Source organism: Kogia breviceps, chromosome 20 (assembly GCF_026419965.1).
Source record: "Kogia breviceps isolate mKogBre1 chromosome 20, mKogBre1 haplotype 1, whole genome shotgun sequence".
Classification (NCBI taxonomy): Eukaryota; Metazoa; Chordata; class Mammalia; order Artiodactyla; family Physeteridae; genus Kogia; species Kogia breviceps.
Genome location: NC_081329.1, coordinates 37,221,197 through 37,365,375, shown reverse-complemented (window position 1 = coordinate 37,365,375; position 144,179 = coordinate 37,221,197).

Sequence of the window (144,179 nt, the reverse complement as noted above, 5' to 3'; positions counted from 1 at the left end):
TATATGCTGAAAAGAACTCCAATCACAGCCCCTGAACGAAGTCTTGAAAAATTTATCTGTCACTCACTGCCTTTATTTTGCAGTTTATTTTTCTCACCGGGTGTAGCCGATTTTCCGTGCTGTGTTGCTTGCTGCTGTGCATCCACTAGATTCTCTTCCAGAGAGACATAGATAAATTGTTTTTCAAATTCTGACCAGTTGTCAATAATCTTTTCTGGTGTGTAAAGTGGGCTGAGTTTAGTCCTTTGAGGTTTAGAGTAAGTTGTCTTGATTCCCTCCTTGGTCTATATGGAATGGTATCTGTGCTCATTGAAAACACCTGGTTTTTCCTCACCTCATGTGACCTTTGCGCTCCTACAGGAATAAGTGTGTTTGCTAAATGTGTAACTCTCTCTGTCATCTGCCATTTCGTTCAATAGATGCAATTTTATATTCCACCTGTACCTCATATCTTTGATAAACCACTTTTTTCTATGTGACTAAATTCACTGAGAATGATTGTAACTAAGAACACTCTGGTGGCGCCAAGTGACGTTATTTCATTGATTTCCTGGCTCTGTAATATATCATTGTAGATAAGAATCACATATTCTCCATCCATGTATTCCATCCAAGGAAATTTAGATTGTATCCTAGTCGAGGGTTTTGTAAAGAGAGCAGCAGTAAACGTTGGGTTGCCTGTGACCTGAGGTTCTTTGGTTTTCCTGAAAATATACGTCCTTGAATGGAAGTGTCCTATGTGCTGTAGCATTGTTTCTTACTTTATCTTCGAATACACCATAGAATTCGCCAGGGTGCCGATTGCAATTGGTCATCCCACAATCCACAAAATGTGGGTACGATTTACCTCCACATTACCCTGCATTTCTGGTCTTTACACTTTTCGTACATGACCCTTTGTTTTGATGGGAAGTGATAGCATTATGTAGTGTTGATTTGCACAGAGCCCCTGCCTGGTTGCCCCAAAACGGTGTATGCCTTTATCCTAAAGATATTCAGGATAAAGGCATACACCCTTTTTCGACAAAGGCATGTTTGAAGAAGTACTGCCACATCCTAGGTTCTTACCAGGCGAGACGCGTCTCCCTCTTGAAATCCCATTTTTGCAATTCTGCCTTGCTCTCAAGTTCTTTTCTCTGGCTCAACCCAAGTCATTTGTCCACATTAGGTGTCTTTTACCATCCTGCAGGGCCATGAATTATAGGCTCCCTGAGATCCCCGGCTCAACTTCCCACTTTCGGAACTGGTCCCAAAGCAGCAGGAAATTTTCAAGCCCAATTCTCCTTCCGAGAGCAAGCTTAGACTTGGGTCAATTCTTGTTCAGCATTGGAAATTAGAGCTCCATGTGCCTGTCCAAATATATAGCCATCGTCTCTTATTCTTCCCCATTGTAGTTCATCCATGGAACCAATTCCAAGTTATAAGTAAGAGTGTTTTGAAAGTGCTGACTTCCCCAATTGGGTATATTTTCAGAAAAGTGGCTGAAAGCTTGAACCCGAGCACCAGGATATGAGAAGATGAGGTGGCTTTTCATGTTTTTTTGCCGTTCCAATGGGGTAGCATCCTGTGGCTGTCCCATGCATGTGTTCGCTGTAGGAAGGGTCGTCTGCATTTGGAAATTTCGGGTCCATGGAATCAGGAAAAGGCAGTGTTATTCTACAAGGGCTGCATTTGCTGACTCATGCTCACGAAGACACTCAGACCCACGAGTGTCCTTCCTTAGGTCCGATCATTCTGTGTGTTAATATATGCTCAAAACAACTTCAATGACAGCCCCTGAACGAAGTCTCGAAGAATTTATCTCTCACTCACTGCCTTTATTTTGCAGTTTATTTTTCTCACGGGGTGTAGCCGATTTTCAGTGCTGTGTTGCTTGCGGCTGTGCATCCACTTGATTCTCTTCCAGAGAGACATCGATAAATTGTTTTTCAAATTCTAACCAGTTGTAAATAATCTTTTCTGGTGTGTAAAGTGGGCTGAGTTCAGTCCTTTGAGGTTTAGAGTAAGTTGTCTTGATGCCCTCTTTGGTCTATATGGAATGGTATCTGTGCTCATTGAAAACACCTGGTTTTTCCTCACCTCAAGTGACCTTCGCGCTCCTACAGGCATAAGTGTGTTTGCTAAATGTGTGATGCTTTCTCTCGTCTGCCATTTCATTCATGGGATGCAATTTTGTATTCCACCTGTACCTCATATCTTTGATAAACCACTTTTTTCTATGTGACTAAATTTACTGAGAATGATTGTAACTAGGAACACTCCTTTGCCGGCAAGTGACGTTACTTCATTGATTTCCTGGCTCAGTAATATATCATTGAAGATAAGAATCACATATTCTCCATCCATGTTTTCCGTCCAAGGAAATTTAGATTGTATCCTAGTCGAGGCTTTTGTAAAGAGAGAAGCAGTAAACGTTGGGTTGCCTGTGACCTGAGGTTCTTTGGTTTTCCTGAAAATATACGTCCTTGAATGGAAGTGTCCTATGTGCTATAGCTTTGTTTCTTACTCTACCTTCGAATACACCATAGACTTCGCCAGGGTTGCCGATTGCCATTGGTATCCCACGGTCCACAAAATGTGGGTACGATTTACCTCCACTTTACCCTGCATTTCTTGTCTTTACACTTTTCCTACATGACACTTTATTTTGATGGGAAGTGACAGCATTATGTAGTGTTGATTTGCACCGAGCCCCTGCCTGGTTGCCCAAAAACGGTGTATGCCTTTATCCGGAATATATTCACTATAAAGGCATACACCCCTTCTTGACAAAGGCATGGTTGAAGAAGTACTGCCACATACTAGGTTCTTACCAGGAGAGACCCTTCTCCATCTTGAAATCCTATTTTTGCAATTCTGCCTTGCTCTCAAATTTTTTATCTGGCTCAACTCAAGTCATTTGTCCACATTAGGTGTCTTTGACCATCCTGCAGGCCCATGAATTATAGGCTCGCTGAGATCCCCTGCTCGACTTCCCAATTTTGGAACTGGTCACAAAGCAGCGGGAAATTTTCAAGCCCTATTCTCCTTCTGAGAGCAAGCTTAGACTTGGGTCAATTCTTGTTCAGCAGTTGATATTAGAGCACCATGTCCCTGTCCAAATATATAGGCATCGTGTCTTACTCTTCCCCGTTGTAGTTCATCCATGGAACCAATTCCAAGCTATAAGAAAGGGTGTTTTGAAAGTGCTGACTTCCCCAAGTGGGGATATTTTGAGAAGAGCGGCTGAAAGCTTGAAACCGAGCACCAGGATATGAGAATATGAGGTGGCTTTTCATGTTTTTTTCCCGTTCCAATGGGGTAGCATCCTGTGGCTGTCCCATGCATGTGTTCGGTGTAGGAAGGGTGGTCTGCATTTGGAGATTTCGGGTCAATGGAATCAGGGAAAGGCAGTGTTATTCTACAAGGGCTGCATTTGCTGACTCATGCTCACGAAGACACTTAGACCCACGAGTGTCCTCCCTTAGGTCCCATCTTTCTGTGTGTTAATATATGCTCAAAACAACTTCAAACACAGCCCCTGAATGAAGTCTCGAAGAATTTATCTCTCCCTCACTGCCTTTATTTTGCAGTTTATTTTTCTCACGGGGTGTAGCCGATTTTCAGTGCTGTGTTGCTTGCTGCTGTGCATCCACTTCATTCTCTTCCAGAGAGACATCGATAAATTGTTTTTCAAATTCTGACCAGATGTCAATAAACTTTTTTGGTGTGTAAAGTGGGCTGAGTTCAATCCTTCGATGTTTAGAGTAAGTTGTCTTGATTCCCACTTTGGTCTACATGGAATGATATCTGGGCTCATTGAAAACACCTGGTTTTTCCTCACCTCAAGTGACCTTTGCGCTCCTACAGGCATAAGTGGGTTTGCTAAATGTGTAATTATTTCTGTCGTCTGCCATTTCGTTCAAGGGATGCAATTTTATATTCCACCTGTACCTCATATCTTTGATAAACCACTTTTTTCTATGGGACTAAATTCACTGAGAATGATTGTAACTAAGAACACTCCGATGGCGCAAGTGACGTTATTTCATTGATTTCCTGGCTCAGTAATATATCATTGTAGATAAGAATCACATATTCTCCATCCATGTTTTCCGTCCAAGGAAATTTAGATTGTATCCTAGTCTAGGCTTTTGGAAAGAGAGCAGCAGTAAACGTTGGGTTGCCTGTGACCTGAGATTCTTTGTTTTTCTTGAAAGTATACGTCCTTGAGTGGAAGTGTCCTATGTGCTGTAGCTTTGTTTCTTACATTATTTTTGAATACACCATAGACTTCGCCATGGTGCCGATTCCAATTGTTCATCCCGGGATCCACAAAATGTGGGTACGATTTACCTCCATGCTACCCTGAATTTCTAGTGTTTACACTTTTCGTAGATGACCCTTTGTTTAGATGGGAAGTGATAGCACTATGTAGTGTTGTTTTGCACCGAGCCCCTGCCTGGTGGACCAAAAATGGTGTATGCCTTTATCCTAAACATATTCAGGATTAAGGCATACACCCTTTTTCGACAAAGGCATGTTTGAAGAAGTACTGCCACATTCTAGGTTCTTACCAGGCGAGACGCTTCTCCCTATTGAAATCCCATTTTTGCAATTCTGCCTTGCTCTCAAGTTCTTTTCTCTGGCTCAACCCAAGTCATTTGTCCACATTAGGTGTCTTTGACCATCCTGCAGGGCCATGAATTATAGGCTCGCTGAGATCCCCTGCTCAACTTCCCACTTTTGGAACTGGTCACAAATCAGCGGGAAATTTTCAAGCCCTATTCTCCTTCTGAGAGCAAGCTTAGACTTGGGTCAATTCTTGTTCAGCAGTTGAAATTAGAGCACCATATGTCTGTCCAAATATATAGGCATCGTGTCTTATTCTTCCCCATTGTAGTTCATCCATGGAACCAATTCCAAGCTATAAGAAAGAAGGTTTTGAAAGTGCTGACTTCCCCAAGTGGGGATATTTTCAGGAAAGTGGCTGGAAGCTTGAACCCGAGCACCAGGATATGAGAAGATGAGGTGCCTTTTCATGTTTTTTCCCGTTCCAATGGGGTAGCATCCTGTGGCTGACCCATGCATGTGTTCGCTGTAGAAGGGTCGTCTACATTTGGAGATTTCGGGTCAATGGAATCAGGGCAAGGCAGTGTTATTCTACAAGGGCTGCATTTGCTGACTCATGCTCACGAAGACACTCAGACCCACGATTGTCCTCCCTTAGGTCCCATCTTTCTGTGTGTGAATATATGCTGAAAACAACGCCAATCACAGCCCCTGAACGAAGTTTCGAAGAATATATCTGTCACTCACTGCCTTTATTTTGCAGTTTATTTTTCTCACCGGGTGTAGCCGATTTTCCGTGCTGTGTTGCTTGCTGCTGTGCATCCACTAGATTCTCCTCCAGAGAGACATAGATAAATACTTTTTCAAATTCTGACCAGTTGTCAATAATCTTTTCTGGTGTGTAAAGTGGGCTGAGTTCAGTCCTTTGAGGTTTAGAGTAAGTTGTCTTGATTCCCTCCTTGGTCTGTATGGAATGGTATCTGTGCTCATTGAAAACACCTGGTTTTTCCTCACCTCATGTGACCTTTGCGCTCCTACAGGCATAAGTGTGTTTGCTAAATGTGTAATTCTCTCTGTCGTCTGCCATTTCGTTCAAGGGACGCAATTTTATATTCCACCTGTACCTCATATCTTTGATAAACCACTTTTTTCTATGTGACTAAATTCACTGAGAATGATTGTAACTAAGAACACTCCGGTGGCGGCAAGTGACGTTATTTCATTGAATTCCTGGCTCTGTAATATATCATTGTAGAAAAGAATCACATATTCTTCATCCATGTTTTCCGTCCAACGAAATTTAGATTGTATCCTAGTCGAGGCTTTTGTAAAGAGAGCAGCAGTAAACGTTCGGTTGCCTGTGACCTGAGGTTCTTTGGTTTTCCTGAAAATATACGTCCTTGAGTGGAAGTGTCCTATGTGCTGTAGCTTTGTTTCTTACTTTATCTTCGAATACACCATAGACTTCACCAGGGTGCCAATTGCAATTGGTCATCTCACAATCCACAAAATGTGGGTACGATTTACCTCCACGTTACCCTGCATTTCTTGTCTTTACACTTTTCCTACATGACACTTTGTTTTGATGGGCAGTGACAGCATTATGTAGTTTTGATTTGCACCGAGCCCCTGCCTGGTTGCCCGAAAACGGTGTATGCCTTTATTCGGAATATATTCAGGATAAAGGCATACACCGTTTTTCGACAAAGGCATGGTTGAAGAAGTACTGCCACATTCTAGGTTCTTACCAGGCGAGACGCTTCTCCCTCTTGAAATCCCAGTTTTGCAATTCTGCCTTGCTCTCAAGTTCTTTTCTCTGGTTAAACCCAAGTCATTTTTCCACATTAGGTGTCTTTGACCACCCTGCAGGGCCATGAATTATAGGCTCCCTGAGATCCCCTGCTCAACTTCCCACTTTCGGAACTGGTCACAAAGCAGCAGGAAATTTTCAAGTCCTATTCTCCTTCTGAGAGCAAGCTTAGACTTGGGTCAATTCTTGTTCAGCAGTTGAAATTAGAGCACCACGTGCCTGTCCAAATATATAGGTATCATATCTTATTCTTCCCCATTGGAGTTCATCCATGGAACCAATTCCAAGCTATAAGAAAGAGTGTTTTGAAAGTGCTGACTACCCCAAGTGGGAATACTTTCAGAAAAGCGGCTGGAAGCTTGAACCCGAGCACCAGGATATGAGAAAATAAGGTGACTTTTCATGATTTTTCCCGATCCAATGGGGTAGCATCCTGTGGCTGACCCATGCATGTGTTCGCTGTAGAATGGTCGTCTACATTTGGAGATTTCTGGTCAATGGAATCAGGGCAAGGCAGTGTTAATCTACAAGGGCTGCATTTGCTGACTCATGCTCATGAAGACACTCAGACCCACGATTGTCCTACCTTAGGTCCCATCTTTCTGTGTGTTAATATATACTCAAAACAACTTCAATCACAGCCACTGAATGAAGTCTCGAAGAATTTATCTGTCACTCACTGCCTTTATTTTGCAGTTTATTTTTCTCACGGGGTTTAGCCGATTTTCCATGCTGTGTTGCTTGCTGCTGTACATCCACTAGATTCTCTACCAGAGAGACATCGATAAATTGTTTTTCAATTTCTGACCATTGTCAATAATCTTTTCTGGTGTGTAAAGTGGGCTGAGTTTAGTCCTTTGAGGTTTAGAGTAAGTTGTCTTGATTCCCTCTTTGGTCTATATGGAATGGTATCTGTGCTCCTTGAAAACACCTGGTTTTTCCTCACCTCAAGTGACCTCTTCGCTCCTACAGGCATAAGTGTGTTTGCTAAATGTGTAATTCTCTCTGTCGTCTGCCATTTCATTCAAGGGACGCAATTTTATATTCCACCTGTACCTCATATCTTTGATAAACCACTTTTTTTCTATGTGACTAAATTCACTGAGAATGATTGTAAGTCAGAACACTCCGGTGGCGCCAAGTGACGTTATTTCATTGATTTCCTGGCTCTGTAATATATCATTGTAGATAAGAATCACATATTCTCCATCCATGTTTTCCGTCCAAGGAAATTTAGATTGTATCCTAGTCGAGGCTTTTGTAAAGAGAGCAGCAGTAAACGTTCGGTTGCCTATGACCTGAGGTTCTTTGGTTTTCCTGAAAATATACGTCCTTGAGTGGAATTGTCCGATGTGCTGTATCTTTGTTTCTTACTTTCTCTTCGAATACACCATAGACTTCGCCAGGGTGCCAATTGCAATTGGTCATCCCACTATCCACAAAATGTGGGTACGATTTACCTCCACGTTACCCTGCATTTCTTGTCTTTACACTTTTCCTATATGACTCTTTGTTTTGATGGGAAGTGACAGCATTATGTAGTTTTGATTTGCACCGAGTCCCTGCCTGGTTGCCGCAAAACGGTGTATGCCTTTATCCAGAATATATTCAGGATAAAGGCATACACCCTTTTTTGATAAAGGCATGGTTGAAGAAGTACTGCCACATGCTAGGTTCTTACCAGGCGAGACACTTCTCCCTCTTGAAAGACCATTTTTGCAATTCTGCCTTGTTCTCACTTTCTTTTCTCTGGTATAACCCAAGTCATTTGTCCACATTAGGTGTCTTTGACCATCCTGCAGGCCCATGAATTATAGGCTCGCTGAGATCACCTGCTCAACTTCCCACTTTTGGAACTGGTCACAAAGCAGCGGGAAATTTTCAAGCCCTATTCTCCTTCTGAGAGCAAGCTTAGTCTTGGGTCAATTCTTGTTCAGCAGTTCAAATTAGAGCACCATGTGCCTGTCCAAATATATAGGCATCGTGTCTTATTCTTCCCCGTTGTAGTTCATCCATGGAACCAATTCCAAGCTATAAGAAAGAAGGTTTTGAAAGTGCTGACTTACCCAAGTGGGGATATTTTCAGGAAAGTGGCTGGAAGCTTGAACCCGAGCACCAGGATATGAGAAGATGAGGTGGCTTTTCATGTTTTTTCCCGTTCCAATGGGGTAGCATCCTGTGGCTGACCCATGCATGGGTTCGCTGTAGAAGGGTCGTCTACATTTGGAGATTTCGGGTCAATGGAATCAGGGCAAGGCAGTGTTATTCTACAAGGTCTGCATTTGCTGACTCATGCTCACGAAGACACTCAGACAGACGATTGTCCTCCCTTAGGTCCCATCTTTCTGTGTGTTAATATATGCTCAAAACAACTTCAATGACAGCCCCTGAACGAAGTCTCGAAGTATTTATCTGTCACTCACTGCCTTTATTTTGCAGTTTATTTTTCTCACGGGGTGTAGCCGATTTTCCGTGCTGTGTTGCTTGCTGCTGTGCATCCACTTGATTCTCTTCCAGAGAGACATCGATAGATTGTTTTTCAAATTCTAACCAGTTGTAAATAATCTTTTCTGGTGTGTAAAGTGGGCTGAGTTCAGTCCTTTGAGGTTTAGAGTAAGTTGTCTTGATTCCCTCTTTGGTCTATATGGAATGGTATCTGTGCTCATTGAAAACACCTGGTTTCTCCTCACCTCAAGTGACCTTCGCGCTCCTACAGGCATAAGTGTGTTTGCTAAATGTGTGATGCTTTCTCTCGTCTGCCATTTCATTCATGGGACGCAATTTTGTATTCCACCTGTACCTCATATCTTTGATAAACCACTTTTTTCTATGTGACTAAATTTACTGAGAATGATTGTAACTACGAACACTCGTTTGGCGGCAAGTGACGTTATTTCATTGATTTCCTGGCTCAGTAATATATCATTGTAGATAAGAATCACATATTCTCCATCCATGTTTTCCGTCCAAAGAAATTTAGATTGTATCCTTGTCGAGGCATTTGTAAAGAGAGCAGCAGTAAACGTTGGGTTGCCTGTGACCTGAGGTTTTTTGGTTTTCTTGAAAGGATAAATCCTTGAGTGGAAGTGCCCGATGTGCTGTAGCTTTGTTTCTTACATTATTTTTGAATACACCATAGACTTCGCCAGGGTGCCGATTGCCATTGTTCATCCCGGAATCCACAAAATGTGGGTACGATTTACCTCCATGCTACCCTGAATTTCTAGTCTTTACACTTTTCGTAGATGACCCTTTGTTTAGATGGGAAGTGATAGCACTATGTAGTGTTGATTTGCACCGAGCCCCTGCCTGGTTGCCCAAAAACGGTGTATACCTTTATCCGGAATATATTCAGGATAAAGGCATACACCCTTTTTCGACAAAGGCATGGTTGAAGAAGTACTGCCACATTCTAGGTTCTTACCAGGCGAGACGCTTCTCCCTCTTGAAATCCCAGATTTGCAATTCTGCCTTGCTCTCACGTTCTTTTCTCTGGTTCAACCCAAGTCATTTTTCCACATTAGGTGCCTTTTACCATCCTGCAGGGCCATGAATTATAGGCTCCCTGAGATCCCCTGCTCAACTTCCCACTTTGGGAACTGGTCCCAAAGCAGCAGGAAATTTTCAAGCCCAATTTTCCTTCTGAGAGCAAGCTTAGACTTGGGTCAATTCTTGTTCAGCATTTGAAATTAGAGCGCCATGTGCCTGTCCAAATGTATAGCCATCATCTCTTGTTCTTCCCCGTTGTAGTTCATCCATGGAACCAATTCCAAGCTATAAGAAAGGGTGTTTTGAAAGTGCTGACTTCCCCAAGTGGGGATATTTTGAGAAGAGCGGCTGAAAGCTTGAAACCGAGCACCAGGATATGAGAATATGAGGTGGCTTTTCATGTTTTTTTCCCGTTCCAATGGGGTAGCATCCTGTGGCTGTCCCATGCATGTGTTCGGTGTAGGAAGGGTGGTCTACATTTGGAGATTTCGGGTCAATGGAATCAGGGAAAGGCAGTGTTATTCTACAAGGGCTGCATTTGCTGACTCATGCTCACGAAGACACTCAGACCCACGAGTGTCCTCCCTTAGGTCCCATCTTTCTGTGTGTTAATATATGCTCAAAACAACTTCAAACACAGCCCCTGAATGAAGTCTCGAAGTATTTATCTCTCATTCACTGCCTTTATTTTGCAGTTTATTTTTCTCACGGGGTGTAGCCGATTTTCAGTGCTGTGTTGCTTGCTGCTGTGCATCCACTTCATTCTCTTCCAGAGAGACATCGATAAATTGTTTTTCAAATTCTGACCAGATGTCAATAAACTTTTTTGGTGTGTAAAGTGGGCTGAGTTCAATCCTTCGATGTTTAGAGTAAGTTGTCTTGATTCCCACTTTGGTCTACATGGAATGATATCTGTGCTCATTGAAAACACCTGGTTTTTCCTCACCTCAAGTGACCTTTTCGCTCCTACAGGCATAAGTGGGTTTGCTAAATGTGTAATTATTTCTGTCGTCTGCGATTTCGTTCAAGGGATGCAATTTTATATTCCACCTGTACCTCATATCTTTGATAAACCACTTTTTTCTATGGGACTAAATTCACTGAGAATGATTGTAACTAAGAACACTCCGGTGGCGGCAAGTGACATTATTTCATTCATTTCCTGGCTCATTAATATATCATTGTAGATAAGAATCACATATTCTCCATCCATGTTTTCCGTCCAAGGAAATTTAGATTGTATCCTAGTCTAGGCTTTTGGAAAGAGAGCAGCAGTAAACGTTGGGTTGCCTGTGACCTGAGATTCTTTGTTTTTCTTGAAAGTATACGTCCTTGAGTGGAAGTGTCCTATGTGCTGTAGCTTTGTTTCTTACATTATTTTTGAATACACCATAGACTTCGCCATGGTGCCGATTCCAATTGTTCATCCCGGGATCCACAAAATGTGGGTACGATTTACCTCCATGCTACCCTGAATTTCTAGTGTTTACACTTTTCGTAGATGACCCTTTGTTTAGATGGGAAGTGATAGCACTATGTAGTGTTGTTTTGCACCGAGCCCCTGCCTGGTGGACCAAAAATGGTGTATGCCTTTATCCTAAACATATTCAGGATAAAGGCATACACCCTTTTTCGACAAAGGCATGTTTGAAGAAGTACTGCCACATTCTAGGTTCTTACCAGGCGAGACGCGTCTCCCTCTTAAAATCCCATTTTTGCAATTCTGCCTTGCTCTCAAGTTCTTTTCTCTGGCTCAACCCAAGTCATTTGTCCACATTAGGTGTCTTTGACCATCCTGCAGGCCCATGAATTATAGGCTCGCTGAGATCCCCTGCTCAACTTCCCACTTTTGGAACTGGTCACAAATCAGCGGGAAATTTTCAAGCCCTATTCTCCTTCTGAGAGCAAGCTTAGACTTGGGTCAATTCTTGTTCAGCAGTTGAAATTAGAGCACCATATGTCTGTCCAAATATATAGGCATCGTGTCTTATTCTTCCCCATTGTAGTTCATCCATGGAACCAATTCCAAGCTATAAGAAAGAAGGTTTTGAAAGTGCTGACTTCCCCAAGTGGGGATATTTTCAGGAAAGTGGCTGGAAGCTTGAACCTGAGCACCAGGATATGAGAAGATGAGGTGCCTTTTCATGTTTTTTCCCGTTCCAATGGGGTAGCATCCTGTGGCTGACCCATGCATGTGTTCGCTGTAGAAGGGTCGTCTACATTTGGAGATTTCGGGTCAATGGAATCAGGGCAAGGCAGTGTTATTCTACAAGGGCTGCATTTGCTGACTCATGCTCACGAAGACACTCAGACCCACGATTGTCCTCCCTTAGGTCCCATCTTTCTGTGTGTGAATATATGCTGAAAACAACGCCAATCACAGCCCCTGAACGAAGTTTCGAAGAATTTATCTGTCACTCACTGCCTTTATTTTGCAGTTTATTTTTCTCACCGGGTGTAGCCGATTTTCCGTGCTGTGTTGCTTGCTGCTGTGCATCCACTAGATTCTCCTCCAGAGAGACATAGATAAATAGTTTTTCAAATTCTGACCAGTTGTCAATAATCTTTTCTGGTGTGTAAAGTGGGCTGAGTTCAGTCCTTTGAGGTTTAGAGTAAGTTGTCTTGATTCCCTCCTTGGTCTATATGGAATGGTATCTGTGCTCATTGAAAACACCTGGTTTTTCCTCACCTCATGTGACCTTTGCGCTCCTACAGGCATAAGTGTGTTTGCTAAATGTGTAATTCTCTCTGTCGTCTGCCATTTCGTTCAAGGGACGCAATTTTATATTCCACCTGTACCTCATATCTTTGATAAACCACTTTTTTCTATGTGACTAAATTCACTGAGAATGATTGTAACTAAGAACACTCCGGTGGCGGCAAGTGACGTTATTTCATTGAATTCCTGGCTCTGTAATATATCATTGTAGAAAAGAATCACATATTCTTCATCCATGTTTTGGGTCCAAGGAAATTTAGATTGTATCCTAGTCGAGGCTTTTGTAAAGAGAGCAGCAGTAAACGTTCGGTTGCCTGTGACCTGAGGTTCTTTGGTTTTCCTGAAAATATACGTCCTTGATTGGAAGTGTCCTATGTGCTGTAGCTTTGTTTCTTACTTTATCTTCGAATACACCATAGACTTCGCCAGGGTGCCAATTGCAATTGGTCATCTCACAATCCACAAAATGTGGGTACGATTTACCTCCACGTTACCCTGCATTTCTTGTCTTTACACTTTTCCTACATGACACTTTGTTTTGATGGGAAGTGACAGCATTATGTAGTTTTGATTTGCACCGAGCCCCTGCCTGGTTGCCCAAAAACGGTGTATGCCTTTATTCGGAATATATTCAGGATAAAGGCATACACCGTTTTTCGACAAAGGCATGGTTGAAGAAGTACTGCCACATTCTAGGTTCTTACCAGGCGAGACGCTTCTCCCTCTTGAAATCCCTGTTTTGCAATTCTGCCTTGCTCTCAAGTTCTTTTCTCTGGTTAAACCCAAGTCATTTTTCCACATTAGGTGTCTTTGACCATCCTGCAGGGCCATGAATTATAGGCTCCCTGAGATCCCCTGCTCAACTTCCCACTTTCGGAACTGGTCACAAAGCAGCAGGAAATTTTCAAGTCCTATTCTCCTTCTGAGAGCAAGCTTAGACTTGGGTCAATTCTTGTTCAGCAGTTGAAATTAGAGCACCACGTGCCTGTCCAAATATATAGGCATCGTGTCTTATTCTTCCCCATTGTAGTTCATCCATGGAACCAATTCCAAGCTATAAGAAAGAGTGTTTTGAAAGTGCTGACTACCCCAAGTGGGAATACTTTCAGAAAAGCGGCTGGAAGCTTGAACCCGAGCACCAGGATATGAGAAAATAAGGTGACTTTTCATGATTTTTCCCGATCCAATGGGGTAGCATCCTGTGGCTGACCCATGCATGTGTTCGCTGTAGAATGGTCGTCTACATTTGGAGATTTCTGGTCAATGGAATCAGGGCAAGGCAGTGTTAATCTACAAGGGCTGCATTTGCTGACTCATGCTCATGAAGACACTCAGACCCACGATTGTCCTACCTTAGGTCCCATCTTTCTGTGTGTTAATATATACTCAAAACAACTTCAATCACAGCCACTGAATGAAGTCTCGAAGAATTTATCTGTCACTCACTGCCTTTATTTTGCAGTTTATTTTTCTCACGGGGTTTAGCCGATTTTCCATGCTGTGTTGCTTGCTGCTGTACATCCACTAGATTCTCTACCAGAGAGACATCGATAAATTGTTTTTCAAATTCTGACCATTGTCAATAATCTTTTCTGGTGTGTAAAGTGGGCTGAGTTCAGTCCTTTGAGGTTTAGAGTAAGTTGTCTTGATTCCCTCTTTGGTCTATATGGAATGGTATCTGTGCTCCTTGAAAACACCTGGTTTTTCCTCACCTCAAGTGACCTCTTCGCTCCTACAGGCATAAGTGTGTTTGCTAAATGTGTAATTCTCTCTGTCGTCTGCCATTTCATTCAAGGGACGCAATTTTATATTCCACCTGTACCTCATATCTTTGATAAACCACTTTTTTTCTATGTGACTAAATTCACTGAGAATGATTGTAAGTCAGAACACTCCGGTGGCGCCAAGTGACGTTATTTCATTGATTTCCTGGCTCTGTAATATATCATTGTAGATAAGAATCACATATTCTCCATCCATGTTTTCCGTCCAAGGAAATTTAGATTGTATCCTAGTCGAGGCTTTTGTAAAGAGAGCAGCAGTAAACGTTCGGTTGCCTGTGACCTGAGGTTCTTTGGTTTTCCTGAAAATATACGTCCTTGAGTGGAATTGTCCTATGTGCTGTATCTTTGTTTCTTACTTTCTCTTCGAATACACCATAGACTTCGCCAGGGTGCCAATTGCAATTGGTCATCCCACAATCCACAAAATGTGGGTACGATTTACCTCCACGTTACCCTGCATTTCTTGTCTTTACACTTTTCCTATATGACTCTTTTTTTGATGGGAAGTGACAGCATTATGTAGTTTTGATTTGCACCGAGTCCCTGCCTGGTTGCCGCAAAACGGTGTATGCCTTTATCCAGAATATATTCAGGATAAAGGCATACACCCTTTTTTGATAAAGGCATGGTTGAAGAAGTACTGCCACATGCTAGGTTCTTACCAGGCGAGACACTTCTCCCTCTTGAAATCCCATTTTTGCAATTCTGCCTTGTTCTCACTTTCTTTTCTCTGGTATAACCCAAGTCATTTGTCCACATTAGGTGTCTTTGACCATCCTGCAGGCCCATGAATTATAGGCTCCCTGAGATCCCCTGTCAACTTCCTACGTTTGGAACTGGTCACAAAGCAGCAGGAAATTTTCAAGCCCTATTCTCCTTCTGAGAGGAAGCTTAGACTTGGGTCAATTCTTGTTCAGCAGTTGAAATTAGAGCGCCATGTGCCTGTCCAAATATATAGCCATCGTCTCTTATTCTTCCCTGTTGTAGTTCATCCATGGAACCAATTCCAAGCTATAAGAAAGAAGGTTTTGAAAGTGCTGACTTCCCCAAGTGGGGATACTTTCAGAAAAGCGGCTGGAAGCTTGAACCCGAGCACCAGGATATGAGAAGATGAGGTGGCTTTTCATGTTTTTTCCCGTTCCAATGGGGTAGCATCCTGTGGCTTACCCATGGATGTGTTCGCTGTAGAAGGGTCGTCTACATTTAGAGATTTCGGGTCAATGGAATCAGGGCAAGGCAATGTTATTCTACAAGGGCTGCATTTGCTGACTCATGCTCATGAAGACACTCAGACCCACGATTGTCCTCCCTTTGGTCCCATCTTTCTGTGTGTTAATATATACTCAAAACAACTCCAATCACAGCACCTGAACGAAGTCTCGAAGAATTTATCTCTCCCTCACTGCCTTTATTTTGCAGTTTATTTTTCTCACGGGGTGTAGCCGATTTTGAGTGCTGTGTTGCTTGCTGCTGTGCATCCACTTGATTCTCTTCCAGAGAGACATCGATAAATTGTTTTTCAAATTCTAACCAGTTGTAAATAATCTTTTCTGGTGTGTAAAGTGGGCTGAGTTCAGTCCTTTGAGGTTTAGAGTAAGTTGTCTTGATGCCCTCTTTGGTCTATATGGAATGGTATCTCTGCTCATTGAAAACACCTGTTTTTTCCTCACCTCAAGTGACCTTCGCGCTCCTACAGGCATAAGTGTGTTTGCTAAATGTGTGATGCTTTCTCTCGTCTGCCATTTCATTCATGGGACGCAATTTTGTATTCCACCTGTACCTCATATCTTTGATAAACCACTTTTTTCTATGTGACTAAATTTACTGAGAATGATTGTAACTACAAACACTCGTTTGGCGGCAAGTGACGTTATTTCATTGATTTCCTGGCTCAGTAATATATCATTGTAGATAAGAATCACATATTCTCCATCCATGTTTTCCGTCCAAGGAAATTTAGATTGTATCATAGTCGAGGCTTTTGTAAAGAGAGCAGCAGTAAACGTTGGGTTGCCTGTGACCTGAGGTTCTTTGGTTTTCTTGAAAATATACGTCCTTGAATGGAAGTGTCCTATGTGCTGTAGCTTTGTTTCTTACATTATTTTTGAATACACCATAGACTTCGCCAGGGTGCCGATTGCCATTGTTCATCCTGGAAACCACAAAATGTGGGTACGATTTACTGCCATGCTACCCTGAATTTCTAGTCTTTACACTTTTCGTAGATGACCCTTTGTTTAGATGGGAAGTGATAGCACTATGTAGTGTTGATTTGCACCGAGCCCCTGCCTGGTGGACCAAAAATGGTGTATGCCTTTATCCTAAACATATTCAGGATAAAGGCATACACCCTTTTTCGACAAAGGCATGTTTGAAGAAGTACTGCCACATTCTAGGTTCTTACCAGGCGAGACGCGTCTCCCTCTTGAAATCCCATTTTTGCAATTCTGCCTTGCTCTCAAGTTCTTTTCTCTGGCTCAACCCAAGTCATTTGTCCACATTAGGTGTCTTTGACCATCCTGCAGGCCCATGAATTATAGGCTCTCTGAGATCCCCTGCTCAACTTCCCACTTTTGGAACTGGTCACAAATCAGCGGGAAATTTTCAAGCCCTATTCTCCTTCTGAGAGCAAGCTTAGACTTGGGTCAATTCTTGTTCAGCAGTTGAAATTAGAGGGCCATGTGCCTGTCCAAATATTTAGCCATCGTCTCTTATTCTTCCCCGTTGTAGTTCATCCATGGAACCAATTCCAAGCTATAAGAAAGAAGGTTTTGAAAGTGCTGACTTCCCCAAGTGGGGATACTTTCAGAAAAGCGGCTGGAAGCTTGAACCCGAGCACCAGGATATGAGAAGATGAGGTGCCTTTTCATGTTTTTTCCCGTTCCAATGGGGTAGCATCCTGTGGCTTACCCATGCATGTGTTCGCTGTAGAAGGGTCGTCTACATTTGGAGATTTCGGGTCAATGGAATCAGGACAAGGCAGTGTTATTCTACAAGGGCTGCATTTGCTGACTCATGCTCATGAAGACACTCAGACACACGAGTGTCCTCCCTTAGGTCCCATCTTTCTGTGTGTTAATATATACTCAAAACAACTCCAATCACAGCACCTAAACGAAGTCTCGAAGAATTTATCTCTCCCTCACTGCCTTTATTTTGCAGTTTATTTTTCTCACGCGGTGTAGACGATTTTGAGTGCTGTGTTGCTTGCTGCTGTGCATCCACTTGATTCTCTTCCAGAGAGACATCGATAAATTGTTTTTCAAATTCTAACCAGTTGTAAATAATCTTTTCTGGTGTGTAAAGTGGGCTGAGTTCAGTCCTTTGAGGTTTAGAGTAAGTTGTCTTGATGCCCTCTTTGGTCTATATGGAATGGTATCTCTGCTCATTGAAAACACCTGTTTTTTCCTCACCTCAAGTGACCTTCGCGCTCCTACAGGCATAAGTGTGTTTGCTAAATGTGTGATGCTTTCTCTCGTCTGCCATTTCATTCATGGGACGCAATTTTGTATTCCACCTGTACCTCATATCTTTGATAAACCATTTTTTTCTATGTGACTAAATTTACTGAGAATGATTGTAACTACGAACACTCGTTTGGCGGCAAGTGACGTTATTTCATTGATTTCCTGGCTCAGTAATATATCATTGTAGATAAGAATCACATATTCTTCATCCATGTTTCCGTCCAAGGAAATTTAGATTGTATCCTAGTCGATGCTTTTGTAAAGAGAGCAGCAGTAAACGTTCGGATGCCTGTGACCTAACGTTCTTTGGTTTCCTTGAAAATATACGTCCTTTAGTGGAAGTGTCCTAAGTGCTGTAGCATTGTTTCTTACTTTATCTTCGAATACACCATAGAATTCGCCAGGGTGCCGATTGCAATTGGTCATCTCACAATCCACAAAATGTGGGTACGATTTACCTCCACATTACCCTGCATTTCTTGTCTTTACACTTTTCGTACATGACCCTTTGTTTTGATGGGAAGTGATAGCATTATGTAGTTTTGATTTGCACCGAGCCCGTGCCTGGTTCCCCAAAAACGGTGTATGCCTTTATTCGGAATATATTCAGGATAAAGGCATACACCCTTTTTTGACAAAGGCATGTTTGAAGAAGTACTGCCACATCCTAGGTTCTTACCAGGCGAGACGCTTCTCCCTCTTGAAATCCCAGTTTTGCAATTCTGCCTTGCTCTCAAGTTCTTTTCTCTGGTTCAACCCAAGTCATTTTTCCACATTACGTGCCTTTTACCATCCTGCAGGGCCATGAATTATAGGCTCCCTGAGATCCCCGGCTCAACTTCCCACTTTCGGAACTGGTCCCAAAGCAGCAGGAAATTTTCAAGCCAAATTCTCCTTCCGAGAGCAAGCTTAGACTTGGGTCAATTCTTGTTCAGCATTGGAAATTAGAGCGCCATGTGCCTGTCCAAATATATAGCCATCGTCTCTTATTCTTCCCCATTGTAGTTCATCCATGGAACCAATTCTAAGTTATAAGTAAGAGTGTTTGAAAGTGCTGACTTCACCAATTGGGTATATTTTCAGAAAAGCGGCTGAAAGCTTGAACCCGAGCACCAGGATATGAGAAGATGGGGTGGATTTTCATGTTTTTTTTGCCTTTCCAATGGGGTAGCATCCTGTGGCTGTCCCATGCATGTGTTCGCTGTAGGAAGTGTCGTATGCATTTGGAGATTTCGGGTCCATGGAATCAGGAAAAGGCAGTGTTATTCGACAAGGGCTGCATTTGCTGACTCATGCTCACGAAGACACTCAGACCCACGAGTGTCCTCCCTTAGGTCAGATCCTTCTGTGTGTTAATATATGCTCAAAACAACTTCAATGACAGCCCCTGAACGAAGTCTCGAAGAATTTATCTCTCACTCACTGCCTTTATTTTGCAGTTTATTTTTCTCACGGTGTGTAGCCGATTTTGAGTGCTGTGTTGCTTGCTGCTGTGCATCCACTTGATTCTCTTCCAGAGAGACATCGATAAATTGTTTTTCAAATTCTAACCACTTGTAAATAATCTTTTCTGGTGTGTAAAGTGGGCTGAGTTCAGTCCTTTGAGGTTTAGAGTAAGTTGTCTTGATGCCCTCTTTGGTCTATATGGAATGGTATCTGTGCTCATTGAAAACACCTGGTTTCTCCTCACCTCAAGTGACCTTCGCGCTCCTACAGGCATAAGTGTGTTTGCTAAATGTGTGATGCTTTCTCTCGTCTGCCATTTCATTCATGGGACGCAATTTTGTATTCCACCTGTACCTCATATCTTTGATAAACCACTTTTTTCTATGTGACTAAATTTACTGAGAATGATTGTAACTACGAACACTCGTTTGGCGGCAATTGACGTTATTTCATTGATTTCCTGGCTCAGTAATATATCATTGTACATAAGAATCACATATACTCCATCCATGTTTTCCGTCCAAGGAAATTTAGATTGTATCCTAGTCGAGGCTTTTGTAAAGAGAGCAGCAGTAAACGTTGGGTTGCCTGTGACCTGAGGTTCTTTGGTTTTCCTGAAAATATATGTCCTTGAATGGAAGTGTCCTATGTGCTGTAGCATTGTTTCTTACTTTATCTTCGAATACACCATAGAATTCGCCAGGGTGCCGATTGCCATTGTTCATCCCACAATCCACAAAATGTGGGTACGATTTACCTCCATGCTACCCTGAATTTCTAGTCTTTACAATTTTCGTAGATGACCCTTTGTTTAGATGGGAAGTGATAGCACTATGTACTGTTGATTTGGACCGAGCCCCTGCCTGGTTGCCCAAAAACGGTGTATGCCTTTATTCGGAATATATTCAGGATAAAGGCATACACCGTTTTTCGACAAAGGCATGGTTGAAGAAGTACTGCCACATTCTAGGTTCTTACCAGGCGAGACGCGTCTCCCTCTTGAAATCCCATTTTTGCAATTCTGCCTTGCTCTCAAGTTCTTTTCTCTGGCTCAACCCAAGTCATTTGTCCACATTAGGTGTCTTTGACCATCCTGCAGGCCCATGAATTATAGGCTCCCTGAGATCCCCTGCTCAACTTCCCACTTTTGGAACTGGTCACAAAGCAGCGGGAAATTTTCAAGCCCTATTCTCCTTCTGAGAGCAAGCTTAGACTTGGGTCAATTCTTGTTCAGCAGTTGAAATTAGAGCACCATATGCCTGTCCAAATATATAGGCATCGTGTCTTATTCTTCCCCGTTGTAGTTCATCCATGGAACCAATTCCAAGCTATAAGAAAGAAGGTTTTGAAAGTGCTGACTTCCCCAAGTGGGGATATTTTCAGGAAAGTGGCTGGAAGCTTGAACCCGAGCAACAGGATATGAGAAGATGAGGTGCCTTTTCATGTTTTTTCCCGTTCCAATGGGGTAGCATCCTGTGGCTGACCCATGCATGTGTTTGCTGTAGAAGGGTCGTCTACATTTGGAGATTTCGGGTCAATGGAATCAGGGCAAGGCAGTGTTATTCTACAAGGGCTGCATTTGCTGACTCATGCTCACGAAGACACTCACACCCACGATTGTCCTCCCTTAGGTCCCATCTTTCTGTGTGTTAATATATGCTGAAAACAACTCCAATCACAGCCCCTGAACGAAGTCTCGAAAAATTTATCTGTCACTCACTGCCTTTATTTTGCAGTTTATTTTTCTCACCGGGTGTAGCCGATTTTCCGTGCTGTGTTGCTTGCTGCTGTGCATCCACTAGATTCTCTTCCAGAGAGACATGGATAAATTGTTTTTCAAATTCTAACCAGTTGTAAATAATCTTTTCTGGTGTGTAAAGTGGGCTGAGTTCAGTCCTTTGAGGTTTAGAGTAAGTTGTCTTGATTCCCTCCTTGGTCTATATCGAATGGTATCTGTGCTCATTGAAAACACCTTGTTTTTCCTCACCTCATGTGACCTTTGCGCTCCTACAGGCATAAGTGTGTTTGCTAAATGTGTAATTCTCTCTGTCGTCTGCCATTTCGTTCAAGGGACGCAATTTTATATTCCACCTGTACCTCATATCTTTGATAAACCACTTTTTTCTATGTGACTAAATTCACTGAGAATGATTGTAACTAAGAACACTCCGGTGGCGCAAGTGACGTTATTTCATTGATTTCCTGGCTCTGTAATATATCATTGTAGATAAGAATCGCATATTCTTCATCCATGTTTCTGTCCAAGGAAATTTAGATTGTATCCTCGTCGAGGCTTTTGTAAAGAGAGCAGCAGTAAACGTTGGGTTGCCTGTGACCTGAGGTTCTTTGGTTTCCTTGAAAATATACGTCCTTGAGTGGAAGTGTCCTATGTGCTGTAGCATTGTTTCTTACTTTATCTTCGAATACACCATAGAATTCGCCAGGGTGCCGATTGCAATTGGTCATCCCACAATCCACAAAATGTGGGTACGATTTACCTCCACGTTACCCTGCATTTCTGGTCTTTACACTTTTCGTACATGACCCTTTGTTTAGATGGGAAGTGATAGCACTATGTAGTGTTGATTTGCACCGAGCCCCTGCCTGGTTGCCCAAAAACGGTGTATGCCTTTATTCAGAATATATTCCGGATAAAGGCATACACCCTTTTTCGACAAAGGCATGTTTGAAGAAGTACTGCCACATCCTAGGTTCTTACCAGGCGAGACGCTTCTCCCTCTTGAAATCCCAGTTTTGCAATTCTGCCTTGCTCTCAAGTTCTTTTCTCTGGTTCAACCCAAGTCATTTTTCCACATTACGTGCCTTTTACCATCGTGCAGGGCCATGAATTATAGGCTCCCTGAGATCCCCGGCTCAACTTCCCACTTTCGGAACAGGTCCCAAAGCAGCAGGAAATTTTCAAGCCCAATTCTCCTTCCGAGAGCAAGCTTAGACTTGGGTCAATTCTTGTTCAGCATTGGAAATTAGAGCGCCATGTGCCTGTCCAAATATATAGCCATCGTCTCTTATTCTTCCCCATTGTAGTTCATCCATGGAACCAATTCCAAGTTATAAGTAAGAGTGTTTTGAAAGTGCTGACTTCCCCAATTGGGTATATTTTCAGAAAAGCGGCTGAAAGCTTGAACCCGAGCACCAGGATATGAGAAGATGAGGTGGCTTTTCATGTTTTTTTGCCTTTCCAATGGGGTAGCATCCTGTGGCTGTCCCATGCATGTGTTCGCTGTAGGAAGGGTCGTCTGCATTTGGAGATTTCGGGTCCATGGAATCAGGAAAAGGCAGTGTTATTCGACAAGGGCTGCATTTGCTGACTCATGCTCACGAAGACACTCAGACCCACGAGTGTCCTCCCTTAGGTCCGATCCTTCTGTGTGTTAATATATGCTCAAAACAACTTCAATGACAGCCCCTGAACGAAGTCTCGAAGAATTTATCTCTCACTCACTGCCTTTATTTTGCAGTTTATTTTTCTCACGGGGTGTAGCCGATTTTCAGTGCTGTGTTGCTTGCTGCTGTTCATCCACTTGATTCTCTTCCAGAGAGACATCAACAAATTGTTTTTCAAATTCTAACCAGTTGTAAATAATCTTTTCTGGTGTGTAAAGTGGGCTGAGTTCAGTCCTTTGAGGTTTAGAGTAAGTTGTCTTGATTCCCTCCTTGGTCTATATGGAATGGTATCTGTGCTCATTGAAAACACCTGGTTTTTCCTCACCTCAAGTGACCTTCGCGCTCCTACAGGCATAAGTGTGTTTGCTAAATGTGTGATGCTTTTCTCTCGTCTGCCATTTCATTCATGGGACGCAATTTTGTATTCCACCTGTACCTCATATCTTTGATAAACCACTTTTTTCTATGTGACTAAATTTACTGAGAATGATTGTAACTACGAACACTCCTTTGGCGGCAAGTGACGTTATTTCATTGATTTCCTGGCTCAGTAATATATCATTGTAGATAAGAATCACATATTCTCCATCCATGTTTTCCGTCCAAGGAAATTTAGATTGTATCCTAGTCGAGGCTTTTGTAAAGAGAGCAGCAGTAAACGTTGGGTTGCCTGTGACCTGAGGTTCTTTGGTTTTCCTGAAAATATACGTCCTTGAATGGAAGTGTCCTATGTGCTGTAGCATTGTTTCTTACATTATTTTTGAATACACAATAGAATTCGCCAGGGTGCCGATTGCCATTGTTCATCCTGGAATCCACAAAATGTTGGTACGATTTACCTCCATGCTACCCTGAATTTCTAGTCTTTACACTTTTCGTAGATGACCCTTTGTTTAGATGGGAAGTGATAGCACTATGTAGTGTTGATTTGGACTGAGCTCCTGCCTGGTTGCCCAAAAACGGTGTATGCCTTTATTCGGAATATATTCAGGATAAAGGCATACACCGTTTTTCGACAAAGGCATGGTTGAAGAAGTACTGCCACATTCTAGGTTCTTACCAGGCGAGACGCGTCTCCCTCTTGAAATCCCATTTTTGCAATTCTGCCTTGCTCTCAAGTTCTTTTCTCTGGCTCAACCCAAGTCATTTGTCCACATTAGGTGTCTTTGACCATCCTGCAGGCCCATGAATTATAGGCTCCCTGAGATCCCCTGCTCAACTTCCCACTTTTGGAACTGGTCACAAAGCAGCGGGAAATTTTCAAGCCCTATTCTCCTTCTGAGAGCAAGCTTAGACTTGGGTCAATTCTTGTTCAGCAGTTGAAATTAGAGCACCATATGCCTGTCCAAATATATAGGCATCGTGTCTTATTCTTCCCCGTTGTAGTTCATCCATGGAACCAATTCCAAGCTATAAGAAAGAAGGTTTTGAAAGTGCTGACTTCCCCAAGTGGGGATATTTTCAGGAAAGTGGCTGGAAGCTTGAACCCGAGCAACAGGATATGAGAAGATGAGGTGCCTTTTCATGTTTTTTCCCGTTCCAATGGGGTAGCATCCTGTGGCTGACCCATGCATGTGTTTGCTGTAGAAGGGTCGTCTACATTTGGAGATTTCGGGTCAATGGAATCAGGGCAAGGCAGTGTTATTCTACAAGGGCTGCATTTGCTGACTCATGCTCACGAAGACACTCACACCCACGATTGTCCTCCCTTAGGTCCCATCTTTCTGTGTGTTAATATATGCTGAAAACAACTCCAATCACAGCCCCTGAACGAAGTCTCGAAAAATTTATCTGTCACTCACTGCCTTTATTTTGCAGTTTATTTTTCTCACCGGGTGTAGCCGATTTTCCGTGCTGTGTTGCTTGCTGCTGTGCATCCACTAGATTCTCTTCCAGAGAGACATGGATAAATTGTTTTTCAAATTCTAACCAGTTGTAAATAATCTTTTCTGGTGTGTAAAGTGGGCTGAGTTCAGTCCTTTGAGGTTTAGAGTAAGTTGTCTTGATTCCCTCCTTGGTCTATATCGAATGGTATCTGTGCTCATTGAAAACACCTTGTTTTTCCTCACCTCATGTGACCTTTGCGCTCCTACAGGCATAAGTGTGTTTGCTAAATGTGTAATTCTCTCTGTCGTCAGCCATTTCGTTCAAGGGACGCAATTTTATATTCCACCTGTACCTCATATCTTTGATAAACCACTTTTTTCTATGTGACTAAATTCACTGAGAATGATTGTAACTAAGAACACTCCGGTGGCGCAAGTGACGTTATTTCATTGATTTCCTGGCTCTGTAATATATCATTGTAGATAAGAATCGCATATTCTTCATCCATGTTTCTGTCCAAGGAAATTTAGATTGTATCCTCGTCGAGGCTTTTGTAAAGAGAGCAGCAGTAAACGTTGGGTTGCCTGTGACCTGAGGTTCTTTGGTTTCCTTGAAAATATACGTCCTTGAGTGGAAGTGTCCTATGTGCTGTAGCATTGTTTCTTACTTTATCTTCGAATACACCATAGAATTCGCCAGGGTGCCGATTGCAATTGGTCATCCCACAATCCACAAAATGTGGGTACGATTTACCTCCACGTTACCCTGCATTTCTGGTCTTTACACTTTTCGTACATGACCCTTTGTTTAGATGGGAAGTGATAGCACTATGTAGTGTTGATTTGCACCGAGCCCCTGCCTGGTTGCCCAAAAACGGTGTATGCCTTTATTCAGAATATATTCCGGATAAAGGCATACACCCTTTTTCGACAAAGGCATGTTTGAAGAAGTACTGCCACATCCTAGGTTCTTACCAGGCGAGACGCTTCTCCCTCTTGAAATCCCAGTTTTGCAATTCTGCCTTGCTCTCAAGTTCTTTTCTCTGGTTCAACCCAAGTCATTTTTCCACATTACGTGCCTTTTACCATCGTGCAGGGCCATGAATTATAGGCTCCCTGAGATCCCCGGCTCAACTTCCCACTTTCGGAACAGGTCCCAAAGCAGCAGGAAATTTTCAAGCCCAATTCTCCTTCCGAGAGCAAGCTTAGACTTGGGTCAATTCTTGTTCAGCATTGGAAATTAGAGCGCCATGTGCCTGTCCAAATATATAGCCATCGTCTCTTATTCTTCCCCATTGTAGTTCATCCATGGAACCAATTCCAAGTTATAAGTAAGAGTGTTTTGAAAGTGCTGACTTCCCCAATTGGGTATATTTTCAGAAAAGCGGCTGAAAGCTTGAACCCGAGCACCAGGATATGAGAAGATGAGGTGGCTTTTCATGTTTTTTTGCCTTTCCAATGGGGTAGCATCCTGTGGCTGTCCCATGCATGTGTTCGCTGTAGGAAGGGTCGTCTGCATTTGGAGATTTCGGGTCCATGGAATCAGGAAAAGGCAGTGTTATTCGACAAGGGCTGCATTTGCTGACTCATGCTCACGAAGACACTCAGACCCACGAGTGTCCTCCCTTAGGTCCGATCCTTCTGTGTGTTAATATATGCTCAAAACAACTTCAATGACAGCCCCTGAACGAAGTCTCGAAGAATTTATCTCTCACTCACTGCCTTTATTTTGCAGTTTATTTTTCTCACGGGGTGTAGCCGATTTTCAGTGCTGTGTTGCTTGCTGCTGTTCATCCACTTGATTCTCTTCCAGAGAGACATCAACAAATTGTTTTTCAAATTCTAACCAGTTGTAAATAATCTTTTCTGGTGTGTAAAGTGGGCTGAGTTCAGTCCTTTGAGGTTTAGAGTAAGTTGTCTTGATTCCCTCCTTGGTCTATATGGAATGGTATCTGTGCTCATTGAAAACACCTGGTTTTTCCTCACCTCAAGTGACCTTCGCGCTCCTACAGGCATAAGTGTGTTTGCTAAATGTGTGATGCTTTTCTCTCGTCTGCCATTTCATTCATGGGACGCAATTTTGTATTCCACCTGTACCTCATATCTTTGATAAACCACTTTTTTCTATGTGACTAAATTTACTGAGAATGATTGTAACTACGAACACTCCTTTGGCGGCAAGTGACGTTATTTCATTGATTTCCTGGCTCAGTAATATATCATTGTAGATAAGAATCACATATTCTCCATCCATGTTTTCCGTCCAAGGAAATTTAGATTGTATCCTAGTCGAGGCTTTTGTAAAGAGAGCAGCAGTAAACGTTGGGTTGCCTGTGACCTGAGGTTCTTTGGTTTTCCTGAAAATATACGTCCTTGAATGGAAGTGTCCTATGTGCTGTAGCATTGTTTCTTACATTATTTTTGAATACACAATAGAATTCGCCAGGGTGCCGATTGCCATTGTTCATCCTGGAATCCACAAAATGTTGGTACGATTTACCTCCATGCTACCCTGAATTTCTAGTCTTTACACTTTTCGTAGATGACCCTTTGTTTAGATGGGAAGTGATAGCACTATGTAGTGTTGATTTGGACTGAGCTCCTGCCTGGTTGCCCAAAAACGGTGTATGCCTTTATTCGGAATATATTCAGGATAAAGGCATACACCGTTTTTCGACAAAGGCATGGTTGAAGAAGTACTGCCACATTCTAGGTTCTTACCAGGCGAGACGCGTCTCCCTCTTGAAATCCCATTTTTGCAATTCTGCCTTGCTCTCAAGTTCTTTTCTCTGGCTCAACCCAAGTCATTTGTCCACATTAGGTGTCTTTGACCATCCTGCAGGCCCATGAATTATAGGCTCCCTGAGATCCCCTGCTCAACTTCCCACTTTTGGAACTGGTCACAAAGCAGCGGGAAATTTTCAAGCCCTATTCTCCTTCTGAGAGCAAGCTTAGACTTGGGTCAATTCTTGTTCAGCAGTTGAAATTAGAGCACCATATGCCTGTCCAAATATAAAGGCATCGTGTCTTATTCTTCCCCATTGTAGTTCATCCATGGAACCAATTCCAAGCTATAAGAAAGAAGGTTTTGAAAGTGCTGACTTCCCCAAGTGGGGATATTTTCAGGAAAGTGGCTGGAAGCTTGAACCCGAGCACCAGGATATGAGAAGATGAGGTGCCTTTTCATGTTTTTTCCCATTCCAATGGGGTAGCATCCTGTGTCTGACACATGCATGTGTTCGCTGTAGAAGGGTCGTCTACATTTGGAGATTTCAGGTCAATGGAATCAGGGCAAGGCAGTGTTATTCTACAAGGGCTGCATTTGCTGACTCATGCTCACGAAGACACTCAGACCCACGATTGTCCTCCCTTAGGTCCCATCTTTCTGTGTGTGAATATATGCTGAAAACAACTCCAATCACAGCCCCTGAACGAAGTCTCGAAGAATTTATCTGTCACTCACTGCCTTTATTTTGCAGTTTATTTTTCTCACCGGGTGTAGCCGATTTTCCGTGCTGTGTTGCTTGCTGCTGTGCATCCACTAGATTCTCTTCCAGAGAGACATAGATAAATAGTTTTTCAAATTCTGACCAGTTGTCAATAATCTTTTCTGGTGTGTAAAGTGGGCTGAGTTCAGTCCTTTGAGGTTTAGAGTAAGTTGTCTTGATTCCCTCCTTGGTCTATATGGAATGGTATCTGTGCTCATTGAAAACACCTGGTTTTTCCTCACCTCATGTGACCTTTGCGCTCCTACAGGCATAAGTGTGTTTGCTAAATGTGTAATTCTCTCTGTCGTCTGCCATTTCGTTCAAGGGACGCAATTTTATATTCCACCTGTACCTCATATCTTTGATAAACCACTTTTTTCTATGTGACTAAATTCACTGAGAATGATTGTAACTAAGAACACTCCGGTGGCGCAAGTGACGTTATTTCATTGATTTCCTGGCTCTGTAATATATCATTGTAGATAAGAATCACATATTCTTCATCCATGTTTCTGTCCAAGGAAATTTAGATTGTATCCTCGTCGAGGCTTTTGTAAAGAGAGCAGCAGTAAACGTTGGGTTGCCTGTGACCTGAGGTTGTTTGGTTTCCTTGAAAATATACGTCCTTGAGTGGAAGTGTCCTATGTGCTGTAGCATTGTTTCTTACTTTATCTTCGAATACACCATAGAATTCGCCAGGGTGCCGATTGCCATTGTTCATCCCACAATCCACAAAATGAGGGTACGATTTACCTCCACGTTACCCTGCATTTCTGGTCTTTACACTTTTCGTACATGACCCTTTGTTTTGATGGGAAGTGATAGCATTATGTAGTGTTGATTTGCACCGAGCCCCTGCCTGGTTCCCCAAAAACGGTGTATGCCTTTATCCTAAAGATATTCAGGATAAAGACATACACCCTTTTTCGACAAAGGCATGTTTGAAGAAGTACTGCCACATCCTAGGTTCTTTCCAGGCGAGACGCTTCTCCCTCTTGAAATCCTAGTTTTGCAATTCTGCCTTGCTCTCAAGTTCTTTTCTCTGGTTCAACCCAAGTCATTTTTCCACATTACGTGCCTTTTACCATCCTGTAGGGCCATGAATTATAGGCTCCCTGAGATCCCCGGCTCAACTTCCCACTTTCGGAACAGGTCCCAAAGCAGCAGGAAATTTTCAAGCCCAATTCTCCTTCTGAGAGCAAGCTTAGACTTGGGTCAATTCTTGTTCAGCATTGGAAATTAGAGCGCCATGTGCCTGTCCAAATATATAGCCATCGTCTCTTATTCTTCCCCGTTGTAGTTCATCCATGGAACCAATTCCAAGTTATAAGTAAGAGTGTTTTGAAAGTGCTGACTTCCCCAATTGGGTATATTTTCAGAAAAGCGGCTGAAAGCTTGAACCCGAGCACCAGGATATGAGAAGATGAGGTGGCTTTTCATGTTTTTTGCCGTTCCAATGGGGTAGCATCCTGTGGCTGTCCCATGCATGTGTTCGCTGTAGGAAGGGTCGTCTGCATTTGGAGATTTCGGGTCCATGGAATCAGGAAAAGGCAGTGTTATTCGACAAGGGCTGCATTTGCTGACTCATGCTCACGAAGACACTCAGACCCACGAGTGTCCTCCCTTATGTCCGATCCTTCTGTGTGTTAATATATGCTCAAAACAACTTCAATGACAGCCCCTGAACGAAGTCTCGAAGAATTTATCTCTCACTCACTGCCTTTATTTTGCAGTTTATTTTTCTCACGGGGTGTAGCCGATTTTGAGTGCTGTGTTGCTTGCTGCTGTGCATCCACTTGATTCTCTTCCAGAGAGACATCGATAAATTGTTTTTCAAATTCTAACCAGTTGTAAATAATCTTTTCTGGTGTGTAAAGTGGGCTGAGTTCAGTCCTTTGAGGTTTAGAGTAAGTTGTCTTGATTCCCTCCTTGGTCTATATGGAATGGTATCTGTGCTCATTCAAAACACCTGTTTTTTCCTCACCTCAAGTGACCTTCGCGCTCCTACAGGCATAAGTGTGTTTGCTAAATGTGTGATGCTTTCTCTCGTCTGCCATTTCATTCATGGGACGCAATTTTGTATTCCACCTGTACCTCATATCTTTGATAAACCACTTTTTTCTATGTGACTAAATTTACTGAGAATGATTGTAACTACGAACACTCCTTTGGCGGCAAGTGACGTTATTTCATTGATTTCCTGGCTCAGTAATATATCATTGTAGATAAGAATCACATATTCTCCATCCATGTTTTCCGTCCAAGGAAATTTAGATTGTATCCTAGTCGAGGCTTTTGTAAAGAGAGCAGCAGAAAACGTTGGGTTGCCTGTGACCTGAGGTTCTTTGGTTTTCTTGAAAATATACGTCCTTGAGTGGAAGTGTCCTATGTGCTGTAGCTTTGTCTCTTACATTATTTTTGAATAAACCATAGACTTCGCCAGGGTGCCGATTGCCATTGTTCATCCTGGAATCCACAAAATGTGGGTACGATTTACCTCCATGCTACCCTGAATTTCTAGTCTTTACACTTTTCGTAGATGACCCTTTGTTTAGATGGGAAGTGATAGCACTATGTAGTGTTGATTTGCACCGAGCCCCTGCCTGGTTGCCCAAAAACGGTGTATGCCTTTATTCGGAATATATTCAGGATAAAGGCATACACCCTTTTTCGACAAAGGCATGTTTGAAGAAGTACTGCCACATCCTAGGTTCTTACCAGGCGAGACGCTTCTCCCTCTTTAAATCCCAGTTTTGCAATTCTGCCTTGCTCTCAAGTTCTTTTCTCTGGTTCAACCCAAGTCATTTTTCCACATTACGTGCCTTTTACCATCCTGCAGGGCCATGAATTATAGGCTCCCTGAGATCCCCGGCTCAACTTCCCACTTTCAGAACTGGTCCCAAAGCAGCAGGACATTTTCAAGCCCAATTCTCCTTCTGAGAGAAAGCTTAGACTTGGGTCAATTCTTGTTCAGAAGTTGAAATTAGAGCACCATATGCCTGTCCAAATATATAGGCATCGTGTCTTATTCTTCCCCATTGTAGTTCATCCATGGAACCAATTCCAAGCTATAAGAAAGAAGGTTTTGAAAGTGCTGACTTCCCCAAGTGGGGATATTTTCAGGAAAGTGGCTGGAAGCTTGAACCCGAGCACCAGGATATGAGAAGATGAGGTGCCTTTTCATGTTTTTTCCCGTTCCAATGGGGTAGCATACTGTGGCTGACCGATGCATGTGTTCGCTGTAGAAGGGTCGTCTACATTTGGAGATTTTGGGTCAATGGAATCAGGGCAAGGCAGTGTTATTCTACAAGGGCTGCATTTGCTGACTCATGCTCACGAAGACACTCAGACCCACGATTGTCCTCCCTTAGGTCCCATCTTTCTGTGTGTGAATACATGCTGAAAACAACTCCAATCACAGCCCCTAAACGAAGTCTCAAAAAATTTATCTGTCACTCACTGCCTTTATTTTGCCGTATATTTTTCTCACCGGGTGTAGCCGATTTTCCGTGCTGTGTTGCTTGCTGCTGTGCATCCACTAGATTCTCTTCCAGAGAGACATAGATAAATTGTTTTTCAAATTCTGACCAGTTGTCAATAATCTTTTCTGGTGTGTAAAGTGGGCTGAGTTCAGTCCTTTGAGGTTTAGAGTAAGTTGTCTTGATTCCCTCCTTGGTCTATATGGAATGGTATCTGTGCTCATTGAAAACACCTGGTTTTTCCTCACCTCATGTGACCTTTGCGCTCCTAAAGGCATAAGTGTGTTTGCTAAATGTGTAATTCTCTCTGTCGTCTGCCATTTCGTTCATGGGACGCAATTTTATATTCCACCTGTACCTCATATCTTTGATAAACCACTTTTTTCTATGTGACTAAATTCACTGAGAATGATTGTAACTAAGAACACTCCGGTGGCGCAAGTGACGTTATTTCATTGATTTCCTGGCTCTGTAATATATCATCGTAGATAAGAATCACATATTCTCCATCCATATATTCCGTCCATGGAAATTTAGATTGTATCCTAGTCGAGGCTTTTGTAAAGAGAGCAGCAGTAAACGTTGGGTTGTCTGTGACCTGAGGTTCTTTGGTTTTCCTGAAAATATACGTCCTTGAATGGAAGTGTCCTATGTGCTGTAGCATTGTTTCTTACTTTATCTTCGAATACACCATAGAATTCGCCAGGGTGCCGATTGCAATTGGTCATCCCACAATCCACAAAATGTGGGTACGATTTACCTCCACGTTACCCTGCATTTCTGGTCTTTACACTTTTCGTACATGACCCTTTGTTTTGATGGGAAGTGATGGCATTATGTAGTGTTGATTTGCACAGAGCCCCTGCCTGGTTGCCCAAAAACGGTGTATGCCTTTATCCTAAAGATATTCAGGATAAAGGCATACACCCTTTTTCGACAAAGGCATGTTTGAAGAAGTACTGCCACATCCTAGGTTCTTACCAGGCGAGACGTTTCTCCCTCTTGAAATCCCAGTTTTGCAATTCTGCCTTGCTCTCAAGTTCTTTTCTCTGGTTCAACCCAAGTCATTTTTCCACATTACGTGCCTTTTACCATCCTGCAGGGCCATGAATTATAGGCTCCCTGAGATCCCCGGCTCAACTTCCCACTTTCGGAACTGGTCCCAAAGCAGCAGGAAATTTTCAAGCCCAATTCTCCTTCCGAGAGCAAGCTTAGACTTGGGTCAATTCTTGTTCAGCATTGGAAATTAGAGCGCCATGTGCCTGTCCAAATATATAGCCATCGTCTCTTATTCTTCCCCATTGTAGTTCATCCATGGAACAAATTTCAAGTTGTAAGTAAGAGTGTTTTGAAAGTGCTGACTTCCCCAATTGGGTATATTTTCAGAAAAGCGGCTGAAAGCTTGAACCCGAGCACCAGGATATGAGAAGATGAGGTGGCTTTTTTTTTTTTTTGCCGTTCCAATGGGGTAGCATCCTGTGGCTGTCCCATGCATGTGTTCGCTGTAGGAAGGGTCGTCTGCATTTGGAAATTTCGGGTCCATGGAATCAGGAAAAGGCAGTGTTATTCGACAAGGGCTGCATTTGCTGACTCATGCTCACGAAGACACTCAGACCCACGAGTGTCCTCCCTTAGGTCCGATCCTTCTGTGTGTTAATATATGCTCAAAATAACTTCAATGAGAGCCCCTGAACGAAGTCTCGAAGAATTTATCTCTCACTCACTGCCTTTAATTTGCAGTTTATTTTTCTCACGGGGTGTAGCCGATTTTGAGTGCTGTGTTGCTTGCTGCTGTGCATCCACTTGATTCTCTTCCAGAGAGACATCGATAAATTGTTTTTCAAATTCTAACCAGTTGTAAATAATCTTTTCTGGTGTGTAAAGTGGGCTGAGTTCAGTCCTTTGAGGTTTAGAGTAAGTTGTCCTCATTCCCTCTTTGGTCTATATGGAATGGTATCTGTGCTCATTGAAAACACCTGGTTTTTCCTCACCTGAAGTGACCTTCGCGCTCCTACAGGCATAAGTGTGTTTGCTAAATGTGTGATGCTTTCTCTCGTCTGCCATTTCATTCATGGGACGCAATTTTGTATTCCACCTGTACCTCATATCTTTGATAAACCACTTTTTTCTATGTGACTAAATTTACTGAGAATGATTGTAACTACGAACACTCCTTTGGCGGCAAGTGACGTTATTTCATTGATTTCCTGGCTCAGTAATATATCATTGTAGATAAGAATCACATATTCTCCATCCATGTTTTCCGTCCAAGGAAATTTAGATTGTATCCTAGTCGAGGCTTTTGTAAAGAGAGCAGCAGTAAACGTTGGGTTGCCTGTGACCTGAGGTTCTTTGGTTTTCCTGAAAATATATGTCCTTGAATGGAAGTGTCCTATGTGCTGTAGCATTGTTTCTTACTTTATCTTCGAATACACCATAGAATTCGCCAGGGTGCCGAATGCAATTGGTCATCCCACAATCCACAAAATGTGGGTACGATTTACCTCCATGCTACCCTGAATTTCTAGTCTTTACACTTTTCGTAGAAGACCCTTTGTTTAGAAGGGAAGTGATAGCACTATGTACTGTTGATTTGGACCGAGCCCCTGCCTGGTTGCCCAAAAACGGTGTATGCCTTTATTCGGAATATATTCAGGATAAAGGCATACACCGTTTTTCGACAAAGGCATGGTTGAAGAAGTACTGCCACATTCTAGGTTCTTACCAGGCGAGACGCGTCTCCCTCTTGAAATCCCATTTTTGCAATTCTGCCTTGCTCTCAAGTTCTTTTCTCTGGCTCAACCCAAGTTATTTGTCCACATTAGGTGTCTTTGACCATCCTGCAGGCCCATGAATTATAGGCTCGCTGAGATCCCCTGCTCAACTTCCAACTTTTGGAACTGGTCACAAATCAGCGGGAAATTTTCAAGCCCTATTCTCCTTCTGAGAGCAAGCTTAGACTTGGGTCAATTCTTGTTCAGCAGTTGAAATTAGAGCACCATATGCCTGTCCAAATATATAGGCATCGTGTCTTATTCTTCCCCGTTGTAGTTCATCCATGGAACCAATTCCAAGCTATAAGAAAGAAGGTTTTGAAAGTGCTGACTTCCCCAAGTGGGGATATTTTCAGGAAAGTGGCTGGAAGCTTGAACCCGAGCACCAGGATATGAGAAGATGAGGTGCCTTTTCATGTTTTGTCCCGTTCCAATGGGGTAGCATCCTGTGGCTGACCCATGCATGTGTTTGCTGTAGAAGGGTCGTCTACATTTGGAGATTTCGGGTCAATGGAATCAGGGCAAGGCAGTGTTATTCTACAAGGGCTGCATTTGCTGACTCATGCTCACGAAGACACTCAGACCCACGATTGTCCTCCCTTAGGTCCCATCTTTCTCTGTGTGAATATATGCTGAAAACAACTCCAATCACAGCCCCTGAATGAAGTCTCGAAGAATTTATCTGTCACTCACTGCCTTTATTTTGCAGTTTATTTTTCTCACCGGGTGTAGCCGATTTTCCGTGCTGTGTTGCTTCCTGCTGTGCATCCACTAGATTCTCTTCCAGAGAGACATAGATAAATTGTTTTTCAAATTCTGACCAGTTGTCAATAATCTTTAATGGTGTGTAAAGTGGGCTGAGTTCAGTCCTTTGAGGTTTAGAGTAAGTTGTCTTGATTCCCTCCTTGGTCTATATGGAATGGTATCTGAGCTCATTGAAAACACCTGGTTTTTCCTCACCTCATGTGACCTTTGCGCTCCTACAGGCATAAGTGTGTTTGCTAAATGTGTAATTCTCTCTGTCGTCTGCCATTTCGTTCATGGGACGCAATTTTATATTCCACCTGTACCTCATATCTTTGATAAACCACTTTTTTCTATGTGACTAAATTCACTGAGAATGATTGTAACTAAGAACACTCCGGTGGCGCCAAGTGACGTTATTTCATTGATTTCCTGGCTCTGTAATATATCATTGTAGATAAGAATCACATATTCTCCATCCATGTATTCCGTCCAAGGAAATTTAGATTGTATCCTAGTCGAGGCTTTTGTAAAGAGAGCAGCAGTAAACGTTGGGTTGCCTGTGACCTGAGGTTCTTTGGTTTTCCTGAAAATATACGTCCTTGAATGGAAGTGTCCTATGTGCTGTAGCATTGTTTCTTACTTTATCTTCGAATAAACCATAGAATTCGCCAGGGTGCCAATTGCAATTGTTCATCCCACAATCAACAAAATGTGGGTACGATTTACCTCCACATTACCCTGCATTTCTGGTCTCTAAACTTTTCGTACATGACCTTTTGTTTTGATGGGAAGTGATAGCATTATGTACTGTTGATTTGCACAGAGCCCCTGCCTGGTTGCCCAAAAACGGTGTATGCCTTTATCCTAAAGATATTCAGGATAAAGGCATACACCCTTTTTCGACAAAGGCATGTTTGAAGAAGTACTTCCACATCCTAGGTTCTTACCAGGCGAGACGCTTCTCCCTCTTGGAATGCCAGTTTTGCAATTCTGCCTTGCTCTCAAGTTCTTTTCTCTGGTTCAACCCAAGTCATTTATCCACATTACGTGCCTTTTACCATCCTGCAGGGCCGTGAATTATAGGCTCCCTGAGATCCCCTGCTCAACTTCCCACTTTCGGAACTGGTCTCAAAGCAGCAGGAAATTTTCAAGCCCAATTCTCCTTCCGAGAGCAAGCTTAGACTTGGGTCAATTCTTGTTCAGCATTGGAAATTAGAGCGCCATGTGCCTGTCCAAATATATAGCCATCGTCTCTTATTCCTCCCCATTGTAGTTCATCCATGGAACCAATTCCAAGTTATAAGTAAGAGTGTTTTGAAAGTGCTGACTTCCCCAATTGGGTATATTTTCAGAAAAGCGGCTGAAAGCTTGAACCCGAGCACCAGGATATGAGAAGATGAGGTGGCTTTTCATGTTTTTTTGCCGTTCCAATGGGGTAGCATCCTGTGGCTGTCCCATGCATGTGTTCGCTGTAGGAAGGGTCGTCTGCATTTGGAGATTTCGGGTCCATGGAATCAGGAAAAGGCAGTGTTATTCGACAAGGGCTGCATTTGCTGACTCATGCTCACGAAGACACTCAGACCCACGAGTGTCCTCCCTTAGGTCCGATCCTTCTGTGTGTTAATATATGCTCAAAACAACTTCAATGACAGCCCCTGAACGAAGTCTCAAAGAATTTATCTCTCACTCACTGCCTTTAATTTGCAGTTCATTTTTCTCACGGGGTGTAGCCGATTTTGAGTGCTGTGTTGCTTGCTGCTGTGCATCCACTTGATTCTCTTCCAGAGAGACATCGATAAATTGTTTTTCAAATTCTAACCAGTTGTAAATAATCTTTTCTGGTGTGTAAAGTGGGCTGAGTTCAGTCCTTTGAGGTTTAGAGTAAGTTGTCTTGATTCCCTCTTTGGTCTATATGGAATGGTATCTGTGCTCATTGAAAACACCTGGTTTTTCCTCACCTCAAGTGACCTTCGCGCTCCTACAGGCATAAGTGTGTTTGCTAAATGTGTGATGCTTTCTCTCGTCTGCCATTTCATTCATGGGACGCAATTTTGTATTCCACCTGTACCTCATATCTTTGATAAACCACTTTTTTCTATGTGACTAAATTTACTGAGAATGATTGTAACTACGAACACTCCTTTGGCGGCAAGTGACGTTATTTCATTGATTTCCTGGCTCAGTAATATATCATTGTAGATAAGAATCACATATTCTCCATCCATGTTTTCCGTCCAAGGAAATTTAGATTGTATCCTAGTCTAGGCTTTTGTAAAGAGAGCAGCAGTAAACGTTGGGTTGCCTGTGACCTGAGGTTCTTTGGTTTTCTTGAAAATATACGTCCTTGAGTGGAAGTGTCCTATGTGCTGTAGCTTTTTTTCTTACATTATTTTTGAATACATCATAGACTTCACCAGGGTGCCGATTGCCATTGTTCATCCTGGAATCCACAAAATGTGGGTACGATTTACCTCCATGCTACCCTGAATTTCTAGTCTTTACACTTTTCGTAGATGACCCTTTGTTTAGATGGGAAGTGATAGCACTATGTAGTGTTGATTTGCACCGAGCCCCTGCCTGGTTGCCCAAAAACGGTGTATGCCTTTATTCGGAATATATTCAGGATAAAGGCATACAACGTTTTTCGACAAAGGCATGGTTGAAGAAGTACTGCCACATTCTAGGTTCTTACCAGGCGAGACGCGTCTCCCTCTTGAAATCCCATTTTTGCAATTCTGCCTTGCTCTCAAGTTCTTTTCTCTGGCTCAACACAAGTCATTTGTCCACATTAGGTGCCTTTGACCATCCTGCAGGGCCATGAATTATAGGCTCCCTGAGATCCCCTGCTCAACTTCCCACTTTTGGAACTCGTCACAAATCAGCGGGAAATTTTCAAGCCCTATTCTCCTTCTGAGAGCAAGCTTAGACTTGGGTCAATTCTTGTTCAGCAGTTGAAATTAGAGCACCATATGCCTGTCCAAATATATAGGCATCGTGTCTTATTCTTCCCCGTTGTAGTTCATCCATGGAACCAATTCCAAGCTATAAGAAAGAAGGTTTTGAAAGTGCTGACTTCCCCAAGTGGGGATATTTTCAGGAAAGTGGCTGGAAGCTTGAACCGGAGTACCAGGATACGAGAAGATGAGGTGCCTTTTCATGTTTTTTCCCGTTCCAATGGGGTAGCATCCTGTGGCTGACCCATGCATGTGTTTGCTGTAGAAGGGTCGTCTACATTTGGAGATTTCGGGTCAATGGAATCAGGGCAAGGCAGTGTTATTCTACAAGGGCTGCATTTGCTGACTCATGCTGACGAAGACACTCAGACCCACGATTGTCCTCCCTTAGGTCCCATCTTTCTGTGTGTGAATATATGCTGAAAACAACTCCAATCACAGCCCCTGAACGAAGTCTCGAAGAATTTATCTGTCACTCACTGCCTTTATTTTGCAGTTTATTTTTCTCACCGGGTGTAGCCGATTTTCCGTGCTGTGTTGCTTGCTGCTGTGCATCCACTAGATTCTCTTCCAGAGAGACATAGATAAATTGTTTTTCAAATTCTGACCAGTTGTCAATAATCTTTTCTGGTGTGTAAAGTGGGCTGAGTTCAGTCCTTTGAGGTTTAGAGTAAGTTGTCTTGATTCCCTCCTTGGTCTATATGGAATGGTATCTGTGCTCATTGAAAACACCTGGTTTTTCCTCACCTCATGTGACCTTTGCGCTCCTACAGGCATAAGTGTGTTTGTTAAATGTGTAATTCTCTCTGTAATCTGCCATTTCGTTCAAGGGATGCAATTTTATATTCCACCTGTACCTCATATCTTTGATAAACCACTTTTTTCTATGTGACTAAATTCACTGAGAATGATTGTAACTAAGAACACTCCGGTGGCGCCAAGTGACGTTATTTCATTGATTTCCTGGCTCTGTAATATATCATTGTAGATAAGAATCACATATTCTCCATCCATGTTTTCCGTACAAGGAAATTTAGATTGTATCCTAGTCGAGGCTTTTGTAAAGAGAGCAGCAGTAAACGTTGGGTTGCCTGTGACCTGAGGTTCTTTGGTTTTCCTGAAAATATACGTCCTTGAATGGAAGTGTCCTATGTGCTGTAGCATTGTTTCTTACTTTATCTTCAAATACACCATAGAATTCGCCAGGGTGCCGATTGCAATTGGTCATCCCACAATCCACAAAATGTGGGTACGATTTACCTCCACGTTACCCTGCATTTCTGGTCTTTACACTTTTCGTACATGACCCTTTGTTTTGATGGGAAGTGATAGCATTATGTAGTGTTGATTTGCACAGAGCCCCTGCCTGGTTGCCCAAAAACGGTGTATGCCTTTATCCTAAAGATATTCAGGATAAAGGCATACACCCTTTTTCGACAAAGGCATGTTTGAAGAAGTACTGCCACATCCTAGGTTCTTACCAGGCGAGACGCGTCTCCCTCTTGAAATCCCATTTTTGCAATTCTGCCTTGCTCTCAAGTTCTTTTCTCTGGCTCAACCCAAGTCATTTGTCCACATTAGGTGTCTTTTACCATCCTGCAGGGCCATGAATTATAGGCTCCCTGAGATCCCCGGCTCAACTTCCCACTTTCGGAACTGGTCCCAAAGCAGCAGGACATTTTCTAGCCCAATTCTCCTTCCGAGAGCAAGCTTAGACTTGGGTCAATTCTTGTTCAGCATTGGAAATTAGAGCGCCATGTGCCTGTCCAAATATATACCCATCGTCTCTTATTCTTCCCTGTTGTAGTTCATCCATGGAACCAATTCCAAGTTATAAGTAAGAGTGTTTTGAAAGTGCTGACTTCCCCAATTGGGTATATTTTCAGAAAAGCGGCTGAAAGCTTGAACCCGAGCACCAGGATATGAGAAGATGAGGTGGCTTTTCATGTTTTTTTGCCGTTCCAATGGGGTAGCATCCTGTGGCTGTCCCATGCATGTGTTCGCTGTAGGAAGGGTCGTCTGCATTTGGAAATTTCGGGTCCATGGAATCAGGAAAAGGCAGTGTTATTCGACAAGGGCTGCATTTGCTGACTCATGCTCACGAAGACACTCAGACCCACGAGTGTCCTCCCTTAGGTCCGATCATTCTGTGTGTTAATATATGCTCAAAACAACTTCAATGACAGCCCCTGAACGAAGTCTCGAAGAATTTATCTCTCACTCACTGCCTTTATTTTGCAGTTTATTTTTCTCACGGGGTGTAGCCGATTTTGAGTGCTGTGTTGCTTGCTGCTGTGCATCCACTTGATTCTCTTCCAGAGAGACATCGATAAATTATTTTTCAAATTCTAACCAGTTGTAAATAATCTTTTCTGGTGTGTAAAGTGGGCTGAGTTCAGTCCTTTGAGGTTTAGAGTAAGTTGTCTTGATGCCCTCTTTGCTCTATATGGAATGGTATCTGTGCTCATTGAAAACACCTGGTTTTTCCTCACCTCAAGTGACCTTCGCGCTCCTACAGGCATAAGTGTGTTTGCTAAATGTGTGATGCTTTCTCTCGTCTGCCATTTTATTCATGGGACGCAATTTTGTATTCCACCTGTACCTCATATCTTTGATAAACCACTTTTTTCTATGTGACTAAATTTACTGAGAATGATTGTAACTACGAACACTCCTTTGGCGGCAAGTGACGTTATTTCATTGATTTCCTGGCTCAGTAATATATCATTGTAGATAAGAATCACATATTCTCCATCCATGTTTTCCGTACAAGGAAATTTAGATTGTATCCTAGTCGAGGCTTTTGTAAAGAGAGCAGCAGTAAACGTTGGGTTGCCTGTGACCTGAGGTTCTTTGGTTTTCTTGAAAATATACGTCCTTGAGTGGAAGTGTCCTATGTGCTGTAAGTTTGTTTCTTACATTATTTTTGAATACACAATAGAATTCGCCAGGGTTCCGATTGCAATTGGTCATCCCACAATCCACAAAATGTGGGTACGATTTACCTCCATGCTACCCTGAATATCTAGTCTTTACCCTTTTCGTAGATGACCCTTTGTTTAGATGGGAAGTGATAGCACGATGTAGTGTTGATTTGCACCGAGCCCCTGCCTGGTTGCCCCAAAACGGTGTATGCCTTTATTCAGAATATATTCAGGATAAAGGCATTCACCGTTTTTCGACAAAGGCATGGTTGAAGAAGTACTGCCACATTCTAGGTTCTTACCAGGCGAGACGCGTCTCCCTCTTGAAATCCCATTTTTGCAATTCTGCCTTGCTCTCAAGTTCTTTTCTCTGGCTCAACTCAAGTCATTTGTCCACATTAGGTGTCTTGGCCCATCCTGCAGGCCCATGAATTATATGCTCGCTGAGATCCCCTGCTCAACTTCCCACTTTTGGAACTGGTCACAAATCAGCGGGAAGTTTTCAAGCCCTATTCTCCTTCTGAGAGCAAGCTTAGACTTGGGTCAATTCTTGTTCAGCAGTTGAAATTAGAGCACCATATGCCTGTCCAAATATATAGGCATCGTGTCTTATTCTTCCCCGTTGTAGTTCATCCATGGAACCAATTCCAAGCTATAAGAAAGAAGGTTTTGAAAGTGCTGACTTCCCCAAGTGGGGATATTTTCAGGAAAGTGGCTGGAAGCTTGAACCCGAGTACCAGGATATGAGAAGATGAGGTGCCTTTTCATGTTTTTTCCCGTTCCAATGGGGTAGCATCCTGTGGCTGACCCATGCATGTGTTCGCTGTAGAAGGGTCGTCTACATTTGGAGATTTCGGGTCAATGGAATCTGGGCAAGGCAGTGTTATTCTACAAGGGCTGCATTTGCTGACTCATGCTCACGAAGACACTCAGACCCATGATTGTCCTCCCTTAGGTCCCATCTTTCTGTGTGTGAATATATGCTGAAAACAATTCCAATCACAGCCCCTGAACGAAGTCTCGAAGAATTTATCTGTCACTCACTGCCTTTATTTTGCAGTTTATTTTTCTCACCGGGTGTAGCCGATTTTCCGTGCTGTGTTGCTTGCTGCTGTGCATCCACTAGATTCTCTTCCAGAGAGACATAGATAAATTGTTTTTCAAATTCTGACCAGTTGTCAATAATCTTTTCTGGTGTGTAAAGTGGGCTGAGTTCAGTCCTTTGAGGTTTAGAGTAAGTTGTCTTGATTCCCTCCTTGGTCTATATGGAATGGTATCTGTGCTCATTGAAAACACCTGGTTTTTCCTCACCTCATGTGACCTTTGCGCTCCTACAGGCATAAGTGTGTTTGCTAAATGTGTAATTCTCTCTGTCGTCTGCCATTTCATTCATGGGACGCAATTTTGTATTCCACCTGTACCTCATATCTTTGATAAACCACTTTTTTCTATGTGACTAAATTTACTGAGAATGATTGTAACTACGAACACTCCTTTGGCGGCAAGTGACGTTATTTCATTGATTTCCTGGCTCAGTAATATATCATTGTAGATAAGAATCACATATTCTCCATCCATGTTTTCCCTCCAAGGAAATTTAGATTGTATCCTAGTCGAGGCTTTTGTAAAGAGAGCAGCAGTAAACGTTGGGTTGCCTGTGACCTGAGGTTCTTTGGTTTTCTTGAAAATATACGTCCTTGAGTGGAAGTGTCCTATGTGCTGTAGCTTTTTTTCTTACATTATTTTTGAATACACCATAGACTTCGCCAGGGTGCCGATTGCCATTTTTCATCCTGGAATCCACAAAATGTGGGTACGATTTACCTCCACGTTACCCTGCATTTCTGGTCTTTACACTTTTCGTACATGACCCTTTGTTTAGATGGGAAGTGATAGCACTATGTAGTGTTGATTTGCACCGAGCCCCTGCCTGGTTGCCCAAAAACGGTGTATGCCTTTATTCAGAATATATTCCGGATAAAGGCATACACCCTTTTTCGACAAAGGCATGTTTGAAGAAGTACTGCCACATCCTAGGTTCTTACCAGGCGAGACGCTTCTCCCTCTTGAAATCCCAGTTTTGCAATTCTGCCTTGCTCTCAAGTTCTTTTCTCTGGTTCAACCCAAGTCATTTTTCCACATTACGTGCCTTTTACCATCGTGCAGGGCCATGAATTATAGGCTCCCTGAGATCCCCGGCTCAACTTCCCACTTTCGGAACAGGTCCCAAAGCAGCAGGAAATTTTCAAGCCCAATTCTCCTTCCGAGAGCAAGCTTAGACTTGGGTCAATTCTTGTTCAGCATTGGAAATTAGAGCGCCATGTGCCTGTCCAAATATATAGCCATCGTCTCTTATTCTTCCCCATTGTAGTTCATCCATGGAACCAATTCCAAGTTATAAGTAAGAGTGTTTTGAAAGTGCTGACTTCCCCAATTGGGTATATTTTCAGAAAAGCGGCTGAAAGCTTGAACCCGAGCACCAGGATATGAGAAGATGAGGTGGCTTTTCATGTTTTTTTGCCTTTCCAATGGGGTAGCATCCTGTGGCTGTCCCATGCATGTGTTCGCTGTAGGAAGGGTCGTCTGCATTTGGAGATTTCGGGTCCATGGAATCAGGAAAAGGCAGTGTTATTCGACAAGGGCTGCATTTGCTGACTCATGCTCACGAAGACACTCAGACCCACGAGTGTCCTCCCTTAGGTCCGATCCTTCTGTGTGTTAATATATGCTCAAAACAACTTCAATGACAGCCCCTGAACGAAGTCTCGAAGAATTTATCTCTCACTCACTGCCTTTATTTTGCAGTTTATTTTTCTCACGGGGTGTAGCCGATTTTCAGTGCTGTGTTGCTTGCTGCTGTTCATCCACTTGATTCTCTTCCAGAGAGACATCAACAAATTGTTTTTCAAATTCTAACCAGTTGTAAATAATCTTTTCTGGTGTGTAAAGTGGGCTGAGTTCAGTCCTTTGAGGTTTAGAGTAAGTTGTCTTGATTCCCTCCTTGGTCTATATGGAATGGTATCTGTGCTCATTGAAAACACCTGGTTTTTCCTCACCTCAAGTGACCTTCGCGCTCCTACAGGCATAAGTGTGTTTGCTAAATGTGTGATGCTTTTCTCTCGTCTGCCATTTCATTCATGGGACGCAATTTTGTATTCCACCTGTACCTCATATCTTTGATAAACCACTTTTTTCTATGTGACTAAATTTACTGAGAATGATTGTAACTACGAACACTCCTTTGGCGGCAAGTGACGTTATTTCATTGATTTCCTGGCTCAGTAATATATCATTGTAGATAAGAATCACATATTCTCCATCCATGTTTTCCGTCCAAGGAAATTTAGATTGTATCCTAGTCGAGGCTTTTGTAAAGAGAGCAGCAGTAAACGTTGGGTTGCCTGTGACCTGAGGTTCTTTGGTTTTCCTGAAAATATACGTCCTTGAATGGAAGTGTCCTATGTGCTGTAGCATTGTTTCTTACATTATTTTTGAATACACAATAGAATTCGCCAGGGTGCCGATTGCCATTGTTCATCCTGGAATCCACAAAATGTGGGTACGATTTACCTCCATGCTACCCTGAATTTCTAGTCTTTACACTTTTCGTAGATGACCCTTTGTTTAGATGGGAAGTGATAGCACTATGTAGTGTTGATTTGGACTGAGCTCCTGCCTGGTTGCCCAAAAACGGTGTATGCCTTTATTCGGAATATATTCAGGATAAAGGCATACACCGTTTTTCGACAAAGGCATGGTTGAAGAAGTACTGCCACATTCTAGGTTCTTACCAGGCGAGACGCGTCTCCCTCTTGAAATCCCATTTTTGCAATTCTGCCTTGCTCTCAAGTTCTTTTCTCTGGCTCAACCCAAGTCATTTGTCCACATTAGGTGTCTTTGACCATCCTGCAGGCCCATGAATTATAGGCTCCCTGAGATCCCCTGCTCAACTTCCCACTTTTGGAACTGGTCACAAAGCAGCGGGAAATTTTCAAGCCCTATTCTCCTTCTGAGAGCAAGCTTAGACTTGGGTCAATTCTTGTTCAGCAGTTGAAATTAGAGCACCATATGCCTGTCCAAATATAAAGGCATCGTGTCTTATTCTTCCCCATTGTAGTTCATCCATGGAACCAATTCCAAGCTATAAGAAAGAAGGTTTTGAAAGTGCTGACTTCCCCAAGTGGGGATATTTTCAGGAAAGTGGCTGGAAGCTTGAACCCGAGCACCAGGATATGAGAAGATGAGGTGCCTTTTCATGTTTTTTCCCATTCCAATGGGGTAGCATCCTGTGTCTGACACATGCATGTGTTCGCTGTAGAAGGGTCGTCTACATTTGGAGATTTCAGGTCAATGGAATCAGGGCAAGGCAGTGTTATTCTACAAGGGGCTGCATTTGCTGACTCATGCTCACGAAGACACTCAGACCCACGATTGTCCTCCCTTAGGTCCCATCTTTCTGTGTGTGAATATATGCTGAAAACAACTCCAATCACAGCCCCTGAACGAAGTCTCGAAGAATTTATCTGTCACTCACTGCCTTTATTTTGCAGTTTATTTTTCTCACCGGGTGTAGCCGATTTTCCGTGCTGTGTTGCTTGCTGCTGTGCATCCACTAGATTCTCTTCCAGAGAGACATAGATAAATAGTTTTTCAAATTCTGACCAGTTGTCAATAATCTTTTCTGGTGTGTAAAGTGGGCTGAGTTCAGTCCTTTGAGGTTTAGAGTAAGTTGTCTTGATTCCCTCCTTGGTCTATATGGAATGGTATCTGTGCTCATTGAAAACACCTGGTTTTTCCTCACCTCATGTGACCTTTGCGCTCCTACAGGCATAAGTGTGTTTGCTAAATGTGTAATTCTCTCTGTCGTCTGCCATTTCGTTCAAGGGACGCAATTTTATATTCCACCTGTACCTCATATCTTTGATAAACCACTTTTTTCTATGTGACTAAATTCACTGAGAATGATTGTAACTAAGAACACTCAGGTGGCGCAAGTGACGTTATTTCATTGATTTCCTGGCTCTGTAATATATCATTGTAGATAAGAATCACATATTCTTCATCCATGTTTCTGTCCAAGGAAATTTAGATTGTATCCTCGTCGAGGCTTTTGTAAAGAGAGCAGCAGTAAACGTTGGGTTGCCTGTGACCTGAGGTTGTTTGGTTTCCTTGAAAATATACGTCCTTGAGTGGAAGTGTCCTATGTGCTGTAGCATTGTTTCTTACTTTATCTTCGAATACACCATAGAATTCGCCAGGGTGCCGATTGCCATTGTTCATCCCACAATCCACAAAATGAGGGTACGATTTACCTCCACGTTACCCTGCATTTCTGGTCTTTACACTTTTCGTACATGACCCTTTGTTTTGATGGGAAGTGATAGCATTATGTAGTGTTGATTTGCACCGAGCCCCTGCCTGGTTCCCCAAAAACGGTGTATGCCTTTATCCTAAAGATATTCAGGATAAAGACATACACCCTTTTTCGACAAAGGCATGTTTGAAGAAGTACTGCCACATCCTAGGTTCTTTCCAGGCGAGACGCTTCTCCCTCTTGAAATCCTAGTTTTGCAATTCTGCCTTGCTCTCAAGTTCTTTTCTCTGGTTCAACCCAAGTCATTTTTCCACATTACGTGCCTTTTACCATCCTGTAGGGCCATGAATTATAGGCTCCCTGAGATCCCCGGCTCAACTTCCCACTTTCAGAACAGGTCCCAAAGCAGCAGGAAATTTTCAAGCCCAATTCTCCTTCTGAGAGCAAGCTTAGACTTGGGTCAATTCTTGTTCAGCATTGGAAATTAGAGCGCCATGTGCCTGTCCAAATATATAGCCATCGTCTCTTATTCTTCCCCGTTGTAGTTCATCCATGGAACCAATTCCAAGTTATAAGTAAGAGTGTTTTGAAAGTGCTGACTTCCCCAATTGGGTATATTTTCAGAAAAGCGGCTGAAAGCTTGAACCCGAGCACCAGGATATGAGAAGATGAGGTGGCTTTTCATGTTTTTTGCCGTTCCAATGGGGTAGCATCCTGTGGCTGTCCCATGCATGTGTTCGCTGTAGGAAGGGTCGTCTGCATTTGGAGATTTCGGGTCCATGGAATCAGGAAAAGGCAGTGTTATTCGACAAGGGCTGCATTTGCTGACTCATGCTCACGAAGACACTCAGACCCACGAGTGTCCTCCCTTATGTCCGATCCTTCTGTGTGTTAATATATGCTCAAAACAACTTCAATGACAGCCCCTGAACGAAGTCTCGAAGAATTTATCTCTCACTCACTGCCTTTATTTTGCAGTTTATTTTTCTCACGGGGTGTAGCCGATTTTGAGTGCTGTGTTGCTTGCTGCTGTGCATCCACTTGATTCTCTTCCAGAGAGACATCGATAAATTGTTTTTCAAATTCTAACCAGTTGTAAATAATCTTTTCTGGTGTGTAAAGTGGGCTGAGTTCAGTCCTTTGAGGTTTAGAGTAAGTTGTCTTGATTCCCTCCTTGGTCTATATGGAATGGTATCTGTGCTCATTCAAAACACCTGTTTTTTCCTCACCTCAAGTGACCTTCGCGCTCCTACAGGCATAAGTGTGTTTGCTAAATGTGTGATGCTTTCTCTCGTCTGCCATTTCATTCATGGGACGCAATTTTGTATTCCACCTGTACCTCATATCTTTGATAAACCACTTTTTTCTATGTGACTAAATTTACTGAGAATGATTGTAACTACGAACACTCCTTTGGCGGCAAGTGACGTTATTTCATTGATTTCCTGGCTCAGTAATATATCATTGTAGATAAGAATCACATATTCTCCATCCATGTTTTCCGTCCAAGGAAATTTAGATTGTATCCTAGTCGAGGCTTTTGTAAAGAGAGCAGCAGAAAACGTTGGGTTGCCTGTGACCTGAGGTTCTTTGGTTTTCTTGAAAATATACGTCCTTGAGTGGAAGTGTCCTATGTGCTGTAGCTTTGTCTCTTACATTATTTTTGAATAAACCATAGACTTCGCCAGGGTGCCGATTGCCATTGTTCATCCTGGAATCCACAAAATGTGGGTACGATTTACCTCCATGCTACCCTGAATTTCTAGTCTTTACACTTTTCGTAGATGACCCTTTGTTTAGATGGGAAGTGATAGCACTATGTAGTGTTGATTTGCACCGAGCCCCTGCCTGGTTGCCCAAAAACGGTGTATGCCTTTATTCGGAATATATTCAGGATAAAGGCATACACCCTTTTTCGACAAAGGCATGTTTGAAGAAGTACTGCCACATCCTAGGTTCTTACCAGGCGAGACGCTTCTCCCTCTTTAAATCCCAGTTTTGCAATTCTGCCTTGCTCTCAAGTTCTTTTCTCTGGTTCAACCCAAGTCATTTTTCCACATTACGTGCCTTTTACCATCCTGCAGGGCCATGAATTATAGGCTCCCTGAGATCCCCGGCTCAACTTCCCACTTTCAGAACTGGTCCCAAAGCAGCAGGACATTTTCAAGCCCAATTCTCCTTCTGAGAGAAAGCTTAGACTTGGGTCAATTCTTGTTCAGAAGTTGAAATTAGAGCACCATATGCCTGTCCAAATATATAGGCATCGTGTCTTATTCTTCCCCATTGTAGTTCATCCATGGAACCAATTCCAAGCTATAAGAAAGAAGGTTTTGAAAGTGCTGACTTCCCCAAGTGGGGATATTTTCAGGAAAGTGGCTGGAAGCTTGAACCCGAGCACCAGGATATGAGAAGATGAGGTGCCTTTTCATGTTTTTTCCCGTTCCAATGGGGTAGCATCCTGTGGCTGACCGATGCATGTGTTCGCTGTAGAAGGGTCGTCTACATTTGGAGATTTTGGGTCAATGGAATCAGGGCAAGGCAGTGTTATTCTACAAGGGCTGCATTTGCTGACTCATGCTCACGAAGACACTCAGACCCACGATTGTCCTCCCTTAGGTCCCATCTTTCTGTGTGTGAATACATGCTGAAAACAACTCCAATCACAGCCCCTAAACGAAGTCTCAAAAAATTTATCTGTCACTCACTGCCTTTATTTTGCCGTTTATTTTTCTCACCGGGTGTAGCCGATTTTCCGTGCTGTGTTGCTTGCTGCTGTGCATCCACTAGATTCTCTTCCAGAGAGACATAGATAAATTGTTTTTCAAATTCTGACCAGTTGTCAATAATCTTTTCTGGTGTGTAAAGTGGGCTGAGTTCAGTCCTTTGAGGTTTAGAGTAAGTTGTCTTGATTCCCTCCTTGGTCTATATGGAATGGTATCTGTGCTCATTGAAAACACCTGGTTTTTCCTCACCTCATGTGACCTTTGCGCTCCTAAAGGCATAAGTGTGTTTGCTAAATGTGTAATTCTCTCTGTCGTCTGCCATTTCGTTCATGGGACGCAATTTTATATTCCACCTGTACCTCATATCTTTGATAAACCACTTTTTTCTATGTGACTAAATTCACTGAGAATGATTGTAACTAAGAACACTCCGGTGGCGCAAGTGACGTTATTTCATTGATTTCCTGGCTCTGTAATATATCATCGTAGATAAGAATCACATATTCTCCATCCATATATTCCGTCCATGGAAATTTAGATTGTATCCTAGTCGAGGCTTTTGTAAAGAGAGCAGCAGTAAACGTTGGGTTGTCTGTGACCTGAGGTTCTTTGGTTTTCCTGAAAATATACGTCCTTGAATGGAAGTGTCCTATGTGCTGTAGCATTGTTTCTTACTTTATCTTCGAATACACCATAGAATTCGCCAGGGTGCCGATTGCAATTGGTCATCCCACAATCCACAAAATGTGGGTACGATTTACCTCCACGTTACCCTGCATTTCTGGTCTTTACACTTTTCGTACATGACCCTTTGTTTTGATGGGAAGTGATGGCATTATGTAGTGTTGATTTGCACAGAGCCCCTGCCTGGTTGCCCAAAAACGGTGTATGCCTTTATCCTAAAGATATTCAGGATAAAGGCATACACCCTTTTTCGACAAAGGCATGTTTGAAGAAGTACTGCCACATCCTAGGTTCTTACCAGGCGAGACGTTTCTCCCTCTTGAAATCCCAGTTTTGCAATTCTGCCTTGCTCTCAAGTTCTTTTCTCTGGTTCAACCCAAGTCATTTTTCCACATTACGTGCCTTTTACCATCCTGCAGGGCCATGAATTATAGGCTCCCTGAGATCCCCGGCTCAACTTCCCACTTTCGGAACTGGTCCCAAAGCAGCAGGAAATTTTCAAGCCCAATTCTCCTTCCGAGAGCAAGCTTAGACTTGGGTCAATTCTTGTTCAGCATTGGAAATTAGAGCGCCATGTGCCTGTCCAAATATATAGCCATCGTCTCTTATTCTTCCCCATTGTAGTTCATCCATGGAACAAATTTCAAGTTGTAAGTAAGAGTGTTTTGAAAGTGCTGACTTCCCCAATTGGGTATATTTTCAGAAAAGCGGCTGAAAGCTTGAACCCGAGCACCAGGATATGAGAAGATGAGGTGGCTTTTTTTTTTTTTTGCCGTTCCAATGGGGTAGCATCCTGTGGCTGTCCCATGCATGTGTTCGCTGTAGGAAGGGTCGTCTGCATTTGGAAATTTCGGGTCCATGGAATCAGGAAAAGGCAGTGTTATTCGACAAGGGCTGCATTTGCTGACTCATGCTCACGAAGACACTCAGACCCACGAGTGTCCTCCCTTAGGTCCGATCCTTCTGTGTGTTAATATATGCTCAAAATAACTTCAATGAGAGCCCCTGAACGAAGTCTCGAAGAATTTATCTCTCACTCACTGCCTTTAATTTGCAGTTTATTTTTCTCACGGGGTGTAGCCGATTTTGAGTGCTGTGTTGCTTGCTGCTGTGCATCCACTTGATTCTCTTCCAGAGAGACATCGATAAATTGTTTTTCAAATTCTAACCAGTTGTAAATAATCTTTTCTGGTGTGTAAAGTGGGCTGAGTTCAGTCCTTTGAGGTTTAGAGTAAGTTGTCCTCATTCCCTCTTTGGTCTATATGGAATGGTATCTGTGCTCATTGAAAACACCTGGTTTTTCCTCACCTGAAGTGACCTTCGCGCTCCTACAGGCATAAGTGTGTTTGCTAAATGTGTGATGCTTTCTCTCGTCTGCCATTTCATTCATGGGACGCAATTTTGTATTCCACCTGTACCTCATATCTTTGATAAACCACTTTTTTCTATGTGACTAAATTTACTGAGAATGATTGTAACTACGAACACTCCTTTGGCGGCAAGTGACGTTATTTCATTGATTTCCTGGCTCAGTAATATATCATTGTAGATAAGAATCACATATTCTCCATCCATGTTTTCCGTCCAAGGAAATTTAGATTGTATCCTAGTCGAGGCTTTTGTAAAGAGAGCAGCAGTAAACGTTGGGTTGCCTGTGACCTGAGGTTCTTTGGTTTTCCTGAAAATATATGTCCTTGAATGGAAGTGTCCTATGTGCTGTAGCATTGTTTCTTACTTTATCTTCGAATACACCATAGAATTCGCCAGGGTGCCGAATGCAATTGGTCATCCCACAATCCACAAAATGTGGGTACGATTTACCTCCATGCTACCCTGAATTTCTAGTCTTTACACTTTTCGTAGAAGACCCTTTGTTTAGAAGGGAAGTGATAGCACTATGTACTGTTGATTTGGACCGAGCCCCTGCCTGGTTGCCCAAAAACGGTGTATGCCTTTATTCGGAATATATTCAGGATAAAGGCATACACCGTTTTTCGACAAAGGCATGGTTGAAGAAGTACTGCCACATTCTAGGTTCTTACCAGGCGAGACGCGTCTCCCTCTTGAAATCCCATTTTTGCAATTCTGCCTTGCTCTCAAGTTCTTTTCTCTGGCTCAACCCAAGTTATTTGTCCACATTAGGTGTCTTTGACCATCCTGCAGGCCCATGAATTATAGGCTCGCTGAGATCCCCTGCTCAACTTCCAACTTTTGGAACTGGTCACAAATCAGCGGGAAATTTTCAAGCCCTATTCTCCTTCTGAGAGCAAGCTTAGACTTGGGTCAATTCTTGTTCAGCAGTTGAAATTAGAGCACCATATGCCTGTCCAAATATATAGGCCTCGTGTCTTATTCTTCCCCGTTGTAGTTCATCCATGGAACCAATTCCAAGCTATAAGAAAGAAGGTTTTGAAAGTGCTGACTTCCCCAAGTGGGGATATTTTCAGGAAAGTGGCTGGAAGCTTGAACCGGAGTAGCAGGATACGAGAAGATGAGGTGCCTTTTCATGTTTTTTCCCGTTCCAATGGGGTAGCATCCTGTGGCTGACCCATGCATGTGTTTGCTGTAGAAGGGTCGTCTACATTTGGAGATTTCGGGTCAATGGAATCAGGGCAAGGCAGTGTTATTCTACAAGGGCTGCATTTGCTGACTCATGCTGACGAAGACACTCAGACCCACGATTGTCCTCCCTTAGGTCCCATCTTTCTGTGTGTGAATATATGCTGAAAACAACTCCAATCACAGCCCCTGAACGAAGTCTCGAAGAATTTATCTGTCACTCACTGCCTTTATTTTGCAGTTTATTTTTCTCACCGGGTGTAGCCGATTTTCCGTGCTGTGTTGCTTGCTGCTGTGCATCCACTAGATTCTCTTCCAGAGAGACATAGATAAATTGTTTTTCAAATTCTGACCAGTTGTCAATAATCTTTTCTGGTGTGTAAAGTGGGCTGAGTTCAGTCCTTTGAGGTTTAGAGTAAGTTGTCTTGATTCCCTCCTTGGTCTATATGGAATGGTATCTGTGCTCATTGAAAACACCTGGTTTTTCCTCACCTCATGTGACCTTTGCGCTCCTACAGGCATAAGTGTGTTTGTTAAATGTGTAATTCTCTCTGTAATCTGCCATTTCGTTCAAGGGATGCAATTTTATATTCCACCTGTACCTCATATCTTTGATAAACCACTTTTTTCTATGTGACTAAATTCACTGAGAATGATTGTAACTAAGAACACTCCGGTGGCGCCAAGTGACGTTATTTCATTGATTTCCTGGCTCTGTAATATATCATTGTAGATAAGAATCACATATTCTCCATCCATGTTTTCTGTACAAGGAAATTTAGATTGTATCCTAGTCGAGGCTTTTGTAAAGAGAGCAGCAGTAAACGTTGGGTTGCCTGTGACCTGAGGTTCTTTGGTTTTCCTGAAAATATACGTCCTTGAATGGAAGTGTCCTATGTGCTGTAGCATTGTTTCTTACTTTATCTTCAAATACACCATAGAATTCGCCAGGGTGCCGATTGCAATTGGTCATCCCACAATCCACAAAATGTGGGTACGATTTACCTCCACGTTACCCTGCATTTCTGGTCTTTACACTTTTCGTACATGACCCTTTGTTTTGATGGGAAGTGATAGCATTATGTAGTGTTGATTTGCACAGAGCCCCTGCCTGGTTGCCCAAAAACGGTGTATGCCTTTATCCTAAAGATATTCAGGATAAAGGCATACACCCTTTTTCGACAAAGGCATGTTTGAAGAAGTACTGCCACATCCTAGGTTCTTACCAGGCGAGACGCGTCTCCCTCTTGAAATCCCATTTTTGCAATTCTGCCTTGCTCTCAAGTTCTTTTCTCTGGCTCAACCCAAGTCATTTGTCCACATTAGGTGTCTTTTACCATCCTGCAGGGCCATGAATTATAGGCTCCCTGAGATCCCCGGCTCAACTTCCCACTTTCGGAACTGGTCCCAAAGCAGCAGGACATTTTCTAGCCCAATTCTCCTTCCGAGAGCAAGCTTAGACTTGGGTCAATTCTTGTTCAGCATTGGAAATTAGAGCGCCATGTGCCTGTCCAAATATATACCCATCGTCTCTTATTCTTCCCCGTTGTAGTTCATCCATGGAACCAATTCCAAGTTATAAGTAAGAGTGTTTTGAAAGTGCTGACTTCCCCAATTGGGTATATTTTCAGAAAAGCGGCTGAAAGCTTGAACCCGAGCACCAGGATATGAGAAGATGAGGTGGCTTTTCATGTTTTTTTGCCGTTCCAATGGGGTAGCATCCTGTGGCTGTCCCATGCATGTGTTCGCTGTAGGAAGGGTCGTCTGCATTTGGAAATTTCGGGTCCATGGAATCAGGAAAAGGCAGTGTTATTCGACAAGGGCTGCATTTGCTGACTCATGCTCACGAAGACACTCAGACCCACGAGTGTCCTCCCTTAGGTCCGATCATTCTGTGTGTTAATATATGCTCAAAACAACTTCAATGACAGCCCCTGAACGAAGTCTCGAAGAATTTATCTCTCACTCACTGCCTTTATTTTGCAGTTTATTTTTCTCACGGGGTGTAGCCGATTTTGAGTGCTGTGTTGCTTGCTGCTGTGCATCCACTTGATTCTCTTCCAGAGAGACATCGATAAATTATTTTTCAAATTCTAACCAGTTGTAAATAATCTTTTCTGGTGTGTAAAGTGGGCTGAGTTCAGTCCTTTGAGGTTTAGAGTAAGTTGTCTTGATGCCCTCTTTGCTCTATATGGAATGGTATCTGTGCTCATTGAAAACACCTGGTTTTTCCTCACCTCAAGTGACCTTCGCGCTCCTACAGGCATAAGTGTGTTTGCTAAATGTGTGATGCTTTCTCTCGTCTGCCATTTTATTCATGGGACGCAATTTTGTATTCCACCTGTACCTCATATCTTTGATAAACCACTTTTTTCTATGTGACTAAATTTACTGAGAATGATTGTAACTACGAACACTCCTTTGGCGGCAAGTGACGTTATTTCATTGATTTCCTGGCTCAGTAATATATCATTGTAGATAAGAATCACATATTCTCCATCCATGTTTTCCGTACAAGGAAATTTAGATTGTATCCTAGTCGAGGCTTTTGTAAAGAGAGCAGCAGTAAACGTTGGGTTGCCTGTGACCTGAGGTTCTTTGGTTTTCTTGAAAATATACGTCCTTGAGTGGAAGTGTCCTATGTGCTGTAAGTTTGTTTCTTACATTATTTTTGAATACACAATAGAATTCGCCAGGGTTCCGATTGCAATTGGTCATCCCACAATCCACAAAATGTGGGTACGATTTACCTCCATGCTACCCTGAATATCTAGTCTTTACCCTTTTCGTAGATGACCCTTTGTTTAGATGGGAAGTGATAGCACGATGTAGTGTTGATTTGCACCGAGCCCCTGCCTGGTTGCCCCAAAACGGTGTATGCCTTTATTCAGAATATATTCAGGATAAAGGCATTCACCGTTTTTCGACAAAGGCATGGTTGAAGAAGTACTGCCACATTCTAGGTTCTTACCAGGCGAGACGCGTCTCCCTCTTGAAATCCCATTTTTGCAATTCTGCCTTGCTCTCAAGTTCTTTTCTCTGGCTCAACTCAAGTCATTTGTCCACATTAGGTGTCTTGGCCCATCCTGCAGGCCCATGAATTATATGCTCGCTGAGATCCCCTGCTCAACTTCCCACTTTTGGAACTGGTCACAAATCAGCGGGAAGTTTTCAAGCCCTATTCTCCTTCTGAGAGCAAGCTTAGACTTGGGTCAATTCTTGTTCAGCAGTTGAAATTAGAGCACCATATGCCTGTCCAAATATATAGGCATCGTGTCTTATTCTTCCCCGTTGTAGTTCATCCATGGAACCAATTCCAAGCTATAAGAAAGAAGGTTTTGAAAGTGCTGACTTCCCCAAGTGGGGATATTTTCAGGAAAGTGGCTGGAAGCTTGAACCCGAGTACCAGGATATGAGAAGATGAGGTGCCTTTTCATGTTTTTTCCCGTTCCAATGGGGTAGCATCCTGTGGCTGACCCATGCATGTGTTCGCTGTAGAAGGGTCGTCTACATTTGGAGATTTCGGGTCAATGGAATCTGGGCAAGGCAGTGTTATTCTACAAGGGCTGCATTTGCTGACTCATGCTCACGAAGACACTCAGACCCATGATTGTCCTCCCTTAGGTCCCATCTTTCTGTGTGTGAATATATGCTGAAAACAATTCCAATCACAGCCCCTGAACGAAGTCTCGAAGAATTTATCTGTCACTCACTGCCTTTATTTTGCAGTTTATTTTTCTCACCGGGTGTAGCCGATTTTCCGTGCTGTGTTGCTTGCTGCTGTGCATCCACTAGATTCTCTTCCAGAGAGACATAGATAAATTGTTTTTCAAATTCTGACCAGTTGTCAATAATCTTTTCTGGTGTGTAAAGTGGGCTGAGTTCAGTCCTTTGAGGTTTAGAGTAAGTTGTCTTGATTCCCTCCTTGGTCTATATGGAATGGTATCTGTGCTCATTGAAAACACCTGGTTTTTCCTCACCTCATGTGACCTTTGCGCTCCTACAGGCATAAGTGTGTTTGCTAAATGTGTAATTCTCTCTGTCGTCTGCCATTTCATTCATGGGACGCAATTTTGTATTCCACCTGTACCTCATATCTTTGATAAACCACTTTTTTCTATGTGACTAAATTTACTGAGAATGATTGTAACTACGAACACTCCTTTGGCGGCAAGTGACGTTATTTCATTGATTTCCTGGCTCAGTAATATATCATTGTAGATAAGAATCACATATTCTCCATCCATGTTTTCCGTCCAAGGAAATTTAGATTGTATCCTAGTCGAGGCTTTTGTAAAGAGAGCAGCAGTAAACGTTGGGTTGCCTGTGACCTGAGGTTCTTTGGTTTTCTTGAAAATATACGTCCTTGAGTGGAAGTGTCCTATGTGCTGTAGCTTTTTTTCTTACATTATTTTTGAATACACCATAGACTTCGCCAGGGTGCCGATTGCCATTTTTCATCCTGGAATCCACAAAATGTGGGTACGGTTTACCTCCATGCTACCCTGAATTTCTAGTCTTTACAATTTTCGTAGATGACCCTTTGTTTAGATGGGAAATGATAGCACTATGTAGTGTTGATTTGCACCGAGCCCCTACCTGGTTGCCCAAAAACGGTGTATGCCTTTATTCGGAAAATATTCAGGATAAAGGCATACACCATTTTTCGACAAAGGCATGGTTGAAGGAGTATTGCCACATTCTAGTTTCTTACCAGGCGAGACGCGTCTCCCTCTTGAAATCCCATTTTTGCAATTCTGCCTTGCTCTCAAGTTCTTTTCTCTGGCTCAACCCAAGTCATTTGTCCACATTAGGTGTCTTTGACCATCCTGCAGGCCCATGAATTATATGCTCGCTGAGATCCCCTGCTCAACTTCCCACTTTTGGAACTGGTCACAAATCAGCGGGAAATTTTCAAGCCCTATTCTCCTTCTGAGAGCAAGCTTAGACTTGGGTCAATTCTTGTTCAGCAGTTGAAATTAGAGCACCATATGCCTGTCCAAGTATATAGGCATCGTGTCTTATTCTTCCCCGTTGTAGTTCATCCATGGAACCAATTCCAAGCTATAAGAAAGAAGGTTTTGAAAGTGCTGACTTCCCCAAGTGGGGATATTTTCAGGAAAGTGGCTGGAAGCTTGAACCCGAGCACCAGGATATGAGAATATGAGGTGCCTTTTCATGTTTCTTCCCGTTCCAATGGGGTAGCATCCTGTGGATGACCCATGCATGTGTTCGCTGTAGAAGGGTCGTCTGCATTTGGAGATTTCGGGTCCATGGAATCAGGAAAAGGCAATGTTATTCGACAAGGGCTGCATTTGCTGACTCATGCTCACGAAGACACTCAGACCCACGAGTGTCCTCCCTTAGGTCCGATCCTTCTGTGTGTTAATATATGCTCAAAATAACTTCAATGAGAGCCCCTGAACGAAGTCTCGAAGAATTTATCTCTCACTCACTGCCTTTATTTTGCAGTTTATTTTTCTCACGGGGTGTAGCCGATTTTGAGTGCTGTGCTGCTTGCTGCTGTGCATCCACTTGATTCTCTTCCAGAGAGACATCGATAAATTGTTTTTCAAATTCTAACCAGTTGTAAATAATCTTTTCTGGTGTGTAAAGTGGGCTGAGTTCAGTCCTTTGATGTTTAGAGTAAGTTGTCTTGATGCCCTCTTTGCTCTATATGGAATGGTATCTGTGCTCATTGAAAACACCTGGTTTTTCCTCACCTCAAGTGACCTTCGCGCTCCTACAGGCATAAGTGTGTTTGCTAAATGTGTGATGCTTTCTCTCGTCTGCCATTTTATTCATGGGACGCAATTTTGTATTGCACCTGTACCTCATATCTTTGATAAACCACTTTTTTCTATGTGACTAAATTTACTGAGAATGATTGTAACTACGAACACACCTTTGGCGGCAAGTGACGTTATTTCATTGATTTCCTGGCTCAGTAATATATCATTGTAGATAAGAATCACATATTCTCCATCCATGTTTTCCGTACAAGGAAATTTAGATTGTATCCTAGTCGAGGCTTTTGTAAAGAGAGCAGCAGTAAACGTTGGGTTGCCTGTGACCTGAGGTTCTTTGTTTTTCTTGAAAATATACGTCCTTGAGGGGAAGTGTCCTATGTGCTGTAGCTTTGTTTCTTACATTATTTTTGAATACACAATAAAATTCGCCAGGGTTCCGATTGCAATTGGTCATCCCACAATCCACAAAATGTGGGTACGATTTACCTCCATGCTACCCTGAATTTCTAGTCTTTACACTTTTCGTAGATGACCCTTTGTTTAGATGGGAAGTGATAGCACTATGTAGTGTTGATTTGCACCGAGCCCCTGCCTGGTTGCCCAAAAACGGTGTATGCCTTTATTCGGAATATATTCAGGATAAAGGCATTCACCGTTTTTCGACAAAGGCATGGTTGAAGAAGTACTGCCACATTCTAGGTTCTTACCAGGCGAGACGCGTCTCCCTCTTGAAATCCCATTTTTGCAATTCTGCCTTGCTCTCAAGTTCTTTTCTCTGGCTCAACCCAAGTCATTTGTCCACATTAGGTGTCTTGGCCCATCCTGCAGGCCCATGAATTATATGCTCGCTGAGATCCCCTGCTCAACTTCCCACTTTTGGAACTGGTCACAAATCAGCGGGAAATTTTCAAGCCCTATTCTCCTTCTGAGAGCAAGCTTAGACTTGGGTAAATTCTTGTTCAGCAGTTGAAATTAGAGCACCATATGCCTGTCCAAATATATAGGCATCGTGTCTTATTCTTCCCCGTTGTAGTTCATCCATGGAACCAATTCCAAGCTATAAGAAAGAAGGTTTTGAAAGTGCTGACTTCCCCAAGTGGGGATATTTTCAGGAAAGTGGCTGGAAGCTTGAACCCGAGCACCAGGATATGAGAAGATGAGGTGCCTTTTCATGTTTTTTCCCGTTCCAATGGGGTAGCATCCTGTGGCTGACCCATGCATGTGTTCGCTGTAGAAGGGTCGTCTACATTTGGAGATTTCGGGTCAATGGAATCAGGGCAAGGCAGTGTTATTCTACAAGGGCTGCATTTGCTGACTCATGCTCACGAAGACACTCAGACCCACGAGTGTCCTCCCTTAGGTCCGATCCTTCTGTGTGTTAATATATGCTCAAAACAACTTCAATGACAGCCCCTGAACGAAGTCTTGAAGAATTTATCTCTCACTCACTGCCTTTATTTTGCAGTTTATTTTTCTCACGGGGTGTAGCCGATTTTCAGTGCTGTGTTGCTTGCGGCTGTGCATCCACTTGATTCTCTTCCAGAGAGACATCGATAAATTGTTTTTCAAATTCTAACCAGTTGTAAATAATCTTTGCTGGTGTGTAAAGTGGGCTGAGTTCAGTCCTTTGATGTTTAGAGTAAGTTGTCTTGATTCCCTCTTTGGTCTATATGGAATGGTATCTGTGCTCATTGAAAACACCTGGTTTCTCCTCACCTCAAGTGACCTTCGCGCTCCTACAGGCATAAGCGTGTTTGCTAAATGTGTGATGCTTTCTCTCGTCTGCCATTTCATTCATGGGATGCAATTTTGTATTCCACCTGTACCTCATATCTTTGATAAACCACTTTTTTCTATGTGACTAAATTCACTGAGAATGATTGTAACTAAGAACACTCCGGTGGCGGCAAGTGACGTTTTTTCATTGATTTCCTGGCTCTGTAATATATCATTGTAGATAAGAATCACATATTCTTCATCCATGTTTGCCGTCCAAGGAAATTTAGATTGCATCCTAGTCGAGGCTTTTGTAAAGAGAGCAGCAGTAAACGTTGGGTTGCCTGTGACCTGAGGTTCTTTGGTTTTCCTGAAAATATACGTCCTTGAATGGAAGTTTCCTATGTGCTGTAGCTTTGTTTCTTACTTTACCTTCGAATACACCATAGACTTCGCCAGGGTGCCGATTGCCATTGGTCATCCCACGGTCCACAAAATGTGGGTACGATTTACCTCCACGTTACCCTGCATTTTTTGTCTTTACACTTTTCCTACATGACACATTGTTTTGATGGGAAGTGACAGCATTATGTAGTGTTGATTTGCACCGAGCCCCTGCCTGGTTGCCCAAAAACGGTGTATGCCTTTATCCGGAATATATTCACTATAAAGGCATACACCCCTTTTCGACAAAGGCATGGTTGAAGAAGTACTGCCACATTCTAGGTTCTTACCAGGAGAGACGCTTCCCCGTCTTGAAATCCTATTTTTGCAATTCTGCCTTGCTCTCAAATTTTTTATCTGGCTCAACTCAAGTCATTTGTCCACATTAGGTGTCTTTGACCATCCTGCAGGCCCATGAATTATAGGCTCGCTGAGATCCCCTGCTCAACTTCCCACTTTTGGAACTGGTCACAAAGCAGCGGGAAATTTTCAAGCCCTATTCTCCTTCTGAGAGCAAGCTTAGACTTGGGTCAATTCTTGTTCAGCAGTTGATATTAGAGCACCATGTGCCTGTCCAAATATATAGGCATCGTGTCTTACTCTTCCCCGTTGTAGTTCATCCATGGAACCAATTCCAAGCTATAAGAAAGAAGGTTTTGAATGTGCTGACTTCCCCAAGTGGGGATATTTTCAGGAAAGTGGCTGGAAGCTTGAACCCGAGCACCAGGATATGCGAAGATGAGGTGGTTTTCATGTTTTATCCCGTTCCAATGGGGTAGCTTCTTGTGGCTGTCCCATGCATGTGTTAGCTGTAGGAAGAGTCGTCTGCATTTGGAGATTTCGGGTCAATGGAATCAGGGCAAGAGAGTGTTATTCTACAAGGGCTGCATTTGCTGACTCATGCTCACGAAGACACTCAGACCCACGAGTGTCCTCCGTTCGGTCCGATCCTTCTGTGTGTTAATATATGCTCAAAACAACTTCAATGACAGCCACTGAACGAAGTCTCCAAGAATTTATCTGTCACTCACTGCCTTTATTTTGCAGTTTATTTTTCTCACAGGGTGTAGCCGATTTTCAGTGCTATGTTGCTTGCTGCTGTGCATCCACTTGATTCTCTTCTAGAGAGACATCGATAAATAGTTTTTCAAATTCTAACCATTAGTAAATAATCTTTTCTGGTGTGTAAAGTGGGCTGAGTTCAGTCCTTTGAGGTTTAGAGTAAGTTGTCTTGATTCCCTCTTTGGTCTATATGGAATGGTATCTGTGCTCATTGAAAACACCTGGTTTTTCCTCACATCAAGTGAACTTTGCGCTCCTACAGGCATAAGTGTGTTTGCTAAATGTGTAATTCTTTCTGTCGTCTGCAATTTCGTTCAAGGGACGCAATTTTATATTCCACCTGTACCTCATATCTTTGATAAACCACTTTTTTCTATGTGACTAAATTCACTGAGAATGATTTTAACTAAGAACACTCCAGTCGCGGCAAGTGACGTTATTTCATTGATTTCCTGGCTCAGTAATATATCATTGTACATAAGAATCACATATTCTTCATCCGTGTTTTCCGTCCAAGGAAATTTAGATTGTATCCTAGTCGAGGCTTTTGTAAAGAGAGCAGCAGTAAAGGTTGGGTTGCCTGTGACCTGAAGTTGTTTGGTTTTCCTGAAAATATACGTCCTTGTGTGGAAGTGTCCTATGTGCTGTAGCTTTGTTTCTTACTTTATCTTCGAATACACCATAGACTTCGCCAGGGTGCCGATTGCCATTGGTCATCCCACGGTCCACAAAATGTGGGTACGATTTACCTCCACGTTACCCTGCATTTTTTGTCTTTACACTTTTCCTACATGACACATTGTTTTGATGGGAAGTGACAGCATTATGTAGTGTTGATTTCCACCGAGCCCCTGCCTGGTTGCCCAAAAACGGTGTATGCCTTTATCCGGAATATATTCACTATAAAGGCATACACCCCTTTTCGACAAAGGCATGGTTGAAGAAGTACTGCCACATTCTAGGTTCTTACCAGGAGAGACGCTTCCCCGTCTTGAAATCCTATTTTTGCAATTCTGCCTTGCTCTCAAATTTTTTATCTGGCTCAACTCAAGTCATTTGTCCACATTAGGTGTCTTTGACCATCCTGCAGGCCCATGAATTATAGGCTCGCTGAGATCCCCTGCTCAACTTCCCACTTTTGGAACTGGTCACAAAGCAGCGGGAAATTTTCAAGCCCTATTCTCCTTCTGAGAGCAAGCTTAGACTTGGGTCAATTCTTGTTCAGCAGTTGATATTAGAGCACCATGTGCCTGTCCAAATATATAGGCATCGTGTCTTACTCTTCCCCGTTGTAGTTCATCCATGGAACCAATTCCAAGCTATAAGAAAGAAGGTTTTGAATGTGCTGACTTCCCCAAGTGGGGATATTTTCAGGAAAGTGGCTGGAAGCTTGAACCCGAGCACCAGGATATGCGAAGATGAGGTGGTTTTCATGTTTTATCCCGTTCCAATGGGGTAGCTTCTTGTGGCTGTCCCATGCATGTGTTAGCTGTAGGAAGAGTCGTCTGCATTTGGAGATTTCGGGTCAATGGAATCAGGGCAAGAGAGTGTTATTCTACAAGGGCTGCATTTGCTGACTCATGCTCACGAAGACACTCAGACCCACGAGTGTCCTCCGTTCGGTCCGATCCTTCTGTGTGTTAATATATGCTCAAAACAACTTCAATGACAGCCACTGAACGAAGTCTCCAAGAATTTATCTGTCACTCACTGCCTTTATTTTGCAGTTTATTTTTCTCACAGGGTGTAGCCGATTTTCAGTGCTATGTTGCTTGCTGCTGTGCATCCACTTGATTCTCTTCTAGAGAGACATCGATAAATAGTTTTTCAAATTCTAACCATTAGTAAATAATCTTTTCTGGTGTGTAAAGTGGGCTGAGTTCAGTCCTTTGAGGTTTAGAGTAAGTTGTCTTGATTCCCTCTTTGGTCTATATGGAATGGTATCTGTGCTCATTGAAAACACCTGGTTTTTCCTCACATCAAGTGAACTTTGCGCTCCTACAGGCATAAGTGTGTTTGCTAAATGTGTAATTCTTTCTGTCGTCTGCAATTTCGTTCAAGGGACGCAATTTTATATTCCACCTGTACCTCATATCTTTGATAAACCACTTTTTTCTATGTGACTAAATTCACTGAGAATGATTTTAACTAAGAACACTCCAGTCGCGGCAAGTGACGTTATTTCATTGATTTCCTGGCTCAGTAATATATCATTGTACATAAGAATCACATATTCTTCATCCGTGTTTTCCGTCCAAGGAAATTTAGATTGTATCCTAGTCGAGGCTTTTGTAAAGAGAGCAGCAGTAAAGGTTGGGTTGCCTGTGACCTGAAGTTGTTTGGTTTTCCTGAAAATATACGTCCTTGTGTGGAAGTGTCCTATGTGCTGTAGCTTTGTTTCTTACTTTATCTTCGAATACACCATAGACTTCGCCAGGGTGCCGATTGCCATTGTTCATCCCACAATCCACAAAATCTGGGTATGATTTACCTCCACGTGACCCTGCATTTCTGGTCTTTACACTTTTCGTACATGACCCTTTGTTTTGATGGGAAGTGATAGCATTATGTAGTGTTGATTTGCACCGACCCTCTGCCTGCTTGCCCAAGAACGGTGTATGCCTTTATCCTGAATATATTCAGGATAAAGGCATACACCCATTTTCGACACAGGCATAGTTGAAGAAGTACTGCCACATTCTAGGTTCTTACCAGGCTAGACGCATCTCCCTCTTGAAATCCCAGTTTTGAAATTCTGCCTTCCTCTCAAGTTCTTTTCTCTGGTTCAACCCAAGTCATTTTTCCACATTACGTGCCTTTTACCATCCTGCAGGGCCATGAATTTTAGGCTCCCTGAGATCCCCTGCTCAACTTCCCACTTTCAGGCCTGGTCACAATGTAGCAGGATATTTTCAAACTCTATTCTGCTTCTGAGAGAAAGCTAAGACTTGGGTCAATTCTTGTTCAGCATTAGAAATTAGAGCGCCATGTGCCTGTCCAAGTATATAGCCATCGTCTCGTATTCTTCCCCGTTGTAGTTCATGCATGGAACCAATTCCAAGCTATAAGAAAGAGGGTTTTGAAAGTGCTGACTTCCCCAAGTGGGGATATTTTCAGAAAAGCGGCTAGAAGCTTGAAACCGAGCACCAGGTTTTGAGAAGATGAGGTGGCTTTTCATGTGTTTGCCGTTCCAATGGGGTAGCATCCTGTGGCTGTCCCATGCATGTGTTCGCTGTAGGAAGGGTCGTCTGCATTTGGAGATTTAGGGTCCACGGAATCAGGAAAAGGCAGTGTTATTCTACAAGGGCTGCATTTGCTGACTCATGCTCACGAAGACACTCAGACCCACGAGTGTCCTCCCTTAGGTCCGATCCTTCTGTGTGTTAATATATGCTCAAAACAACTTCAATGACAGCCCCTGAACGAAGTCTCGAAGAATTTATCTGTCACTCACTGCCTTTATTTTGCAGTTTATTTTTCTCACGGGGTGTAGCCGATTTTCATTGCTGTGTTGCTTGCTGCAGTGCAACCACTTGATTCTCTTCCAGAGAGACATCGATAAATTGTTTTTCAAATTCTGACCAGTTGTAAATAATCTTTTCTGGTGTGTAAAGTGGGCTGAGTTCAGTCCTTTGAGGTTTAGAGTTAGTTGTCCTGATTCCCTCTTTGTTGTATATGGAATGGTATCTGTGCTCATTTAAAACACCTGGTTTTTCCTCACCTCAAGTGACCTTTGCGCTCCTACAAGCATAAGTGGGTTTGCTAAATGTGTAATTATTTCTGTCGTCTGCCATTTCGTTCAAGGGATGCAATTTTATATTCCACCTGTACCTCATATCTTTGATAAACCACTTTTTTCTATGGGGCTAAATTCACTGAGAATGATTGTAACTAAGAACACTCCGGTGGCGGCAAGTGACGTTATTTCATTGATTTCCTGGCTCTGTAATATATTATTGCAGATAAGAATCACATATTCTCCATCCATATTTTCTGTCCAAGGAAATTTAGATTCTATCCTAGTCTAGGCTTTTGGAAAGAGAGCAGCAGTAAACGTTGGGTTGCCTGTGACCTGAGATTCTTTGTTTTTCTTGAAAGTATACGTCCTTGAGTGGAAGTGTCCTATGTGCTGTAGCTTTTTTTCTTACATTATTTTTGAATACACCATAGACTTCGCCAGGGTGCCGATTGCCATTTTTCATCCTGGAATCCACAAAATGTGGGTACGGTTTACCTCCATGCTACCCTGAATTTCTAGTCTTTACAATTTTCGTAGATGACCCTTTGTTTAGATGGGAAATGATAGCACTATGTAGTGTTGATTTGCACCGAGGCCCTACCTGGTTGCCCAAAAACGGTGTATGCCTTTATTCGGAAAATATTCAGGATAAAGGCATACACCATTTTTCGACAAAGGCATGGTTGAAGAAGTATTGCCACATTCTAGTTTCTTACCAGGCGAGACGCGTCTCCCTCTTGAAATCCCATTTTTGCAATTCTGCCTTGCTCTCAAGTACTTTTCTCTGGCTCAACCCAAGTCATTTGTCCACATTAGGTGTCTTTGACCATCCTGCAGGCCCATGAATTATATGCTCGCTGAGATCCCCTGCTCAACTTCCCACTTTTGGAACTGGTCACAAATCAGCGGGAAATTTTCAAGCCCTATTCTCCTTCTGAGAGCAAGCTTAGACTTGGGTCAATTCTTGTTCAGCAGTTGAAATTAGAGCACCATATGCCTGTCCAAATATATAGGCATCGTGTCTTATTCTTCCCCATTGTAGTTCATCCATGGAACCAATTCCAAGCTATAAGAAAGAAGGTTTTGAAAGTGCTGACTTCCCCAAGTGGGGATATTTTCAGGAAAGTGGCTGGAAGCTTGAACCCGAGCACCAGGATATGAGAAGATGAGGTGCCTTTTCATGTTTCTTCCCGTTCCAATGGGGTAGCATCCTGTGGATGACCCATGCATGTGTTCGCTGTAGAAGGGTCGTCTGCATTTGGAGATTTCGGGTCCATGGAATCAGGAAAAGGCAATGTTATTCGACAAGGGCTGCATTTGCTGACTCATGCTCACGAAGACACTCAGACCCACGAGTGTCCTCCCTTAGGTCCGATCCTTCTGTGTGTTAATATATGCTCAAAACAACTTCAATGACAGCCCCTGAACGAAGTCTCGAAGAATTTATCTCTCACTCACTGCCTTTATTTTGCAGTTTATTTTTCTCACGGGGTGTAGCCGATTTTGAGTGCTGTGCTGCTTGCTGCTGTGCATCCACTTGATTCTCTTCCAAAGAGACATCGATAAATTGTTTTTCAAATTCTAACCAGTTGTAAATAATCTTTTCTGGTGTGTAAAGTGGGCTGAGTTCAGTCCTTTGATGTTTAGAGTAAGTTGTCTTGATGCCCTCTTTGCTCTATATGGAATGGTATCTGTGCTCATTGAAAACACCTGGTTTTTCCTCACCTCAAGTGACCTTCGTGCTCCTACAGGCATAAGTGTGTTTGCTAAATGTGTGATGCTTTCTCTCGTCTGCCATTTTATTCATGGGACGCAATTTTGTATTGCACCTGTACCTCATATCTTTGATAAACCACTTTTTTCTATGTGACTAAATTTACTGAGAATGATTGTAACTACGAACACTCCTTTGGCGGCAAGTGACGTTATTTCATTGATTTCCTGGCTCAGTAATATATCATTGTAGATAAGAATCACATATTCTCCATCCATGTTTTCCGTACAAGGAAATTTAGATTGTATCCTAGTCGAGGCTTTTGTAAAGAGAGCAGCAGTAAACGTTGGGTTGCCTGTGACCTGAGGTTCTTTGGTTTTCTTGAAAATATACGTCCTTGAGGGGAAGTGTCCTATGTGCTGTAGCTTTGTTTCTTACATTATTTTTGAATACACAATAGAATTCGCCAGGGTTCCGATTGCAATTGGTCATCCCACAATCCACAAAATGTGGGTACGATTTACCTCCATGCTACCCTGAATTTCTAGTCTTTACACTTTTCGTAGATGACCCTTTGTTTAGATGGGAAGTGATAGCACTATGTAGTGTTGATTTGCACTGAGCCCCTGCCTGGTTGCCCAAAAACGGTGTATGCCTTTATTCGGAATATATTCAGGATAAAGGCATACACCGTTTTTCGACAAAGGCATGGTTGAAGAAGTACTGCCACATTCTAGGTTCTTACCAGGCGAGACGCGTCTCCCTCTTGAAATCCCATTTTTGCAATTCTGCCTTGCTCTCAAGTTCTTTTCTCTGGCTCAACCCAAGTCATTTGTCCACATTAGGTGCCTTTGACCATCCTGCAGGGCCATGAATTATAGGCTCCCTGAGATCCCCTGCTCAACTTCCCACTTTTGGAACTGGTCACAAAGCAGCGGGAAATTTTCAAGCCCTATTCTCCTTCTGAGAGCAAGCTTAGACTTGGGTCAATTCTTGTTCAGCAGTTGAAATTAGAGCACCATATGCCTGTCCAAATATATAGGCATCGTGTCTTATTCTTCCCCGTTGTAGTTCATCCATGGAACCAATTCCAAGCTATAAGAAAGAAGGTTTTGAAAGTGCTGACTTCCCCAAGTGGGGATATTTTCAGGAAAGTGGCTGGAAGCTTGAACCCGAGTACCAGGATATGAGAAGATGAGGTGCCTTTTCATGTTTTTTCCCGTTCCAATGGGGTAGCATCCTGTGGCTGACCCATGCATGTGTTTGCTGTAGAAGGGTCGTCTACATTTGGAGATTTCGGGTCAATGGAATCAGGGCAAGGCAGTGTTATTCTACAAGGGCTGCATTTGCTGACTCATGCTGACGAAGACACTCAGACCCACGATTGTCCTCCCTTAGGTCCCATCTTTCTGTGTGTGAATATATGCTGAAAACAACTCCAATCACAGCCCCTGAACGAAGTCTTGAAAAATTTATCTGTCACTCACTGCCTTTATTTTGCAGTTTATTTTTCTCACCGGGTGTAGCCGATTTTCCGTGCTGTGTTGCTTGCTGCTGTGCTTCCACTAGATTCTCTTCCAGAGAGACATAGATAAATTGTTTTTCAAATTCTGACCAGTTGTCAATAATCTTTTCTGGTGTGTAAAGTGGGCTGAGTTCAGTCCTTTGAGGTTTAGAGTAAGTTGTCTTGATTCCCTCCTTGGTCTATATGGAATGGTATCTGTGCTCATTGAAAACACCTGGTTTTTCCTCACCTCATGTGACCTTTGCGCTCCTACAGGCATAAGTGTGTTTGCTAAATGTGTAATTCTCTCTGTCATCTGCCATTTCGTTCAAGGGATGCAATTTTATATTCCACCTGTACCTCATATCTTTGATAAACCACTTTTTTCTATGTGACTAAATTCACTGAGAATGATTGTAACTAAGAACACTCCGGTGGCGCCAAGTGACGTTATTTCATTGATTTCCTGGCTCTGTAATATATCATTGTAGATAAGAATCACATATTCTCCATCCATGTATTCTGTCCAAGGAAATTTAGATTGTATCCTAGTCGAGGGTTTTGTAAAGAGAGCAGCAGTAAACGTTGGGTTGCCTGTGACCTGAGGTTCTTTGGTTTTCCTGAAAATATACGTCCTTGAATGGAAGTGTCCTATGTGCTGTAGCATTGTTTCTTACTTTATCTTCGAATACACCATAGAATTCGCCAGGGTGCCGATTGTAATTGGTCATCCCACAATCCACAAAATGTGGGTACGATTTACCTCCACGTTACCCTGCATTTCTGGTCTTTACACTTTTCGTACATGACCCTTTGTTTTGATGGGAAGTGATAGCATTATGTAGTGTTGATTTGCACCGAGCCCCTACCTGGTTGCCCAAAAACGGTGTATGCCTTTATCCTAAAGATATTCAGGATAAAGGCATACACCCTTTTTCCACAAAAGCATGTTTGAAAAAGTACTGCCACATCCTAGGTTCTTACCAGGCGAGACGCTTCTCCCTGTTGAAATCCCAGTTTTGCAATTCTGCCTTGCTCTCAAGTTCTTTTCTCTGGTTCAACCCAAGTCATTTTTCCACATTAGGTGCCTTTTACCATCCTGCAGGGCCATGAATTATAGGCTCCCTGAGATCCCCGGCTCAACTTCTCACTTTCGGAACTGGTCCCAAAGCAGCAGGAAATTTTCAAGCCCAATTCTCCTTCTGAGAGCAAGCTTAGACTTGGGTCAATTCTTGTTCAGCATTGGAAATTAGAGCGCCATGTGCCTGTCCAAATATATAGCCATCGTCTCTTATTCTTCCCCGTTGTAGTTCATCCATGGAACCAATTCCAAGTTATAAGTAAGAGTGTTTTGAAAGTGCTGACTTCCCCAATTGGGTATATTTTCAGAAAAGCGGCTGAAAGCTTGAACCCGAGCACCAGGATATGAGAAGATGAGGTGGCTTTTCATGTTTTTTGCCATTCCAATGGGGTAGCATCCTGTGGCTGTCCCATGCATGTGTTCGCTGTAGGAAGGGTCGTCTGCATTTGGAGATTTCGGGTCCATGGAATCAGGGCAAGGCAGTGTTATTCGACAAGGGCTGCATTGGCTGACTCATGCTCACGAAGACACTCAGACCCACGAGTGTCCTCCCTTAGGTCCGATCCTTCTGTGTGTTAATATATTCTCAAAACAACTTCAATGACAGCCCCTGAACGAAGTCTCGAAGAATTTATCTCTCACTCACTGCCTTTATTTTGCAGTTTATTTTTCTCACCGGGTGTAGCCGATTTTCAGTGCTGTGTTGCTTGCTGCTGTGCATCCACTTGATTCTCTTCCAGAGAGACATCGATAAATTGTTTTTCAAATTCTGACCATTTGTCAATAATCTTTTCTGGTGTGTAAAGTGGGCTGAGTTCAGTCCTTTGAGGTTTAGAGTAAGTTGTCTTGATTCCCTCTTTGGTCTATATGGAATGGTATCTGTGCTCATTGAAAACACCTGGTTTTTCCTCACCTCAAGTGACCTTCGCGCTCCTACAGGCATAAGTGTGTTTCCTAAATGTGTGATGCTTTCTCTCATCTGCCATTTCATTCATGGGACGCAATTTTGTATTCCACCTGTACCTCATATCTTTGATAAACCACTTTTTTCTATGTGACTAAATTTACTGAGAATGATTGTAACTACGAACACTCCTTTGGTGGCAAGTGACGTTATTTCATTGATTTCCTGGCTCAGTAATATATCCTTGTAGATAAGAATCACATATTCTCCATCCATGTTTTCCATCCAAGGAAATTTAGATTGTATCCTAGTCGAGGCTTTTGTAAAGAGAGCAGCAGTAAACGTTGGGTTGCCTGTGACCTGAGGTTCTTTGGTTTTCTTGAAAATATATGTCCTTGAGTGGAAGTGTCCTATGTGCTGTAGCTTTGTTTCTTACATTATTTTTGAATACACCATAGACTTCGCCAGGGTGCCGATTGCCATTGTTCATCCCGGAATCCACAAAATGTGGGTTCGATTTACCTCCACGCTACCCTGAATTTCTAGTCTTTACAGTTTTCGTAGATGACCCTTTGTTTAGATGGGAAGTGATAGCACTATGTAGTGTTGATTTGCACCGAGCCCCTGCCTGGTTGCCCAAAAACGGTGTATGCCTTTATTCGGAATATATTGAGGATAAAGGCATACACCGTTTTTCGACAAAGGCATGGTTGAAGAAGTATTGCCACATTCTAGTTTCTTACCAGGCGAGACGCGTCTCCCTCTTGAAATCCCATTTTTGCAATTCTGCCTTGCTCTCAAGTTCTTTTCTCTGGCTCAACCCAAGTCATTTGTCCACATTAGGTGTCTTTGACCATCCTGCAGGCCCATGGATTATATGCTCGCTGAGATCCCCTGCTCAACTTCCCACTTTCGGAACTGGTCACAAATCAGCGGGAAATTTTCAAGCCCTATTCTCCTTCTGAGAGCAAGCTTAGACTTGGGTCAATTCTTGTTCAGCAGTTGAAATTAGAGCACCATATGCCTGTCCAAATATATAGGCATCGTGTCTTATTCTTCCCCATTGTAGTTCATCCATGGAACCAATTCCAAGCTATAAGAAAGAAGGTTTTGAAAGTGCTGACTTCCCCAAGTGGGGATATTTTCAGGAAAGTGGCTGGAAGCTTGAACCCGAGCACCAGGATATGAGAAGATGAGGTGCCTTTTCATGTTTTTTCCCGTTCCAATGGGGTAGCATCCTGTGGCTGACCCATGCATGTGTTCGCTGTAGAAGGGTCGTCTACATTTGGAGATTTCGGGTCAATGGAATCAGGGCAAGGCAGTGTTATTCTACAAGGGCTGCATTTGCTGACTCATGCTGACGAAGACACTCAGACACACGATTGTCCTCCCTTAGGTCCCATCTTTCTGTGTGTTAATATATGCTGAAAACAACTCCAATCACAGCCCCTGAACAAAGTCTCGAAGAATTTATCTGTCACTCACTGCCTTTATTTTGCAGTTTATTTTTCTCACCGGGTGTAGCCGATTTTCCGTGCTGTGTTGCTTGCTGCTGTGCATCCACTTGATTCTCTTCCAGAGAGACATCGATAAATTGTTTGTCAAATTCTGAGCAGTTGTCAATAATCTTTTCTGGTCTGTAAAGTGGGCTGAGTTCTGTCCTTTGTGGTTTAGAGTAAGTTGTCTTGATTCCCTCCTTGGTCTATATGGAATGGTATCTGTGCTCATTGAAAACACCTGGTTTTTCCTCACCTCATGTGACCTTTGCGCTCCTACAGGCATAAGTGTGTTTGCTAAATGTGTAATTCTCTCTGTCGTCTGCCATTTCGTTCAAGGGACGCAATTTTATATTCCACCTGTACCTCATATCTTTGATAAACCACTTTTTTCTATGTGACTAAATTCACTGAGAATGATTGTAACTAAGAACACTCCGGTGGCGGCAAGTGACGTTTTTTCATTGATTTCCTGGCTCTGTAATATATCATTGTAGATAAGAATCACATATTCTTCATCCATGTTTGCCGTCCAAGGAAATTTAGATTGCATCCTAGTCGAGGCTTTTGTAAAGAGAGCAGCAGTAAACGTTGGGTTGCCTGTGACCTGAGGTTCTTTGGTTTTCCTGAAAATATACGTCCTTGAATGGAAGTTTCCTATGTGCTGTAGCTTTGTTTCTTACTTTACCTTCGAATACACCATAGACTTCGCCAGGGTGCCGATTGCCATTGGTCATCCCACGGTCCACAAAATGTGGGTACGATTTACCTCCACGTTACCCTGCATTTTTTGTCTTTACAATTTTCCTACATGACACATTGTTTTGATGGGAAGTGACAGCATTATGTAGTGTTGATTTGCACCGAGCCCCTGCCTGGTTGCCCAAAAACGGTGTATGCCTTTATCCGGAATATATTCACTATAAAGGCATACACCCCTTTTCGACAAAGGCATGGTTGAAGAAGTACTGCCACATTCTAGGTTCTTACCAGGAGAGACGCTTCCCCGTCTTGAAATCCTATTTTTGCAATTCTGCCTTGCTCTCAAATTTTTTATCTGGCTCAACTCAAGTCATTTGTCCACATTAGGTGTCTTTGACCATCCTGCAGGCCCATGAATTATAGGCTCGCTGAGATCCCCTGCTCAACTTCCCACTTTTGGAACTGGTCACAAAGCAGCGGGAAATTTTCAAGCCCTATTCTCCTTCTGAGAGCAAGCTTAGACTTGGGTCAATTCTTGTTCAGCAGTTGATATTAGAGCACCATGTGCCTGTCCAAATATATAGGCATCGTGTCTTACTCTTCCCCGTTGTAGTTCATCCATGGAACCAATTCCAAGCTATAAGAAAGAAGGTTTTGAATGTGCTGACTTCCCCAAGTGGGGATATTTTCAGGAAAGTGGCTGGAAGCTTGAACCCGAGCACCAGGATATGCGAAGATGAGGTGGTTTTCATGTTTTATCCCGTTCCAATGGGGTAGCTTCTTGTGGCTGTCCCATGCATGTGTTAGCTGTAGGAAGAGTCGTCTGCATTTGGAGATTTCGGGTCAATGGAATCAGGGCAAGAGAGTGTTATTCTACAAGGGCTGCATTTGCTGACTCATGCTCACGAAGACACTCAGACCCACGAGTGTCCTCCGTTAGGTCCGATCCTTCTGTGTGTTAATATATGCTCAAAACAACTTCAATGACAGCCACTGAACGAAGTCTCCATGAATTTATCTGTCACTCACTGCCTTTATTTTGCAGTTTATTTTTCTCACAGGGTGTAGCCGATTTTCAGTGCTATGTTGCTTGCTGCTGTGCATCCACTTGATTCTCTTCTAGAGAGACATCGATAAATCGTTTTTCAAATTCTAACCAGTAGTAAATAATCTTTTCTGGTGTGTAAAGTGGGCTGAGTTCAGTCCTTTGAGGTTTAGAGTAAGTTGTCTTGATTCCCTCTTTGGTCTATATGGAATGGTATCTGTGCTCATTGAAAACACCTGGTTTTTCCTCACATCAAGTGACCTTTGCGCTCCTACAGGCATAAGTGTGTTTGCTAAATGTGTAATTCTTTCTGTCGTCTGCAATTTCGTTCAAGGGACGCAATTTTATATTCCACCTGTACCTCATATCTTTGATAAACCACTTTTTTCTATGTGACTAAATTCACTGAGAATGATTTTAACTAAGAACACTCCAGTGGCGGCAAGTGACGTTATTTCATTGATTTCCTGGCTCAGTAATATATCATTGTACATAAGAATCACATATTCTTCATCCGTGTTTTCCGTCCAAGGAAATTTAGATTGTATCCTAGTCGAGGCTTTTGTAAAGAGAGCAGCAGTAAAGGTTGGGTTGCCTGTGACCTGAAGTTGTTTGGTTTTCCTGAAAATATACGTCCTTGTGTGGAAGTGTCCTATGTGCTGTAGCTTTGTTTCTTACTTTATCTTCGAATACACCATAGACTTCGCCAGGGTGCCGATTGCCATTGTTCATCCCACAATCCACAAAATCTGGGTATGATTTACCTCCACGTTACCCTGCATTTCTGGTCTTTACACTTTTCGTACATGACCCTTTGTTTTGATGGGAAGTGATAGCATTATGTAGTGTTGATTTGCACCGACCCTCTGCCTGCTTGCCCAAGAACGGTGTATGCCTTTATCCTGAATATATTCAGGATAAAGGCATACACCCATTTTCGACACAGGCATAGTTGAAGAAGTACTGCCACATTCTAGGTTCTTACCAGGCGAGACGCATCTCCCTCTTGAAATCCCAGTTTTGCAATTCTGCCTTCCTCTCAAGTTCTTTTCTCTGGTTCAACCCAAGTCATTTTTCCACATTACGTGCCTTTTACCATCCTGCAGGGCCATGAATTTTAAGCTCCCTGAGATCCCCTGCTCAACTTCCCACTTTCAGGCCTGGTCACAAAGTAGCAGGATATTTTCAAACTCTATTCTGCTTCTGAGAGAAAGCTAAGACTTGGGTCAATTCTTGTTCAGCATTAGAAATTAGAGCGCCATGTGCCTGTCCAAGTATATAGCCATCGTCTCGTATTCTTCCCCGTTGTAGTTCATGCATGGAACCAATTCCAAGCTATAAGAAAGAGGGTTTTGAAAGTTCTGACTTCCCCAAGTGGGGATATTTTCAGAAAAGCGGCTAGAAGCTTGAACCCGAGCACCAGGTTTTGAGAAGATGAGGTGGCTTTTCATGTGTTTGCCGTTCCAATGGGGTAGCATCCTGTGGCTGTCCCATGCATGTGTTCGCTGTAGGATGGGTCGTCTGCATTTGGAGATTTAGGGTCCACGGAATCAGGAAAAGGCAGTGTTATTCTACAAGGGCTGCATTTGCTGACTCATGCTCACGAAGACACTCAGACCCACGAGTGTCCTCCCTTAGGTCCCATCTTTCTGTGTGTTAATATATGCTCAAAACAACTTCAATGACAGCCCCTGAACGAAGTCTCGAAGTATTTATGTGTCACTCACTGCCTTTATTTTGCAGTTTATTTTTCTCACGGGGTGTAGCCGATTTTCAGTGCTGTGTTGCTTGCTGCTGTGCATCCACTTGATTCTCTTCCAGAGAGACATAGATAAATTGTTTTTCAAATTCTGACCAGTTGTCAATAAACTTTTTTGGAGTGTAAAGTGGGCTGAGTTCAATCCTTTGAGGTTTAGAGTAAGTTGTCTTGATTCCCTCTTTGGTCTATATGGAATGGTATCTGTGCTCATTGAAAACACCTGCTTTCTCCTCACCTCAAGTGACCTTCGCGCTCCTACAGGCATAAGTGTGTTTGCTAAATGTGTGATGCTTTCTCTCGTCTGCCATTTCATTCATGGGACGCAATTTTGTATTCCACCTGTACCTCATATCTTTGATAAACCACTTTTTTCTATGTGACTAAATTTACTGAGAATGATTGTAACTACGAACACTCGTTTGGCGGCAAGTGACGTTATTTCATTGATTTCCTGGCTCAGTAATATATCATTGTAGATAAGAATCACATATTCTCAATCCATGTTTTCTGTCCAAAGATATTTAGATTGTATCCTTGTCGAGGCATTTGTAAAGAGAGCAGCAGTAAACGTTGGGTTGCCTGTGACCTGAGGTTTTTTGGTTTTCTTGAAAGGATACATCCTTGAGTAGAAGTGTCCGATGTGCTGTAGCTTTGTTTCTTACATTATTTTTGAATACACCATAGACTTCGCCAGGGTGCCGATTGCCATTGTTCATCCCGGAATCCACAAAATGTGGGTACGATTTACCTCCATGCTACCCTGAATTTCTAGTCTTTACACTTTTCGTAGATGACCCTTTGTTTAGATGGGAAGTGATAGCACTATGTAGTGTTGATTTGCACCGAGCCCCTGCCTGGTTGCCCAAAAACGGTGTATACCTTTATCCGGAATATATTCAGGATAAAGGCATACACCCTTTTTCGACAAAGGCATGGTTGAAGAAGTACTGCCACATTCTAGGTTCTTACCAGGCGAGACGCTTCTCCCTCTTGAAATCCCAGATTTGAAATTCTGCCTTGCTCTCACGTTCTTTTCTCTGGTTCAACCCAAGTCATTTTTCCACATTAGGTGCCTTTGACCATCCTGCAGGGCCATGAATTATAGGCTCCCTGAGATACCCTGCTCAACTTCCCACTTTGGGAACTGGTCCCAAAGCAGCAGGAAATTTTCAAGCCCAATTTTCCTTCTGAGAGCAAGCTTAGACTTGGGTCAATTCTTGTTCAGCATTGGAAATTAGAGCGCCATGTGCCTGTCCAAATGTATAGCCATCATCTCTTGTTCTTCCCCATTGTAGTTCATCCATGGAACCAATTCCAAGCTATAAGAAAGGGTGTTTTGAAAGTGCTGACTTCCCCAAGTGGGGATAATTTCAGAAGAGCAGCTGAAAGCTTGAAACCGAGCACCAGGATATGAGAAGATGAGGTGGCTTTTCATGTTTTTTTCCCGTTCCAATGGGGTAGCATCCTGTGGCTGTCCCATGCATTTGTTCGGTGTAGGAAGGGTGGTCTGCATTTGGGGATTTCGGGTCAATGGAATCAGGGAAAGGCAGTGTTATTCTACAAGGGCTGCATTTGCTGACTCATGCTCACGAAGACACTCAGACCCACGAGTGTCCTCCCTTAGGTCCCATCTTTATTTGTGTTAATATATACTCAAAACAACTTCAAACACAGCCCCTGAATGAAGTCTCGAAGTATTTATCTCTCATTCACTGCCTTTATTTTGCAGTTTATTTTTCTCACGGGGTGTAGCCGATTTTCAGTGCTGTGTTGCTTGCTTCTGTGCATCCACTTCATTCTCTTCCAGAGAGACATCGATAAATTGTTTTTCAAATTCTGACCAGATGTCAATAAACTTTTTTGGTGTGTAAAGTGGGCTGAGTTCAATCCTTTGATGTTTAGAGTAAGGTGTCTTGATTCCCACTTTGGTCTACATGGAATGATATCTGTGCTCATTGAAAACACCTGGTTTTTCCTCTCCTCAAGTGACCTTTGCGTTCCTACAAGCATAAGTGGGTTTGAAAAATGTGTAATTATTTCTGTCGTCTGCCATTTCGTTCAAGGGATGCAATTTTATATTCCACCTGTACCTCATATCTTTGATAAACCACTTTTTTCTATGGGACTAAATTCACTGAGAATGATTGTAACTAAGAACACTCCGGTGGCGGCAAGTGACGTTATTTCATTGATTTCCTGGCTCTGTAATATATCATTGCAGATAAGAATCACATATTCTCCATCCATGTTTTCCTCCAAGGAAATTTAGATTGTATCCTAGTCTAGGCTTTTGGAAAGAGAGCAGCAGTAAACGTTGGGTTGCCTGTGACCTGAGATTCTTTGTTTTTCTTGAAAGTATACGTCCTTGAGTGGAAGTGTCCTATGTGCTGTAGCTTTGTTTCTTACATTAATTTTGAATACACCATAGACTTCGCCATGGTGCCGATTCCAATTGTTCATCGCAGGATCCACAAAATGTGGGTACGATTTACCTCAATGCTACCCTGAATTTCTAGTGTTTACACTTTTCGTAGATGACCCTTTGTTTAGATGGGAAGTGATAGCACTATGTAGTGTTGTTTTGCACCGAGCCCCTGCCTGGTGGACCAAAAATGGTGTATGCCTTTATCCTAAACATATTCAGGATAAAGGCATACACCCTTTTTCGACAACGGCATGTTTGAAGAAGTACTGCCACATCCTAGGTTCTTACCAGGAGAGACGATTCTCCCTATTGAAATCCCAGTTTTGCAATTCTGCCTTGCTCTCAAGTTCTTTTCTCTGGCTCAACCCAAGTCATTTGTCCACATTAGGTGTCTTTGACCATCCTGCAGGCCCATGAATTATAGGCTCGCTGAGATCCCCTGCTCAACTTCCCACTTTTGGAACTGGTCACAAATCAGCGGGAAATTTTCAAGCCCTATTCTCCTTCTGAGAGCAAGCTTAGACTTGGGTCAATTCTTGTTCAGCAGTTGAAATTAGAGCACCATATGCCTGTCCAAATATATAGGCATCGTGTCTTATTCTTCCCCGTTGTAGTTCATCCATGGAACCAATTCCAAGCTATAAGAAAGAAGGTTTTGAAAGTGCTGACTTCCCCAAGTGGGGATATTTTCAGGAAAGTGGCTGGAAGCTTGAACCCGAGTACCAGGATATGAGAAGATGAGGTGCCTTTTCATGTTTTTTCCCGTTCCAATGGGGTAGCATCCTGTGGCTGACCCATGCATGTGTTTGCTGTAGAAGGGTCGTCTACATTTGGAGATTTCGGGTCAATGGAATCAGGGCAAGGCAGTGTTATTCTACAAGGGCTGCATTTGCTGACTCATGCTGACGAAGACACTCAGACCCACGATTGTCCTCCCTTAGGTCCCATCTTTCTGTGTGTGAATATATGCTGAAAACAACTCCAATCACAGCCCCTGAACGAAGTCTTGAAAAATTTATCTGTCACTCACTGCCTTTATTTTGCAGTTTATTTTTCTCACCGGGTGTAGCCGATTTTCCGTGCTGTGTTGCTTGCTGCTGTGCTTCCACTAGATTCTCTTCCAGAGAGACATAGATAAATTGTTTTTCAAATTCTGACCAGTTGTCAATAATCTTTTCTGGTGTGTAAAGTGGGCTGAGTTCAGTCCTTTGAGGTTTAGAGTAAGTTGTCTTGATTCCCTCCTTGGTCTATATGGAATGGTATCTGTGCTCATTGAAAACACCTGGTTTTTCCTCACCTCATGTGACCTTTGCGCTCCTACAGGCATAAGTGTGTTTGCTAAATGTGTAATTCTCTCTGTCATCTGCCATTTCGTTCAAGGGATGCAATTTTATATTCCACCTGTACCTCATATCTTTGATAAACCACTTTTTTCTATGTGACTAAATTCACTGAGAATGATTGTAACTAAGAACACTCCGGTGGCGCCAAGTGACGTTATTTCATTGATTTCCTGGCTCTGTAATATATCATTGTAGATAAGAATCACATATTCTCCATCCATGTATTCTGTCCAAGGAAATTTAGATTGTATCCTAGTCGAGGGTTTTGTAAAGAGAGCAGCAGTAAACGTTGGGTTGCCTGTGACCTGAGGTTCTTTGGTTTTCCTGAAAATATACGTCCTTGAATGGAAGTGTCCTATGTGCTGTAGCATTGTTTCTTACTTTATCTTCGAATACACCATAGAATTCGCCAGGGTGCCGATTGTAATTGGTCATCCCACAATCCACAAAATGTGGGTACGATTTACCTCCACGTTACCCTGCATTTCTGGTCTTTACACTTTTCGTACATGACCCTTTGTTTTGATGGGAAGTGATAGCATTATGTAGTGTTGATTTGCACCGAGCCGCTACCTGGTTGCCCAAAAACGGTGTATGCCTTTATCCTAAAGATATTCAGGATAAAGGCATACACCCTTTTTCCACAAAAGCATGTTTGAAAAAGTACTGCCACATCCTAGGTTCTTACCAGGCGAGACGCTTCTCCCTGTTGAAATCCCAGTTTTGCAATTCTGCCTTGCTCTCAAGTTCTTTTCTCTGGTTCAACCCAAGTCATTTTTCCACATTAGGTGCCTTTTACCATCCTGCAGGGCCATGAATTATAGGCTCCCTGAGATCCCCGGCTCAACTTCTCACTTTCGGAACTGGTCCCAAAGCAGCAGGAAATTTTCAAGCCCAATTCTCCTTCTGAGAGCAAGCTTAGACTTGGGTCAATTCTTGTTCAGCATTGGAAATTAGAGCGCCATGTGCCTGTCCAAATATATAGCCATCGTCTCTTATTCTTCCCCGTTGTAGTTCATCCATGGAACCAATTCCAAGTTATAAGTAAGAGTGTTTTGAAAGTGCTGACTTCCCCAATTGGGTATATTTTCAGAAAAGCGGCTGAAAGCTTGAACCCGAGCACCAGGATATGAGAAGATGAGGTGGCTTTTCATGTTTTTTGCCATTCCAATGGGGTAGCATCCTGTGGCTGTCCCATGCATGTGTTCGCTGTAGGAAGGGTCGTCTGCATTTGGAGATTTCGGGTCCATGGAATCAGGGCAAGGCAGTGTTATTCGACAAGGGCTGCATTGGCTGACTCATGCTCACGAAGACACTCAGACCCACGAGTGTCCTCCCTTAGGTCCGATCCTTCTGTGTGTTAATATATTCTCAAAACAACTTCAATGACAGCCCCTGAACGAAGTCTCGAAGAATTTATCTCTCACTCACTGCCTTTATTTTGCAGTTTATTTTTCTCACCGGGTGTAGCCGATTTTCAGTGCTGTGTTGCTTGCTGCTGTGCATCCACTTGATTCTCTTCCAGAGAGACATCGATAAATTGTTTTTCAAATTCTGACCATTTGTCAATAATCTTTTCTGGTGTGTAAAGTGGGCTGAGTTCAGTCCTTTGAGGTTTAGAGTAAGTTGTCTTGATTCCCTCTTTGGTCTATATGGAATGGTATCTGTGCTCATTGAAAACACCTGGTTTTTCCTCACCTCAAGTGACCTTCGCGCTCCTACAGGCATAAGTGTGTTTCCTAAATGTGTGATGCTTTCTCTCATCTGCCATTTCATTCATGGGACGCAATTTTGTATTCCACCTGTACCTCATATCTTTGATAAACCACTTTTTTCTATGTGACTAAATTTACTGAGAATGATTGTAACTACGAACACTCCTTTGGTGGCAAGTGACGTTATTTCATTGATTTCCTGGCTCAGTAATATATCCTTGTAGATAAGAATCACATATTCTCCATCCATGTTTTCCATCCAAGGAAATTTAGATTGTATCCTAGTCGAGGCTTTTGTAAAGAGAGCAGCAGTAAACGTTGGGTTGCCTGTGACCTGAGGTTCTTTGGTTTTCTTGAAAATATATGTCCTTGAGTGGAAGTGTCCTATGTGCTGTAGCTTTGTTTCTTACATTATTTTTGAATACACCATAGACTTCGCCAGGGTGCCGATTGCCATTGTTCATCCCGGAATCCACAAAATGTGGGTTCGATTTACCTCCACGCTACCCTGAATTTCTAGTCTTTACAGTTTTCGTAGATGACCCTTTGTTTAGATGGGAAGTGATAGCACTATGTAGTGTTGATTTGCACCGAGCCCCTGCCTGGTTGCCCAAAAACGGTGTATGCCTTTATTCGGAATATATTGAGGATAAAGGCATACACCGTTTTTCGACAAAGGCATGGTTGAAGAAGTATTGCCACATTCTAGTTTCTTACCAGGCGAGACGCGTCTCCCTCTTGAAATCCCATTTTTGCAATTCTGCCTTGCTCTCAAGTTCTTTTCTCTGGCTCAACCCAAGTCATTTGTCCACATTAGGTGTCTTTGACCATCCTGCAGGCCCATGGATTATATGCTCGCTGAGATCCCCTGCTCAACTTCCCACTTTCGGAACTGGTCACAAATCAGCGGGAAATTTTCAAGCCCTATTCTCCTTCTGAGAGCAAGCTTAGACTTGGGTCAATTCTTGTTCAGCAGTTGAAATTAGAGCACCATATGCCTGTCCAAATATATAGGCATCGTGTCTTATTCTTCCCCATTGTAGTTCATCCATGGAACCAATTCCAAGCTATAAGAAAGAAGGTTTTGAAAGTGCTGACTTCCCCAAGTGGGGATATTTTCAGGAAAGTGGCTGGAAGCTTGAACCCGAGCACCAGGATATGAGAAGATGAGGTGCCTTTTCATGTTTTTTCCCGTTCCAATGGGGTAGCATCCTGTGGCTGACCCATGCATGTGTTCGCTGTAGAAGGGTCGTCTACATTTGGAGATTTCGGGTCAATGGAATCAGGGCAAGGCAGTGTTATTCTACAAGGGCTGCATTTGCTGACTCATGCTGACGAAGACACTCAGACACACGATTGTCCTCCCTTAGGTCCCATCTTTCTGTGTGTTAATATATGCTGAAAACAACTCCAATCACAGCCCCTGAACAAAGTCTCGAAGAATTTATCTGTCACTCACTGCCTTTATTTTGCAGTTTATTTTTCTCACCGGGTGTAGCCGATTTTCCGTGCTGTGTTGCTTGCTGCTGTGCATCCACTTGATTCTCTTCCAGAGAGACATCGATAAATTGTTTGTCAAATTCTGAGCAGTTGTCAATAATCTTTTCTGGTCTGTAAAGTGGGCTGAGTTCTGTCCTTTGTGGTTTAGAGTAAGTTGTCTTGATTCCCTCCTTGGTCTATATGGAATGGTATCTGTGCTCATTGAAAACACCTGGTTTTTCCTCACCTCATGTGACCTTTGCGCTCCTACAGGCATAAGTGTGTTTGCTAAATGTGTAATTCTCTCTGTCGTCTGCCATTTCGTTCAAGGGACGCAATTTTATATTCCACCTGTACCTCATATCTTTGATAAACCACTTTTTTCTATGTGACTAAATTCACTGAGAATGATTGTAACTAAGAACACTCCGGTGGCGGCAAGTGACGTTTTTTCATTGATTTCCTGGCTCTGTAATATATCATTGTAGATAAGAATCACATATTCTTCATCCATGTTTGCCGTCCAAGGAAATTTAGATTGCATCCTAGTCGAGGCTTTTGTAAAGAGAGCAGCAGTAAACGTTGGGTTGCCTGTGACCTGAGGTTCTTTGGTTTTCCTGAAAATATACGTCCTTGAATGGAAGTTTCCTATGTGCTGTAGCTTTGTTTCTTACTTTACCTTCGAATACACCATAGACTTCGCCAGGGTGCCGATTGCCATTGGTCATCCCACGGTCCACAAAATGTGGGTACGATTTACCTCCACGTTACCCTGCATTTTTTGTCTTTACAATTTTCCTACATGACACATTGTTTTGATGGGAAGTGACAGCATTATGTAGTGTTGATTTGCACCGAGCCCCTGCCTGGTTGCCCAAAAACGGTGTATGCCTTTATCCGGAATATATTCACTATAAAGGCATACACCCCTTTTCGACAAAGGCATGGTTGAAGAAGTACTGCCACATTCTAGGTTCTTACCAGGAGAGACGCTTCCCCGTCTTGAAATCCTATTTTTGCAATTCTGCCTTGCTCTCAAATTTTTTATCTGGCTCAACTCAAGTCATTTGTCCACATTAGGTGTCTTTGACCATCCTGCAGGCCCATGAATTATAGGCTCGCTGAGATCCCCTGCTCAACTTCCCACTTTTGGAACTGGTCACAAAGCAGCGGGAAATTTTCAAGCCCTATTCTCCTTCTGAGAGCAAGCTTAGACTTGGGTCAATTCTTGTTCAGCAGTTGATATTAGAGCACCATGTGCCTGTCCAAATATATAGGCATCGTGTCTTACTCTTCCCCGTTGTAGTTCATCCATGGAACCAATTCCAAGCTATAAGAAAGAAGGTTTTGAATGTGCTGACTTCCCCAAGTGGGGATATTTTCAGGAAAGTGGCTGGAAGCTTGAACCCGAGCACCAGGATATGCGAAGATGAGGTGGTTTTCATGTTTTATCCCGTTCCAATGGGGTAGCTTCTTGTGGCTGTCCCATGCATGTGTTAGCTGTAGGAAGAGTCGTCTGCATTTGGAGATTTCGGGTCAATGGAATCAGGGCAAGAGAGTGTTATTCTACAAGGGCTGCATTTGCTGACTCATGCTCACGAAGACACTCAGACCCACGAGTGTCCTCCGTTAGGTCCGATCCTTCTGTGTGTTAATATATGCTCAAAACAACTTCAATGACAGCCACTGAACGAAGTCTCCATGAATTTATCTGTCACTCACTGCCTTTATTTTGCAGTTTATTTTTCTCACAGGGTGTAGCCGATTTTCAGTGCTATGTTGCTTGCTGCTGTGCATCCACTTGATTCTCTTCTAGAGAGACATCGATAAATCGTTTTTCAAATTCTAACCAGTAGTAAATAATCTTTTCTGGTGTGTAAAGTGGGCTGAGTTCAGTCCTTTGAGGTTTAGAGTAAGTTGTCTTGATTCCCTCTTTGGTCTATATGGAATGGTATCTGTGCTCATTGAAAACACCTGGTTTTTCCTCACATCAAGTGACCTTTGCGCTCCTACAGGCATAAGTGTGTTTGCTAAATGTGTAATTCTTTCTGTCGTCTGCAATTTCGTTCAAGGGACGCAATTTTATATTCCACCTGTACCTCATATCTTTGATAAACCACTTTTTTCTATGTGACTAAATTCACTGAGAATGATTTTAACTAAGAACACTCCAGTGGCGGCAAGTGACGTTATTTCATTGATTTCCTGGCTCAGTAATATATCATTGTACATAAGAATCACATATTCTTCATCCGTGTTTTCCGTCCAAGGAAATTTAGATTGTATCCTAGTCGAGGCTTTTGTAAAGAGAGCAGCAGTAAAGGTTGGGTTGCCTGTGACCTGAAGTTGTTTGGTTTTCCTGAAAATATACGTCCTTGTGTGGAAGTGTCCTATGTGCTGTAGCTTTGTTTCTTACTTTATCTTCGAATACACCATAGACTTCGCCAGGGTGCCGATTGCCATTGTTCATCCCACAATCCACAAAATCTGGGTATGATTTACCTCCACGTTACCCTGCATTTCTGGTCTTTACACTTTTCGTACATGACCCTTTGTTTTGATGGGAAGTGATAGCATTATGTAGTGTTGATTTGCACCGACCCTCTGCCTGCTTGCCCAAGAACGGTGTATGCCTTTATCCTGAATATATTCAGGATAAAGGCATACACCCATTTTCGACACAGGCATAGTTGAAGAAGTACTGCCACATTCTAGGTTCTTACCAGGCGAGACGCATCTCCCTCTTGAAATCCCAGTTTTGCAATTCTGCCTTCCTCTCAAGTTCTTTTCTCTGGTTCAACCCAAGTCATTTTTCCACATTACGTGCCTTTTACCATCCTGCAGGGCCATGAATTTTAAGCTCCCTGAGATCCCCTGCTCAACTTCCCACTTTCAGGCCTGGTCACAAAGTAGCAGGATATTTTCAAACTCTATTCTGCTTCTGAGAGAAAGCTAAGACTTGGGTCAATTCTTGTTCAGCATTAGAAATTAGAGCGCCATGTGCCTGTCCAAGTATATAGCCATCGTCTCGTATTCTTCCCCGTTGTAGTTCATGCATGGAACCAATTCCAAGCTATAAGAAAGAGGGTTTTGAAAGTTCTGACTTCCCCAAGTGGGGATATTTTCAGAAAAGCGGCTAGAAGCTTGAACCCGAGCACCAGGTTTTGAGAAGATGAGGTGGCTTTTCATGTGTTTGCCGTTCCAATGGGGTAGCATCCTGTGGCTGTCCCATGCATGTGTTCGCTGTAGGATGGGTCGTCTGCATTTGGAGATTTAGGGTCCACGGAATCAGGAAAAGGCAGTGTTATTCTACAAGGGCTGCATTTGCTGACTCATGCTCACGAAGACACTCAGACCCACGAGTGTCCTCCCTTAGGTCCCATCTTTCTGTGTGTTAATATATGCTCAAAACAACTTCAATGACAGCCCCTGAACGAAGTCTCGAAGTATTTATGTGTCACTCACTGCCTTTATTTTGCAGTTTATTTTTCTCACGGGGTGTAGCCGATTTTCAGTGCTGTGTTGCTTGCTGCTGTGCATCCACTTGATTCTCTTCCAGAGAGACATAGATAAATTGTTTTTCAAATTCTGACCAGTTGTCAATAAACTTTTTTGGAGTGTAAAGTGGGCTGAGTTCAATCCTTTGAGGTTTAGAGTAAGTTGTCTTGATTCCCTCTTTGGTCTATATGGAATGGTATCTGTGCTCATTGAAAACACCTGCTTTCTCCTCACCTCAAGTGACCTTCGCGCTCCTACAGGCATAAGTGTGTTTGCTAAATGTGTGATGCTTTCTCTCGTCTGCCATTTCATTCATGGGACGCAATTTTGTATTCCACCTGTACCTCATATCTTTGATAAACCACTTTTTTCTATGTGACTAAATTTACTGAGAATGATTGTAACTACGAACACTCGTTTGGCGGCAAGTGACGTTATTTCATTGATTTCCTGGCTCAGTAATATATCATTGTAGATAAGAATCACATATTCTCAATCCATGTTTTCTGTCCAAAGATATTTAGATTGTATCCTTGTCGAGGCATTTGTAAAGAGAGCAGCAGTAAACGTTGGGTTGCCTGTGACCTGAGGTTTTTTGGTTTTCTTGAAAGGATACATCCTTGAGTAGAAGTGTCCGATGTGCTGTAGCTTTGTTTCTTACATTATTTTTGAATACACCATAGACTTCGCCAGGGTGCCGATTGCCATTGTTCATCCCGGAATCCACAAAATGTGGGTACGATTTACCTCCATGCTACCCTGAATTTCTAGTCTTTACACTTTTCGTAGATGACCCTTTGTTTAGATGGGAAGTGATAGCACTATGTAGTGTTGATTTGCACCGAGCCCCTGCCTGGTTGCCCAAAAACGGTGTATACCTTTATCCGGAATATATTCAGGATAAAGGCATACACCCTTTTTCGACAAAGGCATGGTTGAAGAAGTACTGCCACATTCTAGGTTCTTACCAGGCGAGACGCTTCTCCCTCTTGAAATCCCAGATTTGAAATTCTGCCTTGCTCTCACGTTCTTTTCTCTGGTTCAACCCAAGTCATTTTTCCACATTAGGTGCCTTTGACCATCCTGCAGGGCCATGAATTATAGGCTCCCTGAGATACCCTGCTCAACTTCCCACTTTGGGAACTGGTCCCAAAGCAGCAGGAAATTTTTAAGCCCAATTTTCCTTCTGAGAGCAAGCTTAGACTTGGGTCAATTCTTGTTCAGCATTGGAAATTAGAGCGCCATGTGCCTGTCCAAATGTATAGCCATCATCTCTTGTTCTTCCCCATTGTAGTTCATCCATGGAACCAATTCCAAGCTATAAGAAAGGGTGTTTTGAAAGTGCTGACTTCCCCAAGTGGGGATAATTTCAGAAGAGCAGCTGAAAGCTTGAAACCGAGCACCAGGATATGAGAAGATGAGGTGGCTTTTCATGTTTTTTTCCCGTTCCAATGGGGTAGCATCCTGTGGCTGTCCCATGCATTTGTTCGGTGTAGGAAGGGTGGTCTGCATTTGGGGATTTCGGGTCAATGGAATCAGGGAAAGGCAGTGTTATTCTACAAGGGCTGCATTTGCTGACTCATGCTCACGAAGACACTCAGACCCACGAGTGTCCTCCCTTAGGTCCCATCTTTATTTGTGTTAATATATACTCAAAACAACTTCAAACACAGCCCCTGAATGAAGTCTCGAAGTATTTATCTCTCATTCACTGCCTTTATTTTGCAGTTTATTTTTCTCACGGGGTGTAGCCGATTTTCAGTGCTGTGTTGCTTGCTTCTGTGCATCCACTTCATTCTCTTCCAGAGAGACATCGATAAATTGTTTTTCAAATTCTGACCAGATGTCAATAAACTTTTTTGGTGTGTAAAGTGGGCTGAGTTCAATCCTTTGATGTTTAGAGTAAGGTGTCTTGATTCCCACTTTGGTCTACATGGAATGATATCTGTGCTCATTGAAAACACCTGGTTTTTCCTCTCCTCAAGTGACCTTTGCGTTCCTACAAGCATAAGTGGGTTTGAAAAATGTGTAATTATTTCTGTCGTCTGCCATTTCGTTCAAGGGATGCAATTTTATATTCCACCTGTACCTCATATCTTTGATAAACCACTTTTTTCTATGGGACTAAATTCACTGAGAATGATTGTAACTAAGAACACTCCGGTGGCGGCAAGTGACGTTATTTCATTGATTTCCTGGCTCTGTAATATATCATTGCAGATAAGAATCACATATTCTCCATCCATGTTTTCCTCCAAGGAAATTTAGATTGTATCCTAGTCTAGGCTTTTGGAAAGAGAGCAGCAGTAAACGTTGGGTTGCCTGTGACCTGAGATTCTTTGTTTTTCTTGAAAGTATACGTCCTTGAGTGGAAGTGTCCTATGTGCTGTAGCTTTGTTTCCTACATTAATTTTGAATACACCATAGACTTCGCCATGGTGCCGATTCCAATTGTTCATCGCAGGATCCACAAAATGTGGGTACGATTTACCTCAATGCTACCCTGAATTTCTAGTGTTTACACTTTTCGTAGATGACCCTTTGTTTAGATGGGAAGTGATAGCACTATGTAGTGTTGTTTTGCACCGAGCCCCTGCCTGGTGGACCAAAAATGGTGTATGCCTTTATCCTAAACATATTCAGGATAAAGGCATACACCCTTTTTCGACAACGGCATGTTTGAAGAAGTACTGCCACATCCTAGGTTCTTACCAGGAGAGACGATTCTCCCTATTGAAATCCCAGTTTTGCAATTCTGCCTTGCTCTCAAGTTCTTTTCTCTGGCTCAACCCAAGTCATTTGTCCACATTAGGTGTCTTTGACCATCCTGCAGGCCCATGAATTATAGGCTCGCTGAGATCCCCTGCTCAACTTCCCACTTTTGGAACTGGTCACAAATCAGCGGGAAATTTTCAAGCCCTATTCTCCTTCTGAGAGCAAGCTTAGACTTGGGTCAATTCTTGTTCAGCAGTTGAAATTAGAGCACCATATGCCTGTCCAAATATATAGGCATCGTGTCTTATTCTTCCCCGTTGTAGTTCATGCTTGGAACCAATTCCAACCTATAAGAAAGAAGGTTTTGAAAGTGCTGACTTCCCCAAGTGGGGATATTTTCAGGAAAGTGGCTGGAAGCTTGAACCCGAGTACAAGTATATGAGAAGATGAGGTGCCTTTTCATGTTTTTTCCCGTTCCAATGGGGTAGCATCCTGTGGCTGACCCATGCATGTGTTCGCTGTAGAATGGTCATCTACATTTGGAGATTTCGGGTCAATGGAATCAGGGCAAGGCAGTGTTATTCTACAAGGGCTGCATTTGCTGACTCATGTTCACGAAGACACTCAGACCCACGATTGTCCTCCCTTAGGTCCCATCATTCTGTGTGTGAATATATGCTGAAAACAACTCCAATCACAGCCCCTGAACAAAGTCTCGAAGAATTTATCTGTCACTCACTGCCTTTATTTTGCAGTTTATTTTTCTCACCGGGTGTAGCCGATTTTCCGTGCTGTGTTGCTTGCTGCTGTGCATCCAGTAGATTCTCGTCCAGAGAGACATAGATAAATTGTTTTTCAAATTCTGACCAGTTGTCAATAATCTTTTCTGCTGTGTAAAGTGGGCTGAGTTCACTCCTTTGAGGTTTAGAGTAAGTTGTCTTGATTCCCTCCTTGGTCTATACGGAATGGTATCTGTGCTCATTGAAAACACCTGGTTTTTCCTCACCTCATGTGACCTTTGCGCTCCTACAGGCATAAGTGTGTTTGCTAAATGTGTAATTCTCTCTGTCGTCTGCCATTTCATTCAAGGGACGCAATTATATATTCTACCTGTACCTCATATCTTTGATAAACCACTTTTTTCTACGTGACTATATTCACTGAGAATGATTGTAACTAAGAACAGTCCGGTGGCGCCAAGTGACGTTATTTCATTGATTTCCTGGCTCTGTAATATATCATTGTAGATGAGAATCACATATTCTTCATCCATGTTTCCGTCAAAGGAAATTTAGATTGTATCCTAGTCGAGGCTTTTGTAAAGAGAGCAGCAGTAAACGTTGGGTTGCCTGTGACCTAAGGTTCTTTGGTTTCCTTGAAAATATACGTCCTTGAGTGGAAGTGTCCTATGTGCTGTAGCATTGTGTCTTACTTTATCTTCGAATACACCATAGAATTCGCCAGGGTGCCGATTGCCATTGTTCATCCCACAATCCACAAAATGTGGGTACGATTTACCTCCACGTTACCCTGCATTTCTGGTCTTTACACTTTTCGTACATGACCCTTTGTTTTGATGGGAAGTGATAGCATTAAGTAGTGTTGATTTGCACCGAGCCCCTGCCTGGTTCCCCAAAAACGGTGTATGCCTTTATCCTAAAGATATTCAGGATAAAGTCATACACCCTTTTTCGACAAAGGCATGTTTGAAGAAGTACTGCCACATCCTAGGTTCTTACCAGGCGAGACGCTTCTCCCTCTTGAAATCCCAGTTTTGCAATTCTGCCTTGCTCTCAAGTTCTTTTCTCTGGTTCAACCCAAGTCATTTTTCCACATTCCGTGCCTTTTACCATCCTGCAGGGCCATGAATTATAGGCTCCCTGAGATCCCCGGCTCAACTTCCCACTTTCGGAACTGGTCCCAAAGCAGCAGGAAATTTTCAAGCCCAATTCTCCTTCCGAGAGCAAGCTTAGACTTGGGTCAATTCTTGTTCAGCATTGGAAATTGGAGCGCCATGTGCCTATCCAAATATATAGCCATCGTCTCTTATTCTTCCCCATTGTAGTTCATCCATGGAACCAATTCCAAGTTATAAGTAAGAGTGTTTTGAAAGTGCTGACTTCCCCAATTGGGTATATTTTCAGAAAAGCGGCTGAAAGCTTGAACCCGAGCACCAGGATATGAGAAGATGAGGTGGCTTTTCATGTTTTTTGCCGTTCCAATGGGGTAGCATCCTGTGGCTGTCCCATGCATGTGTTCGCTGTAGGAAGGGTCGTCTGCATTTGGAGATTTCGGGTCCATGGAATCAGGAAAAGGCAGTGTTATTCGACAAGGGCTGCATTTGCTGACTCATGCTCACGGAGACACTCAGACCCACGACTGTCCTCCCTTAGGTCCGATCCTTCTGTGTGTTAATATATGCTCAAAACAATTTCAATGACAGCCCCTGAATGAAGTCTCGAAGAATTTATCTCTCACTCACTGCCTTTATTTTGCAGTTTATTTTTCTCACGGGGTGTAGCCGATTTTCAGTGCTGTGTTGCTTGCGGCTGTGCATCCACTTGATTCTCTTCCAGAGAGACATCGATAAATTGTTTTTCAAATTCTAACCAGTTGTAAATAATCTTTTCTGGTGTGTAAAGTGGGCTGAGTTCAGTCCTTTGAGGTTTAGAGTAAGTTGTCTTGATGCCCTCTTTGGTCTATATGGAATGGTATCTGTGCTCATTGGAAACACCTGGTTGTTCCTCACCTCAAGTGACCTTCGCGCTCCTACAGGCATAAGTGTGTTTGCTAAATGTGTGATGCTTTCTCTCGTCTGCCATTTCATTCATGGGACGCAATTTTGTATTCCACCTGTACCTCATATCTTTGATAAACCACTTTTTTCTATGTGACTAAATTTACTGAGAATGATTGTAACTACGATCACTCCTTTGGCGGCAAGGGACGTTATTTCATTGATTTCCTGGCTCAGTAATATATCATTGTAGATAAGAATCACATATTCTCCATCCATGTTTTCCGTCCAAGGAAATTTAGATTGTATCCTAGTCGAGGCTTTTGTAAAGAGAGCAGCAGTAAACGTTGGGTTGCCTGTGACCTGAGGTTCTTTGGTTTTCTTGAAAATATACGTCCTTGAGTGGAAGTGTCCTATGTGCTGTAGCTTTGTTTCTTACATTATTTTTGAATACACCATAGACTTCGCCAGGGTGCCGATTGCCATTGTTCATCCTGGAATCCACAAAATGTGGGTACGATTTACCTCCATGCTACCCTGAATTTCTAGTCTTTACACTTTTCGTAGATGTCCCTTTGTTTAGATGGGAAGTGATAGCACTATGTAGTGTTGATTTGCACCGAGCCCCTGCCTGGTTGCCCAAAAACGGTGTATGCCTTTATTCGGAATATATTCAGGATAAAGGCATACACCGTTTTTCAACAAAGGCATGTTTGAAGAAGTACTGCCACATTCTAGGTTCTTACCAGGCGAGACGCTTCTCCCTCTTGAAATCCCATTTTTGCAATTCTGCCTTGCTCTCAAGTTCTTTTCTCTGGCTCAACCCAAGTCATTTGTCCACATTAGGTGTCTTTGACCATCCTGCAGGCCCATGAATTATAGGCTCGCTGAGATCCCCTGCTCAACTTCCCACTTTTGGAACTGGTCACAAATCAGCGGAAAATTTTCAAGCCCTATTCTCCTTCTGAGAGCAAGCTTAGACTTGGGTCAATTCTTGTTCAGCATTGGAAATTAGAGCGCCATGTGCCTGTCCAAATATATAGCCATCGTCTCTTATTCTTCCCCATTGTAGTTCATCCATGGAACCAATTCCAAGTTATAAGTAAGAGTGTTTTGAAAGTGCTGACTTCCCCAATTGGGTATATTTTCAGAAAAGCGGCTGAAAGCTTGAACCCGAGCACCAGGATATGAGAAGATGAGGTGGCTTTTCATGTTTTTTTGCCGTTCCAATGGGGTAGCATCCTGTGGCTGTCCCATGCATGTGTTCGCTGTAGGAAGGGTCGTCTGCATTTGGAGATTTCGGGTCCATGGAATCAGGAAAAGGCAGTGTTATTCGACAAGGGCTGCATTTGCTGACTCATGCTCACGAAGACACTCAGACCCACGAGTGTCCTCCCTTAGGTCCGATCCTTCTGTGTGTTAATATATGCTCAAAACAACTTCAATGACAGCCCCTGAACGAAGTCTCGAAGAATTTATCTCTCACTCACTGCCTTTATTTTGCAGTTTATTTTTCTCACGGGGTGTAGCCGATTTTGAGTGCTGTGTTGCTTGCTGCTGTGCATCCACTTGATTCTCTTCCAGAGAGACATCGATAAATTGTTTTTCAAATTCTAACCAGTTGTAAATAATCTTTTCTGGTGTGTAAAGTGGGCTGAGTTCAGTCCTTTGAGGTTTAGAGTAAGTTGTCTTGATTCCCTCTTTGGTCTATATGGAATGGTATCTGTGCTCATTGAAAACACCTGGTTTTTCCTCACCTCAAGTGACCTTCGCGCTCCTACAGGCATAAGTGTGTTTGCTAAATGTGTGATGCTTTCTCTCGTCTGCCATTTCATTCATGGGACGCAATTTTGTATTCCACCTGTACCTCATATCTTTGATAAACCACTTTTTTCTATGTGACTAAATTTACTGAGAATGATTGTAACTACGAACACTCCTTTGGCGGCAAGTGACGTTATTTCATTGATTTCCTGGCTCAGTAATATATCATTGTAGATAAGAATCACATATTCTCCATCCATGTTTTCCGTCCAAGGAAATTTAGATTGTATCCTAGTCGAGGCTTTTGTAAAGAGAGCAGCAGAAAACGTTGGGTTGCCTGTGACCTGAGGTTCTTTGGTTTTCTTGAAAATATACGTCCTTGAGTGGAAGTGTCCTATGTGCTGTAGCATTGTTTCTTACTTTATCTTCGAATACACCATAGAATTCGCCAGGGTGCCGATTGCAATTGGTCATCCCACAATCCACAAAATGTGGGTACGATTTACCTCCATGCTACCCTGAATTTCTAGTCTTTACACTTTTCGTAGTTGACCCTTTGTTTAGATGGGAAGTGATAGCACTATGTAGTGTTGATTTGCACCGAGCCCCTGCCTGGTTGCCCAGAAACGGTGTATGCCTTTATTCGGAATATATTCAGGATAAAGGCATACACCCTTTTTCGACAAAGGCATGTTTGAAGAAGTACTGCCACATCCTAGGTTCTTACCAGGCGAGACGCTTCTCCCTCTTGAAATCCCAGTTTTGCAATTCTGCCTTGCTCTTAAGTTCTTTTCTCTGGTTCAACCCAAGTCATTTTTCCACATTACGTGCCTTTTACCATCCTGCAGGGCCATGAATTATAGGCTCCCTGAGATCCCCGGCTCAACTTCCCACTTTCGGAACTGGTCCCAAAGCAGCAGGACATTTTCAAGCCCAATTCTCCTTCCGAGAGCAAGCTTAGACTTGGGTCAATTCTTGTTCAGCATTGGAAATTAGAGCGCCATGTGCCTGTCCAAATATATAGCCATCGTCTCTTATTCTTCCCCGTTGTAGTTCATCCATGGAACCAATTCCAAGTTAAGTAAGAGTGTTTTGAAAGTGCTGACTTCCCCAATTGGGTATATTTTCAGAAAAGCGGCTGAAAGCTTGAACCCGAGCACCAGGGTATGAGAAGATGAGGTGGCTTTTCATGTTTTTTTTGCTGTTCCAATGCGGTAGCATCCTGTGGCTGTCCCATGCATGTGTTCGCTGTAGAAGGGTCATCTACATTTGGAGATTTCGGGTCAATGGAATCAGGGCAAGGCAGTGTTATTCTACAAGGGCTGCATTTGCTGACTCATGCTCACGAAGACACTCAGACCCAGGATTGTCCTCCCTTAGGTCCCATCGTTCTGTGTGTGAATATATGCTGAAAACAACTCCAATCACAGCCCCTGAACGAAGTCTCGAAGAATTTATCTGTCACTCACTGCCTTTATTTTGCAGTTTATTTTTCTCACCGGGTGTAGCCGATTTTCCGTGCTGTGTTGCTTGCTGCTGTGCATCCACTAGATTCTCTTCCAGAGAGACATAGATAAATTGTTTTTCAAATTCTGACCAGTTGTCAATAATCTTTTCTGGTGTGTAAAGTGGGATGAGTTCAGTCCTTTGAGGTTTAGAGTAAGTTGTCTTGATTCCCTCCTTGGTCTATATGGAATGGTATCTGTGCTCATTGAAAACACCTGGTTTTTCCTCACCTCATGTGACCTTTGCGCTCCTACAGGCATAAGTGTGTTTGCTAAATGTGTAATTCTCTCTGTCGTCTGCCATTTCGTTCAAGGGACGCAATTTTATATTCCACCTGTACCTCATATCTTTGATAAACCACTTTTTTCTATGTGACTAAATTCACTGAGAATGATTGTAACTAAGAACACTCCGGTGGCGCAAGTGACGTTATTTCATTGATTTCCTGGCTCTGTAATATATCATTGTAGATAAGAATCACATATTCTTCATCCATGTTTCTGTCCAAGGAAATTTAGATTGTATCCTCGTCGAGGCTTTTGTAAAGAGAGCAGCAGTAAACGTTGGGTTGCCTGTGACCTGAGGTTCTTTGGTTTCCTTGAAAATATACGTCCTTGAGTGGAAGTGTCCTATGTGCTGTAGCATTGTTTCTTACTTTATCTTCGAATACACCATAGAATTCGCCAGGGTGCCGATTGCCATTGTTCATCCCACAATCCACAAAATGTGGGTACGATTTACCTCCACGTTACCCTGCATTTCTGGTCTTTACACTTTTCGTACATGACCCTTTGTTTTGATGGGAAGTGATAGCATTATGTAGTGTTGATTTGCACCGAGCCCCTGCCTGGTTCCCCCAAAACGGTGTATGCCTTTATCCTAAAGATATTCAGGATAAAGGCATACACCCTTTTTCGACAAAGGCATGTTTGAAGAAGTACTGCCACATCCTAGGTTCTTACCAGGCGAGACGCTTCTCCCTCTTGAAATCCCAGTTTTGCAATTCTGCCTTGCTCTCAAGTTCTTTTCTCTGGTTCAACCCAAGTCATTTTTCCACATTACGTGCCTTTTACCATCCTGTAGGGCCATGAATTATAGGCTCCCTGAGATCCCCGGCTCAACTTCCCACTTTCGGAACTGGTCCCAAAGCAGCAGGAAATTTTCAAGCCCAATTCTCCTTCTGAGAGCAAGCTTAGACTTGGGTCAATTCTTGTTCAGCATTGGAAATTAGAGCGCCATGTTCCTGTCCACATATATAGCCATCGTCTCTTATTCTTCCCCGTTGTAGTTCATCCATGGAACCAATTCCAAGTTATAAGTAAGAGTGTTTTGAAAGTGCTGACTTCCCCAATTGGGTATATTTTCAGAAAAGCGGCTGAAAGCTTGAACCCGAGCACCAGGATATGAGAAGATGAGGTGGCTTTTCATGTTTTTTGCCGTTCCAATGAGGTAGCATCCTGTGGCTGTCCCATGCATGTGTTCGCTGTAGGAAGGGTCGTCTGCATTTGGAGATTTCGGGTCCATGGAATCAGGAAAAGGCAGTGTTATTCGACAAGGGCTGCATTTGCTGACTCATGCTCACGAAGACACTCAGACCCACGAGTGTCCTCCCTTAGGTCCGATCCTTCTGTGTGCTAATATATGCTCAAAACAACTTCAATGACAGCCCCTGAACGAAGTCTCGAAGAATTTATCTCTCACTCACTGCCTTTATTTTGCAGTTTATTTTTCTCATGGGGTGTAGCCGATTTTCAGTGCTGTGTTGCTTGCGGCTGTGCATCCACTTGATTCTCTTCCAGAGAGACATCGATAAATTGTTTTTCAAATTCTAACCAGTTGTAAATAATCTTTTCTGGTGTGTAAAGTGGGCTGAGTTCAGTCCTTTGAGGTTTAGAGTAAGTTGTCTTGATGCCCTCTTTGGTCTATATGGAATGGTATCTGTGCTCATTGAAAACACCTGTTTTTTCCTCACCTCAAGTGACCTTCGCGCCCCTACAGGCATAAGTGTGTTTGCTAAATGTGTGATGCTTTCTCTCGTCTGCCATTTCATTCATGGGACGCAATTTTGTATTCCACCTGTACCTCATATCTTTGATAAACCACTTTTTTCTATGTGACTAAATTTACTGAGAATGATTGTAACTACGAACACTCCTTTGGCGGCAAGTGACGTTATTTCATTGATTTCCTGGCTCAGTAATATATCATTGTAGATAAGAATCACATATTCTCCATCCATGTTTTCCGTCCAAGGAAATTTAGATTGTATACTAGTCGAGGCTTTTGTAAAGAGAGCAGCAGAAAACGTTGGGTTGCCTGTGACCTGAGGTTCTTTGGTTTTCTTGAAAATATACGTCCTTGAGTGGAAGTGTCCTATGTGCTGTAGCTTTTTTTCTTACATTATTTTTGAATACACCATAGACTTCGCCAGGGTGCCGATTGCCATTGTTCATCTTGGAATCCACAAAATGTGGGTACGATTTACCTCCATGCTACCCTGATTTTCTAGTCTTTACACTTTTCGTAGATGACCCTTTGTTTAGATGGGAAGTGATAGCACTATGTAGTGTTGATTTGCACCGAGCCCCTGCCTGGTTGCCCAAAAACGGTGTATGCCTTTATCCTAAAGATATTCAGGATAAAGGCATACACCCTTTTTCGACAAAGGCATGTTTGAAGAAGTACTGCCACATCCTAGGTTCTTACCAGGCGAGAGGCTTCTCCCTCTTGAAATCCCAGTTTTGCAATTCTGCCTTGCTCTCAAGTTCTTTTCTCTGGTTCAACCCAAGTCATTTTTCCACATTACGTGCCTTTTACCATCCTGCAGGGCCATGAATTATAGGCTCCCTGAGATCCCCGGCTCAACTTCCCACTTTCGGAACTGGTCCCAAAGCAGCAGGAAATTTTCAAGCCCAATTCTCCTTCCGAGAGCAAGCTTAGACGTGGGTCAATTCTTGTTCAGCATTGGAAATTAGAGCGCCATGTGCCTGTCCAAATATATAGCCATCGTCTCTTATTCTTCCCCATTGTAGTTCATCCATGGAACCAATTCCAAGTTATAAGTAAGAGTGTTTTGAAAGTGCTGACTTCCCCAATTGGGTATATTTTCAGAAAAGCGGCTGAAAGCTTGAACCCGAGCACCAGGATATGAGAAGATGAGGTGGCTTTTCATGTTTTTTGCCGTTCCAATGGGGTAGCATCCTGTGGCTGTCCCATGCATGTGTTCGCTGTAGGAAGGGTCGTCTGCATTTGGAGATTTCGGGTCCATGGAATCAGGAAAAGGCAGTGTTATTCGACAAGGGCTGCATTTGCTGACTCATGCTCACGAAGACATTCAGACCCACGGGTGTCCTCCCTTAGGTCCGATCTTTCTGTGTGTTAATATATGCTCAAAACAACTTCAATGACAGCCCCTGAACGAAGTCTCGAAGAATTTATCTCTCACTCACTGCCTTTATTTTGCAGTTTATTTTTCTCACGGGGTGTAGCCGATTTTCAGTGCTGTGTTGCTTGCTGCTGTGCATCCACTTGATTCTCTTCCAGAGAGACATCGATAAATTGTTTTTCAAATTCTAACCAGTTGTAAATAATCTTTTCTGGTGTGTAAAGTGGGCTGAGTTCAGTCCTTTGAGGTTTAGAGTAAGTTGTCTTGATGCCCTCTTTGGTCTATATGGAATGGTATCTGTGCTCATTGAAAACACCTGTTTTTTCCTCACCTCAAGTGACCTTCGCGCTCCTACAGGCATAAGTGTGTTTGCTAAATGTGTGATGCTTTCTCTCGTCTGCCATTTTATTCATGGGACGCAATTTTGTATTCCACCTGTACCTCATATCTTTGATAAACCACTTTTTTCTATGTGAATAAATTTACTGAGAATGATTGTAACTACGAACACTCCTTTGGCGGCAAGTGACGTTATTTCATTGATTTCCTGGCTCAGTAATATATCATTGTAGATAAGAATCACATATTCTCCATCCATGTTTTCCGTCCAAGGAAATTTAGATTGTATCCTAGTCGAGGCTTTTGTAAAGAGAGCAGCAATAAACGTTGGGTTGCCTGTGACCTGAGTTTCTTTGGTTTTCCTGAAAATATACGTCCTTGAATGGAAGTGTCCTATGTGCTGTAGCATTGTTTCTTACTTTATCTTCGAATACACCATAGAATTCGGCAGGGTGCCGATTGCCATTGGTCATCCCACAATCCACAAAATGTGGGTACGATTTACCTCCATGCTACCCTGAATTTCTACTCTTTACACTTTTCGTAGATGACCCTTTGTTTAGATGGGAAGTGATAGCACTATGTAGTGTTGATTTGCACCGAGCCCCTGCCTGGTTGCCCAAAAACGGTGTATGCCTTTATTCGGAATATATTCAGGATAAAGGCATACACCGTTTTTCGACAAAGGCATGGTTGAAGAAGTACTGCCACATTCTAGGTTCTTACCAGGCGAGACGCGTCTCCCTCTTGAAATCCCATTTGTGCAATTCTGCCTTGCTCTCAAGTTCTTTTCTCTGGCTCAACCCAAGTCATTTGTCCACATTAGGTGTCTTTGACCATCCTGCAGGCCCATGAATTATAGGCTCGCTGAGATCCCCTGCTCAACTTCCCACTTTTGGAACTGGTCACAAAGCAGCGGGAAATTTTCAAGCCCTATTCTCCTTCTGAGAGCAAGCTTAGACTTGGGTCAATTCTTGTTCAGCAGTTGAAATTAGAGCACCATATGCCTGTCTAAATATATAGGCATCGTGTCTTAATCTTCCCCATTGTAGTTCATCCATGGAACCAATTCCAAGCTATAAGAAAGAAGGTTTTGAAAGTGCTGACTTCCCCAAGTGGGGATATTTTCAGGAAAGTGGTTGGAAGCTTGAACCCGAGCACCAGGATATGAGAAGATGAGGTGCCTTTTCATGTTTTGTCCCATTCCAATGGGGTAGCATCCTTTGGCTGACCCATGCATGTGTTCGCTGTAGAAGGGTCGTCTACATTTGGAGATTTCGGGTCCATGGAATCAGGGCAAGGCAGTGTTATTCTACAAGGGCTGCATTTGCTGACTCATGCTCACGAAGACGCTCAGACCCACGATTTTCCTCCCTTAGGTCCCATCATTCTGTGTGTTAATATATGCTGAAAACAACTCCAATCACAGCCCCTGAACGAAGTCTCGAAGAATTTATCTGTCACTCACTGCCTTTATTTTGCAGTTTATTTTTCTCACGTGGTGTAGCCGATTTTCAGTGCTGTGTTGCTTGCTGCTGTGCATCCACTAGATTCTCTTCCAGAGAGACATAGATAAATTGTTTTTCAAATTCTGACCAGTTGTCAATAATCTTTTCTGGTGTGTAAAGTGGGCTGAGTTCAGTCCTTTGAGGTTTAGAGTAAGTTGTCTTGATTCCCTCCTTGGTCTATACGGAATGGTATCTGTGCTCATTGAAAACACCTGGTTTTTCCTCACCTCATGTGACCTTTGCGCTCCTACAGGCATAAGTGTGTTTGCTAAATGTGTAATTCTCTCTGTCGTCTGCCATTTCTTTCAAGGGATGCAATTTTATATTCCACCTGTACCTCATATCTTTGATAAACCACTTTTTTCTATGTGACTATATTCACTGAGAATGATTGTAACTAAGAACACTCCGGTGGCGCCAAGTGACGTTATTTCATTGATTTCCTGGCTCTGTTATATATCATTGTAGATAAGAATCACATATTCTTCATCCATGTTTCCGTCCAAGGAAATTTAGATTGTATCCTAGTCGAGGCTTTTGTAAAGAGAGCAGCAGTAAACGTTCGGTTGCCTGTGACCTAACGTTCTTTGGTTTCCTTGAAAATATACGTCCTTGAGTGGAAGTGTCCTAAGTGCTGTAGCATTGTTTCTTACTTTATCTTCGAATACACCATAGAATTCGCCAGGGTGCCGATTGCAATTGGTCATCTCACAATCCACAAAATGTGGGTACGATTTACCTCCACGTTACCCTGCATTTCTTGTCTTTACACTTTTCGTACATGACCCTTTGTTTTGATGGGAAGTGATAGCATTATGTAGTTTTGATTTGCACCGAGCCCCTGCCTGGTTCCCCAAAAACGGTGTATGCCTTTATTCGGAATATATTCAGGATAAAGGCATACACCCTTTTTTGACAAAGGCATGTTTGAAGAAGTACTGCCACATCCTAGGTATTTACCAGGCGAGACGCTTCTCCGTCTTGAAATCCCAGTTTTGCAATTCTGCCTTGCTCTCAAGTTCTTTTCTCTGGTTCAACCCAAGTCATTTTTCCACATTACGTGCCTTTTACCATCCTGCAGGGCCATGAATTATAGGCTCCCTGAGATCCCCGGCTCAACTTCCCACTTTCGGAACTGGTCCCAAAGCAGCAGGACATTTTCAAGCCCAATTCTCCTTCCGAGAGCAAGCTTAGACTTGGGTCAATTCTTGTTCAGCATTGGAAATTAGAGCGCCATGTGCCTGTCCAAATATATAGCCATCGTCTCTTATTCTTCCCCATTGTAGTTCATCCATGGAACCAATTCCAAGTTATAAGTAAGAGTGTTTTGAAAGTGCTGACTTCCCCAATTGGGTATATTTTCAGAAAAGCGGCTGAAAGCTTGAACCCGAGCACCAGGATATGAGAAGATGAGGTGGATTTTCATGTTTTTTTGCCGTTCGAATGGGGTAGCATACTGTGGCTGTCCCATGCATGTGTTCGCTGTAGGAAGGGTCGTCTGCATTTGGAGATTTCGGGTCCATGGAATCAGGAAAAGGCAGTGTTATTCGACAAGGGCTGCATTTGCTGACTCATGCTCACGAAGACACTCAGACCCACGAGTGTCCTCCCTTAGGTCCGATCCTTCTGTGTGTTAATATATGCTCAAAACAACTTCAATGACAGCCCCTGAACGAAGTCTCGAAGAATTTATCTCTCACTCACTGCCTTTATTTTGCAGTTTATTTTTCTCACGGGGTGTAGCCGATTTTCAGTGCTGTGTTGCTTGCGGCTGTGCATCCACTTGATTCTCTTCCAGAGAGACATCGATAAATTGTTTTTCAAATTCTAACCATTTGTAAATAATCTTCTCTGGTGTGTAAAGTGGGCTGAGTTCAGTCCTTTGAGGTTTAGAGTAAGTTGTCTTGATTCCCTCTTTGGTCTATATGGAATGGTATCTGTGCTCATTGGAAACACCTGGTTGTTCCTCACCTCAAGTGACCTTCGCGCTCCTACAGGCATAAGTGTGTTTGCTAAATGTGTGATGCTTTCTCTCGTCTGCCATTTCATTCATGGCACGCAATTTTGTATTCCACCTGTACCTCATATCTTTGATAAACCACTTTTTTCTATGTGACTAAATTTACTGAGAATGATTGTAACTACGAACACTCCTTTGGCGGCAAGTGACGTTATTTCATTGATTTCCTGGCTCAGTAATATATCATTGTAGATAAGAATCACATATTCTCCATCCATGTTTTCCGTCCAAGGAAATTTAGATTGTATCCTAGTCGAGGCTTTTGTAAAGAGAGCAGCAGTAAACGTTGGGTTGCCTGTGACCTGAGGTTCTTTGGTTTTCTTGAAAATATACGTCCTTGAGTGGAAGTGTCCTATGTGCTGTAGCTTTGTTTCTTACATTATTTTTGAATACACCATACACTTCGCCAGGGTGCTGATTGCCATTGTTCATCCTGGAATCCACAAAATGTGGGTACGATTTACCTCCATGCTACCCTGAATTTCTCGTCTTTACACTTTTCTTAGATGACCCTTTGTTTAGATGGGAAGTGATAGCACTATGTAGTGTTGATTTGCACCGAGCCCCTGCCTGGTTCCCCAAAAACGGTGTATGCCTTTATCCTAAAGATATTCAGGATAAAGGCATACACCCTTTTTCGACAAAGGCATATTTGAAGAAGTACTGCCACATCCTAGGTTCTTTCCAGGCGAGACGCTTCTCCCTCTTGAAATCCCAGTTTTGCAATTCTGCCTTGCTCTCAAGTTCTTTTCTCTGGTTCAACCCAAGTCATTTTTCCACATTACGTGCCTTTTACCATCCTGCAGGGCCATGAATTATAGGCTCCCTGAGATCCCCGGCTCAACTTCCCACTTTCGGAACTGGTCCCAAAGCAGCAGGACATTTTCAAGCCCAATTCTCCTTCCGAGAGCAAGCTTAGACTTGGGTCAATTCTTGTTCAGCATTGGAAATTAGAGCGCCATGTGCCTGTCCAAATATATAGCCATCGTCTCTTATTCTTCCCCGTTGTAGTTCATCCATGGAACCAATTCCAAGTTATAAGTAAGAGTGTTTTGAAAGTGCTGACTTCCCCAATTGGGTATATTTTCAGAAAAGCGGCTGAAAGCTTGAACCCGAGCACCAGGATATGAGAAGATGAGGTGGCTTTTCATGTTTTTTGCCGTTCCAATGGGGTAGCATCCTGTGGCTGTCCCATGCATGTGTTCGCTGTAGGAAAGGTCGTCTGCATTTGGAGATTTCGGGTCCATGGAATCAGGAAAAGGCAGTGTTATTCGACAAGGGCTGCATTTGCTGACTCATGCTCACGAAGACACTCAGACCCACGAGTGTCCTCCCTTAGGTCCGATCCTTCTGTGTGTTAATATATGCTCAAAACAACTTCAATGACAGCCCCTGAACGAAGTCTCGAAGAATTTATCTCTCACGCACTGCCTTTATTTTGCAGTTTATTTTTCTCACGGGGTGTAGCCGATTTTCAGTGCTGTGTTGCTTGCTGCTGTGCATCCACTTGATTCTCTTCCAGAGAGACATCGATAAATTGTTTTTCAAATTCTAACCAGTTGTAAATAATCTTTTCTGGTGTGTAAAGTGGGCTGAGTTCAGTCCTTTGAGGTTTAGAGTAAGTTGTCTTGATTCCCTCCTTGGTCTATATGGAATGGTATCTGTGCTCATTCAAAACACCTGTTTTTTCCTCACCTCAAGTGACCTTCGCGCTCCTACAGGCATAAGTGTGTTTGCTAAATGTGTGATGCTTTCTCTCGTCTGCCATTTCATTCATGGGACGCAATTTTGTATTCCACCTGTACCTCATATCTTTGATAAACCACTTTTTTCTATGTGACTAAATTTACTGAGAATGATTGTAACTACGAACACCCCTTTGGCGGCAAGTGACGTTATTTCATTGATTTCCTGGCTCAGTAATATATCATTGTAGATAAGAATCACATATTCTCCATCCATGTTTTCCGTCCAAGAAAATTTAGATTGTATCCTAGTCGAGGCTTTTGTAAAGAGAGCAGCAGAAAACGTTGGGTTGCCTGTGACCTGAGGTTCTTTGGTTTTCTTGAAAATATACGTGCTTGACTGGAAGTGTCCTATGTGCTGTAGCTTTGTTTCTTACATTATTTTTGAATACAAGATAGACTTCGCCAGGGTGCCGATTGCCATTGTTCATCCTGGAATCCACAAAATGTGGGTACGATTTACCTCCATGCTACCCTGAATTTCTAGTCTTTACACTTTTCGTAGATGACCCTTTGTTTAGATGGGAAGTGATAGCACTATGTAGTGTTGATTTGCACCGAGCCCCTGCCTGGTTGCCCAAAAACGGTGTATGCCTTTATTCGGAATATATTCAGGATAAAGGCATACACCCTTTTTCGACAAAGGCATGTTTGAAGAAGTACTGCCACATCCTAGGTTCTTACCAGGCGAGACGCTTCTCCCTCTTGAAATCCCAGTTTTGCAATTCTGCCTTGCTCTCAAGTTCTTTTCTCTGGTTCAACCCAAGTCTTTTTTCCACATTACGTGCCTTTTACCATCCTGCAGGGCCATGAATTATAGGCTCCCTGAGATCCCCGGCTCAACTTCCCACTTTCGTAACTGGTCCCAAAGCAGCGGGACATTTTCAAGCCCAATTCTCCTTCCGAGAGCAAGCTTAGACTTGGGTCAATTCTTGTTCAGCATTGGAAATTAGAGCGCCATGTGCCTGTCCAAATATATAGCCATCGTCTCTTATTCTTCCCCATTGTAGTTCATCCATGGAACCAATTCCAAGTTATAAGTAAGAGTGTTTTGAAAGTGCTGACTTCCCCAATTGGGTATATTTTCAGAAAAGCGGCTGAAAGCTTGAACCCGAGCACCAGGATATGAGAAGATGAGGTGGCTTTTCATGTTTTTTTGCCATTCCAATGGGGTAGCATCCTGTGGCTGTCCCATGCATGTGTTCGCTGTAGGAAGGGTCGTCTGCATTTGGAGATTTTGGGTCCATGGAAACAGGAAAAGGCAGTGTTATTCGACAAGGGCTGCATTTGCTGACTCATGCTCACGAAGACACTAAGACCCACGAGTGTCCTCCCTTAGGTCCGATCCTTCTGTGTGTTAATATATGCTCAAAACAACTTCAATGACAGCCCCTGAACGAAGTCTCGAAGAATTTATCTCTCACTCACTGCCTTTATTTTGCAGTTTATTTTTCTCACGGGGTGTAGCCGATTTTCAGTGCTGTGTTGCTTGCGGCTGTGCATCCACTTGATTCTCTTCCAGAGAGACATCGATAAATTGTTTTTCAAATTCTAACCAGTTGTAAATAATCTTTTCTGGTGTGTAAAGTGGGCTGAGTTCAGTCCTTTGAGGTTTAGAGTAAGTTGTCTTGATTCCCTCTTTGGTCTATATGGAATGGTATCTGTGCTCATTGAAAACACCTGGTTTTTCCTCACCTCAAGTGACCTTCGCGCTCCTACAGGCATAAGTGTGTTTGCTAAATGTGTGATGCTTTTCTCTCGTCTGCCATTTCATTCATGGGATGCAATTTTGTATTCCACCTGTACCTCATATCTTTGATAAACCACTTTTTTCTATGTGACTAAATTTACTGAGAATGATTGTAACTACGAACACTCCTTTGGCGGCAAGTGACGTTATTTCATTGATTTCCTGGCTCAGTAATATATCATTGTAGATAAGAATCACATATTCTCCATCCATGTTTTCCGTCCAAGGAAATTTAGGTTGTATCCTAGTCGAGGCTTTTGTAAAGAGAGCAGCAGTAAACGTTGGGTTGCCTGTGACCTGAGGTTCTTTGGTTTTCCTGAAAATATACGTCCTTGAATGGAAGTGTCCTATGTGCTGTAGCATTGTTTCTTACTTTATCTTCGAACACACCATAGAATTCGCCAGGGTGCCGATTGCCATTGTTCATCCTGAAATCCACAAAATGTGGGTACGATTTACCTCCATGCTACCCTGAATTTCTAGTCTTTACCCTTTTCGTAGATGACCCTTTGTTTAGATGGGAAGTGATAGCCCTATGTAGTGTTGATTTGGACCGAGCCCCTGCCTGGTTGCCCAAAAACGGTGTATGCCTTTATTCGGAATATATTCAGGATAAAGGCATACACCGTTTTTCGACAATCGCATGGTTGAAGAAGTACTGCCACATTCTAGGTTCTTACCAGGAGAGACGCGTCTCCCTCTTGAAATCCCATTTTTGCAATTCTGCCTTGCTCTCAAGTTCTTTTCTCTGGCTCAACCCAAGTCATTTGTCCACATTAGGTGTCTTTGACCATCCTGCAGGCCCATGAATTATAGGCTCCCTGAGATCCCCTGCTCAACTTCCCAGTTTTGGAACTGGTCACAAAGCAGCGGGAAATTTTCAAGCCCTATTCTCCTTCTGAGAGCAAGCTTAGACTTAGTCAATTCTTGTTCAGCAGTTGAAATTAGAGTACCATATGCCTGTCCAAATATATAGGAATCGATTCTTATTCTTTCCCTTGTAGTTCATCCAAGGAACCAATTCCAAGCTATAAGAAAGAAGGTTTTGAAAGTGCTGACTTCCCCAAGTGGGGATATTTTCAGGAAAGTGGCTGGAAGCTTGAACCCGAGCACCAGGATATGAGAAGATGAGGTGCCTTTTCATGTTTTTTCCCATTCCAATGGGGTAGCATCCTGTGGCTGACACATGCATGTGTTCGCTGTAGAAGGGTCGTCTACATTTGGAGATTTCAGGTCAATGGAATCAGGGCAAGGCAGTGTTATTCTACAAGGGCTGCATTTGCTGACTCATGCTCACGAAGACACTCAGACCCACGATTGTCCTCCCTTAGGTCCCATCTTTCTGTGTGTGAATATATGCTGAAAACAACTCCAATCACAGCCCCTGAACGAAGTCTCGAAGAATTTATCTGTCACTCACTGCCTTTATTTTGCAGTTTATTTTTCTCACCGGGTGTAGCCGATTTTCCGTGCTGTGTTGCTTGCTGCTGTGCATCCACTAGATTCTCTTCCAGAGAGACATAGATAAATAGTTTTTCAAATTCTGACCAGTTGTCAATAATCTTTTCTGGTGTGTAAAGTGGGCTGAGTTCAGTCCTTTGAGGTTTAGAGTAAGTTGTCTTGATTCCCTCCTTGGTCTATATGGAATGGTATCTGTGCTCATTGAAAACACCTGGTTTTTCCTCACCTCATGTGACTTTTGCGCTCCTACAGGCATAAGTGTGTTTGCTAAATGTGTAATTCTCTCTGTCGTCTGCCATTTCGTTCAAGGGACGCAATTTTATATTCCACCTGTACCTCATATCTTTGATAAACCACTTTTTTCTATGTGACTAAATTCACTGAGAATGATTGTAACTAAGAACACTCCGGTGGCGCCAAGTGACGTTATTTCATTGATTTCCTGGCTCTGTAATATATCATTGTAGATAAGAATCACATATTCTTCATCCATGTTTCTGTCCAAGGAAATTTAGATTGTATCCTCCTCGAGGCTTTTGTAAAGAGAGCAGCAGTAAACGTTGGGTTGCCTGTGACCTGAGGTTCTTTGGTTTCCTTGAAAATATACGTCCTTGAGTGGAAGTGTCCTATGTGCTGTAGCATTGTTTCTTACTTTATCTTCGAATACACCATAGAATTCGCCAGGGTGCCGATTGCCATTGTTCATCCCACAATCCACAAAATGTGGGTACGATTTACCTCCAGGTTACCCTGCATTTCTGGTCTTTACACTTTTCGTACATGACCCTTTGTTTTGATGGGTAGTGATAGCATTATGTAGTGTTGATTTGCACCGAGCCCCTGCCAGGTTCCCCAAAAACGGTGTATGCCTTTATCCTAAAGATATTCAGGATAAAGACATACACCCTTTTTCGACAAAGGCATGTTTGAAGAAGTACTGCCACATCCTAGGTTCTTACCAGGCAAGACGCTTCTCCCTCTTGAAATCCTAGTTTTGCAATTCTGCCTTGCTCTCAAGTTCTTTTCTCTGGTTCAACCCAAGTCATTTTTCCACATTACGTGCCTTTTACCATCCTGTAGGGCCATGAATTATAGGCTCCCTGAGATCCCCGGCTCAACTTCCCACTTTCGGAACAGGTCCCAAAGCAGCAGGAAATTTTCAAGCCCAATTCTCCTTCTGAGAGCAAGCTTAGACTTGGGTCAATTCTTGTTCAGCATTGGAAATTAGAGCGCCATGTGCCTGTCCAAATATATAGCCATCGTCTCTTATTCTTCCCCGTTGTAGTTCATCCATGGAACCAATTCCAAGTTATAAGTAAGAGTGTTTTGAAAGTGCTGACTTCCCCAATTGGGTATATTTTCAGAAAAGCGGCTGAAAGCTTGAACCCGAGCACCAGGATATGAGAAGATGAGGTGGCTTTTCATGTTTTTTGCCGTTCCAATGGGGTAGCATCCTGTGGCTGTCCCATGCATGTGTTCGCTGTAGGAAGGGTCGTCTGCATTTGGAGATTTCGGGTCCATGGAATCAGGAAAAGGCAGTGTTATTCGACAAGGGCTGCATTTGCTGACTCATGCTCACGAAGACACTCAGACCCACGAGTGTCCTCCCTTAGGTCCGATCCTTCTGTGTGTTAATATATGCTCAAAACAACTTCAATGACAGCCCCTGAACGAAGTCTCGAAGAATTTATCTCTCACTCACTGCCTTTATTTTGCAGTTTATTTTTCTCACGGGGTGTAGCCGATTTTCAGTGCTGTGTTGCTTGCTGCTGTGCATCCACTTGATTCTCTTCCAGAGAGACATCGATAAATTGTTTTTCAAATTCTAACCAGTTGTAAATAATCTTTTCTGGTGTGTAAAGTGGGCTGAGTTCAGTCCTTTGAGGTTTAGAGTAAGTTGTCTTGATTCCCTCCTTGGTCTATATGGAATGGTATCTGTGCTCATTCAAAACACCTGTTTTTTCCTCACCTCAAGTGACCTTCGCGCTCCTACAGGCATAAGTGTGTTTGCTAAATGTGTGATGCTTTCTCTTGTCTGCCATTTCATTCATGGGACGCAATTTTGTATTCCACCTGTACCTCATATCTTTGATAAACCACTTTTTTCTATGTGACTAAATTTACTGAGAATGATTGTAACTACGAACACCCCTTTGGCGGCAAGTGACGTTATTTCATTGATTTCCTGGCTCAGTAATATATCATTGTAGATAAGAATCACATATTCTCCATCCATGTTTTCCGTCCAAGGAAATTTAGATTGTATCCTAGTCGAGGCTTTTGTAAAGAGAGCAGCAGAAAACGTTGGGTTGCCTGTGACCTGAGGTTCTTTGTTTTTCTTGAAAATATACGTCCTTGAGTGGAAGTGTCCTATGCGCTGTAGCTTTGTTTCTTATATTATTTTTGAATACACCGTAGACTTCGCCAGGGTGCCGATTGCCATTGTTCATCCTGGAATCCACAAAATGTGGGTACGATTTACCTCCATGCTACCCTGAATTTCTAGTCTTTACACTTTTCGTAGATGACCCTTTGTTTAGATGGGAAGTGATAGCACTATGTAGTGTTGATTTGCACCGAGCCCCTGCCTGGTTGCCCAAAAACGGTGTATGCCTTTATTCGGAATATATTCAGGATAAAGGCATACACCCTTTTTCGACAAAGGCATGTTTGAAGAAGTACTGCCACATCCTAGGTTCTTACCAGGCGAGACGCTTCTCCCTCTTGAAATCCCAGTTTTGCAATTCTGCCTTGCTCTCAAGTTCTTTTCTCTGGTTCAACCCAAGTCATTTTTCCACATTACGTGCCTTTTACCATCCTGCAGGGCCATGAATTATAGGCTCCCTGAGATCCCCGGCTCAACTTCCCACTTTCGGACCTGGTCCCAAAGCAGCAGGACATTTTCAAGCCCAATTCTCCTTCCGAGAGCAAGCTTAGACTTGGGTCAATTCTTGTTCAGCATTGGAAATTAGAGCGCCATGTGCCTGTCCAAATATATAGCCATCGTCTCTTATTCTTCCCCATTGTAGTTCATCCATGGAACAAATTCCAAGTTGTAAGTAAGAGTGTTTTGAAAGTGCTGACTTCCCCAATTGGGTATATTTTCAGAAAAGCGGCTGAAAGCTTGAACCCGAGCACCAGGATATGAGAAGATGAGGTGGCTTTTCATGTTTTTTTGCCGTTCCAATGGGGTAGCATCCTGTGGCTGTCCCATGCATGTGTTCGCTGTAGGAAGGGTCGTCTGCATTTGGAGATTTCGGGTCCATGGAAACAGGAAAAGGCAGTGTTATTCGACAAGGGCTGCATTTGCTGACTCATGCTCACGAAGACATTCAGACCCACGAGTGTCCTCCCTTAGGTCCGATCCTTCTGTGTGTTAATATATGCTCAAAACAACTTCAATGACAACCCCTGAACGAAGTCTCGAAGAATTTATCTCTCACTCACTGCCTTTATTTTGCAGTTTATTTTTCTCACGGGGTGTAGCCGATTTTCAGTGCTGTGTTGCTTGCTGCTGTGCATCCACTTGATTCTCTTCCAGAGAGACATCGATAAATTGTTTTTCAAATTCTAACCAGTTTTAAATAATCTTTTCTGGTGTGTAAAGTGGGCTGAGTTCAGTCCTTTGAGGTTTAGAGTAAGTTGTCTTGATTCCCTCTTCGGTCTATATGGAATGGTATCTGTGCTCATTGAAAACACCTGTTTTTTCCTCACCTCAAGAGACCTTCGCGCTCCTACAGGCATAAGTGTGTTTGCTAAATGTGTGATGCTTTTCTCTCGTCTGCCATTTCATTCATGGGACGCAATTTTGTATTCCACCTGTACCTCATATCTTTGATAAACCACTTTTTTCTATGTGACTAAATTTACTGAGAATGATTGTAACTACGAACACTCCTTTTGCGGCAAGTGACGTTTTTTCATTGATTTCCTGGCTCAGTAATATATCATTGTAGATAAGAATCACATATTCTCCATCCATGTTTTCCGTCCAAGGAAATTTAGATTGTATCCTAGTCGAGGCTTTTGTAAAGAGAGAAGCAGTAAACGTTGGGTTGCCTGTGACCTGAGGTTCTTTGGTTTTCCTGAAAATATATGTCCTTGAATGGAAGTGTCCTATGTGCTGTAGCATTGTTTCTTACTTTATCTTCGAATACACCATAGAATTCGCCAGGGTGCCGATTGCAATTGGTCCTCCCACAATCCACAAAATGTGGGTACGATTTACCTCCATGCTACCCTGAATTTCTAGTCTTTACACTTTTCGTAGATGACCCTTTGTTTAGATGGGAAGTGATAGCACTATGTAGTGTTGATTTGGACCGAGCCCCTGCCTGGTTGCCCAAAAACGGTGTATGCCTTTATTCGGAATATATCAGGATAAAGGCATACACCGTTTTTCGACAAAGGCATGGTTGAAGAAGTACTGCCACATCCTAGGTTCTTACCAGGCGAGACGCGTCTCCCTCTTGAAATCCCATTTTTGCAATTCTGCCTTGCTCTCAAGTTCTTTTCTCTGGCTCAACCCAAGTCATTTGTCCACATTAGGTGTCTTTGACCATCCTGCAGGCCCATGAATTATAGGCTCGCTGAGATCCCCTGCTCAACTTCCCACTTTTGGAACTGGTCACAAATCAGCGGGAAATTTTCAAGCCCTATTCTCCTTCTGAGAGCAAGCTTCGACTTGGGTCAATTCTTGTTCAGCATTGGAAATTAGAGCGCCATGTGCCTGTCCAAATATATAGCCATCGTCTCTTATTCTTCCCCATTGTAGTTCATCCATGGAACCAATTCCTATTTATAAGTAAGAGTGTTTTGAAAGTGCTGACTTCCCCAATTGTGTATATTTTCAGAAAAGCGGCTGAAAGCTTGAACCCGAGAACCAGGATATGAGAAGATGAGGTGGCTTTTCATGTTTTTTTGCCGTTCCAATGGGGTAGCATCCTGTGGCTGTCCCATGCATGTGTTCACTGTAGGAAGGGTCGCCTGCATTTGGAGATTTCGGGTCCATGGAATCAGGAAAAGGCAGTGTTATTCGACAAGGGCAGCATTTGCTGACTCATGCTCACGAAGACATTCAGACCCACGAGTGTCCTCCCTTAGGTCTGATCCTTCTGTGTGTTAATATATGCTCAAAACAACTTCAATGACAGCCCCTGAACGAAGTCTCGAAGAATTTATCTCTCACTCACTGCCTTTATTTTGCAGTTTATTTTTCTCACGGGGTGTAGCCGATTTTCAGTGCTGTGTTGCTTGCTGCTGTGCATCCACTTGATTCTCTTCCAGAGAGACATCGATAAATTGTTTTTCAAATTCTAACCAGTTGTAAATAATCTTTTCTGGTGTGTAAAGTGGGCTGAGTTCAGTCCTTTGAGGTTTAGAGTAAGTTGTCTTGATTCCCTCCTTGGTCTATATGGAATGGTATCTGTGCTCATTCAAAACACCTTTTTTTCCTCACCTCAAGTGACCTTCGCGCTCCTACAGGCATAAGTGTGTTTGCTAAATGTGTGATGCTTTCTCTCGTCTGCCATTTCATTCATGGGACGCAATTTTGTATTCCACCTGTACCTCATATCTTTGATAAACCACTTTTTTCTATGTGACTAAATTTACTGAGAATGATTGTAACTACGAACACTCCTTTGGCGGCAAGTGACGTTATTTCATTGATTTCCTGGCTCAGTAATATATCATTGTAGATAAGAATCACATATTCTCCATCCATGTTTTCCGTCCAAGGAAATTTAGATTGTATCCTAGTCGAGGCTTTTGTAAAGAGAGCAGCAGAAAACGTTGGGTTGCCTGTGACCTGAGGTTCTTTGGTTTTCTTGAAAATATACGTCCTTGAGTGGAAGTGTCCTATGTGCTGTAGCTTTGTTTCTTATATTATTTTTGAATACACCGTAGACTTCGCCAGGGTGCCGATTGCCATTGTTCATCCTGGAATCCACAAAATGTGGGTACGATTTACCTCCATGCTACCCTGAATTTCTAGTCTTTACACTTTTCGTAGATGACCCTTTGTTTAGATGGGAAGTGATAGCACTATGTAGTGTTGATTTGCACCGAGCCCCTGCCTGGTTGCCCAAAAACGGTGTATGCCTTTATTCGGAATATATTCAGGATAAAGGCATACACCCTTTTTCGACAAAGGCATGTTTGAAGAAGTACTGCCACATCCTAGGTTCTTACCAGGCGAGACGCTTCTCCCTCTTGAAATCCCAGTTTTGCAATTCTGCCTTGCTCTCAAGTTCTTTTCTCTGGTTCAACCCAAGTCATTTTTCCACATTACGTGCCTTTTACCATCCTGCAGGGCCATGAATTATAGGCTCCCTGAGATCCCCGGCTCAACTTCCCACTTTCGGAACTGGTCCCAAAGCAGCAGGACATTTTCAAGCCCAATTCTCCTTCCGAGAGCAAGCTTAGACTTGGTCAATTCTTGTTCAGCATTGGAAATTAGAGCGCCATGTGCCTGTCCAAATATATAGCCATCGTCTCTTATTCTTCCCCATTGTAGTTCATCCATGGAACCAATTCCAAGTTATAAGTAAGAGTGTTTTGAAAGTGCTGACTTCCCCAATTGGGTATATTTTCAGAAAAGCGGCTGAAAGCTTGAACCCGAGCACCAGGATATGAGAAGATGAGGTGGCTTTTCATGTTTTTTTGCCGTTCCAATGGGGTAGCATCCTGTGGCTGTCCCATGCATGTGTTCGCTGTAGGAAGGGTCGTCTGCATTTGGAGATTTCGGGTCCATGGAAACAGGAAAAGGCAGTGTTATTTCACAAGGCCTGCATTTGCTGACTCATGCTCACGAAGACACTCAGACCCACGAGTGTCCTCCCTTAGGTCCGATCCTTCTGTGTGTTAATATATGCTCAAAACAACTTCAATGACAGCCCCTGAACGAAGTCTCGAAGAATTTATCTCTCACTCACTGCCTTTATTTTGCAGTTTATTTTTCTCACGGGGTGTAGCCGATTTTGAGTGCTGTGTTGCTTGCTGCTGTGCATCCACTTGATTCTCTTCCAGAGAGACATCGATAAATTGTTTTTCAAATTCTAACCAGTTGTAAATAATCTTTTCTGGTGTGTAAAGTGGGCTGAGTTCAGTCCTTTGAGGTTTAGAGTAAGTTGTCTTGATTCCCTCTTTGGTCTATATGGAATGGTATATGTGCTCATTGAAAACACCTGGTTTTTCCTCACCTCAAGTGACCTTCGCGCTCCTACAGGCGTAAGTGTGTTTGCTAAATGTGTGATGCTTTCTCTCGTCTGCCATTTCATTCATGGGACGCAATTTTGTATTCCACCTGTACCTCATATCTTTGATAAACCACTTTTTTCTATGTGACTAAATTTACTGAGAATGATTGTAACTACGAACACTCCTTTGGCGGCAAGTGACGTTATTTCATTGATTTCCTGGCTCAGTAATATATCATTGTAGATAAGAATCACATATTCTCCATCCATGTTTTCCGTCCAAGGAAATTTAGATTGTATCCTAGTCGAGGCTTTTGTAAAGAGAGCAGCAGTAAACGTTGGGTTGCCTGTGACCTGCGGTTCTTTGGTTTTCCTGAAAATATACGTCCTTGAATGGAAGTGTCCTATGTGCTGTAGCATTGTTTCTTACTTTATCTTCGAATACACCATAGAATTCGCCAGGGTGCCGATTGCAATTGGTCTTCCCACAATCCACAAAATGTGGCTACGATTTACCTCCATGCTACCCTGAATTTCTAGTCTTTATACTTTTCGTAGATGACCCTTTGTTTAGATGGGAAGTGATAGCACTATGTAGTGTTGATTTGCACCGAGCCCCTGCCTGGTTGCCCAAAAACGGTGTATGCCTTTATTCGGAATATATTCAGGATAAAGGCATACACCGTTTTTCGACAAAGGCATGGTTGAAGAAGTACTGCCACATTCTAGGTTCTTACCAGGCGAGACGCGTCTCCCTCTTGAAATCCCATTTTTGCAATTCTGCCTTGCTCTCAAGTTCTTTTCTCTGGCTCAACCCAAGTCATTTGTCCACATTAGGTGTCTTTGACCATCCTGCAGGCCCATGAATTATAGGCTCCCTGAGATCCCCTGCTCAACTTCCCACTTTTGGAACTGGTCACAAAGCAGCGGGAAATTTTCAAGCCCTATTCTCCTTCTGAGAGCAAGCTTAGACTTGGGTCAATTCTTGTTCAGCAGTTGAAATTAGAGCACCATATGCCTGTCCAAATATATAGGCATCGATTCTTATTCTTCCCCGTTGTAGTTCATCCATGGAACCAATTCCAAGCTATAAGAAAGAAGGTTTTGAAAGTGCTGACTTCCCCAAGTGGGGATATATTCAGGAAAGTGGCTGGAAGCTTGAACCCGAGTACCAGGATATGAGAAGATGAGGTGCCTTTTCATGTTTTTTCCCGTTCCAATGGGGTAGCATCCTTTGGCTGACCCATGCATGTGTTTGCTGTAGAAGGGTCGTCTACATTTGGAGATTTCGGGTCAATGGAATAAGGGCAAGGCAGTGTTATTCTACAAGGGCTGCATTTGCTGACTCATGCTCACGAAGACACTCAGACCCACGATTGTCCTCCCTTAGGTCCCATCTTTCTGTGTGTGAATATATGCTGAAAACAACTCCAATCACAGCCCCTGAACGAAGTCTTGAAAAATTTATCTGTCACTCACTGCCTTTATTTTGCAGTTTATTTTTCTCACCGGGTGTAGCCGATTTTCCGTGCTCTGTTGCTTGCTGCTGTGCATCCACTAGATTCTCTTCCAGAGAGACATAGATAAATTGTTTTTCAAATTCTGACCAGTTGTCAATAATCTTTGCTGGTGTGTAAAGTGGGCTGAGTTCAGTCCTTTGAGGTTTAGAGTAAGTTGTCTTGATTCCCTCCTTGGTCTATATGGAATGGTATCTGTGCTCATTGAAAACACCTGGTTTTTCCTCACCTCATGTGACCTTTGCGCTCCTACAGGCATAAGTGTGTTTGCTAAATGTGTAATTCTCTCTGTCATCTGCCATTTCGTTCAAGGGATGCAATTTTATATTCCACCTGTACCTCATATCTTTGAAAAACCACTTTTTTCTATGTGACTAAATTTACTGAGAATGATTTTAACTACGAACACTCCTTTGGCGGCAAGTGACGTTACTTCATTGATTTCCTGGCTCAGTAATATATCATTGTAGATAAGAATCACATATTCTCCATCCATGTTTTCTGTCCAAGGAAATTTAGATTGTATCCTAGTCGAGGCTTTTGTAAAGAGAGCAGCAGTAAATGTTGGGTTGCCTGTGACCTGAGGTTCTTTGGTTTTCCTGAAAATATACGTCCTTGAATGGAAGTGTCCTATGTGCTGTAGCATTGTTTCTTACTTTTTCTTCGAATACACCATAGAATTCGCCAGGGTGCCGATTGCAATTGGTCATCCCACAATCCACAAAATGTGGGTACGATTTACCTCCACGTTACCCTGCATTTCTGGTCTTTACACTTTTCGTACATGACCCTTCGTTTTGATGGGAAGTGATAGCATTATGTAGTGTTGATTTGCACAGAGCCCCTGCCTGGTTGCCCAAAAACGGTGTATGCCTTTATCCTAAAGATATTCAGGATAAAGGCATACACCCTTTTTCGACAAAGGCATGTTTGAAGAAGTACTGCCACATCCTAGGTTCTTACCAGGCGAGACGCTTCTCCCTCTTGAAATCCCAGTTTTGCAATTCTGCCTTGCTCTCAAGTTCTTTTCTCTGGTTCAACCCAAGTCATTTTTCCACATTACGTGCCTTTTACCATCCTGCAGGGCCATGAATTATAGGCTCCCTGAGATCCCCGGCTCAACTTCCCACTTTCGGAACTGGTCCCAAAGCAGCAGGACATTTTCAAGCCCAATTCTCCTTCCGAGAGCAAGCTTAGACTTGGTCAATTCTTGTTCAGCATTGGAAATTAGAGCGCCATGTGCCTGTCCAAATATATAGCCATCGTCTCTTATTCTTCCCCATTGTAGTTCATCCATGGAACCAATTCCAAGTTATAAGTAAGAGTGTTTTGAAAGTGCTGACTTCCCCAATTGGGTATATTTTCAGAAAAGCGGCTGAAAGCTTGAACCCGAGCACCAGGATATGAGAAGATGAGGTGGCTTTTCATGTTTTTTTGCCGTTCCAATGGGGTAGCATCCTGTGGCTGTCCCATGCATGTGTTCGCTGTAGGAAGGGTCGTCTGCATTTGGAGATTTCGGGTCCATGGAAACAGGAAAAGGCAGTGTTATTTCACAAGGCCTGCATTTGCTGACTCATGCTCACGAAGACACTCAGACCCACGAGTGTCCTCCCTTAGGTCCGATCCTTCTGTGTGTTAATATATGCTCAAAACAACTTCAATGACAGCCCCTGAACGAAGTCTCGAAGAATTTATCTCTCACTCACTGCCTTTATTTTGCAGTTTATTTTTCTCACGGGGTGTAGCCGATTTTGAGTGCTGTGTTGCTTGCTGCTGTGCATCCACTTGATTCTCTTCCAGAGAGACATCGATAAATTGTTTTTCAAATTCTAACCAGTTGTAAATAATCTTTTCTGGTGTGTAAAGTGGGCTGAGTTCAGTCCTTTGAGGTTTAGAGTAAGTTGTCTTGATTCCCTCTTTGGTCTATATGGAATGGTATATGTGCTCATTGAAAACACCTGGTTTTTCCTCACCTCAAGTGACCTTCGCGCTCCTACAGGCATAAGTGTGTTTGCTAAATGTGTGATGCTTTCTCTCGTCTGCCATTTCATTCATGGGACGCAATTTTGTATTCCACCTGTACCTCATATCTTTGATAAACCACTTTTTTCTATGTGACTAAATTTACTGAGAATGATTGTAACTACGAACACTCCTTTGGCGGCAAGTGACGTTATTTCATTGATTTCCTGGCTCAGTAATATATCATTGTAGATAAGAATCACATATTCTCCATCCATGTTTTCCGTCCAAGGAAATTTAGATTGTATCCTAGTCGAGGCTTTTGTAAAGAGAGCAGCAGTAAACGTTGGGTTGCCTGTGACCTGAGGTTCTTTGGTTTTCCTGAAAATATACGTCCTTGAATGGAAGTGTCCTATGTGCTGTAGCATTGTTTCTTACTTTATCTTCGAATACACCATAGAATTCGCCAGGGTGCCGATTGCAATTGGTCTTCCCACAATCCACAAAATGTGGGTACGATTTACCTCCATGCTACCCTGAATTTCTAGTCTTTATACTTTTCGTAGATGACCCTTTGTTTAGATGGGAAGTGATAGCACTATGTAGTGTTGATTTGCACCGAGCCCCTGCCTGGTTGCCCAAAAACGGTGTATGCCTTTATTCGGAATATATTCAGGATAAAGGCATACACCGTTTTTCGACAAAGGCATGGTTGAAGAAGTACTGCCACATTCTAGGTTCTTACCAGGCGAGACGCGTCTCCCTCTTGAAATCCCATTTTTGCAATTCTGCCTTGCTCTCAAGTTCTTTTCTCTGGCTCAACCCAAGTCATTTGTCCACATTAGGTGTCTTTGACCATCCTGCAGGCCCATGAATTATAGGCTCCCTGAGATCCCCTGCTCAACTTCCCACTTTTGGAACTGGTCACAAAGCAGCGGGAAATTTTCAAGCCCTATTCTCCTTCTGAGAGCAAGCTTAGACTTGGGTCAATTCTTGTTCAGCAGTTGAAATTAGAGCACCATATGCCTGTCCAAATATATAGGCATCGATTCTTATTCTTCCCCGTTGTAGTTCATCCATGGAACCAATTCCAAGCTATAAGAAAGAAGGTTTTGAAAGTGCTGAGTTCCCCAAGTGGGGATATTTTCAGGAAAGTGGCTGGAAGCTTGAACCCGAGCACCAGGATATGAGAAGATGAGGTGCCTTTTCATGTTTTTTCCCATTCCAATGGGGTAGCATCCTGTGGATGACACATGCATGTGTTCGCTGTAGAAGGGTCGTCTACATTTGGAGATTTCAGGTCAATGGAATCAGGGCAAGGCAGTGTTATTCTACAAGGGCTGCATTTGCTGACTCATGCTCACGAAGACACTCAGACCCACGATTGTCCTCCCTTAGGTCCCATCTTTCTGTGTGTGAATATATGCTGAAAACAACTCCAATCACAGCCCCTGAACGAAGTCTCAAAGAATTTATCTGTCACTCACTGCCTTTATTTTGCAGTTTATTTTTCTCACGGGGTGTAGCTGATTTTCCGTGCTGTGTTGCTTGCTGCTGTGCATCCACTAGATTCTCTTCCAGAGAGACATAGATAAATTGTTTTTCAAATTCTGACCAGTTGTCAATAATCTTTGCTGGTGTGTAAAGTGGGCTGAGTTCAGTCCTTTGAGGTTTAGAGTAAGTTGTCTTGATTCCCTCCTTGGTCTATATGGAATGGTATCTGTGCTCATTGAAAACACCTGGTTTTTCCTCACCTCATGTGACCTTTGCGCTCCTACAGGCATAAGTGTGTTTGCTAAATGTGTAATTCTCTCTGTCGTCTGCCATTTCGTTCAAGGGACGCAATTTTATATTCCACCTGTACCTCATATCTTTGATAAACCACTTTTTTCTATGTGACTAAATTCACTGAGAATGATTGTAACTAAGAGCACTCCGGTGAGGCCAAGTGACGTTATTTCATTGATTTCCTGGCTCTGTAATATATCATTGTAGATAAGAAACACATATTCTTCATCCATGTTTTCCGTCCAAGGAAATTTAGATTGTATCCTAGTCGAGGCTTTTGTAAAGAGAGCAGCAGTAAACGTTGGGTTGCCTGTGACCTGAGGTTCTTTGGTTTTCTTGAAAATATACGTCCTTGAGTGGAAGTGTCCTATGTGCTGTAGCTTTGTTTCTTACATTATTTTTGAATACACCATAGAATTCGCCAGGGTTCCGATTGCAATTGGACATCCCACAATCCACAAAATGTGGGTACGATTTACCTCCATGCTACCCTGAATTTCTAGTCTTTACACTTTTCATAGATGACCCTTTGTTTAGATGGGAAGTGATAGCATTATGTAGTGTTGATTTGCACAGAGCCCCTGCCTGCTTGCCCAAAAACGGTGTATGCCTTTATCCTAAAGATATTCAGGATAAAGGCATACACCCTTTTTCGACAAAGGCATGTTTGAAGAAGTACTGCCACATCCTAGGTTCTTACCAGGTTAGACGCTTCTCCCTCTTGAAATCCCAGTTTTGCAATTCTGCCTTGCTCTCAAGTTCTTTTCTCTGGTTCAACCCAAGTCATTTTTCCACATTACGTGACTTTTACCATCCTGTAGGGCCATGAATTATAGGCTCCCTGAGATCCCCGGCTCAACTTCCCACTTTCTTAACAGGTCCCAAAGCAGCAGGAAATTTTCAAGCCCAATTCTCCTTCTGAGAGCAAGCTTAGACTTGGGTCAAATCTTGTTCAGCATTGGAAATTAGAGCGCCATGTGCCTGTCCAAATATATAGCCATCGTCTCTTATTCTTCCCCGTTGTAGTTCATCCATGGAACCAATTCCAAGTTCTAAGTAAGAGTGTTTTGAAAGTGCTGACTTCCCCAATTGGGTATATTTTCAGAAAAGCGGCTGAAAGCTTGAACCCGAGCACCAGGATATGAGAAGATGAGGTGGCTTTTCATGTTTTTTGCCGTTCCAATGGGGTAGCATCCTGTGGCTGTCCCATGCATGTGTTCGCTATAGGAAGGGTCGTCTGCATTTGGAGATTTCGGGTCCATGGAATCAGGAAAAGGCAGTGTTATTCTACAAGGGCTGCATTTGCTGACTCATGCTCACGAAGACACTCAGACTCACGAGTGTCCTCCCTTAGGTCCGATCCTTCTGTGTGTTAATATATGCTCAAAACAACTTCAATGACAGCCCCTGAACGAAGTCTCGAAGAATTTATCTCTCACTCACTGCCTTTATTTTGCAGTTTATTTTTCTCACGGGGTGTAGCCGATTTTCAGTGCTGTGTTGCTTGCTGCTGTGCATCCACTTGATTCTCTTCCAGAGAGACATCGATAAATTGTTTTTCAAATTCTAACCAGTTGTAAATAATCTTTTCTGGTGTGTAAAGTGGGCTGAGTTCAGTCCTTTGAGGTTTAGAGTAAGTTGTCTTGATTCCCTCCTTGGTCTATATGGAATGGTATCTGTGCTCATTCAAAACACCTGTTTTTTCCTCACCTCAAGTGACCTTCGCGCTCCTACAGGCATAAGTGTGTTTGCTAAATGTGTGATGCTTTCTCTCGTCTGCCATTTCATTCATGGGACGCAATTTTGTATTCCACCTGTACCTCATATCTTTGATAAACCACTTTTTTCTATGTGACTAAATTTACTGAGAATGATTGTAACTACGAACACTCCTTTGGCGGCAAGTGACGTTATTTCATTGATTTCCTGGCTCAGTAATATATCATTGTAGATAAGAATCACATATTCTCCATCCATGTTTTCCGTCCAAGGAAATTTAGATTGTATCCTAGTCGAGGCTTTTGTAAAGAGAGCAGCAGAAAACGTTGGGTTGCCTGTGACCTGAGGTTCTTTGGTTTTCTTGAAAATATACGTCCTTGAGTGGAAGTGTCCTATGTGCTGTAGCTTTGTTTCTTATATTATTTTTGAATACACCGTAGACTTCGCCAGGGTGCCGATTGCCATTGTTCATCCTGGAATCCACAAAATGTGGGTACGATTTACCTCCATGCTACCCTGAATTTCTAGTCTTTACACTTTTCGTAGATGACCCTTTGTTTAGATGGGAAGTGATAGCACTATGTAGTGTTGATTTGCACCGAGCCCCTGCCTGGTTGCCCAAAAACGGTGTATGCCTTTATTCGGAATATATTCAGGATAAAGGCATACACCCTTTTTCGACAAAGGCATGTTTGAAGAAGTACTGCCACATCCTAGGTTCTTACCAGGCGAGACGCTTCTCCCTCTTGAAATCCCAGTTTTGCAATTCTGCCTTGCTCTCAAGTTCTTTTCTCTGGTTCAACCCAAGTCATTTTTCCACATTACGTGCCTTTTACCATCCTGCAGGGCCATGAATTATAGGCTCCCTGAGATCCCCGGCTCAACTTCCCACTTTCGGAACTGGTCCCAAAGCAGCAGGACATTTTCAAGCCCAATTCTCCTTCCGAGAGCAAGCTTAGACTTGGTCAATTCTTGTTCAGCATTGGAAATTAGAGCGCCATGTGCCTGTCCAAATATATAGCCATCGTCTCTTATTCTTCCCCATTGTAGTTCATCCATGGAACCAATTCCAAGTTATAAGTAAGAGTGTTTTGAAAGTGCTGACTTCCCCAATTGGGTATATTTTCAGAAAAGCGGCTGAAAGCTTGAACCCGAGCACCAGGATATGAGAAGATGAGGTGGCTTTTCATGTTTTTTTGCCGTTCCAATGGGGTAGCATCCTGTGGCTGTCCCATGCATGTGTTCGCTGTAGGAAGGGTCGTCTGCATTTGGAGATTTCGGGTCCATGGAAACAGGAAAAGGCAGTGTTATTTCACAAGGCCTGCATTTGCTGACTCATGCTCACGAAGACACTCAGACCCACGAGTGTCCTCCCTTAGGTCCGATCCTTCTGTGTGTTAATATATGCTCAAAACAACTTCAATGACAGCCCCTGAACGAAGTCTCGAAGAATTTATCTCTCACTCACTGCCTTTATTTTGCAGTTTATTTTTCTCACGGGGTGTAGCCGATTTTGAGTGCTGTGTTGCTTGCTGCTGTGCATCCACTTGATTCTCTTCCAGAGAGACATCGATAAATTGTTTTTCAAATTCTAACCAGTTGTAAATAATCTTTTCTGGTGTGTAAAGTGGGCTGAGTTCAGTCCTTTGAGGTTTAGAGTAAGTTGTCTTGATTCCCTCTTTGGTCTATATGGAATGGTATATGTGCTCATTGAAAACACCTGGTTTTTCCTCACCTCAAGTGACCTTCGCGCTCCTACAGGCATAAGTGTGTTTGCTAAATGTGTGATGCTTTCTCTCGTCTGCCATTTCATTCATGGGACGCAATTTTGTATTCCACCTGTACCTCATATCTTTGATAAACCACTTTTTTCTATGTGACTAAATTTACTGAGAATGATTGTAACTACGAACACTCCTTTGGCGGCAAGTGACGTTATTTCATTGATTTCCTGGCTCAGTAATATATCATTGTAGATAAGAATCACATATTCTCCATCCATGTTTTCCGTCCAAGGAAATTTAGATTGTATCCTAGTCGAGGCTTTTGTAAAGAGAGCAGCAGTAAACGTTGGGTTGCCTGTGACCTGAGGTTCTTTGGTTTTCCTGAAAATATACGTCCTTGAATGGAAGTGTCCTATGTGCTGTAGCATTGTTTCTTACTTTATCTTCGAATACACCATAGAATTCAGCAGGGTGCCGATTGCAATTGGTCTTCCCACAATCCACAAAATGTGGGTACGATTTACCTCCATGCTACCCTGAATTTCTAGTCTTTATACTTTTCGTAGATGACCCTTTGTTTAGATGGGAAGTGATAGCACTATGTAGTGTTGATTTGCACCGAGCCCCTGCCTGGTTGCCCAAAAACGGTGTATGCCTTTATTCGGAATATATTCAGGATAAAGGCATACACCGTTTTTCGACAAAGGCATGGTTGAAGAAGTACTGCCACATTCTAGGTTCTTACCAGGCGAGACGCGTCTCCCTCTTGAAATCCCATTTTTGCAATTCTGCCTTGCTCTCAAGTTCTTTTCTCTGGCTCAACCCAAGTCATTTGTCCACATTAGGTGTCTTTGACCATCCTGCAGGCCCATGAATTATAGGCTCCCTGAGATCCCCTGCTCAACTTCCCACTTTTGGAACTGGTCACAAAGCAGCGGGAAATTTTCAAGCCCTATTCTCCTTCTGAGAGCAAGCTTAGACTTGGGTCAATTCTTGTTCAGCAGTTGAAATTAGAGCACCATATGCCTGTCCAAATATATAGGCATCGATTCTTATTCTTCCCCGTTGTAGTTCATCCATGGAACCAATTCCAAGCTATAAGAAAGAAGGTTTTGAAAGTGCTGACTTCCCCAAGTGGGGATATATTCAGGAAAGTGGCTGGAAGCTTGAACCCGAGTACCAGGATATGAGAAGATGAGGTGCCTTTTCATGTTTTTTCCCGTTCCAATGGGGTAGCATCCTTTGGCTGACCCATGCATGTGTTTGCTGTAGAAGGGTCGTCTACATTTGGAGATTTCGGGTCAATGGAATCTGGGCAAGGCAGTGTTATTCTACAAGGGCTGCATTTGCTGACTCATGCTCACGAAGACACTCAGACCCACGATTGTCCTCCCTTAGGTCCCATCTTTCTGTGTGTGAATATATGCTGAAAACAACTCCAATCACAGCCCCTGAACGAAGTCTCGAAAAATTTATCTGTCACTCACTGCCTTTATTTTGCAGTTTATTTTTCTCACCGGGTGTAGCCGATTTTCCGTGCTGTGTTGCTTGCTGCTGTGCATCCACTAGATTCTCTTCCAGAGAGACATAGATAAATTGTTTTTCAAATTCTGACCAGTTGTCAATAATCTTTGCTGGTGTGTAAAGTGGGCTGAGTTCAGTCCTTTGAGGTTTAGAGTAAGTTGTCTTGATTCCCTCCTTGGTCTATATGGAATGGTATCTGTGCTCATTGAAAACACCTGGTTTTTCCTCACCTCATGTGACCTTTGCGCTCCTACAGGCATAAGTGTGTTTGCTAAATGTGTAATTCTCTCTGTCATCTGCCATTTCGTTCAAGGGATGCAATTTTATATTCCACCTGTACCTCATATCTTTGAAAAACCACTTTTTTCTATGTGACTAAATTTACTGAGAATGATTTTAACTACGAACACTCCTTTGGCGGCAAGTGACGTTACTTCATTGATTTCCTGGCTCAGTAATATATCATTGTAGATAAGAATCACATATTCTCCATCCATGTTTTCTGTCCAAGGAAATTTAGATTGTATCCTAGTCGAGGCTTTTGTAAAGAGAGCAGCAGTAAATGTTGGGTTGCCTGTGACCTGAGGTTCTTTGGTTTTCCTGAAAATATACGTCCTTGAATGGAAGTGTCCTATGTGCTGTAGCATTGTTTCTTACTTTTTCTTCGAATACACCATAGAATTCGCCAGGGTGCCGATTGCAATTGGTCATCCCACAATCCACAAAATGTGGGTACGATTTACCTCCACGTTACCCTGCATTTCTGGTCTTTACACTTTTCGTACATGACCCTTCGTTTTGATGGGAAGTGATAGCATTATGTAGTGTTGATTTGCACAGAGCCCCTGCCTGGTTGCCCAAAAACGGTGTATGCCTTTATCCTAAAGATATTCAGGATAAAGGCATACACCCTTTTTCGACAAAGGCATGTTTGAAGAAGTACTGCCACATCCTAGGTTCTTACCAGGCGAGACGCTTCTCCCTCTTGGAATCCCAGTTTTGCAATTCTGCCTTGCTCTCAAGTTCTTTTCTCTGGTTCAACCCAAGTCATTTTTCCACATTACGTGCCTTTTACCATCCTGCAGGGCCATGAATTATAGGCTCCCTGAGATCCCCTGCTCAACTTCCCACTTTCGGAACTGGTCCCAAAGCAGCAGGAAATTTTCAAGCCCAATTCTCCTTCCGAGAGCAAGCTTAGACTTGGGTCAATTCTTGTTCAGCATTGGAAATTAGAGCGCCATGTGCCTGTCCAAATATATAGCCATCGTCTCTTATTCCTCCCCATTGTAGTTCATCCATGGAACCAATTCCAAGTTATAAGTAAGAGTGTTTTGAAAGTGCTGACTTCTCCAATTGGGTATATTTTCAGAAAAGCGGCTGAAAGCTTGAACCCGAGCACCAGGATATGAGAAGATGAGGTGGCTTTTCATGTTTATTTGCCGTTCCAATGGGGTAGCATCCTGTGGCTGTCCCATGCATGTGTTCGCTGTAGGAAGGGTCGTCTGCATTTGGAGATTTCGGGTCCATGGAATCAGGAAAAGGCAGTGTTATTCGACAAGGGCTCCATTTGCTGACTCATGCTCACGAAGACACTCAGACCCACGAGTGTCCTCCCTTAGGTCCGATCCTTCTGTGTGTTAATATATGCTCAAAACAACTTCAATGACAGCCCCTGAACGAAGTCTCGAAGAATTTATCTCTCACTCACTGCCTTTAATTTGCAGTTTATTTTTCTCACGGGGTGTAGCCGATTTTGAGTGCTGTGTTGCTTGCTGCTGTGCATCCACTTGATTCTCTTCCAGAGAGACATCGATAAATTGTTTTTCAAATTCTAACCAGTTGTAAATAATCTTTTCTGGTGTGTAAAGTGGGCTGAGTTCAGTCCTTTGAGGTTTAGAGTAAGTTGTCTTTTTGCCCTCTTTGGTCTATATGGAATGGTATCTGTGCTCATTGAAAACACCTGGTTTTTCCTCACCTCAAGTGACCTTTGCGCTCCTACAGGCATAAGTGTGTTTGCTAAATGTGTGATGCTTTCTCTCGTCTGCCATTTCATTCATGGGACGAAATTTTGTATTCCACCTGTACCTCATATCTTTGATAAACCACTTTTTTCTATGTGACTAAATTTACTGAGAATGATTGTAACTACGAACACTCCTTTGGCGGCAAGTGACGTTATTTCATTGATTTCCTGGCACAGTAATATATCATTGTAGATAAGAATCACATATTCTCCATCCATGTTTTCCGTCCAAGGAAATTTAGATTGTATCCTAATCGAGGCTTTTGTAAAGAGAGCAGCAGTAAACGTTGGGTTGCCTGTGACCTGAGGTTCTTTGGTTTTCTTGAAAATATACGTCCTTGAGTGGAAGTGTCCCATGTGCTGTAGCTTTGTTTCTTACATTATTTTTGAATACACAATAGAATTCGCCAGGGTTCCGATTGCAATTGGTCATCCCAAAATCCACAAAATGTGGGTACGATTTACCTCCATGCTACCCTGAATTTCTAGTCTTTACACTTTTCGTAGATGACCCTTTGTTTAGATGGGAAGTGATAGCACTATGTAGTGTTGATTTGCACCGAGCCCCTGCCTGGTTGCCCAAAAACGGTGTATGCCTTTATTCGGAATATATTCAGGATAAAGGCATTCACCGTTTTTCGACAAAGGCATGGTTGAAGAAGTACTGCCACATTCTAGGTTCTTACCAGGCGAGACGCGTCTCCCTCTTGAAATCCCATTTTTGCAATTCTGCCTTGCTCTCAAGTTCTTTTCTCTGGCTCAACCCAAGTCATTTGTCCACATTAGGTGCCTTTGACCATCCTGCAGGGCCATGAATTATAGGCTCCCTGAGATCCCCTGCTCAACTTCCCACTTTTGGAACTGGTCACAAATCAGCGGGAAATTTTCAAGCCCTATTCTCCTTCTGAGAGCAAGCTTAGACTTGGGTCAATTCTTGTTCAGCAGTTGAAATTAGAGCACCATATGCCTGTCCAAATATATAGGCATCGTGTCTTATTCTTCCCCGTTGTAGTTCATCCATGGAACCAATTCCAAGCTATAAGAAAGAAGGTTTTGAAAGTGCTGACTTCCCCAAGTGGGGATATTTTCAGGAAAGTGGCTGGAAGCTTGAACCCGAGTACCAGGATATGAGAAGATGAGGTGCCTTTTCATGTTTTTTGCCGTTCCAATGGGGTAGAATCCTGTGGCTGACACATGCATGTGTTTGCTGTAGAAGGGTCGTCTACAATTGGAGATTTCGGGTCAATGGAATCAGGGCAAGGCAGTGTTATTCGACAAGGGCTGCATTTGCTGACTCATGCTCACGAAGACACTCAGACCCACGAGTGTCCTTCCTTAGGTCCGATCATTCTGTGTGTTAATATATGCTCAAAACAACATCAATGACAGCCCCTGAACGAAGTCTCGAAGAATTTATCTCTCACTCACTGCCTTTATTTTGCAGTTTATTTTTCTCACGGGGTGTAGCCGATTTTGAGTGCTGTGTTGCTTGCTGCTGTGCATCCACTTGATTCTCTTCCAGAGAGACATCGATAAATTGTTTTTCAAATTCTAACCAGTTGTAAATAATCTTTTCTGGTGTTGAAAGTGGGCTGAGTTCAGTCCTTTGAGGTTTAGAGTAAGTTGTCTTGTTGCCCTCTTTGGTCTATATGGAATGGTATCTGTGCTCATTGAAAACACCTGGTTTTTCCTCACCTCAAGTGACCTTCGCGCTCCTACAGGCATAAGTGTGTTTGCTAAATGTGTGATGCTTTCTCTCGTCTGCCATTTCATTCATGGGATGAAATTTTGTATTCCACCTGTACCTCATATCGTTGATAAACCACTTTTTTCTATGTGACTAAATTTACTGAGAATGATTGTAACTACGAACACTCCTTTGGCGGCAAGTGACGTTATTTCATTGATTTCCTGGCTCAGTAATATATCATTGTAGATAAGAATCACATATTCTCCATCCATGTTTTCCGTCCAAGGAAATTTAGATTGTATCCTACTCGAGGCTTTTGTAAAGAGAGCAGCAGTAAACGTTGGGTTGCCTGTGACCTGAGGTTCTTTGGTTTTCTTGAAAATGTACGTCCTTGAGTGGAAGTGTCCTATGTGCTGTAGCTTTGATTCTTACATTATTTTTGAATACACAATAGAATTCGCCAGGGTGCCGATTGCAATTGGTCATCCCACAATCCACAAAATGTGGGTACGATTTACCTCCATGCTACCCTGAATTTCTAGTCTTTACACTTTTCGTAGATGACCCTTTGTTTAGATGCGAAGTGATAGCACTATGTAGTGTTGATTTGCACCGAGCCCCTGCCTGGTTGCCCAAAAACGGTGTATGCCTTTATTCGGAATATATTCAGGATAAAGGCATTCACCGTTTTTCGACAAAGGCATGGTTGAAGAAGTACTGCCACATTCTAGGTTCTTACCAGGCGAGACGCGTCTCCCTCTTGAAATCCCATTTTTGCAATTCTGCCTTGCTCTCAAGTTCTTTTCTCTGGCTCAACCCAAGTCATTTGTCCACATTAGGTGTCTTTGACCATCCTGCAGGCCCATGAATTATAGGCTCGCTGAGATCCCCTGCTCAACTTCCCACTTTTGGAACTTGTCACAAATCAGCGGGAAATATTCAAGCCCTATTCTCCTTCTGAGAGCAAGCTTAGACTTGGGTCAATTCTTGTTCAGCAGTTGAAATTAGAGCACCATATGCCTGTCCAAATATAAAGGCATCGTGTCTTATTCTTCCCCGTTGTAGTTCATCCATGGAAGCAATTCCAAGCTCTAAGAAAGAAGGTTTTGAAAGTGCTGACTTCCGCAAGTTGGGATATTTTCAGGAAAGTCGCTGGAAGCTTGAACCCGAGCACCAGGATATGAGAAGATGAGGTGCCTTTTCATGTTTTTTCCCGTTCCAATGGTGTAGCATCCTGTGGCTGACCCATGCATGTGTTCGCTGTAGAAGGGTCGTCTACATTTGGAGATTTCGGGTCAATGGAATCTGGGCAAGGCAGTGTTATTCTACAAGGGCTGCATTTGCTGACTCATGCTCACGAAGACACTCAGACCCACGATTGTCCTCCCTTAGGTCCCATCTTTCTGTGTGTGAATATATGCTGAAAACAACTCCAATCACAGCCCCTGAACGAAGTCTCGAAGAATTTATCTGTCACTCACTGCCTTTATTTTGCCGTTTATTTTTCTCACCGGGTGTAGCCGATTTTCCGTGCTGTGTTGCTTGCTGCTGTGCATCCACTAGATTCTCTTCCAGAGAGACATAGATAAATTGTTTTTCAAATTCTGACCAGTTGTCAATAATCTTTTCTGGTGTGTAAAGTGGGCTGAGTTCAGTCCTTTGAGGTTTAGAGTAAGTTGTCTTGATTCCCTCCTTGGTCTATATGGAATGGTATCTGTGCTCATTGAAAACACCTGGTTTTTCCTCACCTCATGTGACCTTTGCGCTCCTACAGGCATAAGCGTGTTTGCTAAATGTGTAATTCTCTCTGTCGTCTGCCATTTCATTCATGGGACGCAATTTTGTATTCCACCTGTACCTCATATCTTTGATAAACCACTTTTTTCTATGTGACTAAATTTACTGAGAATGATTGTAACTACGAACACTCCTTTGGCAGCAAGTGACGTTATTTCATTGATTTCCTGGCTCAGTAATATATCATTGTAGATAAGAATCACATATTCTCCATCCATGTTTTCCGTCCAAGGGAATTTAGATTGTATCCTAGTCGAAGCTTTTGTAAAGAGAGCAGCAGTAAACGTTGGGTTGCCTGTGTCCTGAGGTTCTTTGGTTTTCTTGAAAATATACGTCCTTGAGTGGAAGTGTCCTATGTGCTGTAGCTTTGTTTCTTACATTATATTTGAATACACCATAGACTTCGCCAGGGTGCCGATTGCCATTTTTCATCCTGGAATCCACAAAATGTGGGTACGATTTACCTCCATGCTACCCTGAATTTCTAGTCTTTACAATTTTCGTAGATGACCCTTTGTTTAGATGGGAAGTGATAGCACTATGTAGTGTTGATTTGCACCGAGCCCCTACCTGGTTGCCCAAAAACGGTGTATGCCTTTATTCGGAATATATTCAGGATAAAGGCATACACCATTTTTTGACAAAGGCATGGTTGAAGAAGTATTGCCACATTCTACTTTCTTACCAGGCGAGACGCGTCTCCCTCTTGAAATCCCATTTTTGCAATTCTGCCTTGCTCTCAAGTTCTTTTCTCTGGCTCAACCCAAGTCATTTGTCCACATTAAGTGTCTTGGCCCATCCTGCAGGCCCATGAATTATATGCTCGCTAAGATCCCCTCCTCAACTTCCCACTTTTGGAACTGGTCACAAATCAGCGGGAAATTTTCAAGCCCTATTCTCCTTCTGAGAGCAAGCTTAGACGTGGGTCAATTCTTGTTCAGCAGTTGAAATTAGAGCACCATATGCCTGTCCAAATATATAGGCATCGTGTCTTATTCTTCCCCGTTGTAGTTCATCCATGGAACCAATTCCAAGCTATAAGAAAGAAGGTTTTGAAAGTGCTGACTTCCCCAAGTGGGGATATTTTCAGGAAAGTGGCTGGAAGCTTGAACCCGAGCACCAGGATATGAGAAGATGAGGTGCCTTTTCATGTTTTTTCCCGTTCCAATGGGGTAGCATCCTGTGGCTGACCCATGCATGTGTTCGCTGTAGGAAGGGTCGTCTGCATTTGGAGATTTCGGGTCCATGGAATCAGGAAAAGGCAGTGTTATTCTACAAGGGCTGCATTTGCTGACTCATGCTCACGAAGACACTCAGACCCACGAGTGTCCTCCCTTAGGTCCGATCCTTCTGTGTGTTAATATATGCTCAAAACAACTTCAATGACCGCCCCTGACCGAAGTCTCGAAGAATTTATCTGTCACTCACTGCCTTTATTTTGCAGTTTATTTTTCTCACGGGGTGTAGCCGATTTTCATTGCTGTGTTGCTTGCTGCAGTGCATCCACTTGATTCTCTTCCAGAGAGACATCGATAAATTGTTTTTCAAATTCTAACCAGTTGTAAATAATATTTTCTGGTGTGTAAAGTGGGCTGAGTTCAGTCCTTTGAGGTTTAGAGTTAGTTGTCCTGATTCCCTCTTTGTTCTATATGGAATGGTATCTGTGCTCATTTAAAACACCTGGTTTTTCCTCACCTCAAGTGACCTTTGCGCTCCTACAAGCATAAGTGGGTTTGCTAAATGTGTAATTATTTCTGTCGTCTGCCATTTCGTTCAAGGGATGCAATTTTATATTCCACCTGTACCTCATATCTTTGATAAACCACTTTTTTCTAATGGACTAAATTCACTGAGAATGATTGTAACTAAGAACACTCCGGTGGTGGCAAGTGACGTTATTTCATTGATTTCCTGGCTCTGTAATATATCATTGCAGATAAGAATCACATATTCTCCATCCATGTTTTCTGTCCAAGGAAATTTAGATTGTTTCCTAGTCTAGGCTTTTGGAAAGAGAGCAGCAGTAAACGTTGGGTTGCCTGTGACCTGAGATTCTTTGTTTTTCTTGAAAGTATACGTCCTTGAGTGGAAGTGTCCTATGTGCTGTAGCTTTGTTTCTTACATTATTTTTGAATACACCATAGACTTCGCCACGGTGCCGATTCCAATTGTTCATCCCGGATTCCACAAAATGTGGGTACGATTTACCTCCATGCTACCCTGAATTTCTAGTGTTTACACTTTTCGTAGATGACCCTTTGTTTAGATGGGAAGTGATAGCACTATGTAGTGTTGTTTTGCACCGAGCCCCTGCCTGGTGGCCCAAAAATGGTGTATGCCTTTATCCTAAACATATTTAGATAAAGGCATACACCCTTTTTCGACAAAGGCATGTTTGAAGAAGTATTGCCACATCCTAGGTTCTTACCAGGCGAGACGCTTCTCCCTATTGAAATCCCAGTTTTGCAATTCTGCCTTGCTCTGAAATTCTTTTCTCTGGCTCAACTCAAGTCATTTGTCCACATTAGGTGTCTTTGACCATCCTGCAGGCCCATGAATTATAGGCTCGCTGAGATACCCTGCTCAACTTCCCACTTTTGGAACTGGTCTCAAAGCAGCAGGAAATTTTCAAGCCCTATTCTCCTTCTGAGAGCAAGCTTAGAATTTGGTCAATTCTTGTTCAGCAGTTCAAATTAGAGCACCATGTGCCTGTCCAAATATATAGGCATCGTGTCTTACTCTTCCCCGTTGTACTTCATCCATGGAACCAAATCCAAGCTATAAGAAAGAGTGTTTTGAAAGTGCTGACTTCCCCAAGTGGGGATGTTTTCAGGAAAGTGGCTGGAAGCTTGAACCCGAGCACCAGGATATGAGAAGATGAGGTGGCTTTTCATGTTTTTTCCCGTTCCAATGGGGTAGCATCCTGTGGCTGACCAATGCATGGATTCGCTGTAGAAGGGTCGTCTACATTTGGAGATTTCGGGTCAATGGAATCAGGGCAAGGCAGTGTTATTCTACAAGGTCTGCATTTGCTGACTCATGCTCACGAAGACACTCAGACCGACGATTGTCCTCCCTTAGGTCCCATCTTTCTGTGTGTTAATATATGCTCAAAACAACTTCAATGACAGCCCCTGAACGAAGTCTCGAAGTATTTATCTGTCACTCACTGCCTTTATTTTGCAGTTTATTTTTCTCACGGGGTGTAGCCGATTTTGAGTGCTGTGTTGCTTGCTGCTGTGCATCCACTTGATTCTCTTCCAGAGAGACATCGATAAATTGTTTTTCAAATTCGAACCAGTTGTACATAATCTTTTCTGCTGTGTAAAGTGGGCTGAGTTCAGTCCTTTGAGGTTTAGAGTAAGTTGTCTTGATTCCCTCCTTGGTCTATATGGAATGGTATCTGTGCTCATTCAAAACACCTGTTTTTTCCTCACCTCAAGTGACCTTCGTGCTCCTACAGGCATAAGTGTGTTTGCTAAATGTGTGATGCTTTCTCTCGTCTGCCATTTCATTCATGGGACGCAATTTTGTATTCCACCTGTACCTCATATCTTTGATAAACCACTTTTTTCTATGTGACTAAATTTACTGAGAATGATTGTAACTACGAACACTCCTTTGGCGGCAAGTGACGTTATTTCATTGATTTCCTGGCTCAGTAATATATCATTGTAGATAAGAATCACATATTCTCCATCCATGTTTTCCGTCCAAGGAAATTTAGATTGTATCCTAGTCGAGGCTTTTGTAAAGAGAGCAGCAGAAAACGTTGGGTTGCCTGTGACCTGAGGTTCTTTGGTTTTCTTGAAAATATACGTCCTTGAGTGGAAGTGTCCTATGTGCTGTAGCTTTGTTTCTTACATTATTTTTGAATACACCATAGACTTCGCCAGGGTGCCGATTGCCATTGTTCATCCTGGAATCCACAAAATGTGGGTACGATTTACCTCCATGCTACCCTGAATTTCTAGTCTTTACACTTTTCGTAGATGACCCTTTGTTTAGATGGGAAGTGATAGCACTATGTAGTGTTGATTTGCACCGAGCCCCTGCCTGGTTGCCCAAAAACGGTGTATGCCTTTATTCGGAATATATTCAGGATAAAGGCATACACCCTTTTTCGACAAAGGCATGTTTGAAGAAGTACTGCCACATCCTAGGTTCTTACCAGGCGAGACGCTTCTCCCTCTTGATATCCCAGTTTTGCAATTCTGCCTTGCTCTCAAGTTCTTTTCTCTGGTTCAACCCAAGTCATTTTTCCACATTACGTGCCTTTTACCATCCTGCAGGGCCATGAATTATAGGCTCCCTGAGATCCCCGGCTCAACTTCCCACTTTCAGAACTGGTCCCAAAGCAGCAGGAAATTTTCAAGCCCAATTCTCCTTCCGAGAGCAAGCTTAGACTTGGGTCAATTCTTGTTCAGCATTGGAAATTAGAGCGCCATGTGCCTGTCCAAATATATAGCCATCGTCTCTTATTCTTCCCCATTGTAGTTCATCCATGGAACCAATTCCAAGTTATAAGTAAGAGTGTTTTGAAAGTGCTGACTTCCCCAATTGGGTATATTTTCAGAAAAGCGGCTGAAAGCTTGAACCCGAGCACCAGGATATGAGAAGATGAGGTGGCTTTTCATGTTTTTTTGCCGTTCCAATGGGGTAGCATCCTGTGGCTGTCCCATGCATGTGTTCGCTGTAGGAAGGGTCGTCTGCATTTGGAGATTTCGGGTCCATGGAAACAGGAAAAGGCAGTGTTATTCGACAAGGGCTGCATTTGCTGACTCATGCTCACGAACACACTCAGACCCACGAGTGTCCTCCCTTAGGTCCGATCCTTCTGTGTGTTAATATATGCTCAAAACAACTTCAATGACAGCCCCTGAAGGAAGTCTCGAGGAATTTATCTCTCACTCACTGCCTTTATTTTGCAGTTTATTTTTCTCACGGGATGTAGCCGATTTTCAGTGCTGTGTTGCTTGCTGCTGTGCATCCACTTGATTCTCTTCCAGAGAGACATCGATAAATTGTTTTTCAAATTCTAACCAGTTGTAAATAATATTTTCTGGTGTGTAAAGTGGGCTGAGTTCAGTCCTTTGAAGTTTAGAGTAAGTTGTCTTGATTCTCTCTTTGGTCTATATGGAATGGTATCTGTGCTCATTGAAAACACCTGGTTTTTCCTCACCTCAAGTGACCTTCGCGCTCCTACAGGCATAAGTGTGTTTGCTAAATGTGTGATGCTTTTCTCTCGTCTGCCATTTCATTCATGGGACGCAATTTTGTATTCCACCTGTACCTCATATCTTTGATAAACCACTTTTTTCTATGTGACTAAATTTACTGAGAATGATTGTAACTACGAACACTCCTTTGGCGGCAAGTGACGTTATTTCATTGATTTCCTGGCTCCGTAATATATCATTGTAGATAAGAATCACATATTCTCCATCCATGTTTTCCGTCCAAGGAAATTTAGATTGTATCCTAGTCGAGGCTTTTGTAAAGAGAGCAGCAGTAAACGTTGGGTTGCCTGTGACCTGAGGTTCTTTGGTTTTCCTGAAAATATACGTCCTTGAATGGAAGTGTCCTATGTGCTGTAGCATTGTTTCTTACTTTATCTTCGAATACACCATAGAATTCGCCAGGGTGCCGATTGCAATTGGTCATCCCACAATCCACAAAATGTGGGTACGATTTACCTCCATGCTACCCTGAATTTCTAGTCTTTACACTTTTCGTAGATGACCCTTTGTTTAGATGGGAAGTGATAGCACTATGTAGTGTTGATTTGGACCGAGCCCCTGCCTGGTTGCCCAAAAACGGTGTATGCCTTTATTCGGAATATATTCAGGATAAAGGCATGCACCGTTTTTCGACAAAGGCATGGTTGAAGAAGTACTGCCACATTCTAGGTTCTTACCATGCGAGACGCGTCTCCCTCTTGAAATCCCATTTTTGCAATTCTGCCTTGCTCTCAAGTTCTTTTCTCTGGCTCAACCCAAGTCATTTGTCCACATTAGGTGTCTTTGACCATCCTGCAGGGCCATGAATTATAGGCTCCCTGAGATCCCCTGCTCAACTTCCCACTTTTGGAACTGGTCACAAAGCAGCGGGAAATTTTCAAGCCCTATTCTCCTTCTGAGAGCAAGCTTAGACTTGGGTCAATTCTTGTTCAGCAGTTGAAATTAGAGCACCATATGCCTGTCCAAATATAAAGGCATCGTGTCTTATTCTTCCCCGTTGTAGTTCATCCATGGAACCAATTCCAAGCTATAAGAAAGAAGGTTTTGAAAGTGCTGAGTTCCCCAAGTGGGGATATTTTCAGGAAAGTGGCTGGAAGCTTGAACCCGAGCACCAGGATATGAGAAGATGAGGTGCCTTTTCATGTTTTTTCCCATTCCAATGGGGTAGCATCCTGTGGCTGACACATGCATGTGTTCGCTGTAGAAGGGTCGTCTACATTTGGAGATTTCAGGTCAATGGAATCAGGGCAAGGCAGTGTTATTCTACAAGGGCTGCATTTGCTGACTCATGCTCACGAAGACACTCAGACCCACGAGTGTCCTCCCTTAGGTCCCATCTTTCTGTGTGTGAATATATGCTGAAAACAACTCCAATCACAGCCCCTGAACGAAGTCTCGAAGAATTTATCTGTCACTCACTGCCTTTATTTTGCAGTTTATTTTTCTCACCGGGTGTAGCCGATTTTCCGTGCTGTGTTGCTTGCTGCTGTGCATCCACTAGATTCTCTTCCAGAGAGACATAGATAAATAGTTTTTCAAATTCTGACCAGTTGTCAATAATCTTTTCTGGTGTGTAAAGTGGGCTAAGTTCAGTCCTTTGAGGTTTAGAGTAAGTTGTCTTGATTCCCTCCTTGGTCTATATGGAATGGTATCTGTGCTCATTGAAAACACCTGGTTTTTCCTCACCTCATGTGACCTTTGCGCTCCTACAGGCATAAGTGTGTTTGCTAAATGTGTAATTCTCTCTGTCGTCTGCCATTTCGTTCAAGGGACGCAATTTTATATTCCACCTGTACCTCATATCTTTGATACACCACTTTTTTCTATGTGACTAAATTCACTGAGAATGATTGTAACTAAGAACACTCCGGTGGCGCAAGTGACGTTATTTCATTGATTTCCTGGCTCTGTAATATATCATTGTAGATAAGAATCACATATTCTTCATCCATGTTTCTGTCCAAGGAAATTTAGATTGTATCCTCGTCGAGGCTTTTGTAAAGAGAGCAGCAGTAAACGTTGGGTTGCCTGTGACCTGAGGTTCTTTGGTTTCCTTGAAAATATACGTCCTTGAGTGGAAGTGTCCTATGTGCTGTAGCATTGTTTCTTACTTTATCTTCGAATACACCATAGAATTCGCCAGGGTGCCGATTGCCATTGTTCATCCCACAATCCACAAAATGTGGGTACGATTTACCTCCACGTTACCCTGCATTTCTGGTCTTTACACTTTTCGTACATGACCCTTTGTTTTGATGGGAAGTGATAGCATTATGTAGTGTTGATTTGCACCGAGCCCCTGCCTGGTTCCCCCAAAACGGTGTATGCCTTTATCCTAAAGATATTCAGGATAAAGACATACACCCTTTTTCGACAAAGGCATGTTTGAAGAAGTACTGCCACATCCTAGGTTCTTACCAGGCGAGACGCTTCTCCCTCTTGAAATCCTAGTTTTGCAATTCTGCCTTGCTCTCAAGTTCTTTTCTCTGGTTCAACCCAAGTCATTTTTCCACATTACGTGCCTTTTACCATCCTGTAGGGCCATGAATTATAGGCTCCCTGAGATCCCCCGCTCAACTTCCCACTTTCGGAACAGATCCCAAAGCAGCAGGAAATTTTGAAGCCCAATTCTCCTTCTGAGAGCAAGCTTAGACTTGGGTCAATTCTTGTTCAGCATTGGAAATTAGAGCGCCATGTGCCTGTCCAAATATATAGCCATCGTCTCTTATTCTTCCCCGTTGTAGTTCATCCATGGAACCAATTCCAAGTTATAAGTAAGAGTGTTTTGAAAGTGCTGACTTCCCCAATTGGGTATATTTTCAGAAAAGCGGCTGAAAGCTTGAACCCGAGCACCAGGATATGAGAAGATGAGGTGGCTTTTCATGTTTTTTGCCGTTCCAATGGGGTAGCATCCTGTGGCTGTCCCATGCATGTGTTCGCTGTAGGAAGGGTCGTCTGCATTTGGAGATTTCGGGTCCATGGAATCAGGAAATGGCAGTGTTATTCGACAAGGGCTGCATTTGCTGACTCATGCTCACGAAGACACTCAGACCCACGAGTGTCCTCCCTTAGGTCCGATCCTTCTATGTGTTAATATATGCTGAAAACAACTTCAATGACAGCCCCTGAACGAAGTCTCGAAGAATTTATCTCTCACTCACTGCCTTTATTTTGCAGTTTATTTTTCTCACGGGGTGTAGCCGATTTTCAGTTCTGTGTTGCTTGCTGCTGTGCATCCACTTGATTCTCTTCCAGAGAGACATCGATAAATTGTTTTTCAAACTCTAACCAGTTGTAAATAATCTTTTCTGGTGTGTAAAGTGGGCTGAGTTCAGTCCTTTGAGGTTTAGAGTAAGTTGTCTTGATTCCCTCCTTGGTCTATATGGAATGGTATCTGTGCTCATTCAAAACACCTGTATTTTCCTCTCCTCAAGTGACCTTCGCGCTCCTACAGGCATAAGTGTGTTTGCTAAATGTGTGATGCTTTCTCTCGTCTGCCATTTCATTCATGGGACGCAATTTTGTATTCCACCTGTACCTCATATCTTTGATAAACCAATTTTTTCTATGTGACTAAATTTACTGATAATGATTGTAACTACGAACACCCCTTTGGCGGCAAGTGACGTTATTTCATTGATTTCCTGGCTCAGTAATATATCATTGTAGATAAGAATCACATATTCTCCATCCGTGTTTTCCGTCCAAGGAAATTTAGATTGTATCCTAGTCGAGGCTTTTGTAAAGAGAGCAGCAGAAAACGTTGGGTTGCCTGTGACCTGAGGTTCTTTGGTTTTCTTGAAAATATACGTCCTAGAGTGGAAGTGTCCTATGTGCTGTAGCTTTGTTTCTTACATCATTTTTGAATACACCATAGACTTCGCCAGGGTGCCGATTGCCATTGTTCATCCTGGAATCCACAAAATGTGGGTACGATTTACCTCCATGCTACCCTGAATTTCTAGTCTTTACACTTTTCGTAGATGACCCTTTGTTTAGATGGGAAGTGATAGCACTATGTAGTGTTGATTTGCACCGAGCCCCTGCCTGGTTGCCCAAAAACGGTGTATGGCTTTATTCGGAATATATTCAGGATAAAGGCATACACCCTTTTTCGACAAAGGCATGTTTGAAGAAGTACTGCCACATCCTAGGTTCTTACCAGGCGAGACGCTTCTCCCTCTTGATATCCCAGTTTTGCAATTCTGCCTTGCTCTCAAGTTCTTTTCTCTGGCTCAACCCAAGTCATTTGTCCACATTAGGTGTCTTTGACCATCCTGCAGGCCCATGAATTATAGGCTCCCTGAGATCCCCTGCTCAACTTCCCACTTTTGGAACTGGTCACAAAGCAGCGGGAAATTTTCAAGCCCTATTCTCCTTCTGAGAGCAAGCTTAGACTTGGGTCAATTCTTTTTCAGCAGTTGAAATTAGAGCACCATATGCCTGTCCAAATATAAAGGCATCGTGTCTTATTCTTCCCCGTTGTAGTTCATCCATGGAAGCAATTCCAAGCTCTAAGAAAGAAGGTTTTGAAAGTGCTGACTTCCCCAAGTGGGGATATTTTCAGGAAAGTGGCTGGAAGCTTGAACCCGAGCACCAGGATATGAGAAGATGAGGTGCCTTTTCATGTTTTTTCCCATTCCAATGGGGTAGCATCCTGTGGCTGACACATGCATGTGTTCGCTGTAGAAGGGTCGTCTACATTTGGAGATTTCAGGTCAATGGAATCAGGGCAAGGCAGTGTTATTCGACAAGGGCTGCATTTGCTGACTCATGCTCACGAAGACACTCAGACCCACGAGTGTCCTCCCTTAGGTCCCATCTTTCTGTGTGTGAATATATGCTGAAAACAACTCCAATCACAGCCCCTGAACGAAGTCTCGAAGAATTTATCTGTCACTCACTGCCTTTATTTTGCAGTTTATTTTTCTCACCGGGTGTAGCCGATTTTCCGTGCTGTGTTGCTTGCTGCTGTGCATCCACTAGATTCTCTTCCAGAGAGACATAGATAAATTGTTTTTCAAATTCTGACCAGTTGTCAATAATCTTTTCTGGTGTGTAAAGTGGGCTGAGTTCAGTCCTTTGAGGTTTAGAGTAAGTTGTCTTGATTCCCTCCTTGGTCTATATGGAATGGTATCTGTGCTCATTGAAAACACCTGGTTTTTCCTCACCTCATGTGACCTTTGCGCTCCTACAGGCATAAGTGTGTTTGCTAAATGTGTAATTCTCTCTGTCGTCTGCCATTTCGTTCAAGGGACGCAATTTTATATTCCACCTGTACCTCATATCTTTGATAAACCACTTTTTTCTATGTGACTAAATTCACTGAGAATGATTGTAACTAAGAACACTCCGGTGGCGCAAGTGACGTTATTTCATTGATTTCCTGGCTCTGTAATATATCATTGTAGATAAGAATCACATATTCTTCATCCATGTTTCTGTCCAAGGAAATTTAGATTGTATCCTCGTCGAGGCTTTTGTAAAGAGAGCAGCAGTAAACGTTGGGTTGCCTGTGACCTGAGGTTCTTTGGTTTCCTTGAAAATATACGTCCTTGAGTGGAAGTGTCCTCTGTGCTGTAGCATTGTTTCTTACTTTATCTTCGAATACACCATAGAATTCTCCAGGGTGCCGATTGCCATTGTTCATCCCACAATCCACAAAATGTGGGTACGATTTACCTCCACGTTACCCTGCATTTCTGGTCTTTACACTTTTCGTACATGACCCTTTGTTTTGAAGGGAAGTGATAGCATTATGTAGTGTTGATTTGCACAGAGCCCCTGCCTGGTTCCCCCAAAACGGTGTATGCCTTTATCCTAAAGATATTCAGGATAAAGACATACACCCTTTTTCGACAAAGGCATGTTTGAAGAAGTACTGCCACATCCTAGGTTCTTACCAGGCGAGACGCTTCTCCCTCTTGAAATCCTAGTTTTGCAATTCTGCCTTGCTCTCAAGTTCTTTTCTCTGGTTCAACCCAAGTCATTTTTCCACATTACGTGCCTTTTCCCATCCTCTAGGGCCATGAATTATAGGCTCCCTGAGATACCCGGCTCAACTTCCCACTTTCGGAACAGGTCCCAAAGCAGCAGGAAATTTTCAAGCCCAATTCTCCTTCTGAGAGCAAGCTTAGACTTGGGTCAATTCTTGTTCAGCATTGGAAATTAGAGCGCCATGTGCCTGTCCAAATATATAGCCATCGTCTCTTATTCTTCCCCATTGTAGTTCATCCATGGAACCAATTCCAAGTTATAAGTAAGAGTGTTTTGAAAGTGCTGAATTCCCCAATTGGGTATATTTTCAGAAAAGCGGCTGAAAGCTTGAACCCGAGCACCAGGATATGAGAAGATGAGGTGGCTTTTCATCTTTTTTGCCGTTCCAATGGGGTAGCATCCTGTGGCTGTCCCATGCATGTGTTCGCTGTAGGAAGGGTCGTCTGCATTTGGAGATTTCGGGTCCATGGAATCAGGAAAAGGCAGTGTTATTCGACAAGGGCTGCATTTGCTGACTCATGCTCACGAAGACACTCAGACCCACGAGTGTCTTCCCTTAGGTCCGATCCTTCTGTGTGTTAATATATGCTCAAAACAAGTTCAATGACAGCCCCTGAACGAAGTCTCGAAGAATTTATCCCTCACTCACTGCCTTTATTTTGCAGTTTATTTTTCTCACGGGGTGTAGCCGATTTTCAGTGCTGTGTTGCTTGCTGCTGTGCATCCACTTGATTCTCTTCCAGAGAGACATCGATAAATTGTTTTTCAAATTCTAACCAGCTGTAAATAATCTTTTCTGCTGTGTAAAGTGGGCTGAGTTCATTCCTTTGAGGTTTAGAGTAAGTTGTCTTGATTCCCTCCTTGGTCTATATGGAATGGTATCTGTGCTCATTCAAAACACCTGTTTTTTCCTCACCTCAAGTGACCTTCGCGCTCCTACAGGCATAAGTGTGTTTGCTAAATGTGTGATGCTTTCTCTCGTCTGCCATTTCATTCATGGGACGCAATTTTGTATTCCACCTGTACCTCATATCTTTGATAAACCACTTTTTTCTATGTGACTAAATTTACTGAGAATGATTGTAACTACGAACACCCCTTTGGCGGCAAGTAACGTTATTTCATTGATTTCCTGGCTCAGTAATATATCATTGTAGATAAGAATCACATATTCTCCATCCATGTTTTCCATCCAAGGAAATTTAGATTGTATCCTAGTCGAGGCTTTTGTAAAGAGAGCAGCAGAAAACGTTGGGTTGCCTGTGACCTGAGGTTCTTTGGTTTTCTTGAAAATATACGTCCTTGAGTGGAAGTGTCCTATGTGCTGTAGCTTTGTTTCTTACATTATTTTTGAATACACCATAGACTTCGCCAGGGTGCCGATTGCCATTGTTCATCCTGGAATCCACAAAATGTGGGTACGATTTACCTCCATGCTACCCTGAATTTCTAGTCTTTACACTTTTCGTAGATGACCCTTTGTTTAGATGGGAAGTGATAGCACTATGTAGTGTTGATTTGCACCGAGCCCCTGCCTGGTTGCCCAAAAACGGTGTATGCCTTTATTCGGAATATATTCAGGATAAAGGCTTACACCCTTTTTCGACAAAGGCATGTTTGAAGAAGTACTGCCACATCCTAGGTTATTACCAGGCGAGACGCTTCTCCCTCTTGAAATCCTAGTTTTGCAATTCTGCCTTGCTCTCAAGTTCTTTTCTCTGGTTCAACCCAAGTCATTTTTCCACATTACGTGCCTTTTACCATCCTGTAGGGCCATGAATTATAGGCTCCCTGAGATCCCCGGCTCAACTTCCCACTTTCGGAACAGGTCCCAAAGCAGCAGGAAATTTTCAAGCCCAATTCTCCTTCTGAGAGCAAGCTTAGACTTGGGTCAATTCTTGTTCAGCATTGGAAATTAGAGCGCCATGTGCCTGTCCAAATATATAGCCATCGTCTCTTATTCTTCCCCGTTGTAGTTCATCCATGGAACCAATTCCAAGTTATAAGTAAGAGTGTTTTGAAAGTGCTGACTTCCCCAATTGGGTATATTTTCAGAAAAGCGGCTGAAAGCTTGAACCCGAGCACCAGGATATGAGAAGATGAGGTGGCTTTTCATGTTTTTTGCCGTTCCAATGGGGTAGCATCCTGTGGCTGTCCCATGCATGTGTTCGCTGTAGGAAGGGTCGTCTGCATTTGGAGATTTCGGGTCCATGGAATCAGGAAAAGGCAGTGTTATTCGACAAGGGCTGCATTTGCTGACTCATGGTCACGAAGACACTCAGACCCACGAGTGTCCTCCCTTAGGTCTGATCCTTCTGGTGTTAATATATGCTCAAAACAACTTCAATGACAGCCCCTGAACGAAGTCTCGAAGAATTTATCTCTCACTCACTGCCTTTATTTTGCAGTTTATTTTTGTCACGGGGTGTAGCCGATTTTGAGTGCTGTGTTGCTTGCTGCTGTGCATCCACTTGATTCTCTTCCAGAGAGACATCGATAAATTGTTTTTCAAATTCTAACCAGTTGTAAATAATCTTTTCTGGTGTGTAAAGTGGGCTGAGTTCATTCCTTTGAGGTTTAGAGTAAGATGTCTTGATTCCCTCCTTGGTCTATATGGAATGGTATCTGTGCTCATTCAAAACACCTGTTTTTTCCTCACCTCAAGTGACCTTCGCGCTCCTACAGGCATAAGTGTGTTTGCTAAATGTGTGATGCTTTCTCTCGTCTGCCATTTCATTCATGAGACGCAATTTTGTATTCCACCTGTACCTCATATCTTTGATAAACCACTTTTTTCTATGTGACTAAATTTACTGAGAATGATTGTAACTACGAACACCCCTTTGGCGGCAAGTGACGTTATTTCATTGATTTCCTGGCTCAGTAATATATCATTGTAGTTAAGAATCACATATTCTCCATCCATGTTTTCCGTCCAAGGAAATTTAGATTGTATCCTAGTCGAGGCTTTTGTAAAGAGAGCAGCAGAAAACGTTGGGTTGCCTGTGACCTGAGGTTCTTTGGTTTTCTTGAAAATATATGTCCTTGAGTGGAAGTGTCCTATGTGCTGTAGCTTTGTTTCTTACATTATTTTTGAATACACCATAGACTTCGCCAGGGTGCCGATTGCCATTGTTCATCCTGGAATCCACAAAATGTGGGTACGATTTACCTCCATGCTACCCTGAATTTCTAGTCTTTACACTTTTCGTAGATGACCCTTTGTTTAGATGGGAAGAGATAGCACTATGTAGTGTTGATTTGCACCGAGCCCCTGCCTGGTTGCCCAAAAACGGTGTATGCCTTTATTCGGAATATATTCAGGATAAAGGCATACACCGTTTTTCGACAAAGGCATGGTTGAAGAAGTACTGCCACATTCTAGGTTCTTACCAGGCGAGACGCGTCTCCCTCTTGAAATCCCATTTTTGCAATTCTGCCTTGCTCTCAAGTTCTTTTCTCTGGCTCAACCCAAGTCATTTGTCCACATTAGGTGTCTTTGACCATCCTGCAGGCCCATGAATTATAGGCTCCCTGAGATCCCCTGCTC